Source organism: Hypomesus nipponensis, chromosome 9 (assembly GCF_054491055.1).
Source record: "Hypomesus nipponensis isolate SF chromosome 9, ASM5449105v1, whole genome shotgun sequence".
NCBI classification, from domain to species: Eukaryota; Metazoa; Chordata; class Actinopteri; order Osmeriformes; family Osmeridae; genus Hypomesus; species Hypomesus nipponensis.
The window spans coordinates 23,415,489-23,522,278 of NC_140369.1; the positions used below are offsets into that span (position 1 = coordinate 23,415,489).

The window sequence follows — 106,790 nt, forward strand, 5'->3', positions numbered from 1 at the left end:
CATTGAATAAATGTTTAGGTAGGTTAGAATCGGGGTTTATTCTACGTTGGTCGATAAGATGGCTCTCTAGGTTAGCTCTTGCTATTTAGCTAACTTGTTAACCGTAATCATGACGCTTTGCTAGGACAATGGAGGCGTATGAAGTGATTTAAAGACGTTAGCCCTACTCCGGCTCTAGAGTGTGGTAAATGTAGACTACCTGGTTCTTAGATAATTGGCGAATATCGCTATCTAATCATTACCAAACTGGCATAAGCACCAGCCTAGAACCAGCACCTTGGAATTTTTGGTTTAAAAGGGGTGTGTGTTTGTGTATGTTGGCATATGTTACGTACCTTATCTAAATATTTAAATTAACATTGGAGTTGACAGTTTAAACCTACAGTTTTGTTTAAAAAAAAAGTAATATATTTGTAATATATAAGTGTGTTTTTTTGAGGAAAATTAATCGTTTTGATTAATCGACTAATCGATAAAATAGTCTACAGATTAATCGAAAGAAAAATAGTCGTTAGTGGTAGCCCTAATATATATATATATATATATATATATATATATATATATATATATATGTATGGAAAATTGAACAATTGAAAATAGAACCAATAATAACAAAAACAAACTTATATATATATATATATATTAGTGCTGTCAAACGATTAAAATATTTAATCGCGATTAATCGCATTAATGTCATAGTTAACTCGCGATTAATCACAATTAATTGCAATTTTTAATCTATTCTAAATGTCCCTTGATTTCTTTTGGTCCCATTCTTTTTTCAAATGCTCTTTAATGCTCTTATCAACATGGAAAAGTGGTTCGGATTGCTTGGTGCAAATATTTTTTTTATTGAAAACAACATTGCAATCGCCTGGCTTTGACGAGGGGGCGGAGAATTAACATCGGCTGTGTGCTTGGCCATCAAGTTGTATTTCAGACTGGACGTGCTGCGATGATAGCTCAGTTACAACGACAAAACACACAGATCACTTTGGTCTTGTCAATGGAACCATTTGGCAACTTTTTAAAAGTAAACCATTCAGAATCTTATTGGCATCCATTTTGGCGTCTCGCGCTCGCCATCCACTCAAAATGTAACGTTAACCTACTACCAGAGAATGTCTGTTTCCGGTCTAGCTAGATCCGGTGTGGTGTTGTAGTTTTTCTACCGTCGGTAGTTGTTGCAACAGCATGTGAAAAAAACTACAAAGTTTGCTTGGCCAAAAAAGAGCGTTAATCCTGCGATAAAAAAATTGACGCCGTTAATTTTGGTTTGAGTTAACGCCGTTAATAACGCGTTAAACTGACAGCACTTATATATATATAAAAGTTTGTTTTAGTTATTATTGGTTCTATTTTCATTTGTTTTTTAATCAGTTTGTTGGTTGGTTTTGCTGGTTCATGTTCTATTTTCAATTGTTTCTTAATCAGTTTTTTTTCTCAATCTCTGTTTTGCTGTACAAAGTTGAATAAATTATTTTTTATTGTGATTTGTCCATAGTGATTTAAAATGGTTGTAACATGGGTTGGTGGGTGTGAGAGATAATGTAAGATATATATAATTTTTTTAAATATATATATATATATATACATTTTCCTGATAGTGAACTATATTTATATTATATAGCTTAAATTTTATTTAGATTATATATTTTAAAACTTTTGAATATGTTTTCCTTCTAAAATGAATACATGTAGCCATTTTTGGGCCACATTTGCCCCAGGGAAAAAGCCAACAGTCATCTGACTTACAGTGTCTGGGCCAGACCTGGGCCACATGACGCAATGCTTTACAGTGTTTGGGCCAGAACTGGGCCGGGGACCAAGCCGACACTCAGCCATATCTGTCTTACAGTGTCTGTGCCAGACCTGGGCCACATAACACAATATTACAATTTTACAGTATGGGGGCCGCATCTGGGCCAGAACACATCATATTTGTATTTTTTCAGTATGTGGACCAGTTTTGGGCTGGGGACCCAGCCAGAACTGGAGCAAGGATGTGGCCCAGACAAATGTTAGCTAGATTCTAGCTTATCTGCTTTTAATTAACACTGATTAGCAAGGAATGCAAGAACAGCTAGATAGCGAAAACACCTAGACTGTGGGCATGTTTAGCTTGCTAACGCAAGAGCATAGGTACAGTAGCTAGAATGTGTAATGATTTAGCCTAGTTATTATTAGCAATGGGCTAACGTTATTTCATGTTCCTAACTGTTTCATTCAAATAAATAACCTGTGTTGTCATGTAAAATATGCATGTTTGTCCAGATCTATTTTTCAGCAAGATAGCTAGAGCAGCTGAAGCTGAGTTGAATCACGATAGTTTGTTTGCTAAGCTGTACTGATGTATGCTAGTGCTGTTAGCCACCTAAGGCGATCCTGTTTGTGTCGACAACAGAAGTGTAAACAACAAACGTAATAATTTCAAATGATATCTAGTCAATCTGTTGAAAACCGTGTTGTGTAGACACAATAGATTTATTTGTACGTTTTTATTTCAAGTCTCCACCTTCGTTGTTTCAGTGAGTGCTGTTGGCCGTGTTGCGTCTCTTCACTTGTTGTAAACCAACCAATCAGCGCGCATCTCTGATCTATTATTCATGAGCACACCATAAAAGGAGAAAACCTAGTGTTTTTTTCGTGGGAAAATATCAGAAGATTTTTCAGGGGGCATAGAACAGCACCCGGGCCATTTTCAGCCAAACCAATTTTACATACCCTATTCGTAGACCTTAAGAAACAGTGTGAAATACCCCAAAAACCCAGTCAATCGCCCCTTTAACAAGCAGTGACACCAAACGACTCACAACTGAAGTTTAAATATGTGTAGCTTCTGGTGCAACAAGCACCAAACTAGTCAAGCTTGAGGAGACCTCAAGCTGAGACCTCACCAATGTGACTGCTGTCAGTAATAAAATATGATACAACACTGATCAAATAGTGGACTGACAGCTGAATGTAACCCATAGGGCAAGTTAAACTATAACAGTTAACTCGCTACTCTTGGTTAGGTTTATCTGCTGGTCCAGTGTTTTGTCTATACTGTACCAAATTGTCCTGTTCTTTGTCCTGTTCTTCTATATACAGCACTTAGGCCCTGTCCCAATTCTACTACTTCACCCTAGCACTTCACCCTAGCACTTCAATTCTGGGGAGTGCCCCTTCACAACGGAGTGTGAAGTGTTAAGGGATTGAAATCTTTACCTGCGAAATGGGACACCACTCGATGCGTCATTGCGTCATTAGTAGCCAACAAGTTCACCTACGTCACACGCATCAACGAAAGTAGTAGTAGTAATTCCATTCATGAAAATGCCGGCTCCAGCTGTTCTGTTAGCTTTTATCATCCTTCTCCGTTTAAACAACCAACAGACAAGAAATGAGACAAACAGAAGACGGCTTCGACACCAACTAGCGATGGTGGATGTCTTTCAGGTATGTACATTTGTTTTAGAAATGTAACGTTGTACTGAACTTAGCTGGTATGCAGTCTTTAATGAAGCTGTGGGTGCCATTGATGGCTGTCACATTCGCATTAAGCCCCCATCACTACACCGGTTGGACTATCTAAATTACAAGGGCTTTTTCTCAATAAACATGCAGGCCATTTGTGAAGCATCTGGGACATTTCTAGATGTGTTTGTTGGATACCCAGGATCAGTACATGACACCCGGGTTTAAAAAAATTACCCCTTTTACCTGTCTAAAAGGTACCCTCCCGCTGGATACTTCCTGCTTGGCGATGGTGGATATCCTTGTTTGGAGACTCCAATCTGCCTAATCACATCATACAAGGAACCAGTGAATAGACTTGAGAGGCAGCGATTTAACTACCATCAATCAAGGGGGCGTACAATAGTCGAGAGAGCGTTTGGTGTGACGAAGACCCGATGGAGGTCTACTCTTTTCAAGGCCTTGGAGGTGAAGCCCACATTTGCGCCTCGGGTTATCGCATTGTGTGCCTTCCTCCACAATGTGTGCATACACAATGGGAATGTCCTTGAACCTCATGATGTGGCACAGGACATCATGGCTCCAGGACCTCTGCAGGAAGCCCCTGCACCACATGAACGGCCAGGGAATGCCACGAGGGACAGGCTTGCTGCCCTGATCACTGGCAATATAGAAGTGCCTCAGTAGGAATGCTTCTACAAACTTGTAAATAGTTCATATGCACATGTTCTCATTCAATAATTTTGTGCTGTATTTTCTTATTTATTGTTTATATATTTGTTCCAGATAAAACATTTGCAAAACAAAATTACTGCTCTGGCATTTTATTAACTAGCTTCTCAAATAGGCTGAGGAAACGTTCCGTTTTGGCTTCAGTCTCCTCGTGCCTCTTCTGCTCCTTTGCGGATTCCTGTTTGAGAAATTCCAGTATAGGATTGGTCTTCATGCGTTTCTTCCTGGGAGACAGTGTTGTGGGATCAGGAGCAGTGGGAGTAGTTGGAGGACCAGGACTGGAGGCAGAATCTTCTCTTGGTTCAACGATGTTCTGTACATAGAAAATTAATAACCAGATTGGTTCAGTACCATACAGAGTAACATCATGTGCACACTGCAAGCACACACGGCAGGAAACCAGGGACTGAAGGTCCATTCACACTGAATGTTTTGGAGATCTACAGACATGATATGTACTTCAGGCCTTAGATATGTTGGTGCCATTGAAGTTTTGCACCGGTTAAATGAAAGAGATCAATTTGAGTGTATTTTCCTTACTTACCATCAGTAATGTTGTGGCATCACTGCCTTCATTAAAAGATGCCACTAACACAGGGGGCTCTATGCATGGTCTGGCAACGAGAACTTTGTGCATATCCCCATAGAATGGCCAGTTGGCAGCTGTTTTCTCCCTGCTTTTGGTCCCTGAACCAGTCTTTGGCGTTTTCAGATCCTGCAATAGCAAACATATATGTGCGTGCACACACACGAAAAGCTGATATATAGATTACGCATTCATTTGAAAAGGCAGATTGCGATAACATGCAGCATATATCCCACCAAATAATTACCTTATATTTCTTTTTTAAATTCTCCCATTTTTTCCCCAACCTGCTGTACATTGACCTTTCCCTCGAGGCCCAGCTGTTTGATCAGTGTCCTGTCTCAGACAACAAACAATGATGTAGATTAGGCTCTGGTTACAGGAATTATCAGAGATATTCATGGTTCATTGGAAAACAACAACCGGGTCACTCACTCATATAGATGCTTTGATGCATATTTCTTTTTACTAAATTGCTCCTCATTGTCTGTCCTGAATCTAATGAGTGCCCTGGTCTGGTCGGGAGTCCCTAACATTTTAACATTAGACACTGTCTGTTAGCTTGCAACCAACTATCTTTCAACCGTTACATTTGAACGATTTTAGTTACACTCCATTGTAATGATAACATTTCGTCCAGCTCATATCCAGCTCCACTGTAGGCTACGTTTGCCAAAAACTCAAGGCCAACAATGTTCCTATGTTTGCGAATTTGAACACATGGTTTTCAGGTTTTAGCAAACATATTTAGCCACCTGTCATAATAAAATTGCGTTTTTCACATCCTAACGTTACTCGGTTACTCTCAGCAGCATAGACGTTCAATTGTGAAATAGCGATTTTCTTTTAACAATCGTATTCTACTCAACTGTAAGGAATATTATTTTGCATAATGATCAGCTAGATATCCCGATGTGTTTCACTTTTTTTTTTTATAGTTATTTGCGAAGATATACTAACATTTGTAAACTTTTTCTGCCCTGGCAGCCATCTTTCTTCAAAAATGTTGGTGTCAGTTGGTTACCAAGGTGTTCGCAAGGCATCCTGGGAAATGTAATCTTTCCCTTCAGCCGTAGTCTGCTTCTGATCGCACTCCGTTTGAAGGGATTGTTTGAAGGGTTGAACAACACTTCCCCTTCGGTCTAAAAGAATTGGGACACCCTACCCCTTCAGGCGAATGCGCAAACGAAGGGGAAGGGTGAAGTGCTAGGGTGAAGTGGTAGTATTGGGACAGGGCCTTAGTGACCTCAAACAGGTCTATGGGTTGAACATTCTGTTTTGATGAGCAGTGGTCCCTTCCCTTACTTCATGAGATGTTCATCTTTCCATAAATTTTATGTGAAAATAAAATATCTGGTTAGGAAACAAAAATGCTTACAAGAGGGCATAGCGGGATTGTGTGATACTCGAGAAAAAGCCCTCACGTGTCCATTATTGGACAAGTAAGACTTCTCATTTCCTTCCACTGCACTCTCTGGTGTCAAAACTTGTTGACTCAGCACTGGAATCCTACAAACACAAACAGTGAAAGTATGCATATCCTCTTTTTACACTTCTAACCGTTACACTGACAGTATCTCTGAGAATTTGTTGGTGCAAGATCAGACCAGATCATGCCATTTCCTCATCAAACATTCTAAAGCCTAGTTTATACTTATGTCGCCGACACCTTTGAAATGGTCGCCGACGAAGAAAAAAAAGTGCCGCTGAAGCTGCTGCATTTATACTTCGGCAAACACATAGCTATGGTTGTAAACATTGTTTACGCTTTGTAGTCTAGGTGATCGATCGGAGAAAAATGGCTGTAGCAAATTGACAGGCATTATAAAGGTGTGGATATGTTCTAACTTGCTCTGCCAATCTCTCCTCTATTCCTTCCATCTTAAACAGCTGTTGCGCGTTCACTGAAAATTCAAAACAATGCAGTCAACGATGCGTGCGGTCTATCAAGCCAATAACACTTGCGCAACACTATGTGACGACATCAGCGACGGACGCAATTTCTGTCGGCGACCTTTTCAAAAGTGTCTGCGACCTAAGTATAAATTGGGCTAAATCTTCATCTACAAAACACAACAGCAGAAACAACAGAAAATTCAGTTGAAATTCAGTTCAGTTGATAAGAGATGCATATAGACACTAACATATTTCCACTACGGCAATTAGTTTTGGCTGACATGAACATACCTGGTGCCAGTTTGATCATGCACGCAGACAACTTCTGCAAAAATAAGACATTTACTAATAGAGCTATTAAACTTGTGATATTAATTGTATCATTACCCAACATTACCCAATTATTTTCGTCCAACATGAAGTATCCTTTTCCAAGGCTTGGTCATATCGGAAATAGTCCTGAAATCATTAAAGAATTCCACCTTGGTCCACCTAGTACCTGCTGTCTGGATGTCAAAGGGTGAATTCACTTTGATCACTCTTGTCAGGCCAGAACATTTCTTTTCAGATTTTTAGCAGATCGTCATTCAGATCGTCGTATGTCTCATCTCCCTGAAGGACAACACGGGGAGGGATCTATTCCAAAATTATTTTGTGATATTTCCTCTTTGCAGTCCTGGGCCTCCACTCCATGGGAGCCAATTTCACCTAAGTTTAAGAGAAAGAAAGAACAAATTATATCTGACTAATACATTTCACTGAGACACTTTGTTTTTTTTACCTAATATTTTGTATATTTAGGGTCAGAAAATGCTTTTCTAACCTTAATATGTGAAGACTTTGAATGTTTAGCTGCCAGTGGATACTGCTTCTTCTTACAAGCCTGCAGCTGTACACGTTTTTGGGTTGAGCAAAAACCTCAGATGCAGCTGAAATGAACACAGACATTTAACCCTTTCATGCCTGAGCCAAAATTCCGAACATTCCCTTCTGTCCAAAAATATAATATTCATTTTACACCACACACCGGAACTGTATATACCATATTGAAAAGAAGAACTAGGGCTTCCAAATTATTTAAATATCTGTATGATTATGTAAGGCTAATCATCCCTTATAAATAAGATTTAGTACATCAATTTTTACAGAAATCTTCTCCGTCTTCCACATTTCATCAAACAACTGCATTTTCTACCATTTTCATTACAAGTTAGAGGAAAACTTAGAGTGTATGGCACTTACATGATGTTGTGGGCAATATAGAATAGCAGACAAAATAGAAATATAATGGAGTGTTTAAAAGTTATGACCATTCTAGTGATTAATGAGAAAACAGGCTAAAACAAACATTTAGAATGTTAAGATTCATTTCACATGACCACTTCTGAAATACCTTTGCATACAAAAAATGGCATCTGAAATTAAACTAGAGAGGGTACAATCTCTGGGGAAATTGTAGGGTGTGCTTGACTCGGTAGCAGCCTACCATCTGCTAACTGAAAAAATATGCCCCCATAAACGTAAATAAGCTTGACATTTATTTAGGGGAAAATCCCTCATCTGTAAAAAGCTCAGTGGTAGCGATCATTGTCAATAACAACGCAAAATAGCCCTGTGTGGAGAAGCTGCCCTGGTAAATTGTACTACTACAGTACTGGACTGTGTTAGTCTTGGTAGCGATTGCGTTGGTTGAATTCAATTTAACGTTCCGTTGTACGGTTTAGGCTGAAATGCATTATTTTCATGAACAGATTGACAAGTTTAGACTGTGACAATGGAGTTTAGGTTAGAAGTCAGATAGTTTCACCTATTGAAAGACTTTACTAAGGGTAGTGTCGATTATGTGCCGCGTCTGACTTCATGTAAACAGCTGTTCCTGTACTGTAGAGATGTTTTTGTTAGCTACTAGACTAGGCTACAGCGTTGCAGTGAGCTACACTGGTTTGAAACCACAGGTAATGATAATTTCACCCACAAATCGTTTACTTGTAATCTAATGTCATAATGTGGCGTTTTCTGCAGCTGCCTTGCATTAAAGCAGTTAGACTAGCCATCTCCAGAAGTTAAGGAGCTGAGATAGTCAGGCAAATTTTCGTGACGTTAGTGGCGTCAGTGACTGTTGCTAGCAAGTTAGCCACCGTTAGCTTCACTTTTGTCACAAAAAACTTTATTAAAACCTAAACCATGCAACGGAACATAAATCCCAATTGTGACCAAGACAAACCTTTTGACATCGACGTTGTCTATGTAGTACAAATATTTACTGAGCCTTAGGGGCGTGAAAATAAACAATAATAATAAATAATAAAACTAGAGGGTACAATTTCTGGAGAAATTGTAGGGTGTGCTTGTTTGCTTCAGTTGCAGGTGGGTCCGTTTTCCCTTCTAGTGATATTTTTTTATTTCAATCAAGCATTTAGCCTACTCATATTTAGTACTCATATTGCATAATTCATTAAGAACAGCCTTTGAAACAAGCTACTGTAACAACGTTATCACTGGCAGTATTTCAGATGGAATTGCGAATAGTACCGTCTGCTAACTGAAAATAAGCCCCCCAAAACGTAAATAAGTTTGATATTAATTTATGGGGACATGGCTAATTCAAAAGCAGTTTGCCAGAGGCAAGCTAGCTGCTGTTGCTATCCACACCACTGATTGTTTGAAATCGCAGGAAATTAGAACGTTTCTTTAGTAAGGGATATAGACCCGACAGGGCGAACAGCACGAAGCGGAGGGGTTTTGTTTCGCCCTGAAAGAGCTTATTTCCCCGATAATGATCGGCATTCTATAAATTATCCCGCTTATTACACGGCTACTTGCCAACAAAAATAACTCAACACAGTATGTCTTTTTACAATGTATTTGTTACCATTTGTATTGTTGATCAGCAGAGAAATAGTTCGCCAAAGACGTTGAACTTCATAGACTTTGAACATTATTTAGGCTTCAAATCAGCTGACGTCGGTAAGCAACAGAGTACGCTGGGGTTGAAAAGTTACCTGACTATTTGCGGAGTACTACGAAAGACGTGAATCCGTGGCAAAAAGGCCACTTCCCTTGACAGCGGTCAAATGTGCATAGCAACGGTCAAATATGACAAATTGTTTACCGCAGAACTTTGGGAAGCCCCATTCAAGTGAATGGAGCATTCTACAGCATTGAGAACAGCCGTGTAATAAGACATAATAAAGTTTAGCCATAGCTGTAGCATTGAAGACAGTACTGTAGCCTACTACACTGAAGGTGTAGCGAGCCGACTCTGTGACTCTGTGGCTAACGTCAAAACAAGACGCAGTCTCACTCAAATTCCAAGTTTTACACAAATAACAAACTATGCTGACCCGCTGGCTGTCTTCGCAATCGCCATATCTTTAAAACACTGCTGTACATTTAGATGTAGAATTGACCCTGGTACGAAATTAAGAAAATACTCACCAGACGCAGATCGACAGTTGACTGAGTGTCAACACTCGTTGACAACACTGTTGTTGCTGCCGCAATCGTTAATGGAGGCTGACGGGCTCTCACGTAGAAAACAAATCAACGTTTTTACAGCAACCTATATTAAAATCTCACCATCTGGCTGTTTTCAGAATAGTCATATCGTCATAACATTTCCCTCTTTCAGTTTTTTAGTGTAAAGTTGAACTATAAAATTAGCTACAAAAATACTACTATGACGCTTTCTAGCATGGCTGCCACCAAAAAGACTGGGGGGTCTCACGGGCGACCCGCACACGCTCAAATTTCAAGGACTGTCACGACCTAAATCAAAAATCAGAGATCGCAGTTCCACTCAAAATCGCTTTCTCTACAAACCCTAATGGTTGCGATTTTTTTGGGGTGGTATTTTCACTCGTAATCCAAGCTCCAATTTGCGAGCTAGAAAGTCTCTATCACGTATCCATGCGTCGTTGCTAACGTGTGTTGACGTGGTGACATACCTAGCACAGGTTACCCTTCGTCGACAAAAGGCACTTTGTCGCCACAAAAACGTTGTAACCTCCTAAACTGTGCAACGGAATGTAAATCCCAATACAAGCAACGCAATCGCTAGCAAACTTTTGACACCTACGTTGTCTATGTAGTACAAATATTGCCGGAACCTTAGGGGGGCAAAAATAAATAAAAATTATAATAAATGTATGTGAGATAACAATGGTTTGTGCTCGCCGAAGGCAAGCACACCCCAATGACACATATACATTTTAAGTGTTCAATAAAACACACTTGAACATTAAACTGTGAGGGAAATGATATCTCAGCAAAACATACAACAAACTTCAAACTATCTACCGTAAATATTTTTTTTATAAATAACTTCAGAACCAAAGACATATAAATGCATTAACACAACAACTGCAATACCTGTTGAGAGAAGAGAGGGAGAAAAGAGGCAGGGGGAAGACAAAACCAATAAACACACCCTTCTCCATCTACTCGTCGTCGCACTCAGCCGAGTGCCAAGACTGAAAACAGTTCCTATAGCAAAGCAAGCAAAGTCGTTTGCCATTACATTCCGGCGCGCCACAAATGACTTTTGTTCTAATTTCAGTCCTACTTTTACAACTCTTCCATTATAGGGACATGGGCTGTGTGGAATGACGACAAAGGAGGGTCTACAAGTTTTGTTGTATGTGACGGGTAACGCAATGTTGATACCTCCCAGCTGACGAGCCAGGTTCTCTCTGAAATGTATCTGGGTCACTGGTCTACGTTCTGCTAGTGCCGCATGAACCTGTTGCCATTTATTAAACAGTACGAAGCTATTGACTATGGCGATGTCTACAATGTGGGAAAAAAGTGTCTTCCACCACTTCTGTATTTTGAAGGACGTTGTATGATTTTATTATTTGATCTGACCTATCAACACCGCCCATGTTCTTATTATATTCACTGATGACAGCGGGCTGGAGGGGTAGTGCCTTTGTCCAGTTGCCTTCAGTCTTTACGAACCTAGTAACTTTTGTTGAGTCACTTGAATTGTGGAAATTGGAGAGGCATATAACTGCACGCGTGTCCTTCCACTGGATTACTAGTATGTTCCCATCAATCCTACACAACCTCATTTCCCCACAAGCTGAGTTGCATTTTTTTAATGTCTTTAAATTCTGCAGGGAACGGTTTACCCTGCATCTCCCACAAGCATTGGTTCTCATTTCTAACAACTTAACCATAAGGGCTGGGGACGTGTAAAAGTTGCCAAACCAAAGACTGTGGCCCTGGTCTTTGAACGGCTGCATTAACGACTCAATTACTTTGATGGTTAAGTCAGTGATACGCCTATCACGACTACCTTTGTAGACATTAAAGTCGAATGTATACCATGAGTCGGATGTTGCAATTACCCATAACTTAAAACCCCACCTAGTAGGCTTGCCTTTCATGTACTGTTTAAAACCTGATCAACCTTTCGACTTGACCATTCATTCTGGAATTTTAGTTTGAGGTGGTCCATAAGGTAACGCAACTTCCTAGGCCATCCGGGTTATCCTCTGTGAGAGGGTCTACAACATATAGAGCTGCTAATGTTGCTTGTAGCGATCATGTGACATACGTCCCCTTGCCCACAAACCCTGAAGTGATTTAGTTCCCCAATAACGATGGGAATCGGGAAGAACTGAAAAACTTTGTAAAATTCATCTGGGGTCACCTCCATCCAATTTCTGTTGTCGCCTGATTATGATGGACAGTTTATGACGAGGTCCCACCCCAGACAGTCAGTAAAAAACAGCAAGAAAAAGTCAATTTCTCGCAGCGTGCTATTGGAGGCCTGACGCACGTTAAATCAATACCGCATGGACAGCTAGGCATAAACAGGAAAGGTTTTGGTGCCTATGAATCAAAGTCGGAGTAGGAGGAATAGGAAAGCGAAGTCAGGGAAGCTTTTACGCTTTCTAGCTGACCGGAGACCTGTGAGAGAATGGCTAGCCATACCCAAAGAATAAGAGTAACAGTGTTTGTGTTTTTATGAGTATTAGTCACATGAGAAACCGAAACAAACAATACACATTCATACATACCCAGCTGATGTTCCTGGCTGAGGATCAGGTTCCATCGCGTCCTCCATTTCTTCCTTGTCCTCCTCCAGCAGTTCCTGATCCAGTAGATCCTCCTCCTGTGTGCTCATGCCCTCATGAGTCACCTCCTCCTCTGCTATGAACCTTGGTTTATCAGCAGTCAGCTGCCTCCTCCTCTTGAGGGTGCTGAGCAGGGTGACAGTCTCCCTCCATCTCTACAACAGAAAAAGAAAGTCAATTTAGCAGCCAGCAGTTCTTCCCAAATCCATACCAAAATAATTATACATATTTAGCTTAAAGTGTACATAGTGTTCCTAGCTAATGTTCAATATCCAAGTTTCCCCAAAATGTGCTAAATAGTCGAGGCTATTGCCCTCACCAAAGTCGACGCCGGCCTTGTAATTTTGTCATGTTTTTTCTCGTGTCACTCCTACAAATAAATGCTTAGCAACTAAAAACCTTTGACTTGTAATTGACAATATTGATAACACATGTTAAGAAACTTTTCTTACCTCGAATGATACTCAGCAAACATATCAGCAGTATATGCAATCAACATATGCTGGCTATAGAACATGACATACTACTCCTCAAAATGTTCGGAAATGTTAATTCGGTCGATTATTCCTCCCCTTCAATAATACCAATTTGTATTGTATTTTATATTGTTGGAAAGCCTGATTAGTCACCTTTACAACGAGGTACAACTGGTAAGGATTGTGAATTCATGGAATTAGCAACACAGTTAACTGTGTGGGTAGCGGCCCAAAAAATTCTGCCAAAATCCTTACAATATTCACTGGTATTCACTCTCGTTTTGAGCTTGAAGTGGGATCAGCTTGGGCGTGCTGTACGTGCCAGAGTGACCAACGCAAACATGTTGGCTGACTGCGACAAATCCTGGTTGAGGAATGGGATGCCATCCCACAGCGGTGTGTGACCAGGCTGGTGACCAGCATGAGGAGGAGGTGCCAAGCTGTTGTGGCTGCGTATGGATCTTCCACACTCTACTGAGGTCCCTGTCAGGGTGTGTGGAGGGGTAGGACCCAAACGCAGGATAGAAGCATGGCATTGCGAGAACTGAGGTTTAATCATCAAAAACGGGACACAGAAGGGTACTCACATGCAGACAGTTGCATTTATTCAGTTATACAGTTAGCAGTAATGACAAGACAAAGACTGGACACAAAACAGAAACCTAAATACACAGAACCAAGCAACACAGGTGGACACTATGACGCTAACGAGAACGAGACACAGGTGAAGACAATGACAGGGAAACACTAGGACAGGGCAAAACCAACAGGGGGGGGGGCACGTCTGTGGCCATGACAATACCCCCTCCCCCTCAAGGGGCGTCACCCAAGGCCGGGCAGGGGGGCGGGGCAGGCCCGGGGGGCGGCCCGGAGGCAGGGCAGAGGGTCGGGGCAGGTCCGGGGGTAGGCCTGGGGGCCGCAGCTCGGGCACCTGGGAGTGCAGACGAGGGGGCGCCTGGGAGTGGTGACACCGTGGCAGGCGGCAGCCAGAATGCCTCGGGCGGAGGAGGAGGCGGCCAGTAGTCCTCGGTTGGCCTGGCACAACCTCAGGGCGAGGCAGGGGCTCAGGGCAGGACCGAGGCTGGGTACTGGTGGCAGGCGGCTTCGGGGTCCACCGAGGGCAAGGCAGGTCCCTATGAAAGGGTTTCGGAAACTGTCCGCTGGGTTGTTGAGGTCTTGTCATTCTGTCAGGGTGTGTGGAGGGGTAGGACCCAAACGCAGGAGAGAACCGTGGCATTGCGAGAACAGTGGTTTAATAATAAAAAATGGGACACAGAAGGGTACTCACATGCAGACAGTTGCATTTATTCAGTTATACAGTTAGCAGTAACGACAAGACAAACACTGGACACGAAACAAAAACCTAAATACACAGAACCAAACGACACACAGGTGGACACAATGACGCTAACGAGAACGAGACACAGGTGAAGACAATGACATGGAAACACTTGGACAGGGCAAAACCAAAAACAACAGGGGGGGGGGCACGGCCACTGGACAGTGTACTGTGGGAGAGTGCAATCATCCAATCTACCAAGCAACTTAAAATGAGAGTGAATACCAACAGAAGAATATTGCAGGGGATTTTGACACATCTTTTGGGGCCGCCACCCACACAGTTAGCTGTTGCCCATTCCATGAATGCACGATCCTTACAAGTTGTACCTTGTTGTAAAGGTGACTAATCAGGCTTTCCACCTATATAAAATACAATACCAATTGGTATTATTGAAGGAGAGGAATAATCAACCGAAATAACGTTTCCGAACTTTATTTGGGGAGTTTAGTTAGATTTAATAACACCAAAAAGGTAGAGGAGGACAGCCTTTAAGAGAAAAAGCGATTCCCCATTGATCTGTCACATCAGAATTTTTTCACCTCGATGACCCTGATGCGAGCGAGGAAGATTGCGGCCAACTCCTCCCACCCTGGTCAATACTCCGTTTCAGTCACTCCCCTCCGGCGGAAGTTCATTATGTATACTATCCCCAAAGAGCAAGTATAGCTATATAATCTAAAAAATTCACTCTCCAAAAAAAGAGACTTATGATGAGACTGTGATGCTGAACAACAAAATGTTTTATTATCATAAACCTCACCTGAAACCCTGATGCTGTTTCCTCAGCCTGCTCTATACCTGGAGTGTTTCATGCTGTCTTTCCTGCATACAAAATTGTTCATTCTTTTTGTAGCCTAACGTATGGCCAACAAATTTAACCCTCCTACCATATTGTATACAGTGTTATTTGGACATTAATAATCAAATAATGATTCATTATATTTGAATAACCAACAGTGTTAACTTATTCACATTGCCAACTTTTTTCCAGCACCTGTCAAGCAATGCAGTGAAAGTCCATCAACTGTGAATTTGTCCTAGGCTAGACTCCTAACCTTAGTTGAAAGATTAGCTACAGAAGCTAGGTTTAGCTGTAACAATATCCTGGATAACATGTAATATCACGGTTAATACTTTTTCCACAGTAGAATTTGTATTTGAAAGCCTGGTCACTACCACTGCTAGTGGGGCTAGTTATTTAGCCTGACTTATACTGCTTTTTCAAAAAGCTTCGTATGTCCCCTTTCTTCTTCTTGGGTGGAGGCATATCTAATCTACAAAGCACAAAAAGGGGCAAACATGTACATGCTGAAGGGCAAAGTGAATATTAAAATGTGTTACTCTGGCCTTTTATGTATGTATTGTTGGCAGACAGCCCTGGTAAGTGAGCTGTACCGTTGTCGCCGACACACCCGCTAGCTAGTCTGCGATTGCCAGTGCAAGCAAGCAAAGTAGCGTGTGCTTCTTCCCATGTGTGACGCGTGTCAGATAACCCTCCCCCTTCGGGTTTTCAGCCAATCAAATTATGGCGTTTCTTGTTCTGTCGCGTCCTGGCCGTCGGAATCGATCCAAATAGCAGCAAAATTTGCTAAAATATTGGTGGGGACAAGTACCTAGCGTCCCCCCCTAAATCTACGCCCATGGGGCCTCATTCTCGAACATTTTCAGAAGTTTCTTCTAAAATGTTTGTTACAGGCTTCGGAAAAACAACGTAAGAAAAAGACATCCGCCAAATTCATGAACGCTTGAAAATGTGTTCCTACGCAGCAGAAGGTTTCTGAGCTGTGCTCCCCCGGAAGAGTTTTCTTAAGTTGAAAGCGCGTCCTCATGCTCCTGAATTTGCATACATACACGCCCCGACAGCTCCTTATAAGGGCACACAACAGCAGTGATGTGTGCAGTCAAAATCGACACAATTAGGAAAGCTCCGTAATTGTGCCATATTGTATGCCTTGGGTGCACACTCCTTACATAGGTTGAGTGATCAGTGATAATTGGATGGCCTGGTTGAATTTATATTAGGGCTGTCCCCACTCAGTCGACTAGTCGATTTTCTGGTCGATATGCTCTTAGTCGACTAGAAATGTTCTACATAAATTGTAGATTACAATTATTTAACATAATAAAGCAACTAAAAATATCTAAAAGAAAAGGTGTTATTGTTTTCCCTTTCGTTAATCTGTGCTTTGTTTTGTTTGTTTTTTTCACACAGCACAAGCACAATTGGCTGCCAAACTACAAACTGCCATAGCCTTTGTCGGTGTTATTAGGCAAAATGGCAAATACATCTGTGGTATGGCAGCATTTTATTATAGTACATTTACAAAGTACTGGGTGACTCAAAACGTTGAATGCAAACTCTATTGCAAACTATTTTTCATAGTTAGACGTTGAATATAATGTAGCCTACCTCCTGAAAACCATACACTACAAAAATTAACTATCTAAATGCAAGTTAAAAAAATACCTAATTTGAGAAGATAAACACTAAAAACAATTTAATTTATCTGCCAGTGCAGTAAGATAATTACACTTGGTAAGATTTCTTGAAATAGGAATATTATCTAGGCATTGGAAAGGTGATAACGCTCTTATAATGAGTGGTAAAACACTTAATTCCAAGCACTGTATAAAGGGAAATAAACTCAAAATAAGATGTCAATTCTTCTTTCAGTGTTTTTTCCTTTCTTAATTTTTGTGAAAAGTTCTTAAAAGCAGAACCACTAAACAAGATGATTTCTATTAATTCAAGACTTCATTATTAGCTTGTCCAGCTTAAAATGAGACAAAGCATAAATAAAATAAAGCACACAGTTCATTGTCAACAACATTTTATTTCGATTTGGGTTTGAAACAGTGCCTTTCAACATAATTGTTGCTTTTCAAAATAAGTAACATTCAAAAACACTTTTTAGTGCAAAATTTGCGGCACAAAACAGGCTTTGAGGAACAAAGAAAAAGGGAATCAGTGAATACTTGAAAAAAAAGAATATTCTCTTGACAAAGTCTCCAATACTCCCTCCCACACTCATACATTAGATTTCCAGGTCAGTGAAACTGTTGGTGCCAGTTGTAGTTTAACACCTTGAACACCTCTACTTCCCAATAAAATCTTTCCATTCTGCCATGGCTTTTTTGTATGAGGTTGTCATGTCTTCGTCATGTCTTGCTCATGAATAGAGTCCTGTAATATTTCTGTCTGAATGACAGAGAGGAGGGTTGCCACACACTTTGGATAGGTAAGATGCAGAGTGTATTAGTAAGCCATTAGATATAGCAAACCATTACAAAGGTCTTCTTTGGCAAATGTGGTGATGGGAGTGGTTCGCTCCTAGTGGTGGCTCAAAAAGCCTTTAGGTCCCCTAATACTGTATCTGAAGTCTCTTTCCCAAAATTCAACCTTGGTGCAGAATTATAGCCACTATGAGTAGTCCCACAATGAGCTTTCCTCAGAACGTGTTGTTTCTGTGTCTGTAGCTTTAAATGCTAAATGAGGAGGAGAGGCGGCACCATGCGCTAATGTTTACAGTGGATGTACAGCAATGGCTCGTAGACCCGTTGCTGTAAGATGCCTCGAATTTGCCCATTCTGATCTGATAACCCTGGTTTGCAGAGCTGCATCCTCAGTCATTTCAATGTGGGGAAAGGCGGATATCGCGCGCCAAAACACCAACAGCAGAACGTTATCCACATAACAACGAAGCGTACAATTACAGAATGCTTGATGCTATCTACCTTTAATTAGTGACAGTACCTCAGCTGATAGCTGCAGAGCTAATGTTACAGCCAGATTCTAAGGGTAGCAAGCTAGGTAACCATATAGTAAGCAACAAAATGATATAGCGTTAGTTGACTTACTTGTCCGAGGTTTGTAGCTGGACCAAGGAGTACTGATCCAGAATTTGATTTCAGACGGTCAGCAAGACCAACTTTGTATTGGCTCAAGTTAAGGAAACAGCGGTGGCTGAAATGTTTGGCGCAGACATGCAAAACTTTGAGAGGTTGTGTCGGCGCATTTCCAGCAAAAATAAAATTAAGATAGGCTACTGGTTGTGCAGAGGCTCCTTGTGACATCACAAGGAGCATATTTTCAAACAGAGTGTTTGAGCCTTCATTTTCTCGAAGGCGCAGAAGAACACCCAGGGCTTGGTTTACACCTATCAAAAATTCTAGCCACTGGGGGATTAAAGGCAGCCTAGGGGAACTCATATTAATGTTTACACATATGCATATTAATGCATTTAATAACCTAAAGTTTTCATGTCATGTGACCTTTAATATATTGATTTGACGATTAACACTCACTCACCTTTGACCATGCACCCACCTGCAGCTGGTGTTCTAGCAATTCAATTTCTAAATCCGTCTTTTTTTTTTCTTCCGCCCCAAATACACAATCTCTTGGTCAGTTTTCTCTATTTGTTTTAACAAATGGAGTTTGGACAAGTCTTTAACTGGTAACTGGGAATACATTAGGATGACATTAAATCCCAGTTCTACACACAGAATTCATTTACTGAATTCCCATTTACTGAACATCTCGCTGTGCTTTGGAGGTTGATGGATTCCTTTCCAAGCAAGGCTTATCCATGCTTTGTTCAACAGGATCAGACTGTGCATTCAGTTTTTACATTCATTACTCTCATCACTTCAGTTTACATTTTAAACTGACAATTACACCCAAGACTGTAAATAAAGGACATGGAGAGAGAACTATCATATATGTAGCTACCATATATGTAGGCCTCTCTGCAACCCTGTCTGTGGCAGCAGTCAATGTGTCCTCATCCTCCTCCTCATCATCCTGTGATGAAAAGGTATTGTTTCAGGATAGTCACCACTACTATGCATAATGGAGTGTTGAGTGGCCTACTTACAAGTGGCACCGTTGTGCAAAGGCTTGCAGGAGGCTCAACAACTCGTATTACACCATCAGTGACTAGAAGTGGACCAGAGTGGAAAATGAAAACACATTCACACACATACGCGCAAATACTTACATCTTATTTAGGCATTTGTGTCCTGCGGGGTGATTGGCTCTAATGAGCTTCCTCCAGGGATGCTTTCAGCCACTGGACGACCAATGTTGTGGCTCAGAGCCAGCTTTTCTGCAGAGGTCAGAGGTGCTGGTGGTGGCCCTCCACCCGTTTTGCGTGCCTCTGCCTTCTTTCTATTTGCTTAATTGAACTCAATGTTAATTGAAGCAAGATATCAGGCGACAGGACATTGTGTGTTTCCGTCACTACAGGATAAAATAGGCAATGAGGAAGTTCACTTACTATGTCAAATATGATACCAAAGTGATGGAAGCTACAATCAAGAACCTATAGGCCAAAAGGCTAAATATTCCTTACATATATTATTAACATATATATATCACCTGTAATATTAACAGACATTAAATGTTCGACTTATGGAATACATTCAAACTTACGCATTAACTCGATCAGCAATTCTTTCCCACGCCAATTGTCTGTCTTTCGCCGTTACAGCCGTGTTACTTTTGTTCCGAAATATGTGTTGGACTCACCATATGCACGGATTAAAATGTCCAATTCTCTCGTCTCGTCTCGTCATCTTCCGCTTGTCCGGGGATCGGGTCGCGGGGGCAACGACCTAAGCAATGTCCAATTCCATTGCGGTGAAATAGGAAGCCCTTTTTTGTCGCCTTTTCCTTGGTGAATGCTAGTATCGGAGCTCCATAGATGTTGGCTTTTAGTAGAACTCATGCACGCGCTGAACTCAGACTTGACATACTCCGATTTGAGTTAACTAATTCATATCAGGGATTCTGGAACCTAATTTTCGAAGTTTCCCATGTTAGAGTAATTCAACTCAAAGTTCAGGGTTAATCTCAGAGTTTGTTGAACCCGCTACTTGGAATACCCCCCAGATTATCCTCTGTGCGTATTGTTTATGTGCTGTCCATAGCCACCCTTATGACTTGACAGAGTTGATGCCCATCAAGGCTTCGCTAATCTTCTTTTTACAAATGTACAGTAAGCCTCACAGTTGTTTTCAGCGACAGACTTCAGCCATTGTATAAACTCATCCTTCTCCAACCAGGAGTCCTCAAATTTACATTTCCCTATTTCGGAGTCTGTTTCGCGTCATGTCGAGGGCAACATCACCTAACCGTGTATTTAGCAAAATACGTGACTTGCTAACAGAGTACGTTGTTGTTTATAATACTTATGGGGAGAAAAATCAATATTTATGCATACTTTGAGTTAAAGTTTTTGGACAAAGCTTGAACGAAATTTGATTACCTCATAAAATTGGGATTAAGGCCGAATCCCAATACTCTGTTTTAACCCTACCCCCTTAGTTTTGCGCGTTCCCGTGAGAGTAACAGTGCGTTCACACTGCAGCGACGCGAATCGCTTGCCATTGCTCGCCTTCCCACAGTTCACCATACTGGGGGGCGTTTCAAACAGATTATGTAGACTGTAGTTCTCTAAAGTCAGTGTTGTAGTTGTCATGGCCAAGTGTGTAGACTTGGGTTTACGTACTCGCAACATCGATCAAAATACAACTTATATACAAAACTGTTTAATAAACATATACGTTCACATGTCTAAAAAACATTTTATTATATTACTCAAAGTCTCTGCTCATCTGTTGATACAACCAGGGAGTTCCAGCCGGGCTACTACAGTAGAAAGTACAAAAAATCCCATCAGGAGCACCGCCAATGTTGGCAAACCTGCGCCAGACCTCATTCTTTTTATGAATCTCTTTGTACAAATACAGGGACATATTGTACAGGACAGGATAAGTAGCCACACAGGCGATTAGCTTCTCCTCCATCTTAAAAAGTGAAAGCTAGAAATGTTTACCATGGTTGCTACATTACGAGAAACAAGAAGACACTGTGATTGGCCATCCCTAGCAAAAATCGCTCCTCATTTGCATAACGTTGAGAAAATCTTGACTGTCACGTTGCTACCCACAATGCACCATACAAGCGATTCGCCTGGCTCCATAGAAAATGAATGAAAAACATGTTGTCGCTCGCATCGCGTCGCTGCAGTGTGAAAGCACAGTAAGTGCTTTCAGCCCTTAAAGCCAAGTAAGCTCGGCAGCTTACTACCTGCAACAATGGCGGACAAATCAACATTGATCAAGGGGAATTGGGTGGAGGAAGAGAGGGGAAGACAGTAGTGGCGACTGTATAGAGGAAGGTGAGTTGGCGGGTGGAGATGTGTATCGGAGAGGACCTGTTATTTAGGCCAAAGGCCAGAAAGACCCGTGTTACATGGGGGAGGGGCGTCTGAATGCCACTCAGGGTATTGTGGGTGTGGCAAAGTTTGGCCCCTGGATAGTAGTCTACCTGGACATCCTCCCGTTGTAAAGGAGGGAGGCAATGGAGGTTGGAGCTGCCAACAACCAGCATGCTCCTGGTGGTGGTCAAGGTCCACAGATCCTTGCGGCCAGAATGATCATGTCAGGTGGCAAAGGGGGCAGACGTGGTCCTTGGGACCGAGCCGTCATTGTTGACATGGGGGGTGGGGGGAAAGGGAGATAGGGGTGGGAAGGGCAGGAGAGGTGCCCCAGATGGGAGAGGGAAATAGAGGTATGGGCAGGGCCATCTGAGTGTGGAGGCGAGGAGTGGGGAACTGAGAGAATGGGGGTCGTCCCCATTGTGGCGGGTGGGGCGAGACATGCTGTTGGAGGAGAGAGGAGAGGGAGGGAGACAAGACAAGGGGGTTGAATCAAACAAAATGGAGTGAGAGAGAAAGAGACAGGTGGAGATAGACAGGTAGAGAGGCAGAGCAGGATGAACAGAAGGAGAGAGAGACAGAGTATGAGGGCACTCCTCAGAACAAATCAAACCGCGACCGGTTTCTTCCCGCATTAGAGGCCAGGACTCGTCAGGCGGTTGCCAAATAAAAGGAGAGCAGGTGAAATGAGGGCGGCCTACGACTAGGGCAGAGGCCTCAACAGAGGCAGCCTGGGTAACACAGATGATGCCAAAAGTTCAAAGGCGCATCACTTGCCTCCAGTGATCCACCAAAAGCGGTAACCAGATTAAACCATATCTAGAGAAAAGATGGGGGAGAGGGGAGAACACAAGCATATACCCCAGGAAGATGAGCTGTATGGATCTGAAACTAAAAAGAGGGGCATTAAGGTTAGAGAAGAGTGTAACTGGGTTCCAGGTTCCTGGGTTGGAACCTGATGAAAAGGGGAGAGAAAGAGGGAGAGTGTATGAGTGTGTATATGTAGATTTGGGTGTATGTGTGTATATACACGTGTGGGAGTTGGGGGGGGCTTAAGACCCCAGTCAACAGGACAAACCTGTGTGTATTGAGAGTACAGGCAATACAAATACCCGCAGGAATCCCAGGGGAGTAACAAGTAATCAAAACAGTGCAAAGGAGAGGAGTGGGGGGGAAGAGAACAAAATCCAAACCGAGCAGGAATAGATGAGGGTAGTGATAGTGTAGATAGATAATTCAGGACAGGTTGCAAATGGAATAGCAGTATGGAGGCTCAAGCCTAATATAAAGAAAAGGAAGAAGGACTCAAGGTCCTAAACTTAAGACAAACAAGGGATTTGTCATAAGGACAAAAATTAGGGGAGAGGGGTGGGATCAGAAAGGAAATTAGAAGAGGAATGTAAGAAAACCTTCCAAGAAAGGGGAATGCAGAAACGAGTGGAAAAATCTATTATGTGATACTGGGTTGTCAATGTCTATGCACCAGCAGTATACGTCACTCAAATCGGTCTCTGTGGTAACGGTGCCCACAAAGGCTAGCATACAAGCGCCACTAAAAGAGAACTTTTCGGACTGGCAAAAATGACTTGGGTAACAAAGGAAAGCGTGTTCCTGAGGTCTAGTAAAGTAGTGTAGTTACCAATATTTTGAATGTAATGTGTTACTTTGTTACCTATAATAGTAATATTGTTACTGTAATCCATTCATTTTCCACTATCTCGTTACCCCCAACACTGTAAAGGACCCCACCAAATAGCGGGCACTGATCTCTCAGAGCATAAGAGACGTGAGGACATTGGAAAGGCAGCAGATGGAAAAGAAGGCAGAGAAGAGGAGCAAGGAGGAAAATGCTGCAGCAGCAGAGAAGGCAACTAGTGAACATGTTGAGATGTGTGGCAAATGGTGATCAATATATGGGATTGAAGATGACTAATGCTGAAGACAAGAACAAGGTCAAAAGAGCACAGGATAAGTTGATGCGAGAGCTGGGTGAAGAGTTTGAGGAAAAATGCAGGGAGGGATCTCCTGCCTCCTCTTGGATGGGAGGATTGACCTAATGATATGGCGATTTTCTATACATATGAAGCATGAGGTCAAGAGGTCGATCCGTGGGCCCCTAAAAGTGCACATATACATTTAGGAATGTGCTTTGTTCAACTTTTGGAGAAGAGGAGAAACAGCTGATGGTCTCCAAACTCGATAATCTTATAATCGAATTATCTAGGTGCCGGTTGCCTTGGGCATTAAGTCGTGGAATGTGTACTGTTTAAAGGGCAATGTTTTGGTGTTTACCATTCATATAATGGCCATCTGAGAGACATGTTTTTCACTCATGCCAACCACTCTGCCTGACGTGGTGACGTGATCAGGGGGGTATTCCAAGTAGCGGGTTTAATGAAAACTTTGAGTTGTTTAACCCTGAAAAGAGGCATACTCAGAGTTCCGCGTTCCAAAAAGAGAGGTAAGGAAACCTTTTGGTAAGTTTCCATGGTAACTTACTCCTTGAAACTAACCTGCTCGATAGCAAGTTTTCTATAAACAACTCGCGTTTTCCTAGCAATCCCCACCGACTTTTGGATTTTGAAAGTTTGCAGAGATGGGGTGTCCTTTCCTGGGTCGGCCGATCGATTACGAACTAAATATAATTCGCATAGCCTTACGCCAGGAGAGGATTTTAAGACCGCGATTGGATATACTTTCATTCCCTGATGAATACCTACGCGAACGTTACCGTTTTTCATCGCATTCCATAATTTATCTCACCAACATTCTCCATCCATACATTGCTAATGCAACACACCGTGGACGTGCTCTCAGAACAGACCAAATGATATGCGTTGCTCTCCGTTTCTTTGCCAACGGGAGTTTCCTCTACAATATTGGCGATGCAGAACATCTCGGCAAAGCAACAGTCTGCCGAGCCCTAAGGAAAGTGGCCCTGGCACTGAAAGGCCTACTGCAGACCTACGTTGTCTTTCCTGGGCACAAACCTCTAAGGATCATTAAAGAGGAATTTCACATTATTTCATGTGACTGATGTAGCACACATTCAGTTTAAGTCAATGAAGAAATTTGAAATCATGTGAATGACAATGTTGCAATCTCAGACTGAGATGAGGAAATCCTTTCAATTGTGCAGGATTTCCCAATGTGATAGGCTGCATTGATGGCACCCACATCCCCATCATAGCTCCATCCATCAATGAAGGAGACTATGTGAATAGGAAGTCATTCCACAGCATTAATGTGCAGGTAGATTTACTGTGTTACAATAATAAAGACTACAGCACAACATTAAAATATTGCAGCTAATATCTCTTCTCTGCACTGGCAAGATCATATGTGATGCAGCACATTTGATTTCAAATGTGGAGGCCAAATGGCCTGGCTCAGTACATGACTCAAGGATATATCGCGAGTCTACCCTGAGCAAAAGAGTTGCAAATGGTAAGTTAAGCTTTGAACAAATAACATTCCCTTGTCTCCCTCTTCTACCGCACTCACAATGTACCCACTATATACTTACAGGAGAGTTTCATGGCCACCTGCTTGGTGACAGAGGGTACCCATGCCAGCCCACTCTGATGACCCCTTACCATGACCCTGAGCCGGGCCCTCAGCAGTGGTACAATGTGGCCCACTGCAGGACTAGAGCCTGGGTGGAGATGACCATAGGCATTCTCAAAGCCCGGTTCCAGTGCCTACGTAGACTGAGGGTAAAACCAGAGAGGGCATGTGATATTATTGTGGCATGTGTTGTTCTTCATAATATTGCTACTATTAGAGGAGAGCAACACCCTGCCGTACAAAACGACCCTGAGGACGACCATCCCCTCCACCCTGCAGATGTCCAAGATGGAAGAGCAGTCAGAGACATACTGTGCCGCACACACTTCCACCAACCCTGGAACTGAAATAAACACACATCATTACCATTTCACTTTGTCTTCTTTATTGCCTACAAATGGAAATGCAACAATTAATATTAATATATTGTTCTGACAATTAACACTCACTCACCTGTGACCATGCACCCACCTGCAGCTGGTGTTCCAGCAATTCAATCTCTAGATCCGTCTTCTTGATCTTCCGCCCCAAATACATCATCTCTTGGTCGGTTTTCTATAAAACCTGTTTTGTATAAATCCTTAACTGGTAACTGGGAATACATTAGGATGACATTAAATCCCAGTTCTACACACAGAATTCACCTGCCATTTATTGAACATCTCACTGTCTGTAGCTGTGCTGTGGAGGTTGATGGACCCCTCTCCTGGCAAGGCTCATCCATGCTCTGTTCAACAGGATCAGACTGTGCATTTAGTTTTTACATTCATTACTCTCATCACTTCAGTGTACATTTTAAACTGACAATTACACCCAAGACTGTAAATAAAGTACATGGAGAGAGAACTATCATATATGTAGCTACCATATATGTAGGCCTCTCTGCAACCCCATCTGTGGCAGCGGTCAATGTGTCCTCATCCTCCTCCTCATCATCCTGTGATGAAAGGTATTGTTTCAGTATAGTCACCACTACTATGCATAATGGAGTGTTGAGTGGCCTACTTACAAGTGGCACCGTTGTGCAAAGGCTTGCAGGAGGCTCAACCACTCGGATTACACCATCAGTGCCTAGAAGTGGACCAGAGTGTAAAATGAACAAACATACACACACATACATTATATGGCACATACTTACATCTTATATAGGCACTTGTGTCGTGTGGAGTAATTGGCTCTGATGAGCTTCCTCCAGGGATTCCCTCAGCCACTGGACGACCAATGTTGTGGCTCAGAGCCAGCTCTTCTGTTGAGGTCAGAGGTGCTGGTGGTGGCCCTCCACCCGTTTTGCGTGCCTCTGCCTTCTTTCTATTTGCTGAATTGAACTCAGTGTTAATTTAAGCAATATATCAGGCGACAGGACAGTGTGTTTCCGCCACTACAGGATAAAATAGGCAATGAGGATATTCACTTTGTATGTCAAATATGATACCAAAGTGATAGAGGCTACAATCATGAACCTATAGGCCAAAAGGCTAAATATGTCTTACCTGTTTGTATTACGTTTTTGTATTTCATTTTTAATTGTTGCCATGTGCGCTTCACGCCGGAGGGATTGCACCTTTATGAACATTGTATTTGATTAAATTACAATTCCAACACTTTTTCACCTTTAATATTAACGGACATTAAATGTTCGATTTTTGGACTAAACTCAAACTTACGCATTGACTCGATCGGCAATTCTTTCCCCCGCCAATTGCCTGTCCTTGGCAGCTACAGCAGTATTACTTTTCTTTCAAAATATGTGTTCGTACTCCCCATACGCACTGATTAAAATGTCAAATTCCAAGGCGGTGAAATAGGAAGCCCTTTTTTTGTCTATTTTTTCCATGGTGAATCCTAGTATCGGAGCTCCATAGATGTTGGCTTTTAGTAGAACTCGTGCACGCGCTAAACTCAGAGTTGACGTACTCCGAGTCGAATTAACTAATTCATATCAGGTGTTCTGGAACCGAATTTTCGGAGTTTCCCATGTTAGAGTAACTCAACTCTGAGTTCAGGGTTAATCTCAGAGTTTGTTAAACCCGCTACCTGGAATACCCCCCAGAGCAGCTCAACCTAATAAACAAAGCCCACTCCTTTCATTGTGGTGCTTTCCTTGGCCCATCTTCTGACAGAAAATCATTAACACGTAACTCATGTAATGATGGAAGCTGAGGGCAGTGACCATTCCTTTCCTGCAAAAATCAAGATTAAGTATTACCAACATTATAGTGTTGCTAGTGGGCCTGGCAGTGCCTACCTGTTCCAATTCACCCCAGAAAAAGCAACTAAACAGGAGTCACATGCTGAGCAGATTGCTACGGTCCTGTTTGGGTGGCTAGAAGAAAGGGGGTTTGACGAGACATTGTTGGTCATTGGAGGAGACTCAACAAATGTCAACACTGGTGTACATGTAAGGGATTATGTATAGAACGCCGGTCATTATCGGGAAAATAAGCCCCGACAGGGCGAACAGCACGCCGATGCGGAGGGGTGTAGCTTCGCTCTGAAGGGCCTTATTTTCCCGATAATGACCGGCGTTCTATACATTATCCCGCTTATTACACGGCTACTTGCCATCAAAATTACTTAACACAGTGTGTCTTTTTACAATTTATTTGTTACCATTCGTAGTGTTGATCAGCAGAGAAATAGTTTGCCAAAGACGTTGAACTTCATAGACGTTGAACATTCTTTAGGCTTCAAATCAGCTGACGTCGCTAAGCAACGGAGTACGCTGGGGTTGAAAAGTTACCGGACTACTTGCGGAGTGCTACGAAAGACGTGAATCAGAAGCAAACAGGCCACTTTCCTTGACAGCGGTATGTTATTCATAGCAACGGTCTGTTATCAGAAGATATCAGACCGCAGAACGTTGGGAAGCCCCATTCAAGTGAATGGAGCTTTCTACAGCGTTAAGAACAGCCGTGTAATAAGCTGGAGTAATTAGGAAGCTGGAGCTGCACCTAGGGAAGAAAACTGGTCTGGGCTGCGTTTCCCAATAACGACGGATCGTAGCAACAACCAAGCTAAAAACGAAACCATCGATATTTCTTACGTGTTTCCCAAACATGCTCGTAAGGAGTAGGCTAATCTATGCGCTTTCAAGAGCTACACATTTTCAAGAGACACTTTAGCTACAATGTCTTTGGGAACGGCCCGTAAAACAAACATCGTCGTACGATGGATTCTACGATCAATTTAGGCTTACGATGCTTTCGGGAAATGCAGCCCTGGTTAGTGTGCAACCGCCACACTAGAGAACTACCCCTGCGCCCTCTCATTATTGACCTTGATGACCCTACTATGTCAGACAATGCATTTTCCAGGCCCATAGGAAAGCTCCTTGATTCTGCTACAGATTTGGAAATTAATCCAAACCTAGATCTCTGTTGGCCCTCCAGTGATCAAGTTGCCAGACAATGTCATTCAAGATCTCTCAACTGATCAACACTATGGCTATCTGTATCTATTTGTATCTTTGAATTATAGCCAATACACCAGAACAGGTGGTGACCCGATACCAAAAGGTTCTGATGTTTTTAAACGTGTGGGCTTAAATCGAAACACTGTTGTGATGAATGCTCCAATTGTGGAGCTGTTTATTGCTTCACGTGACAAATACTGAAAGAGTCTTCAATGGTACTTAACTTAATCTTCACCGTAGGAATAAAAAAAGAGAAAAGTATGCCGATAACCTACAGCTATATACATACACCATAAAATATACAGTTGCAATCAAAATTATTCAACTCCCTTTGATAACCAGGTTTATTGTCAAAATGTACAGACTGTCATCTTTTTGCAATGAACAAATCAAACAAAGGCAATTGAAATAGCTAAACAACAAATGCTTCAAGTGATTTCCCCAAATTCAACTGAAAATGCAACTTATAAGGACTGTATGTTTAGTACTTAGTAGTGCACCCTTTTGCTGTTATGACTTGCATCGCTGAGGCATCTTAGCCCATTCCTCTTGAGCAATGGCTTCCAGTTCAGTAATGTTCTTTGGTCTGTGTGCTGCAACTGCCTTCTTCAAATCCCACCAGAGATCCTCTATATGGTTCCAGTCAGGTGACTGTGATGGCCACTGTAGAATCTTCCAGGACTTCTTCTTCTGCAAGCAAGCCTTGGTTGAATTTGAGGTATGCTTGGGATCATTGTCCTGTTGGAAGGTCCAATGACGCCCCATCTTCAGCTTTGTTACAGACGGCATGACTTTTTCTCCTATGATTTCCTGATATTTCAATGAATCCATCTTGCCTTCCACATGCTGCAGGTTTCCAGTGCCAGTTAATGCAAAGCAGCCCAGAGCATCACCGTGCCACCACCATGCTTAATTGTAGGCAGTGTTCTTTTCAGCGAATGCTTCATTCTTCCACCAGACATACTGCTGATCCATTGGGCCAAAAAGTTCTGTTTCATCGTTCCACAGAACAGAATCCCTAAACCGTATTTATTTACTGTAAACAAGCCACAGGGGTTTGGGGATTCTGTTCTGTGGCCCAATGGATCAGCGGTATGCTTGGAGGAAACAAATCACGCACCTATAAAAACTCGCTTGTATCATGACTAAATTAGAATGTTAATTTTGCCTTTGGTGCAAATTGTATTGCGTCCGGATCTGGACCAGAGTCCGCCTCTTGAGTACTCTCACTCTACAGGCACCATTTTCACCTACACAATCCTGTGGACTTTCATGGTAGCCTAGTACAACATCCACAACTCGTGGTCGTTGGAAATAAACTTGAGCAACATCATCATCACTAACAATCTGGTCTGACTGATATGCCACATCTTCTCTCAAAGCCATGGCGCAAAACAGCATCATCTAAAGAAAATGTGACTTTTTCCCTTTGTGTCCGATATGGTCTTTATTTAACCTTTATTTAACCAGGCAGAATCATTTAAAAACAAATTCTTATTTCTAAAGATGGCCTGGCAAAAAGCAGAAGCTTTTTGAGGGAGAGGGGAAGGGGGCTATGGAATACAAATCTGGTTAAAAGCATAATGGCACACAACTACAGCAGTACAACATACAGGGAATTTGTACATAGGGAATCAGAGAGGATAAAAATGTAAAAGCACAAGAACACAAAGCAAGACACAGACCATTGACATCAGACAACCACAATCAAGACAGACTGACTGGCAGGAATGAACAGAGGATACAGGCAGGTGAGAAACAGACGGGGCAACAGTAGGACTAAACTAGACAATTGACAACAGATCATACAGACAGACCATGGGGATGAATAGGACAACAATACTAAGGGGAGGGGTTAACAGGTGAGAGAGCATTTACAGAAATCGGTGAGTATGAGGGAAATTGTATTTTTGAAGGCAGGGATGGAGATAAAAATGTGTCCAGTTTGAGATGTTTTTGCAGAGCATTCCAGTCGGAGGCGGCAGCGGACTGAAATGATGCTAGACCTAGGATGAACTTGTGTTCGGGAATTTTTAACTGGATATAGAGAGAGTGTGTCGTATGTGACAGGAAGAGGATGCAGCAGGTGAGCCAGGTAGGGGGGTGTAAGGGTCTTATAGATGAGGATAAGCCAGTGAATATTACAACGGGTGTGAGTGAGGGCCAGTTTACCAGGGAGTAAAGAGTACAGTGGTGCGTGTGCAAAGGGTGGTTAGTGGCAAAGCGGATAGCAGAGTGATTGAGAGGGTGCCCTCACATGCAGATCTTTATATTGTGTCACCAAAATCAAGTGTGGGGACAATGGTCATTTTGATGAGGGCGAGTTTAGCGGAAGAGGTGAAGGAGAGACGATTTCTGTAGAGGAACCCCAACTTGATAGATGCGTTTTGTTAGATTTTTAGTTTTACAAAACATTTGACATTTCTCACATTTTGGAGGACAGCTGTGTTAATTTCTATCAAATTGTGGCGGTTAGGGTTAACACATTTCCACTGATTATCTCGCCATTTACGCTTTCCACCAGTGGCGATATCTTTAACCCTGTAAAGCCTGACACATCAAACAATGTCCAGAAAATTCAGATTTTTTGATATTTTAGTGTTTATTGGACCTTTAGTCAAAACACACTTAAAAATAAAAAATAAAGTTTTTACATATATGATATTTGTTTTGTATCATATTTGATACATCAGGCATATTTGTCAATTTATGGATCACAACGATATTTTATTTATTTAACAAAAACATGATTTTCACTCCTTTTGGAACATTTGGAACATTTCAGTCTGTTTGGTTCTTCTTTCTTCAGTAACTGGAACCTTCTTACAGTCTTTTCATTTTGACTTGTGGTATGTAAAAAAAACAGTTTCTGTCCTTGTATAGGTAAAGATTGTCTTTACATTTCCCACAGTACACAATGGAGAAGTGATTGCCTGTGCAGTGCTTGCATCTCTGCGTGGTTTCCCATGTTGGGAGGTGATCTATGCCATCCTTGCTGACATCAGGGGGCACACCAGCGTTTGGCCTTTTGCAGGGGGGTGCTGTGTCTGGTTCTGGAGAGGAAAGTGGTCTGCGGCACTTGATTCTGCCCTTTCCTGCGCTTGTCAGTGAAGTGGCAACAGAAGCCTGAAACCTTCGAAAGGGCATGGGTTTCTTCTGGGGCTCCAGTTTCTTTTGGTCTCTTCTGTAGAGGTTCCAGGCATTGATGACTGCCACTTTGACAGTGTGCCACCAAATGTACATATACCATCTGCGGGATCTGAAGCTGAACTTGTAAAGTGCAGACAGCATATCGAGCAGGTCAACACCTCCCATGAACTTGTTGTACGCCTCAACAATGGCTGGTCTGGGAACCATTACGTAACATTTGGATTTTCGATCCCAGCGTTTCACACTTCCCAGGGGTTCAATGCCAACAAACGAAGAAAGTAGGTTCACAGCTTTGTTGTCACACCATCTTACAATGATGTTGTCTTCCTGGTTTACTCTTGAATCCCATGAGCCTCTGCCCTTTTTCTTCATTTATTTTTCTTCCATCATGTTGCAGTCTTTTACTCTGTTCATTCGGACTGTGCCGATGTAGTGGATTCCTCTTTTTGTAAGGTGCTCAACCAGTGGAACTGATGTGAAGTAGTTGTCTGCAAAAACCTTGTGGTTTTTTCCCGCTGGAAGAGTTTGTCATTTTCAGGACAACATCTCCAGTAATACCTACGTCTGACTTTTCTTTTAGTGGATTTTCTGCACCTTGACAAATGTCAAAATCGTAAAGAAAGCCACTTTGTCCAGCACGTCCCCACATCTTGAAACCCCATTTGTGAGGTTTTGCGGGCATGTAGACACGTAGATGAGATTTTCCTTTGAATGGCACCATTATTTCATCCACTGCATGACATTCTTCAGGAGGTGTGCAAAGGAACTGTTCTCTGAGTTGTTGTAGCCATGGCCTGAGTTTCCACAATTTGTCTCTCTTTGCATCATCAGACACATTGAGGTTATCCTGAAAGTGAATCATTGTCAGCGATTTCAAATATCGATGTTGAGACATGACATCACAAACTATGGGGTGCTTTGTTTCCTTCTCCCAATACGCTCGTACATTGGGCATCTGTAATAACCCCATGTGCAGGTACATACCAAGAACTTGCTCAATTTCTTTAGTATTTGTTTTGACTGACTTTCCTTCTTTTTGTACACTATACAAGTTTGTTTGTTCTGCAATTTGCCAAGCCATTGCCAACCTTCAGCTTTACAATGGTGGAAGTGTCAGCCCATGTCTTAAAAAAAATTGACAGGCATCCAAAAACTGTAAGAAACGGTCAAATTTGAATAAGTTATACTTTATTGTTATATGGCAGTGGTGTTTCTGGTCTAGAGTTTTAAGGTCCGCTTGTAGAGCATCTCTATTGTTGTCAGAGTTGTTGTACTTGTTTGTGACCAGCGTGTGTAACAGTACGAGATGTGAGAAAATCAAGGCATGCATAAAAAGTTTGGCTGCCTCTGTAGTACGGCCTTACATATCTAAAATTAGCCAAGGTAAATGTCATGGTATTGGCCTCCTTTTTGACATACAGACTTACAGACACTTGTGTTCAAGTGTAGGGATGATGTTTTTAGCCAGAGACATGGACCAATGCTGCAGTTAGTTTCGTGGCAGCCTGTTCTTAGTTTTTTGCATGTGTATAAAGAACAGTGTCATCTGCATACATTTGAACACTAGTAGATGGACACACTCACCATGGTTACATGGCTTCGAATTACTGGCTTATTTGAACTGAAATAGAATTATCCCTTTCTTGTAAACACCGTTGTTCGAATAATTGCGGTCCGACTACGATCCGATTGACACCTTGAGATAACTCGGCCCGAGTCGGTTGATATTTCAGACGTTGCATGCTTGTGAACAGAGAACAGGGCTATGAACTGAGGCCTGTTCCATAATTTTACGGAATAAGCTAGACTTATGTCCGTTAGTCTGACTCATTTTTAGTTTATTTGGTTCCATAAAGCTTGCTCAACGTAGTTCGAACTTGGTTACTATGGCAACTTAGGCTGCGAAACTAGCCCGGTCAGGGTCAGACTAACTGTCAGACTTAGCGTGACTTTAACAATGACTGTTCGGAGGCAGTGTGTAAGCGCGATTGACAACATGAGGTCGTATTTATTTTTAAACGTGCAAACATTTCGGATACAAATTTCGGACTATGTGCAATGGCCTTAATGCATTAAACAATGATGAACAATGCTTTGATAGGCAACACACCATAGCAGTTAAATGTATGGATGTTAGTTTGTGAATTCCAATTTTTAGGCATCAGGCATAGGCCTATATCTCAATCTAAATTATCTGAGTATAATTATCAATTATCATAGCAATATAATTGCTAGCAGTAGCCTACAATTGCAAAACAAACCTAAATCCGCCCTCCATTTCCCTGACACAAAAACCATGTTAAAAAGTTAGGCTACTGGATAATGTATTGATTAATAGTAGGCTATTTATTTTAAACGATGTCAAAAAGTCAATTTAGATGAGTTTAGAGAGTGTTTGTTTTTTAATCAACAACATAAAGGTCTAAAAAGGTCCTCGACCTACATAGCCTATCGTTAACGTCGTCAATCATGGCGTGTCATTTTATTAACGTTCTTTCTGGAAGAAGTCACGTGGCCGTGTGCATCGCTTTAGCCGTGGTGGATTGTATGATCCATGTTTTACCTCTCGGGGTGCTTAAGAATAGGGCGCATGCGCAATTAGCTAGACTTCTTAAATCTGACTTGAATTAGTAGGACTGCATGAGCTGAAATTGGCCTTTATGGAACTGCTTTAGCCCCACTTGACTAATTAAACTTATTCAAGTCTGGTTTAGGACTTTAAGTCTATCTTTTTTGAGCGGCCTTTATGGAATAGGCCCCTGGACCCGCCAAACAACGCGAGCAAATAGCGCTGTTTGCATTCGCAGAACTCCTATCGTCATCATGCACGTAATGTAGAGGGACGTAGCTTCACCTTGCTCTTCGTTCGTCGTCTTTCTCGAAATGTTGATGTTGTTGTTGTTGTTGGTAGTGGTGAAGAGGTCAAGCACAAAGGGCTGTATCACCACTAGTTGTAATCAACACAGCGCCACATATCGTACTGGTATATGACATGCGTTCGGCCAATGATTAGGTTTATTCACTGCCATATATATTAGGATAATAGCAGTTGCCCAAAACATAGCATTGTCCAAATAAAGCTAGATTTGAATTGATACCATCATGGAAACGTAGTGACGGAGGGGAAATCATTAACGTACATGCTAAACAGGATCTGCCCCAATACTGACCCCTGGGGTACACCAATATTATTACTGAGGTATGGAAAAGGGCTACTTCCAAAGTGTAGACTTTGAGTCCAATTAGCCAAATATGACTTAATCCATTTGGTGGCTCCAAAATTATCATATTAAAATATGATGATTTTGCTAACAGTTTCTGGAGATTCACAATGTCAAAAGCCTTCTTAAGGTCCAAGAAAACTGTGCCAATTACCCCACCACTATCCAATTTGGAATTAACATTTTCTAGGAAGTAGCAGTTAGCTGTCTCCGTAGAGTGATTAGCGCGGAATCCAATCTGCATTGGGTGCAGAAGCGTGTTCCCTAAGTGTGTTGTCAACTGTTCTGCTACCCATTTTTCACACACTTTGGAAATCACTGATAATACTGTAGTTAGAGACAATTGCTTTATCACCAGACTAACAACTAGGGGATACCACTGCTTTTTTCCAGGAGCTTGAAAAAATATTTTGTCTAGAATTGTGGACCAATCAGTTCCTTTAATTGCATTTTCTAGATTATTCATATAATTCTTAGGGATTGTCTCATAATATGTATTTGATTTAGTATTTGCAAAGCGTTGTCTGGTTAATTTTCTTAACATAAGTGTGATATTGTGATCAAACAGCCCAGTAAGCATGTTATATGATGTGGTTATTCTCTCCTGTTAACCTAATTTGTGTCTAGGTCAAATTGTTTACTCTCGTTGGTTCTTGTATCAGTTGGGTAAGATTGAATTCATTAATGGGGGGTTTAGGGGAATCGATCCAGACATTTAGGGTGCTTTCACACCTGACATGTTTGGTCCGTTTCAATCGGACCATGGTCCGTTTTCTCTGAAAGTACGGTTCGTTTGGAGAGGTGAGAACACGCATTCGAACTCTAGTGCGGATCAAACAACCGAACCATGGTCCCCCTAAAAAGATGGGACTCGGTCCGGTTCCAAGTGAACCATGGTTCGGTTCGCTTTAGGTGTGAACGTAATTGGACTTAATATTGACCTATTCCAGGAAGCAAACCAAAATGTAGTGCATTGTGGGTTGAAAAAGGAATTTACACTTGGCGGAGACAGCCGTTCATTAGCAGCGAAATTAGTTGAGGGAAAGTGGGGCAATGATGAAGTGAAGCAACGGCAAATATGGTCTGATGATCATATTGCAGAGATACTTGTGGAGACAGAGTAGCGAGGTATTTAAATGATTTATTGATATAGGCCTAGGTACTGAAATAAAGCGTCAATATTGCACAGTGGACCAATGTTGGTTGAAAGTTACAAATTTAGACAGCTAAAAGTGTGTGATGTTCTATGGAAAAGTGGTAGCTCGTCAGACGAAAACATATCATTCCCATGGTTTGATAACCTGGATATAATCCTGAGTAAAAGACCAACGAGCAACCCAAAAAACGTGGTCGTGCAACACCAAATAACAATTAAAGATAGTATTGCGATCGCAATACGCTGCTGTTGCTCCATTGTTGTTCGTGACAAGGAAGTGATTTTCCCTCACACATTTTCTGTCCAATAGATTAACAACCTGTATGACCGCGTGTCATAGCTTTTTTTAAATGTCAGGTTTTTTTTCAAACATTGGTTCGCTTAAAACAGGACCGTGTGAACACTAACCGGACCTAATGAAAAATGCAACAAAGTAGCAACTCATCCACTGATTCGGACCAAGCAAACGGACTAATAGGTGTGAAAGCACCCTAAGGAGCCCCCGAAAACACAAGATTCCGATATCTTACATACTTCGTATGAGACATGGTAAAGGCCTCTCTAAGCAATAACTCTGTCCTATTGGTGGTTCAGCATCATTGGCTTCAGTGATGGAACTTTGTGGTGTTGTGGTTAAGACAGTTTTGCCCAAAAACTGCCGAACAGATGCTTCTTTTACAGTGTACCACTTTCCTACTTTCAATGTGTGTCGCCCCACATTGTGAGTGAAATAGACAGAGTTTGATCAGACACAGCATAAACCGTTTTCTGCAAGGTTTTGTTGTTGCATGTCATTGCCTCTCCTCCCTCTCAGCCATAACTTTCACACAGACGGTTACCTTGAAATACAAATAGGATACAAATTAGCTCACAGAATTATTATTAGGCAATTTAAATGTGCACGTTTAACTTCATATGATTTATTTGAATTCACTAGGCTATACTGTGCTGAGCTCATCTTTATATATAAAGCCAACATTGACTCTAGTTATGAAACCCTACCTTCACAAAAAAACTGTGTTTGTGTTTCAAGTTCTAAATTGTGTGCAACCCTATAAATACCTTACTTTTTGATACTCCCGCAACTCATTGATGACTTCAATTGTTTTTGTTGTAATCCAACATGTCATAATCGAAGTTCAGATTGCGTACTCGTTGGCCAAGACATCCGTTGGACCTTTGTGCTGTCTTGACGGAGTACGTCCTCCAACTTGATGGTAGATCTAAAACCACACAACCCAAATATGAATTCATTTACAGTACCTGTCAAAAGTTTGGACACATTTTCCCATTTCAATTGAATGGGAAAATGTATACCAAACTTGAAATGGGAAAATGTGTCCAAACCTTTGACTGGTACTGTAAATACATTGATCTTCCATTAATATACCCTGTCAAAATTCAGTTCTTAACTCACCAGTCTCTTCCTGCCAGGTACCATTGGTGTTTTTGAGGAGAATTTTTTTTGTTGACTCTTACAGCATGCCTGTAAAATATGACTTATTTGATTGGCCTGTGTTGCATATTGGTGATACTTGATGCAAATATCCCACCAACTCCAGCTTACATTTTTTGGCACACTGAATTCTTAATGCCTGAAAACACAACATAGTTAGGATACGTCGAAATTATAGAGTTGCTACTATTCTCAAAACCATAATTTCAACGTTGTCCAAAATATCAAAAAGTTGACTTTTCATTTCTCTCGACGTAGGCTAGGCCAGTGGTTCTCACACTCGCAAATCCCTTCTAGTGGTATGCGGAGAAATTTCAGAAATACCTTCATCATGATATAATTGAAATATGATTTAAATTGTATGGATTCTAAGACAAAGGATTCTAAGAAAGAACTTTTCTGGATTTACAAACATATTCTCAAGGACAACATGGCTCATGGATGCTATTTCAATGACAGTAGTCAATGTGTTATAATGTGTGCTTTTCTCATTTACTTACAATGTTGTTTAATTGATGTTTGAAAATAATTTCCCTTCAGGAAGAGTTAGTCAATTTTAGATGCAAAATAATTGTGTCATACTAACAAAACCATTTATGAAGGTTTATTGTTATACTCTGGAGTTTTACAGGGTTCGTACGGTCATGGAAAACCTGGAAAAGTCATGGAATTTTAAAATGGTTATTTCCAGGCCTGGAAAAGTGTTTGAAAAAAATTAATCCAAAGTTTTGGAAAAGTCATGGAAAGTTGTTTTAATCATATTTTCATGTTGTTCATTTACGCTGAGTTTTAAATAATTCACATCCTTTTAAAAGAAATACGTTCAAAATATAAGCAGGCATACGCTCTCATACTAACTGAAAAGTTCGATGGCCATAGCAACAGTAACTCAGAGAAGCGCGAGGGATCCTTCAAAATGCCAGGAAAGTGTAGATTTAACGATGCTTGGCTACAAATGGAAAGATACATTACAACAGACAAAGACCCGGGACGAGCAAAATGTCGGTTGTGTGGTGGAAAATCATTCGACATTTCAATCATGGGAGAGGCGGCATTAACTAGCCATTCCTAAGGTAGCAAACATCAGAGCGCTGCTGCTAGCAAAGCTACAGCAGCCGGTGATGGGTGCTGCTATCAAAGCTACAGCAGCACCCGGCTTTCTCACCACAGCGAGCTCCACTGCTACGCCTAGCAGCAGGGGTCGATAACCGATGCTGTGACAAAAAATGAAGTCCTAACTGCGAAGGTAATGTGGGCTGAAGGGGCTTATTTTCCCGACTATGACCGGCGTTCTATACATTATGCCGCTTACAGTGGCGGCTCCTGAAAAAATTCTCAGGGGGGGCAATTTTTCTGATGATTAGGTGACCTACACACATTTAAAAAAAGATATGTCCAGCAATAACATGAAGACAGGGGAAGCATATAAGTCAATACCAGAAGCATTTATTGACTGATCTCCATAGTGTTGGCTTACAAAAGCAAAATAAGTTATCACAGTAAAAATAATCAAGGTTGTTCTTTCCCATTCCTCAACACTGCATAAACAATATGCATTTCCATAAACAAATGAAATATCAGCTGAAAATACTGCATCTTGGTATTTGTTCAGATTGCAGGATCAACAAGAGCTTTTGTTTAAGAGTAAAAGAGAAATCCACACTTACACAATAAATAGTAACAGCATGGCAATAACAAGTAACAGCATGGCAATAACAAGTAGACATATTGTTGAGAAGTGGATCTTTAGAACTACATTTTGTGGAATGTAGGATATGACCAAAGTGCTACTTAATAAAAGCAAAGTAACGTTGTCCCAAATAGGGGAGTGAACAAGTGAGGCTTGACCTACTGTGGTCTGGGCATCTTGGCTTTACACATTGAAGACCAAACCAGAATGATGAGGTGCTGCTAAGTTTAACTAAATAATTCTGATATACACATTACTTGCTTCAAAAAGGCCTCATTGTTGAATTGGAAATATGTGCACTTGAGCATAATTCACAACAAGCAAGCAGGAGCTTTTGATAGAGGCTACTGAAAACATTGATGCAAGTTATTGGTAATAAGAAATTTGTATAGACTCCCATATTCTGCTCTCTTGTATAGATTTGTGAAAATGAGCAGTCATAGACATTTTGCCTGAAAACAGAATTTGAAAATAATTTCTAGAAAAGGTAAACACAGCTATCTGTATGGCTTTGTAAAAATGAACAACCACATTTTGGCCATTTGTATAGATTTGTAAATATGAACAACCATATTCTGGCCAATTGTATAGATTTGTAAAAATGAACATGAACTTTTTTTGTTAACTTTTTTTTGAATGAAAAATAACTATTTTAAACAACATCAACTGTGAACTGATTTGGGCGTGTGTGTGTTAAAGAGACAGACAGACAGGGACAAAGAGAGGGAGGCTACATTACTTGTACTGAAACTGTGCTCTTCTCTCTTTCAATGCAGCAAAGCGGTCAATGACTTTCTCATTGAAATCAGGCATGCTGAGGACTAGTTCCCTCTCCATGGAAAGCATGGCCAGTGCATTCAGACGTTCCTGGCCCATTGAATTTCGCAGGAATGTCTTAACTCGTGTCAAAGTTGAGAACCATCTCTCAGCTTCAGCTGTTGTCATGGGAGTAGTTATGAGGATGTTCAACAGAGTCACAGTCTCAGAGAACGTCTCCTGGAGGTTGTAGCTCATGAGAACCTGGTACAGTGCCAGTGCACCACAGCAGCCCTAGAATTCAGGATTCTCATAGATCAGAGAGAGTTCGGTCTTGAGCTTTGCCTTGCTCAGCATGGGGTATGCATTCACAGTGGCATTCAGAGCCTCATCAGGAAATGAATGGCAGTACCTTTCAAACATGTCTGCTTGCAGTAAGGTAGCACTCACAAGGTGGCCAGAGAAAGAGAACCTTTCTTTGGTGTGATCCAGGATAGTGTTGCAGACCTCTTCAGACAGCCTCTGCTTCTCCTCTTCTCTCAAAGCTGTTTTGGGTCTTTTGGCTCCTGTTGCTTCTTGCATCTGCTGTTGAGAGGAGTCCCTGAAGGCAAACAGACCAATGTGTTTGTTGGCTTTGTACAGTATTGTTGTCTATGTGATGCACAGGTATATGCAATGTATCCATGTATAGTACAAATACTTCAGTTCCACTTAAAATGGGCAGGGATGCATAAAGTCTTTAGTGTTTAAGTTAGCCTTTGTGTCTCACATAGCCTGGATGTTCAGCACAGTATACAGTGGTGCTCATAAGTTTATGAGCCCATGCTAAAGTTGACTAAAAAGAGGATTAAAAAAAGAAAAGAAAATTGGTGTCCTTCAAGGTTGGATTTTCCAACTTTCCAACTCATTAAGATCAATTTCCAAAAGATGATTTAAAAAAAAAAAAAATCCTCTTTTTAGTCAACATTAGCATACACTTATGAGCACCACTGTACAGTACACATAGTATATAAAATAAACTAGATTACACCACTGGCCATATATAATGAGTATAATGTAATTTCAAATACAGTCTCCTTTCATGCATACATTTTCAAATAAAGCTCTGCTTTGATAAAGATCGAATGATATTGTTTAATCTTACCTTATGGCCTGCACACTGCTTGTGAAGCTGTCGAGGGCACGTTTGATGAAGACAACATCGATGTCCTTCTTCTGTAGCTTCTGGTACAGAATGTCGACGTGAGGCATGATTTTGTGAAAAAGCCCCAGGAAAATAATAAAATCTTCATCAAGTAGCATCCTCACGTAGCCAGATGCCTCTCTCACGGTGGGCTGGTCAAATGAACCCAATGAACCCGTCCGGATGGCTTCAAAACATTCTATGAGGTCGTCTCGATTCTCGTAGACAGTGTTCACGACTCTGCTGTTGAAGTTCCACCGTGTGGATGAAGCTCTGGGCATTCTTCGTGCAACAGTCTGTTCAAGAATGCTGGTGCGTTTGGGTGACCGGGAAAAAAAAAGTTGCAATCCCGCTCAGATCAGAAAAGAAAATGTTCACTTTTTTGATGCGAGAAGTAGCTTGCTGCATTATCAAATTCAGCTGATGCGCATAGCAATGCACGTAATGGGCATTCTTGAAATGCTCACACACCTTTTGCTGCACACCAGCCTTCTCTCCCCTCATCACACTGGCTCCATCGTAAGCTTGCGCAATGAGTTTGACTTTCTCGTCGTCGGCAAAAAGACCGTTCAAGTCTCTCCAAAAGCACACTGGCGATTGAGACTGAGGTTGATTGAGATGGGAAGGAACTCAAAAAAGCACTCCTGCACTTTGTGGTTGCTATCTATGTACCTCAGCACAAGCACCTGTGCAGCTGTGTCTGTGTAGAAACGTCAGTGGTCTCGTCAGCTTGGATAGCTACGAAGTTCGCCGACTTCACCACCTCCACAATATGTTCCCTCATGACCGCTAGCATACACTCCAGTAGCTCGTTTTGAATGGTCTTTGATGTGCCCTTGAAAACTTTAGCATTTTTAAGATGGTCATCAAACACCTCATCTAACTGTGCCACAAAGTTGACATGTCCAAGAAAAATACCAGGGTTGGTGGAGCCCTCAGTTTCATCTTTGCCTCGCAAAGCTAACTCAAACACTCCGCAAAACTTCACACACTGGATTAGCCGGCTGAGGATGTGGCGGTTCTTGCTAACCTCATCGTTGTGGCGGCGGACAGCTAGCCTGTATCCCTCATCCAGTTGAGTGGCAATGTTCACTCTCCCCAAAGCAGACAATCTCAAACAGCTATCCATGTGGGTCTTTGACAGCTCATGTTTCTTAATCTTTTCTGAAAGATGGTGCATTTCCGTTACACCAGTCGCTGTCCAAGCGGTGCTGTCTGCCGTGCTGCCTTCAGGGTGAAAGAGTAAGCAGGGGTAGCAGAAGACTGCATTAGCTACATCGCAGCCTGCTAGCCAGGTTTTTCGTTCATACCAATTTTTGGAAAATCCTCGGGTGTAGGACTTTCCCCCTTTAGTAGAATTATTAAATTTGGTCTGGGAGGTCCTAATTGTTTCGTTGCCAATTTATCTTGATTTGTTCACCGACAAAAAGGAACTTCTTTCAAAGAGACAATCGAGTTGCACTGAACGCTAGCCATCTTGACAGTTAGTAAGTGATTGACGCTGCTACCCGCTCTTTTCTTAGTTACGTTCATGGTTCATGGTTATGTTACGTATGACAAAAGCGCGTAAGTGCAAGCCCTCCCGGAACCCATAGAGATTGTATTGAAAGCTCTGATATTTGAAAAAAAAGATTTTACATGAGAGTCTATGTGAGACTTCTAGGGCGATTTTCAACCTGACTGAAATCGCCCCAAAAGGGGCGGGGCCATTTGAAGCACGACTTTAGCCTGATTGGACATTTAGTGGCAGATCAGACGTCTAGATTAGAACACTGATAACGACTGTTGCCGTGATATAATTCTCTAGGTGCAAGACTCTACTTCCGTTCTACTTCCGCTCCCTTGAGTGTGTGTGGCCATACTTCCGGCAATATGGCGATGTTTTACACAAGATGTCTTCAAGACCTGCCCAAGCTGACAATATCCGACGTCCACAGACTCGTCCGGAAAGGATGCTCTGCCCCCCGGAGTAAGCGGGAAAAGGGGTACAAAATGTACCTTTCTAGTTTTATTGACAACTATGAAGGTAAATTTGAAATTGACAGCAAAACACATTCACATTGTGGGATCGCTAATTAGCTAGCAGTAGATATGTAGCTAACATTTAAGTCAGTTGTCCTTTATAGATTTTAGATTTGTAGAATTATCGATTGTTTTTAAACGTTCAATGTTTTTTAGTTGAGGTGCATACGACCAAAACAAAAACGCAGCACCCTGAAAAAGCGCTAACTTTTCATAACCAGATAAAACGATTCAATCAGGCGCAGCTTTCAAACGTTTTGACAGCTGTCTAAACGTAGTGTGCCATACTAGCGTTGGGCTATACAGATGTCAATTTAGGATTAGTATGATGTCAAAGGTCGGCCTACCGAATAGTGGTGTTTTGTCTAACGTTACATGAATGATGTTGAATTCCCACAGTGTCAAACAAAGATTCTGCAGGGAGGGTGAACGTCAGGGCTGTCTGTTATAGGTCCATGAGGAAGCATGAGAAGCCTCACGACCTCAGAGTAGGGGAGAAAACATGTGTTTAACCAGTTCAAATCTGATTCTAGGGTATTTGTGTGGCTATAGTTGGTGATGTGGATGTAGAATAACAATAATAAAACTGAAGTATAAGTTTATTTGACTTAAACCTGAACTATACTTTCATGGACACCCCAGAAACTGTTTTTTACTGCTCACGTTCTTTGGAGCAGAAGTTAAAGTAGGCCTGTTCATGATGGGTACATTAGTCAGTGTGAGGTAAGACCTGATTTTGTACCCTCAATCTAGGCTATACTAACTTGTTAAACGCTTTACTAACACTGTTCTTCTAACTGTATTATAATACCAAGAAAATCTAATGACTTAGTATAATTGTAATACTAAAATCATGTTTTATTCATAGATTACTTTTGAGGACAGCTCACCGATTCAGATTGCTGTGGCTGAGTGCTCCTGTGTGGCTGGAACTGCTCTTTGCAACCACAGTGTTGCACTACTGTATCAGACTACGAAATACTCTACGTTGCAACTGAAAGCAGTACCGCCTGTTCTCAGCTGCACAGAAACTGAGCAGCGATGGCATAAACCACAAAGACTGGTAAGTACTTAAGAACTTAAGCTAATCACAAATAGTTGATGTTTCATTTATTTTTTAAATTGGATATAAACTCTACCCAACTTGTTTACAAAGCACAATGAAGACAAAACAGTCGCATCATTACCACATCTATTACAGTTAGTTATTGTAGCTCTGCCAATCGCATTAAGAGGGGATTGGAGAAACTTGTGAAGCCTTTTTGGTGTATTAGTGTGGTTACTTTGTGATGGTATGTTATGGTGGCTAACCAACTTCTGTCCTTAAGGTTTGTTTGTTTACTTGATAGGGTGTGAAACCAGGCAGAGTGTGTAACATGGTCTTCATCTCAACTAAACCCAAGTCAAGACAGTACACAGCTGCTGATGGTGTAAGGTAATATTCACTGTCAAGTAATAATGTATTGTGCAGTCATTGTCAGATTATTTTAGTTTTGAGTTAGTTTATTTTTTTCTAATTATGACATAACTGTTTTAAAAGGAGCAAGCGCTACAAAGCAGTGCGGGGGGACTTGCCAGACCCAGATGTCCTGAAGGTCGACGAGGCATACCAGGACTTCATGGCAGACCTTGCTCCTCTAATTACCACACTCTCCATAAGTGATGATGTCCCCCTTGTCGATTCAGCCTTTGGGACCGTTCAAGAAGGCAGCCCTATTTCATACCAGCACCCAGTGCTCGTGAGTAGGGTAATCACCCACCACCCAGACGCACCCCCTCCACCACCCTTGCCGTTAGATGGTCACAGGCTGGACCCAACCACATGTTCCTTTGTGTGCACTCAACAACAACACCTAAATGTCATGTCGCTTAACATCACTTTCGACATGGCAAGATCCATCGAGATGGCCACAAGGGAACAGAGTGGCAGTGCAGAGTGGCACAGCCTGAGGAAGATGAGGCTCACCTCATCCAGGTTCCGGGAAGTGTGCCATGTCCGAGGTCACAGCTCTGCAGAGAACCTTGCAGAACGCATCCGCAAAGGTGGGGTTCAGACAGCCTTGATGAAGAGGGGGCTGGCACTGGAGCCAGTAGCCATTCAAGAATATGCCCACATGAAAAACGTAAACTATTGGCCATCAGGATTTGTCATCCAGATGCTCCCTGGCTCGGATCTTCTCCAGATGGTGTTGTTTTTGATCCAACGGAGGCACCACCATTCGGGCTGGTGGAGGTGAAGTGCCCCAATGTGAAGAGCTATGTCGACTGCGGGTACCTGCACATGCAGAGTGGCGCCTTGCACCTGAAGCCAGGCCACAGCTACTATTGGCAGGTGCAGGGCCAGCTGCTTATCACTGGAATGCAGTGGTGCGATTTTGTGGTTTTTGCAGAGGAGGACGTTCTTGTACAAAGAATTTATAAGGATGCGGAGGTCTCTAGGGTTATAAGGGAGAGGGGGGATTATTTCTTTTTCTACCATTACTTGATCTGATATTTTAAAAATCAATCCTTCATTCAATCAGTTTTTTTCCAATCAGTTGATAAATGATCTTGTTCTGGTTTTATAATATTTTTTACAAATCTATACAAAACACAAAAAAAGGTGTGTACATTTAGTCATTTAGCAGATGCTCTTATCCAGTGGCAAGTGCCTTGCCCAAGGACACAACGTCATTTTGTGAGGCCGGGAATTGAACGAGCACCCTTCTGATTAATAGCCCGATTCCCTAACCGCTCAGCCATCTTCTCCCAGCATGCACAACCCGCCCTCTCCAGAGGATTCAGAACGCGGCGGCCCGTCTGGTCTTCAATCTACCCAGACGCTCCCATGTTACCCTGCTCCTCATCTCCCTCCACTGGCTTCCCATCACGGCCCGTATCAGATTCAAGACTCTGGTACTGACCTTCTGAGCGGTGAAAGGGACTGCACCCGACTACATCAAGTCTCTCCTGCAGCCTTACACCCCCACCCACCACCTACGGTCTTCTTCTGACAACCGTCTGGTGGTCCCACCGCTCAAGAGCTCGTTGATTGTTCTTCTACAGGACTTGCACTTTGAGTTTCATGTTGTTTAATTGTAACTTGTATAACTGCATGCTCTTATGGTTCTTCCCTTAGGCACTTATTTGGTTTTTCACAATGTATGCTTCATGTTTTGGCTGCTTGCAATGTTTGGGGCTACCTCGTTGTTATGATCAGTAACCTATGCTCTTTTGTAAAGCTCTCTCTTGGAAGTCGCTTTGGATAAAAGCGTCTGCTAAATGCATAAATGTAAATGACTATCTGTTCAGATTAACAAATCTCTACAAAACCTACAGCTAAGGTCACTAATGCAGGCCTACAATTGACTTCAGACCATACCTTTTGTACAGATTGAAATGAGAGCCTGAGTGTAAATAGTGTGGATTTTTGATATTGGATCATTGAGTAGGTGTTCAATATTTCCTTATTAAATTCTACATGTTCAAATGTAATCTCTGGTGCATTTTAATTTCAACCCAAAGCTAATGTAATGATGATAATGACACAAATATTTGTTTTGAACAAGCAAGATAGATGTTTAATTCATTGCTGAGTTGCCCATGCCTTCACTAACGGCCCATTCTGATAATTGACCAGGAAGCAGGCCACACTGAACAGTTCATCAATGTTTCCGCAAGTAGACAGTGGTATGTCCTTGTCGAACAGTTTGTTCTCTTTCACTCTCCTTATGCACCTCGCAGACATGCAATTGACTGTGTCTGTATGACATCCTCTCGACTCATTTGTCGTTTGTTGCTGAGAAAGGCAGGCCGGTACACCTTACAAGGGGCAAGGTTGTCCACAACAAACCCTTTGTCCACCATGATCGCCATACCTGGCTTCAGCAGCTTGACAATCCCAGACAGCTTGAAGATCTCACGATCACACATAGAACCCGCATACAGTCACACAAAGGTGACAGCACCGTGGGGTGCCATGCCAATCATGGCCTTGAATGTAGTGTGCGATTTGTAGGTAGAGAAAACCTCACTCTGAAGGAGCAGAGAGGATGGCGTTTGACAGAAAATCTCTGTACAATCAAGGATCACCTGTGTATCAGAAAAAGCTGCAAACTCAGCTGGCAGGTGAGCTCTCACTATCTCTGGAGGAATCCAAAGGCGCTGGCTTCCCAGCAGGCAGTACAAGAAATGAGTCCATGTGGAGATGATCCGACTTGCAGTAGTGCGGTGAATGCTGAACCTCTCTGCAAGGTCCCTGAGAGGAAAACCCACTCACAGGTACATCAGGAACAACAGAAACTCGTCAATGGGTCTCAGTTTCTGTTGACAAAACAAAAGCCTCTGTTTAGTTACCTTGACATTGTTATAAAGTATACATTTAGAACATAATACCAAAATCAGCTGGTTGGCTTTTACTTTTAAGTTAGATGTAGTTTACTCCACAAACCAACAGGGGCAATTACGAAATAAAAAAAATTCTGTCTAATTTCAGAGTTACATTAGGCCTACAACTCTATGCACGTCATATTACCTACCGTTGTTGGGTGATGGACTGTGCTGATGCTGGCAGAGGCCGTCTTGGTGCTGGTTATGCGCACCATCTTGTGGATCACAGCAGGTTCGATTAATCTCCAAAATGCCATGAAAGTCTTGTAGGACGCAAACCTAGTATAAAAGCGCACGTCCTCGTCTGATGCAGAAAGGCGCTCTATCCCAAAGCGCTGGCGAAGTTTGAGGACTTCCAACTGCTGCTGTAGCTCCCTAATCTGGCAACGTAGAGCTTCGTTCTCGTCGGCCAAATTACTATCCCTCGCTGCTGTTTTAGGGACTACACAATAGTCGTGATCCGGAGCCATTTCGGTCTCCGAGTCCGAGTCTGACTCTGGTGCGGGACTCTCAGCCCGCGGACGCCTTTCCCAGACGCTCGGTCTGGGCGTAGGTAGTTTGTACCCATTCCATGAAAAGAAAACTGGTACGGCTCCCTTCTTCATCCTCCTCAACCCCGCCGATGTCACGTTTAAATCAGTCTGCTTAAAATGCCGACTACAGACCCGGGTGTTTTTGGTCGGGTTGAAGTCATCCCTCCGGATATTCTGCATCCACTTAGCCCGTACCGCAGCGTCAACGGGGAATGAATGAAAGCTGACTACTTTGTTGAAACGAGACGAAACGGTACATAATGGCACACAACAATGAAGTGCTGACGATGTCACTCTCTGAAAGGCAAGTCGTTTTTCTTTAATCCTAAAAACGCTCATTGTGAAATAATGATCTCTCTGGTAATTTAACTTGTTCGCTGTTTTCTCCCGCTCTCGCTGTCAGATCGCCGGAAGTTGTTACCGGTAGTACTGCCACACACATTCAAGTTCGAACGTCAACCCGCCGCCATATTGTGCACGGAGCCTATTGATTAGAAAAAAATCCCTTCCTTTTCCCGTTTGGCAGTGCGTCGCCCATATCGCCCTAATGAACACACCCCCCTGGCCGCTTATAACACAGCTACCTGCCAAAAAAATAACTTAACACAGTGTGTCTTTTTACAATTTATTTGTTACCATTTGTAGTGTTGATCAGCAGAAAAATAGTTCACCAAAGACGTTGAACTTCATAGACGTTGAACATTCTTTAGGCTTCAAATCAGCTGACGTCGCTAAGCAACGGAATACGCTGGGGTTGAAAAGTTACCGGACTGCTTGCGGAGTGCTACGAAAGATGCGAATCCGAGGCAAAAAGGCCACTTCCCTTGACGGCGGTCAAAGCATTCTACAGTATTACGAACAGCCATGTAATACAACTTTTTAACGTATACACCGAGATTTCACAAAAGGTTTGGTCATGGAAATTTGGTTTAAAGTCATTGAAAAGGCATGGAAAAGTCGAAATCCATTGGTCAAAATGTGTATGAACCCTGGTTTCAACATTCTATGGACATTTGAAATTTAACTTGAAGCTTGTACTTCACACCTCTACGCAAATCTCAAGATGACGCCCAGGTGGGGAGTAACTGACCAATGAAAGAGTTTACCTTCACCTAGATACCACCCTTGTTCTTGGGAGTATAAAACCCCTCAAAGTACAAGTGTAACGGGGGCAAATATCATACATGAACATGTGTTTGGGGGTGGGACAGCCTGTCTCTTTCTGTGGATTTGTTGTGTGTGTGCTTTTGAGACGTCCCTCTGCAGGTGTTCCCAATTGTGTTGGCTGATTGGCAACCTACCGGATTGGTTTAGGCGGCGCATAAAAACAAAGACACGCTACGGACAACAAAGATTTGCATAGACTACGACAAGAGTCTGAACCAGCGACTCACCTTTCGGAGCCCTGAGCGATCGGCCAAGACAACTACGCCGAGTTCTAGCAACGCACGCATCTTCCTCGGCCTAAGGAAAGTAACCACGCCAAAACGTGATCACGGAACAACTGGGCCGGGGTCAGAATTGTTGTTTGGTGACCATTATTGCTTCCTTGCCCCCCAGCCTGGACGGAGTGGCAAGAGTACGGGAGAACTACACCAGGGCCATACAGGCATCGCCGGCCAGAGCGCCTCGTTCACCCAACCTCCTGCTGGATTCCTATTGGCTAAGCCGTGGGTTGGATCGTGAGAACCCAGGACTGTGGTTGGCCTGTGAGCCGCCCCCCCCCGTTTGAGCCTTAGATAGAGTTGTAAGTTACGATTAGACGTTTCACTGGCTGCCCGCAGTGCCTTCATTTGTATGTTGTAAATCCCTGTCTAGAGCTCTAGATGTCTGCGTGGTAACATTGTGTGGTGTTTACTCGTTGACTGAATTGATTGCACCATTTGCACAGACGATTGTAGTGCCGAGTTGATCGCACCTTCTTGCACATACGATTTCAGAGTTACTTACTAGTATTGGTTTTGCACATGTGACGCTTACTACGGTGAAGAAGGGGCTGAGTCAAAAGGCGTGACCGAAAGAACGAGATCGCAAATACAAGCGGTCGAAATGAGCTTTCTCCGCAGGGTGTCCGAGCTCCCCCTTAGAGATAGGTTGAGAAGCTCGGTCATCCGGGAGGGGCTCAGAGTAGAACCGCTGCTCCTCCGCGTCGAGAGGAGCCAGCTGAGGTGGCTCGGGCATCTGATTAGGATGCCTCCTGGACGCCTCCCTGGTGAGGTGTTCTGGGCACGTCCCACTGGGAAGAGGCCCTGGGGAAGACCCAGGACACACTGGAGGGACTATGTCTATCGGCTGGCCTGGTAACGCCTCAGGGTCCACCAGGAAAAGCCGATGGAAGTGGCCGTGGAGAGGGAAGTCTGGGCCTCCCTGCTTAGGTTTTTGACCCCGCGACCCGACCCCCCGGACAAGCGGTAGATAACGACGACGATGCTTACTACGGAAGTTGCACATGGTCATTTAGATTGCTCTAGCCCCTTCTGCAGCTTTGATACATACTATCCATTGCCACTGCTGGCGCCCAGTCTAGCCGTCTTATGATTGAACTACTTCTTCTGCTGGTATTTTATAGTGCAATAGTTTTACTGTTTTAAATCTTGTAAAAAAAAAAAAACCTTTACGAATACGTTTCTGTATTGTTGTGTATCTGAGGGTCAAACATTAAGAACCTGCTACGGTTACATAATCACCCCCGCTTGTTCGTAGGAATTAAATTGAAGTCGCGTCATTTCTACCTATTCCTCTCAATCTGCACTTTCACTGAAAGCCCGGAACTTTGACGAGAGATTCCGCTTTTGATTAGTTGGACATAACAAACCATTGACTCGACTTTTCTTACATTTACATTACATTTAGTCATTTAGCAGACGCTCTTATCCAGAGAGAATTCCAGTAAGTACAGGGACATTCCCCTGAGGCAAGTAGGGTGAAGTGCCTTGCCCAAGGACACAATGTAATTTCGCAAGCCGAGTTGAATCACGATATGGTTTGGTTGCTAAGCCTAACGTTCTACCCACCCAAGTCAATCCAGTTTGCTTCAACAACAGAAGTGGAAACAAGTAATATTATCATTTCAAATGATATGTAGTCAATCTGTTGAAAACAGTGTTGCGTAGACATAATAGATTTATTTGCGCGTTTTTATTTCAAGTCTCCACCTTCGGTGTTTCAGTGAGTGCTGCTGTTGGCCGTGTTGCGTTCTTGCTCCCCAGCTTCACTCGTTGAAAACCAACCAATCAGCGCGCAGCTTATCTAAATATTAATGAGCATATCATAAAAGGAGAAAAGCTAGTGTTTTTTCCCGGGAACATTTCAGAGGATCTATCAGGGGGCATAGAAGGGCACCCGGGCCATTTTTAACCCAACCAATGTACATACCCTATTCGGAGACCTTAAGGAACAGTGTGAAATACCCCAAAAAAACAGTCAATCGCCCCTTTAAAGGGAATGTGAGATGATGCTCTGATTGGTTTATTGCACGTTACGCCCAAACCACACCCATTAGTAATGTAGCTACTTCAGACCAACCCTTTTTAGATTTGCGCCAGTCACAAAGTCATTTATCCCTCCGGCAAAATAGCAACCAAGCTGGAGTCACGTCCACAAAGTTACTTGCGTTTTGATACTTGCGTTTCAGATCGTCAAAATAGGGCCCTGAGTGTGTCCCCACCTTCAAGAAAAGGCTCAAGACGCACTTGTTCCGGGAGTACAACCGTACTTAGGAATGGTTTTCTGGATCCAATGTTGCTTTCATCAAAGATCACAATTACTCTTGCTTAGAGACTTGTTGCTCTTGGTGGTTTGTGGTAAATTATTTAAATTGTTGTACTCGCTGTGAAATATTTTTTACTGTTGCTTGCTTTTCTACAGGTACATTTGCACTTATATAGGGTGACCAGACGTCCTCTTTTACCCGGACATGTCCTCTTTTTGAGTAAAAAATGCGTCCGGCAGGGATTCCAAAATCGTCCGGGATTTTACCTTGTCGGATATTTGTGTTTCTCCGGGTCTTTCACAAACTAGTTATTACGCCCTTACAAGTTTTGGAAAGGGTATCTCCGTTACGTTCCACCTTCTTGCTTGAGCTCTGACTGTAATGAGAACTGTCATTGGTCAATCGCCTTCTCAGTGTTGCCAGATGCAATGCTTTAATATATGGACAAGACACATTAAAGAAATTAATTTAATGTCCCCCCCCCCAAAGCGACGAAGTGTCCTCTTTTTCACAAACTCAAATCTGGTCACCCTAACTTATAGCGATTCATGTTGTTTAATTTTAACTTGTTTAACTACATGCTCTTATTTTTCTTCCCTTTGGCACTTATTTTGGTTGTTCACAATATGCGCTTCATGTTTTGGCTACCCGCAATGTTTTTGGGGCTATCTTGTTGGTTTTATCAGTGACCTATGCACTTTGTAAAGCTCTTTCTTGGAAGTCGCTTTGGATAAAAGCATCTGCTAAATGAATACATGTAAATGTTATGTTTTTCTACAACGATAACTACAGATATTATGATATACAGAAAATATTAATATCTTGAACCTTTTTATAAAGCCAACTTACCAGTAAAATTGCATCATTGTATAAGGCTGCAACGTTGTGGTTCATTTTCACACTTCTTTTCTGGCATCAAATTTTGACAGCCTTTTTTGCTGTATTTTTTTTGCAGGTTGCAGCTTCCTACAGTTGCCACATTGTTTGTGCACAAAACGTAGCATTTTTGCAGAAATGTCAACTATTTTTCACAGAGTGCTTATTCTGTGAACGTGTCACCAAATATTAGATTTTTCATCATTTCACAAAATGATGTGATACTGGGTTGGTCTTCCTGGCCCTTCTACAAGTACAAACATTCCATTGTCCGATCAAAAATGTATTGTTCTCTGTCCAGGCCAGCTGCATCAGGTCCGTCACACCAACCATCGAACCAGACTTCTCAGAGTATCTGAAAAATGATGCTTTCTTTTAGCATAGAGTTCTGCTTCAGACCTTTAAGTTGCAAGTTAATCTTTACTAAAGAACTGCTCAGCAGATATGAAAATAAACTGAATCTTCATCTCAGTATCGATGTGACTGCTGATCAGGATGACAGAGAGTGAAAACTAATTGCATTTTACAAAACACCCAGAGTGCAGTGGGCCGCTCCTTTCAAATGCAGACTACAAGGTGATGATTGGATTTAGGAGTCAGTGCATATTTTGCCATAACGTGTGTTGCATATAAATTCTTTTTTATTCTTCATGGACTTTTGTAGATGACGCTGACGTAGGAGACGGTGTGATGTGACATCAGCTGTCTTCAATAATACACAAGCTGAAACATGGATTCCAATTGAACCTAGGTGGGTTGGGTTGAAAATAAAAGCAATATAAATCAATACTTACAACCATTATTTATTAAATTGATATGCCTCTATTCATTGAATACGGCATTGAAGCTTTTAGATGGGAAAAAGACCACCTTGATGCATCTCAAATTCTTATTGAAAGTGACATGGTACAGTAAAGTACAGTGCATAATGTACATGATGGCTGGTAGAATGATGGCCATTCTTTTCTCAATGGAGGTCCCAGCACAGCAGTGGTCAATGTTCTAGCAGGGGAGACACTTGAGAAATCCTGCAGAGACTCAAATTTGTAAGACTGTCCAGACCTTGACCATCTGGACACAATTTAACGGAAGAGGGCTCCTGGGTTTCTGGTGCTGATGTTCTGGACTCCTCCCTCCTCACTGACTTCCATCGTGAGCATCCCAACGACCCCGCCCTCGTGGAGGCCCTGCCGTAGGGGCCGGACGTTGGCGTCGGGAGCCGCCCGTGGGGACGGGGGTGATGTGACAATCAGGTCCCCTTGTCTCAGATCACCATCACCTGAGTACTAAGAGGGAACTCCCTCTTCACACCTGCAAACAATGACACCAATCAGTCCACTCCCTTCTGCTCTGTGTATATAATGCTGGGGATACACTAAACTATTTTTTTAACCTCATAAGATTTTCAAACTGTGAGAGACCACAAACATGACAAAAAATCCTAGATTTAGCAATTTTGTGCCATGATTTGACAAAGACAGCACACCACACACAAACAGATTTCCAACCAGTGTCCCGACTGTTAATACAAGAAATCTGTGCAAAATCTGTTGAGACTTAAGAATAAGCATGGCGGACGATATGCAGGTGATAGTATTTGGAATAATTTTCACAGAAAATTCACGGAAAGAAAGAAAAGGTTTGGTTGTTGCAACAAATCAATTCCACTTTGTGCTGCGCTGTGACTCTGTTTGTTATGCTTCCGTCTTCTCTCAGCTTGATTTCTGATTGGATATTTTTTCGTTTCACGCGATAAACTTGGGGTTTGTCCTCGGGGTTCCCCCCACACATCAGGATTTCTGATCGTAAATATTCAAAATGTTGAATATTTACGATTTGTGAGCCTCCGACATCCTTCCGAGCAGATCTGGTCACTCTTAACACACCTCACACCTAGGGAACATCTGATAAGATAATCTGAGGAACCATCAAGCCAATCGGGACATTACCTAAGATTGTCAAAAGGGTCGAAATCAGCCCGATTATCCTGTGGTGTGTCCCCAGCATAAGCCAGTCACTCCCTTCACTCTGTGCTGAGTCTTATTAACGATATAGTGACATTTCTATGCAAGATACAGATAGACCCTGTGATATACTGACCTTGTTTTTGCCCCCGCTCCCGTATATGCTCCACCTGTACTATTCCTAGACGCCGTGATCCAGACCCTTGCCTGTCCTGTGGAACCTGACCAAGCCTAGCCTTCATTGCCCAGTCCGCCCCTGTTTGACCTACGCCTGTGACCTGACTACCCTTTTGGATTTCCTCTCTGGCTCTGATAACTGGGTATGATCCCCGCCTGTCCGACCACGCCTCAATAAACTTGCACTTGGATCCAGTACCCCTTGTCTTGGGAGTCGGTCCGTAACACTCACATTGCTGCACATTTTACTCTGTCTTCATTTGCTCATACTCTATCCCAGTTGCAAATTGGGGGTGGGACAATATAAATATAGCTTTGCCAGTGTGGTTCCTTATCACAACTATCATCAACATGCTGTTGATTTTGGAAGAGAGAGAAGCTTTTGACAAACACAAAACTGCCCCTTAGCCAAGCTAAATCCTAAAGCTAAAGACGGTTAGTGACCGAAAGCTGCAGACTACAGCCTAAACATAGTCATAGATCAAGAGTTATGAATAACATGTACAAATAGATGTTGAAACAGATATTCAGAATTCCAACTCAGTGCTCTGTAGTAGCTGTCATCCACAGTGTCACTTCCAGGTGCCGTAAAACACCTGAATTCATGACCCCTAGGGACCGCACTGCACTTTATGGACTATGTCTTCTTTCAGCTACTTACCAATTTCTATAATTAATTGACTTATTTATTTATGACTGTGTTCATATTGACTAGATCTCTTTTTGATGTCTTAATTCATGTTTTACTACATTGTCCTGTCATACTATGTGGGTGGGTTTGACCAGGAGAAGTGCAATTGAATGTTGTTGTTATATGACAATAAAGGCATTCAGTCATTTATTCAGTAGCTGTCATCTCAAATCAGTGCTGTGAGTTGGCTCAATACAAATCAATTGTATCATCCAGAATGGTGACAAATATGTGTTTGTGTGGCCAATGAAATCCGATGGCATTTACTTTTCACGACAGATGATAATGAGACGATCAATAAGTGAATAAGTGCAATAGGAGTGTTATTGTGCTTTTAGGTGCTTAGGTTCAATTTGACTTCATTTTTAGGATTCTTGAATTGACTACACGTCAATTACATGTTCTCATATTTACAACAAGTATGTTTTGCCATATATAGCCAGGGTTTGAGTGGGAGGGTCAACTTTTCTTTCGGGTCCCTATGTGAAATGGTAAAAAACATGGGGGTCCACAAATGCCTCTATTGTCACGTGAACCTGTGATATTGTATGGAGTCCCTATATCCAGCTCTCCAGCGTCCTGCTGCGATGTACACCCTGGACTCCACAAAGCCATAACAAGTTGGACACCATCATCATTTTATAACTCTACTTTGTGTTTCTGTAAAATTCTGTTTGACATAATTACAAATCTGTTTCCTCTTCGTATCCTACATGATGAGGTTGCTTCGGTCTTTTATTGCCTAGACCTTCTCCATGAATAAATGTTGTTTTACTTTGAAGACCAACCATTATGCGAAGACACATTTTTCATCTTTGAATTGTGAAAATACAGATTCAGTGGAAGATTCACAACCTGTTTTCCAGGTCAAGGGGAGGAATTTACTACATGTCTGACCTCTGCGGGGAGCAACTCTGTTAAGCTATAATAATAGACCTCCCACCTTAGCCCTATTGTACTAGCAAACTATAGGTCAGCGTTCTGTATTATACTAGAGCACAGCGTAGCCTCACTATACTAGCACCCTATAGGTCAGTGTATATTATTTCACTGGTATGGGTGAATTGTAGATAAATATGTACCACCATTTACACATGAAGAAACCCAATATGTCACGTTACACTAATACATTCAAATATTTCATTGAATCAAATAGAATATGAAAAGAGAGATTGAAAAACAATTGTGCATTGAAGATTCTATCATATCTACAACAGTTGTACACAGTTTCCTCCAACAGGAGACAATCTCCTTCATTGGGAAAGGGATTTTCAGATGTAAAGGACGTAAAGGAAGTAGAAGATTCACATAATATTATATTCACTACAACAACTGCATATGTTGTGCCATAGTAAAGGCATCTTTAGTGTATGTCAATGGTGTTTAGAATGATCCACGACAAGCGTAGATACTCTTCTCCGATATAGGAGATCATGTCCTTTACTTCCGCCTGAACAAGCAGCATAGCCAGGCTGTGCAGCAAAGCCAGGCCGTGCAGCTCTTCCTCTTCCTTCGGGGGTCTTTGGGAGAGTAGCCGAACGTCTTCCCCAGCTCCTGGAGCTCCGTGGGCAGGGCCCCGTTCTCGGTGTAGAGGTCGTGGAGGCGCTTCCCCCAGTACTCACGGTCCTGTCCAGAGACACAACGAGCCCAAGGTGTGTATGGATGCATGTCTATGTGTCTGAGAGTGTGAGAGTGTGTGTGTTTCTGTGTGTGTGTGTGTGTGTTGCTCAGTCAGCTTACCTTTACCACAGGGGTGCGGAGTTCCTCCAGGGTGTCTCTCCTGTGCTTCTCCACATGCATCTCCAGCCTGGTTTGGGGCCTGTCTGAGTCGGCCTCTCTCTTGACAGGGAGGTTGATGCAGTAGGGAGTGTCGTCTCCCTTCTTGGTGCCGCTAGCGAAGTGGACAGAGGGCTTCAAGTTGGCCATCAGCTTGCCAGCGACCATGCTGCAGAAGATGACAGCTAGCTGTGGAATCTTTAGCAGGTTGGCTCTGTTCAGCTTCATGGTGGGTAAGAAGCTGGAGGCTTCCTCTCTCATGGACCAGGCTATTGCCCGGCAAAATGTGGTCTCCTCTTCTGGGTGGGTGAAACGCCGCAGGGTGTTTAAGAAGACACGGTTGCGTCTGTACCTCTCTGCCTCCCTCTGCACCAGGAGGTGAGTGTGCTCCACCAGTGCTTCATGAAAGTCCTGCTGCTCCTTGCGTTGGGCTGTGGGCCAGGGCCAACAGTGGTGCTCAAACACACCAGTCAGTACCTGCAAGGGGAAGGAATCTTTAAGTTATGTTTACCTTATTTTGCCTCCTTGTACACTTGCAGTTTGTTAAAAGACATCTAGTACAGAGTTCAAAAGACCAGTTCAAACCTTTTTGATTATTGACACCTGGACCAGAGGCTCGGCCTTCTGGCCAAGGGCTATGATAGGCTTCTCTTTGTGGTCCAGGGGTGTGGTCTTCAGCCATTGGTTCTCTGGTGTGGTTGGCAGAACCTCAGGACAATCCCCTGCCCATGGTTGGCCTGGAGGTACGAGGGGCCCAAAGCGACGGGCCGCTCTGATGGCCAACTTCTGGTCTCGAACCTGCTGAGGTATCGGTACAACGTCTAAGACAATCGGATGTATACACTGAAACAATAGAATAAGAGGTTTATCTACATGAATAGACCATATTCTCAATAGCAAAAGCTAAAAAAGTTGATCTTATCTTACCTTCGCTGAAGGCTTCTCCACACCTAGGTCAACCTTGGAGACGTCACCCTGGTCGGGTGTGACATCTTCAAAGAAGTCAGCCCGGGGGAACTGCCTATGAAAGGCAGCAAGGCTGCAGTCCAGGGCTAGGTGGTTCTCCATCAGAGTGCTGGCTGGACGCACCTTCCTCTCCTCCTCCTCCTCCTCCTCCTCCTCCTCCTCCTCCTCCTCCTTCTCAGCACAAACAAGGTACCTGTGCTCCACCCACACCACATCTCTGTTGGAGAGGCGTGGCTTCAGTACCTTGCACCGGTAGTCCAGGACATCCTGGTCGGTCATCTTGGGAAAGGCCTGCTGGAACGTCGCCGTGTGACGAATCCATGTTCCGTACTGCTGGAACAGGGTCTTCTTCAGTGCCTCGGGAAGATGCTGAGAGAAGAGCTTGTCCTTCATGGCTTCCTCCACAGCCTTGGCTGTCTCTCCACAGGGGACGGGGACACCAGCAGGGCCGGCCTCATCAAGGGACTGGTACAGCCTCAGCACTCCCTCCATGACACACTGAGGGACGGCGGTCAGAACGGCAGGGTCTTTCAAACCTACCAGTTTCTTGACCTTGATGACGGTGCCAAACTTCTCCACCATGTCGCTCTGCAGTTGAAGCACGGTGCGCCTCATGTTGCAGAGGGGGGCAGGAAGCTTCTGGTCCACGGAGACACCGGGGACTCTCTCCAGGGTTGCCAGGGTGACAGCAGTCATCCTGATGGTCGTGGCGAGCAGTTCCTGCTGGCTCAGCTGCTTCACACCACGGCCATTCAGAGGGTGGAGCTTCAGGAGGAAGCTGACCAGGAAGTCCTCCACCAGCTTTCTGCTGATGAGGAACTTGGGAGGGAGAGGATGGGAGGCAGCCGCTCTCTGGCTGATCAGTCTCTCCTCCTGGTTGGCCGACAGCTGATCGGGGACCAGCTGGGCGATGCTCAGAGCCACCAGATGAACCAGGTAGCGAGACAAGATGTTGGAGCCGCTAGCCAGAGCTCTTGCCAGCACAGGCCTGGGGGCTAACACCTGCTCCAGCCTCTCCACAACCGCCTTGGCCACCTGGTGGGCAGCGGAGGACTGCAGGAGAGTGTTGGCCATCTGCTTCTCCTCGGTCACCTGGACCCAGGGGAAGCACCAGAGGCGTTCCTGGGTGTCGAGGACGAGAGAACTCGTCTGCGGACAGAGCCCTTGCTGGAAGGCCTGGTGGTTGACCTGGAGAAGCACCTGGGAGATGATGTGCTTGATGGTCTGGCTGTGCACCACAACCTGCCTGGGCATCCTCCTGGTCTGGGTCTCAGCTCTCCTCACCCTGGAGCCCATGTCAGAGAGGGCCCTCTGGAGGGTGGTGTGGGTGAGGTGCCCTGCGTCACCACTCATCAGAGTGGTGCAGGCTGGCAGCTGGAGAAACGTGAAGCATCAGCTTACATACCGAGACCTAAACAAGCCCACAGACCACTGTGATGGCAGTAGAGTGTATCAGAGATTAAAGCATGTGACTCTACCTGGCTGGAGAATGGAGAGGACTCGCTTGCCTGCATATGAAGCTCTCGTAGAACTCCCTGCTCAAGCTCTCTGAGCCTGTGGTAGGCCTTCACCTTCCACATCTGTGTGGACAAGAGCAGGCTGACTTGAGCATGAGAGATACAGCTTAGACTGCTCATGAATTGCTCATTTTCAAAGCAAAAAGGAATATTTTGAATGTCTCCTCATATCTGTAGTTAGTTAGTTAGTTAGTTAGTTGGTTAGCTAGTGAAAGGTAATATGTGCCTCACCAACTCCATGAAGTGGAGAGGGTTCCCTTCCACCATTTCCTGAAATCTGAACAACACAATGAATTTATTATCAGCACGTTAAGATGTATGAAAGAGAGAGAGAGAGTATGAGGGACTGTGTTTCAGTGTGTGTGTGTGAGAGAGAGAGTTTGTTTGTGAGTGTCATTGTCAATAATTCTTCAAAGTGGTGAAGGTGATCAGTGTGACTACCCACCTGTTCAGGAAGGCTGTCCTGGCATTGGACAGGATCCATCCCCTCATGAGGTGGATACTGATGTCAGAGGGGATCCCCCCCTGCTCCTGAAGACTCAGGAACTCCCTGATGAGCTGTCGCTGGAGACGGAGCAATTATTAGCAGTGAAACCTCTGAGCTAGGACACACACCTCATTTGATTGGCTACTGTAGGTGCAGGCCAGTTGTATGGTGTGGTGAGTGTTGGGCCTACCTGCTCATCAAGGTAGGACTGCACCCAGAGGAGAGTGTGGTTGGACATGGAGTCCATGATCACTCTGAGGGAACATGGATACCACAGGAAATGAATTAGAACCAGGAGGATATGGAGGGTACTTGGATACTGCTGACCTTTATCAAGCAAAACAGCTCAACAGAGATGTGTTCACCACTTTCCAATCACATTTATAAAATCATCAACTTCTTCAAAGAGTAGAATCGACCCTTTACAAATATTTAAATACAATTAAAGTGCATACCTTGGAAGGATCTTTGAAGTAGAATATTGATATGAAATCAATAAGAGTGTGCAAGAATGCAACAAGATGTCGAGAGCTATACAAACAGTAGTAAATATGCAGGAGTATATCGCTGGTGTGTATCGCAGGTGACTGACACGATTGACTCATTTGACCAGATTTTCCTAACTGTGTTCTAATTCTGCAGTATGACATCACAATAGGTTGCTAAGAAATAAGTTGTGGTTACAAAATGCTCCTTTTCGGGCAACACTTTACAGTAACATTACATACCTTAAAACTTGCATTTATGCTCACATACATAAACTAATGATGCATGCTAATCACAAACTAATGAAGAGCATACCTTAACTATGACTTCATGTGAGAATGATGACCATCTTCATCCAAATCAAATCCTTTTATTGTAACTCCACCATATACCGCAGTTCCAGGCAACATAGCAGTATAACGATTACCCGAGATCATCATTTACACTTAACACAAGTTACACATCTGTGACACAACACAATGTACAATATACAGGAGATAAACAAAAGTGGCGTGGTGACATGTAGCTGTCTGTATAGTCATTTGCCACTATGTTATGAGAGCAGTATAGAATGTGAACTCAGCCTGAGGCTGATAAATACGGCGCAGATATACGGTATATAGGTATGTATCATGAGCGTTCAACAGTTCAGAAGTTTGATTGCTTGGAGGAAGAACGTGTCATGTAATCGGCAGGTGCGGGTCCTGATGCTGCGATACCGCCAACCTGATGGTATACTATTTCTGCAGTGACAGAAGCCCATGGCTCGGGTGGCTGGAGTCTCTTATGATCCTCCAAACTTTTTCCACACACCGCCTGGCCGACATTTACACTTTGTCATTTAGCAGACGCTCTTATCCAGAGCAGTAAGTACAGGGACATTCCCCCGAGGCGAGTAGGTGCCTTGCCCAAGGACACAACGTCTATTCGCAAGGCCGGGAATCGAACCGGCAACCTTCTGATTAAAAGCCCGATTCCCTAACCGCTCAGCCATCTGATCCCCCATGTTCCTCATGGACGTGGACAGCAAGGAACTTGAAGATGTTGACGCTCTCCACCGATGCCCTATCGATGGTGATGTGTCCGTGTTCTCTGTCTTTTCTCCTGAAGTCCACGGCAAGCTCTTTGGTCTTACTGGTGTTGAGGGAGAGGATGTGCTCCTGACCAGTGTTGGGGGTAATGCGTTACAAAGTAACTCTTTACTGTAATCAGATTACATTTGTCTGTAACGCAGTAATGTAACGGTTGTAACAGTTACTAATACAAAAATGTCTTGCGTTACTTATATATATATATATACAGTATATATCCATATCGGGGGGAGAAAAAAACAACAGATCAAACCTCCCTTTACAGTCGGCCTACGTATGTTTGCGTAACAGTCGTCACTTGACTTGGCCCCAGAGTTCAAGAGGCGAAACAAGAATGGCAGAGGACGTCTTTTGAAACATGGAGGTAGGCATATTATTTTGTATTAGTTGCGCGAAAGGAAAAAAACTTAACAGTACCATGTACATTGTACGAATTTCGTTGTTATGTGCAATGACAATGAAAGGCATTCATTCATTCATTCATTTTTTCATTCAGGAGTTGTCATCTCAAATCAGTGCTGTGAGTTGGCTCAATACAAATCTATTGTATCATCCAGAATGGTGACAAATATGTATGTGTGTGGCCAGAGAAATCCGATGGCATTTACTTTTCACGACAGATGATAATGAGACGATCAATAAGTGAATAAGTGCAATAGGAGTGTTATTGTGCTTTTAGGTGCTTAGGTTCAATTTGACTTCATTTTTAGGATTCTTGAATTGACTACACGTCAATTACATGTTCTCATATTTACAACAAGTATGTTTTGCCACATATAGCCGGGGTTTGAGTGGGAGGGTCAACTTTTCTTTCGGGTCCCTATGTGAAATGGTAAAAAACATGGGGGTCCACAAATGCCTCTATTGTCACGTGAACCTGTGATATTGTATGGAGTCTCTATATCCAGTGTATATTATTTCACTGGTATGGGTGAATTGTAGATAAATATGTACCACCATTTACACATGAAGAAACCCAATATGTCACGCTACACTAATACATTCAAATATTTCATTGAATCAAATAGAATATGAAAAGAGAGATTGAAAAACAATTGTGCATTGAAGATTCTATCATATCTACAACAATTGTACACAGTTTCCTCCAACAGGAGACAATCTCCTTCATTGGGAAAGGGATTTTCAGATGTAAAGGACGTAAAGGAAGTAGAAGATTCACATAATATTATATTCACTACAACAACTGCATATGTTGTGCCATAGTAAAGGCATCTTTAGTGTATGTCAATGGTGTTTAGAATGATCCATGACAAGCGTAGATACTCTTCTCCGATATAGGAGATCATGTCCTTTACTTCCGCCTGAACAAGCAGCATAGCCAGGCTGTGCAGCAAAGCCAGGCCGTGCAGCTCTTCCTCTTCCTTCGGGGGTCTTTGGGAGAGTAGCCGAACGTCTTCCCCAGCTCCTGGAGCTCCGTGGGCAGGGCCCCGTTCTCGGTGTAGAGGTCGTGGAGGCGCTTCCCCCAGTACTCACGGTCCTGTCCAGAGACACAACGAGCCCAAGGTGTGTATGGGTGCATGTCTATGTGTCTGAGAGTGTGAGAGTGTGTGTGTTTCTGTGTGTGTGTGTGTTGCTCAGTCAGCTTACCTTTACCACAGGGGTGCGGAGTTCCTCCAGGGTGTCTCTCCTGTGCTTCTCCACATGCATCTCCAGCCTGGTTTGGGGCCTGTCTGAGTCGGCCTCTCTCTTGACAGGGAGGTTGATGCAGTAGGGAGTGTCGTCTCCCTTCTTGGTGCCGCTAGCGAAGTGGACAGAGGGCTTCAAGTTGGCCATCAGCTTGCCAGCGACCATGCTGCAGAAGATGACAGCTAGCTGTGGAATCTTTAGCAGGTTGGCTCTGTTCAGCTTCATGGTGGGTAAGAAGCTGGAGGCTTCCTCTCTCATGGACCAGGCTATTGCCCGGCAAAATGTGGTCTCCTCTTCTGGGTGGGTGAAACGCCGCAGGGTGTTTAAGAAGACACGGTTGCGTCTGTACCTCTCTGCCTCCCTCTGCACCAGGAGGTGAGTGTGCTCCACCAGTGCTTCATGAAAGTCCTGCTGCTCCTTGCGTTGGGCTGTGGGCGAGGGCCAACAGTGGTGCTCAAACACACCAGTCAGTACCTGCAAGGGGAAGGAATCTTTAAGTTATGTTTACCTTATTTTGCCTCCTTGTACACTTGCAGTTTGTTAAAAGACATCTAGTACAGAGTTCAAAAGACCAGTTCAAACCTTTTTGATTATTGACACCTGGACCAGAGGCTCGGCCTTCTGGCCAAGGGCTATGATAGGCTTCTCTTTGTGGTCCAGGGGTGTGGTCTTCAGCCATTGGTTCTCTGGTGTGGTTGGCAGAACCTCAGGACAATCCCCTGCCCATGGTTGGCCTGGAGGTACGAGGGGCCCAAAGCGACGGGCCGCTCTGATGGCCAACTTCTGGTCTCGAACCTGCTGAGGTATCGGTACAACGTCTAAGACAATCGGATGTATACACTGAAACAATAGAATAAGAGGTTTATCTACATGAATAGACCATATTCTCAATAGCAAAAGCTAAAAAAGTTGATCTTATCTTACCTTCGCTGAAGGCTTCTCCACACCTAGGTCAACCTTGGAGACGTCACCCTGGTCGGGTGTGACATCTTCAAAGAAGTCAGCCCGGGGGAACTGCCTATGAAAGGCAGCAAGGCTGCAGTCCAGGGCTAGGTGGTTCTCCATCAGAGTGCTGGCTGGACGCACCTTCCTCTCCTCCTCCTCCTCCTCCTCCTCCTCCTCCTCCTTCTCAGCACAAACAAGGTACCTGTGCTCCACCCACACCACATCTCTGTTGGAGAGGCGTGGCTTCAGTACCTTGCACCGGTAGTCCAGGACATCCTGGTCGGTCATCTTGGGAAAGGCCTGCTGGAACGTCGCCGTGTGACGAATCCATGTTCCGTACTGCTGGAACAGGGTCTTCTTCAGTGCCTCGGGAAGATGCTGAGAGAAGAGCTTGTCCTTCATGGCTTCCTCCACAGCCTTGGCTGTCTCTCCACAGGGGACGGGGACACCAGCAGGGCCGGCCTCATCAAGGGACTGGTACAGCCTCAGCACTCCCTCCATGACACACTGAGGGACGGCGGTCAGAACGGCAGGGTCTTTCAAACCTACCAGTTTCTTGACCTTGATGACGGTGCCAAACTTCTCCACCATGTCGCTCTGCAGTTGAAGCACGGTGCGCCTCATGTTGCAGAGGGGGGCAGGAAGCTTCTGGTCCACGGAGACACCGGGGACTCTCTCCAGGGTTGCCAGGGTGACAGCAGTCATCCTGATGGTCGTGGCGAGCAGTTCCTGCTGGCTCAGCTGCTTCACACCACGGCCATTCAGAGGGTGGAGCTTCAGGAGGAAGCTGACCAGGAAGTCCTCCACCAGCTTTCTGCTGATGAGGAACTTGGGAGGGAGAGGATGGGAGGCAGCCGCTCTCTGGCTGATCAGTCTCTCCTCCTGGTTGGCCGACAGCTGATCGGGGACCAGCTGGGCGATGCTCAGAGCCACCAGATGAACCAGGTAGCGAGACAAGATGTTGGAGCCGCTAGCCAGAGCTCTTGCCAGCACAGGCCTGGGGGCTAACACCTGCTCCAGCCTCTCCACAACCGCCTTGGCCACCTGGTGGGCAGCGGAGGACTGCAGGAGAGTGTTGGCCATCTGCTTCTCCTCGGTCACCTGGACCCAGGGGAAGCACCAGAGGCGTTCCTGGGTGTCGAGGACGAGAGAACTCGTCTGCGGACAGAGCCCTTGCTGGAAGGCCTGGTGGTTGACCTGGAGAAGCACCTGGGAGATGATGTGCTTGATGGTCTGGCTGTGCACCACAACCTGCCTGGGCATCCTCCTGGTCTGGGTCTCAGCTCTCCTCACCCTGGAGCCCATGTCAGAGAGGGCCCTCTGGAGGGTGGTGTGGGTGAGGTGCCCTGCGTCACCACTCATCAGAGTGGTGCAGGCTGGCAGCTGGAGAAACGTGAAGCATCAGCTTACATACCGAGACCTAAACAAGCCCACAGACCACTGTGATGGCAGTAGAGTGTATCAGAGATTAAAGCATGTGACTCTACCTGGCTGGAGAATGGAGAGGACTCGCTTGCCTGCATATGAAGCTCTCGTAGAACTCCCTGCTCAAGCTCTCTGAGCCTGTGGTAGGCCTTCACCTTCCACATCTGTGTGGACAAGAGCAGGCTGACTTGAGCATGAGAGATACAGCTTAGACTGCTCATGAATTGCTCATTTTCAAAGCAAAAAGGAATATTTTGAATGTCTCCTCATATCTGTAGTTAGTTAGTTAGTTAGTTAGTTGGTTAGCTAGTGAAAGGTAATATGTGCCTCACCAACTCCATGAAGTGGAGAGGGTTCCCTTCCACCATTTCCTGAAATCTGAACAACACAATGAATTTATTATCAGCACGTTAAGATGTATGAAAGAGAGAGAGAGAGTATGAGGGACTGTGTTTCAGTGTGTGTGTGTGAGAGAGAGAGTTTGTTTGTGAGTGTCATTGTCAATAATTCTTCAAAGTGGTGAAGGTGATCAGTGTGACTACCCACCTGTTCAGGAAGGCTGTCCTGGCATTGGACAGGATCCATCCCCTCATGAGGTGGATACTGATGTCAGAGGGGATCCCCCCCTGCTCCTGAAGACTCAGGAACTCCCTGATGAGCTGTCGCTGGAGACGGAGCAATTATTAGCAGTGAAACCTCTGAGCTAGGACACACACCTCATTTGATTGGCTACTGTAGGTGCAGGCCAGTTGTATGGTGTGGTGAGTGTTGGGCCTACCTGCTCATCAAGGTAGGACTGCACCCAGAGGAGAGTGTGGTTGGACATGGAGTCCATGATCACTCTGAGGGAACATGGATACCACAGGAAATGAATTAGAACCAGGAGGATATGGAGGGTACTTGGATACTGCTGACCTTTATCAAGCAAAACAGCTCAACAGAGATGTGTTCACCACTTTCCAATCACATTTATAAAATCATCAACTTCTTCAAAGAGTAGAATCGACCCTTTACAAATATTTTAATACAATTAAAGTGCATACCTTGGAAGGATCTTTGAAGTAGAATATTGATATGAAATCAATAAGAGTGTGCAAGAATGCAACAAGATGTCGAGAGCTATACAAACAGTAGTAAATATGCAGGAGTATATCGCTGGTGTGTATCGCAGGTGACTGACACGATTGACTCATTTGACCAGATTTTCCTAACTGTGTTCTAATTCTGCAGTATGACATCACAATAGGTTGCTAAGAAATAAGTTGTGGTTACAAAATGCTCCTTTTCGGGCAACACTTTACAGTAACATTACATACCTTAAAACTTGCATTTATGCTCACATACATAAACTAATGATGCATGCTAATCACAAACTAATGAAGAGCATACCTTAACTATGACTTCATGTGAGAATGATGACCATCTTCATCCAAATCAAATCCTTTTATTGTAACTCCACCATATACCGCAGTTCCAGGCAACATAGCAGTATAACGATTACCCGAGATCATCATTTACACTTAACACAAGTTACACATCTGTGACACAACACAATATACAATATACAGGAGATAAACAAAAGTGGCGTGGTGACATGTAGCTGTCTGTATAGTCATTTGCCACTATGTTATGAGAGCAGTATAGAATGTGAACTCAGCCTGAGGCTGATAAATACGGCGCAGATATACGGTATATAGGTATGTATCATGAGCGTTCAACAGTTCAGAAGTTTGATTGCTTGGAGGAAGAACGTGTCATGTAATCGGCAGGTGCGGGTCCTGATGCTGCGATACCGCCAACCTGATGGTATACTATTTCTGCAGTGACAGAAGCCCATGGCTCGGGTGGCTGGAGTCTCTTATGATCCTCCAAACTTTTTCCACACACCGCCTGGCCGACATTTACACTTTGTCATTTAGCAGACGCTCTTATCCAGAGCAGTAAGTACAGGGACATTCCCCCGAGGCGAGTAGGTGCCTTGCCCAAGGACACAACGTCTATTCGCAAGGCCGGGAATCGAACCGGCAACCTTCCGATTAAAAGCCCGATTCCCTAACCGCTCAGCCATCTGACCCCCCATGTTCCTCATGGACGTGGACAGCAAGGAACTTGAAGATGTTGACGCTCTCCACCGATGCCCCATCGATGGTGATGTGTCCGTGTTCTCTGTCTTTTCTCCTGAAGTCCACGGCAAGCTCTTTGGTCTTACTGGTGTTGAGGGAGAGGATGTGCTCCTGACCAGTGTTGGGGGTAATGCGTTACAAAGTAACTCTTTAGTGTAATCAGATTACATTTGTCTGTAACGCAGTAATGTAACGGTTGTAACAGTTACTAATACAAAAATGTCTTGCGTTACTTATATATATATATATATACAGTATATATCCATATCGGGGGGAGAAAAAAACAACAGATCAAACCTCCCTTTACAGTCGGCCTACGTATGTTTGCGTAACAGTCGTCACTTGACTTGGCCCCAGAGTTCAAGAGGCGAAACAAGAATGGCAGAGGACGTCTTTTGAAACATGGAGGTAGGCATATTATTTTGTATTAGTTGCGCGAAAGGAAAAAAACTTAACAGTACCATGTACATTGTACGAATTTCGTTGTTATGTGCAATGACAATGAAAGGCATTCATTCATTCATTCATTTTTTCATTCAGGAGTTGTCATCTCAAATCAGTGCTGTGAGTTGGCTCAATAAAAATCAATTGTATCATCCAGAATGGTGACAAATATGTATGTGTGTGGCCAGAGAAATCCGATGGCATTTACTTTTCACGACAGATGATAATGAGACGATCAATAAGTGAATAAGTGCAATAGGAGTGTTATTGTGCTTTTAGGTGCTTAGGTTCAATTTGACTTCATTTTTAGGATTCTTGAATTGACTACACGTCAATTACATGTTCTCATATTTACAACAAGTATGTTTTGCCATATATAGCCGGGGTTTGAGTGGGAGGGTCAACTTTTCTTTCGGGTCCCTATGTGAAATGGTAAAAAACATGGGGGTCCACAAATGCCTCTATTGTCACGTGAACCTGTGATATTGTATGGAGTCTCTATATCCAGTGTACATTATTTCACTGGTATGGGTGAATTGTAGATAAATATGTACCACCATTTACACATGAAGAAACCCAATATGTCACGCTACACTAATACATTCAAATATTTCATTGAATCAAATAGAATATGAAAAGAGAGATTGAAAAACAATTGTGCATTGAAGATTCTATCATATCTACAACAATTGTACACAGTTTCCTCCAACAGGAGACAATCTCCTTCATTGGGAAAGGGATTTTCAGATGTAAAGGACGTAAAGGAAGTAGAAGATTCACATAATATTATATTCACTACAACAACTGCATATGTTGTGCCATAGTAAAGGCATCTTTAGTGTATGTCAATGGTGTTTAGAATGATCCATGACAAGCGTAGATACTCTTCTCCGATATAGGAGATCATGTCCTTTACTTCCGCCTGAACAAGCAGCATAGCCAGGCTGTGCAGCAAAGCCAGGCCGTGCAGCTCTTCCTCTTCCTTCGGGGGTCTTTGGGAGAGTAGCCGAACGTCTTCCCCAGCTCCTGGAGCTCCGTGGGCAGGGCCCCGTTCTCGGTGTAGAGGTCGTGGAGGCGCTTCCCCCAGTACTCACGGTCCTGTCCAGAGACACAACGAGCCCAAGGTGTGTATGGGTGCATGTCTATGTGTCTGAGAGTGTGAGAGTGTGTGTGTTTCTGTGTGTGTGTGTGTTGCTCAGTCAGCTTACCTTTACCACAGGGGTGCGGAGTTCCTCCAGGGTGTCTCTCCTGTGCTTCTCCACATGCATCTCCAGCCTGGTTTGGGGCCTGTCTGAGTCGGCCTCTCTCTTGACAGGGAGGTTGATGCAGTAGGGAGTGTCGTCTCCCTTCTTGGTGCCGCTAGCGAAGTGGACAGAGGGCTTCAAGTTGGCCATCAGCTTGCCAGCGACCATGCTGCAGAAGATGACAGCTAGCTGTGGAATCTTTAGCAGGTTGGCTCTGTTCAGCTTCATGGTGGGTAAGAAGCTGGAGGCTTCCTCACTCATGGACCAGGCTATTGCCCGGCAAAATGTGGTCTCCTCTTCTGGGTGGGTGAAACGCCGCAGGGTGTTTAAGAAGACACGGTTGCGTCTGTACCTCTCTGCCTCCCTCTGCACCAGGAGGTGAGTGTGCTCCACCAGTGCTTCATGAAAGTCCTGCTGCTCCTTGCGTTGGGCTGTGGGCCAGGGCCAACAGTGGTGCTCAAACACACCAGTCAGTACCTGCAAGGGGAAGGAATCTTTAAGTTATGTTTACCTTATTTTGCCTCCTTGTACACTTGCAGTTTGTTAAAAGACATCTAGTACAGAGTTCAAAAGACCAGTTCAAACCTTTTTGATTATTGACACCTGGACCAGAGGCTCGGCCTTCTGGCCAAGGGCTATGATAGGCTTCTCTTTGTGGTCCAGGGGTGTGGTCTTCAGCCATTGGTTCTCTGGTGTGGTTGGCAGAACCTCAGGACAATCCCCTGCCCATGGTTGGCCTGGAGGTACGAGGGGCCCAAAGCGACGGGCCGCTCTGATGGCCAACTTCTGGTCTCGAACCTGCTGAGGTATCGGTACAACGTCTAAGACAATCGGATGTATACACTGAAACAATAGAATAAGAGGTTTATCTACATGAATAGACCATATTCTCAATAGCAAAAGCTAAAAAAGTTGATCTTATCTTACCTTCGCTGAAGGCTTCTCCACACCTAGGTCAACCTTGGAGACGTCACCCTGGTCGGGTGTGACATCTTCAAAGAAGTCAGCCCGGGGGAACTGCCTATGAAAGGCAGCAAGGCTGCAGTCCAGGGCTAGGTGGTTCTCCATCAGAGTGCTGGCTGGACGCACCTTCCTCTCCTCCTCCTCCTCCTCCTCCTCCTCCTCCTTCTCAGCACAAACAAGGTACCTGTGCTCCACCCACACCACATCTCTGTTGGAGAGGCGTGGCTTCAGTACCTTGCACCGGTAGTCCAGGACATCCTGGTCGGTCATCTTGGGAAAGGCCTGCTGGAACGTCGCCGTGTGACGAATCCATGTTCCGTACTGCTGGAACAGGGTCTTCTTCAGTGCCTCGGGAAGATGCTGAGAGAAGAGCTTGTCCTTCATGGCTTCCTCCACAGCCTTGGCTGTCTCTCCACAGGGGACGGGGACACCAGCAGGGCCGGCCTCATCAAGGGACTGGTACAGCCTCAGCACTCCCTCCATGACACACTGAGGGACGGCGGTCAGAACGGCAGGGTCTTTCAAACCTACCAGTTTCTTGACCTTGATGACGGTGCCAAACTTCTCCACCATGTCGCTCTGCAGTTGAAGCACGGTGCGCCTCATGTTGCAGAGGGGGGCAGGAAGCTTCTGGTCCACGGAGACACCGGGGACTCTCTCCAGGGTTGCCAGGGTGACAGCAGTCATCCTGATGGTCGTGGCGAGCAGTTCCTGCTGGCTCAGCTGCTTCACACCACGGCCATTCAGAGGGTGGAGCTTCAGGAGGAAGCTGACCAGGAAGTCCTCCACCAGCTTTCTGCTGATGAGGAACTTGGGAGGGAGAGGATGGGAGGCAGCCGCTCTCTGGCTGATCAGTCTCTCCTCCTGGTTGGCCGACAGCTGATCGGGGACCAGCTGGGCGATGCTCAGAGCCACCAGATGAACCAGGTAGCGAGACAAGATGTTGGAGCCGCTAGCCAGAGCTCTTGCCAGCACAGGCCTGGGGGCTAACACCTGCTCCAGCCTCTCCACAACCGCCTTGGCCACCTGGTGGGCAGCGGAGGACTGCAGGAGAGTGTTGGCCATCTGCTTCTCCTCGGTCACCTGGACCCAGGGGAAGCACCAGAGGCGTTCCTGGGTGTCGAGGACGAGAGAACTCGTCTGCGGACAGAGCCCTTGCTGGAAGGCCTGGTGGTTGACCTGGAGAAGCACCTGGGAGATGATGTGCTTGATGGTCTGGCTGTGCACCACAACCTGCCTGGGCATCCTCCTGGTCTGGGTCTCAGCTCTCCTCACCCTGGAGCCCATGTCAGAGAGGGCCCTCTGGAGGGTGGTGTGGGTGAGGTGCCCTGCGTCACCACTCATCAGAGTGGTGCAGGCTGGCAGCTGGAGAAACGTGAAGCATCAGCTTACATACCGAGACCTAAACAAGCCCACAGACCACTGTGATGGCAGTAGAGTGTATCAGAGATTAAAGCATGTGACTCTACCTGGCTGGAGAATGGAGAGGACTCGCTTGCCTGCATATGAAGCTCTCGTAGAACTCCCTGCTCAAGCTCTCTGAGCCTGTGGTAGGCCTTCACCTTCCACATCTGTGTGGACAAGAGCAGGCTGACTTGAGCATGAGAGATACAGCTTAGACTGCTCATGAATTGCTCATTTTCAAAGCAAAAAGGAATATTTTGAATGTCTCCTCATATCTGTAGTTAGTTAGTTAGTTAGTTAGTTGGTTAGCTAGTGAAAGGTAATATGTGCCTCACCAACTCCATGAAGTGGAGAGGGTTCCCTTCCACCATTTCCTGAAATCTGAACAACACAATGAATTTATTATCAGCACGTTAAGATGTTTGAAAGAGAGAGAGAGAGTATGAGGGACTGTGTTTCAGTGTGTGTGTGTGAGAGAGAGAGTTTGTTTGTGAGTGTCATTGTCAATAATTCTTCAAAGTGGTGAAGGTGATCAGTGTGACTACCCACCTGTTCAGGAAGGCTGTCCTGGCATTGGACAGGATCCATCCCCTCATGAGGTGGATACTGATGTCAGAGGGGATCCCCCCCTGCTCCTGAAGACTCAGGAACTCCCTGATGAGCTGTCGCTGGAGACAGAGCAATTATTAGCAGTGAAACCTCTGAGCTAGGACACACACCTCATTTGATTGGCTACTGTAGGTGCAGGCCAGTTGTATGGTGTGGTGAGTGTTGGGCCTACCTGCTCATCAAGGTAGGACTGCACCCAGAGGAGAGTGTGGTTGGACATGGAGTCCATGATCACTCTGAGGGAACATGGATACCACAGGAAATGAATTAGAACCAGGAGGATATGGAGGGTACTTGGATACTGCTGACCTTTATCAAGCAAAACAGCTCAACAGAGATGTGTTCACCACTTTCCAATCACATTTATAAAATCATCAACTTCTTCAAAGAGTAGAATCGACCCTTTACAAATATTTAAATACAATTAAAGTGCATACCTTGGAAGGATCTTTGAAGTAGAATATTGATATGAAATCAATAAGAGTGTGCAAGAATGCAACAAGATGTCGAGAGCTATACAAACAGTAGTAAATATGCAGGAGTATATCGCTGGTGTGTATCGCAGGTGACTGACACGATTGACTCATTTGACCAGATTTTCCTGACTGTGTTCTAATTCTGCAGTATGACATCACAATAGGTTGCTAAGAAATAAGTTGTGGTTACAAAATGCTCCTTTTCGGGCAACACTTTACAGTAACATTACATACCTTAAAACTTGCATTTATGCTCACATACATAAACTAATGATGCATGCTAATCACAAACTAATGAAGAGCATACCTTAACTATGACTTCATGTGAGAATGATGACCATCTTCATCCAAATCAAATCCTTTTATTGTAACTCCACCATATACCGCAGTTCCAGGCAACATAGCAGTATAACGATTACCCGAGATCATCATTTACACTTAACACAAGTTACACATCTGTGACACAACACAATGTACAATATACAGGAGATAAACAAAAGTGGCGTGGTGACATGTAGCTGTCTGTATAGTCATTTGCCACTATGTTATGAGAGCAGTATAGAATGTGAACTCAGCCTGAGGCTGATAAATACGGCGCAGATATACGGTATATAGGTATGTATCATGAGCGTTCAACAGTTCAGAAGTTTGATTGCTTGGAGGAAGAACGTGTCATGTAATCGGCAGGTGCGGGTCCTGATGCTGCGATACCGCCAACCTGATGGTATACTATTTCTGCAGTGACAGAAGCCCATGGCTCGGGTGGCTGGAGTCTCTTATGATCCTCCAAACTTTTTCCACACACCGCCTGGCCGACATTTACACTTTGTCATTTAGCAGACGCTCTTATCCAGAGCAGTAAGTACAGGGACATTCCCCCGAGGCGAGTAGGTGCCTTGCCCAAGGACACAACGTCTATTCGCAAGGCCGGGAATCGAACCGGCAACCTTCTGATTAAAAGCCCGATTCCCTAACCGCTCAGCCATCTGATCCCCCATGTTCCTCATGGACGTGGACAGCAAGGAACTTGAAGATGTTGACGCTCTCCACCGATGCCCTATCGATGGTGATGTGTCCGTGTTCTCTGTCTTTTCTCCTGAAGTCCACGGCAAGCTCTTTGGTCTTACTGGTGTTGAGGGAGAGGATGTGCTCCTGACCAGTGTTGGGGGTAATGCGTTACAAAGTAACTCTTTACTGTAATCAGATTACATTTGTCTGTAACGCAGTAATGTAACGGTTGTAACAGTTACTAATACAAAAATGTCTTGCGTTACTTATATATATATATATACAGTATATATCCATATCGGGGGGAGAAAAAAACAACAGATCAAACCTCCCTTTACAGTCGGCCTACGTATGTTTGCGTAACAGTCGTCACTTGACTTGGCCCCAGAGTTCAAGAGGCGAAACAAGAATGGCAGAGGACGTCTTTTGAAACATGGAGGTAGGCATATTATTTTGTATTAGTTGCGCGAAAGGAAAAAAACTTAACAGTACCATGTACATTGTACGAATTTCGTTGTTATGTGCAATGACAATGAAAGGCATTCATTCATTCATTCATTTTTTCATTCAGGAGTTGTCATCTCAAATCAGTGCTGTGAGTTGGCTCAATAAAAATCAATTGTATCATCCAGAATGGTGACAAATATGTATGTGTGTGGCCAGAGAAATCCGATGGCATTTACTTTTCACGACAGATGATAATGAGACGATCAATAAGTGAATAAGTGCAATAGGAGTGTTATTGTGCTTTTAGGTGCTTAGGTTCAATTTGACTTCATTTTTAGGATTCTTGAATTGACTACACGTCAATTACATGTTCTCATATTTACAACAAGTATGTTTTGCCATATATAGCCGGGGTTTGAGTGGGAGGGTCAACTTTTCTTTCGGGTCCCTATGTGAAATGGTAAAAAACATGGGGGTCCACAAATGCCTCTATTGTCACGTGAACCTGTGATATTGTATGGAGTCTCTATATCCAGTGTATATTATTTCACTGGTATGGGTGAATTGTAGATAAATATGTACCACCATTTACACATGAAGAAACCCAATATGTCACGCTACACTAATACATTCAAATATTTCATTGAATCAAATAGAATATGAAAAGAGAGATTGAAAAACAATTGTGCATTGAAGATTCTATCATATCTACAACAATTGTACACAGTTTCCTCCAACAGGAGACAATCTCCTTCATTGGGAAAGGGATTTTCAGATGTAAAGGACGTAAAGGAAGTAGAAGATTCACATAATATTATATTCACTACAACAACTGCATATGTTGTGCCATAGTAAAGGCATCTTTAGTGTATGTCAATGGTGTTTAGAATGATCCACGACAAGCGTAGATACTCTTCTCCGATATAGGAGATCATGTCCTTTACTTCCGCCTGAACAAGCAGCATAGCCAGGCTGTGCAGCAAAGCCAGGCCGTGCAGCTCTTCCTCTTCCTTCGGGGGTCTTTGGGAGAGTAGCCGAACGTCTTCCCCAGCTCCTGGAGCTCCGTGGGCAGGGCCCCGTTCTCGGTGTAGAGGTCGTGGAGGCGCTTCCCCCAGTACTCACGGTCCTGTCCAGAGACACGAGGGAGTCTGATAGCTGAGCGGTGAGGTTATCGGGCTAGTAATCAAAAGGTTGCTGGATCATTTCCCCACTGTGCCAAATGACGTTGTATCCATGGGCAAGGCACTTCACCCTACTTGCCTCGGGGGGAATGTCTCTGTACTTACTGTAAGTCGTGTGTGTGTGTGTGTGTGTTGCTCAGTCAGCTTACCTTTACCACAGGGGTGCGGAGTTCCTCCAGGGTGTCTCTCCTGTGCTTCTCCACATGCATCTCCAGCCTGGTTTGGGGCCTGTCTGAGTCGGCCTCTCTCTTGACAGGGAGGTTGATGCAGTAGGGAGTGTCGTCTCCCTTCTTGGTGCCGCTAGCGAAGTGGACAGAGGGCTTCAAGTTGGCCATCAGCTTGCCAGCGACCATGCTGCAGAAGATGACAGCTAGCTGTGGAATCTTTAGCAGGTTGGCTCTGTTCAGCTTCATGGTGGGTAAGAAGCTGGAGGCTTCCTCTCTCATGGACCAGGCTATTGCCCGGCAAAATGTGGTCTCCTCTTCTGGGTGGGTGAAACGCCGCAGGGTGTTTAAGAAGACACGGTTGCGTCTGTACCTCTCTGCCTCCCTCTGCACCAGGAGGTGAGTGTGCTCCACCAGTGCTTCATGAAAGTCCTGCTGCTCCTTGCGTTGGGCTGTGGGCCAGGGCCAACAGTGGTGCTCAAACACACCAGTCAGTACCTGCAAGGGGAAGGAATCTTTAAGTTATGTTTACCTTATTTTGCCTCCTTGTACACTTGCAGTTTGTTAAAAGACATCTAGTACAGAGTTCAAAAGACCAGTTCAAACCTTTTTGATTATTGACACCTGGACCAGAGGCTCGGCCTTCTGGCCAAGGGCTATGATAGGCTTCTCTTTGTGGTCCAGGGGTGTGGTCTTCAGCCATTGGTTCTCTGGTGTGGTTGGCAGAACCTCAGGACAATCCCCTGCCCATGGTTGGCCTGGAGGTACGAGGGGCCCAAAGCGACGGGCCGCTCTGATGGCCAACTTCTGGTCTCGAACCTGCTGAGGTATCGGTACAACGTCTAAGACAATCGGATGTATACACTGAAACAATAGAATAAGAGGTTTATCTACATGAATAGACCATATTCTCAATAGCAAAAGCTAAAAAAGTTGATCTTATCTTACCTTCGCTGAAGGCTTCTCCACACCTAGGTCAACCTTGGAGACGTCACCCTGGTCGGGTGTGACATCTTCAAAGAAGTCAGCCCGGGGGAACTGCCTATGAAAGGCAGCAAGGCTGCAGTCCAGGGCTAGGTGGTTCTCCATCAGAGTGCTGGCTGGACGCACCTTCCTCTCCTCCTCCTCCTCCTCCTCCTCCTCCTCCTCCTCCTCCTTCTCAGCACAAACAAGGTACCTGTGCTCCACCCACACCACATCTCTGTTGGAGAGGCGTGGCTTCAGTACCTTGCACCGGTAGTCCAGGACATCCTGGTCGGTCATCTTGGGAAAGGCCTGCTGGAACGTCGCCGTGTGACGAATCCATGTTCCGTACTGCTGGAACAGGGTCTTCTTCAGTGCCTCGGGAAGATGCTGAGAGAAGAGCTTGTCCTTCATGGCTTCCTCCACAGCCTTGGCTGTCTCTCCACAGGGGACGGGGACACCAGCAGGGCCGGCCTCATCAAGGGACTGGTACAGCCTCAGCACTCCCTCCATGACACACTGAGGGACGGCGGTCAGAACGGCAGGGTCTTTCAAACCTACCAGTTTCTTGACCTTGATGACGGTGCCAAACTTCTCCACCATGTCGCTCTGCAGTTGAAGCACGGTGCGCCTCATGTTGCAGAGGGGGGCAGGAAGCTTCTGGTCCACGGAGACACCGGGGACTCTCTCCAGGGTTGCCAGGGTGACAGCAGTCATCCTGATGGTCGTGGCGAGCAGTTCCTGCTGGCTCAGCTGCTTCACACCACGGCCATTCAGAGGGTGGAGCTTCAGGAGGAAGCTGACCAGGAAGTCCTCCACCAGCTTTCTGCTGATGAGGAACTTGGGAGGGAGAGGATGGGAGGCAGCCGCTCTCTGGCTGATCAGTCTCTCCTCCTGGTTGGCCGACAGCTGATCGGGGACCAGCTGGGCGATGCTCAGAGCCACCAGATGAACCAGGTAGCGAGACAAGATGTTGGAGCCGCTAGCCAGAGCTCTTGCCAGCACAGGCCTGGGGGCTAACACCTGCTCCAGCCTCTCCACAACCGCCTTGGCCACCTGGTGGGCAGCGGAGGACTGCAGGAGAGTGTTGGCCATCTGCTTCTCCTCGGTCACCTGGACCCAGGGGAAGCACCAGAGGCGTTCCTGGGTGTCGAGGACGAGAGAACTCGTCTGCGGACAGAGCCCTTGCTGGAAGGCCTGGTGGTTGACCTGGAGAAGCACCTGGGAGATGATGTGCTTGATGGTCTGGCTGTGCACCACAACCTGCCTGGGCATCCTCCTGGTCTGGGTCTCAGCTCTCCTCACCCTGGAGCCCATGTCAGAGAGGGCCCTCTGGAGGGTGGTGTGGGTGAGGTGCCCTGCGTCACCACTCATCAGAGTGGTGCAGGCTGGCAGCTGGAGAAACGTGAAGCATCAGCTTACATACCGAGACCTAAACAAGCCCACAGACCACTGTGATGGCAGTAGAGTGTATCAGAGATTAAAGCATGTGACTCTACCTGGCTGGAGAATGGAGAGGACTCGCTTGCCTGCATATGAAGCTCTCGTAGAACTCCCTGCTCAAGCTCTCTGAGCCTGTGGTAGGCCTTCACCTTCCACATCTGTGTGGACAAGAGCAGGCTGACTTGAGCATGAGAGATACAGCTTAGACTGCTCATGAATTGCTCATTTTCAAAGCAAAAAGGAATATTTTGAATGTCTCCTCATATCTGTAGTTAGTTAGTTAGTTAGTTAGTTGGTTAGCTAGTGAAAGGTAATATGTGCCTCACCAACTCCATGAAGTGGAGAGGGTTCCCTTCCACCATTTCCTGAAATCTGAACAACACAATGAATTTATTATCAGCACGTTAAGATGTATGAAAGAGAGAGAGAGAGTATGAGGGACTGTGTTTCAGTGTGTGTGTGTGAGAGAGAGAGTTTGTTTGTGAGTGTCATTGTCAATAATTCTTCAAAGTGGTGAAGGTGATCAGTGTGACTACCCACCTGTTCAGGAAGGCTGTCCTGGCATTGGACAGGATCCATCCCCTCATGAGGTGGATACTGATGTCAGAGGGGATCCCCCCCTGCTCCTGAAGACTCAGGAACTCCCTGATGAGCTGTCGCTGGAGACGGAGCAATTATTAGCAGTGAAACCTCTGAGCTAGGACACACACCTCATTTGATTGGCTACTGTAGGTGCAGGCCAGTTGTATGGTGTGGTGAGTGTTGGGCCTACCTGCTCATCAAGGTAGGACTGCACCCAGAGGAGAGTGTGGTTGGACATGGAGTCCATGATCACTCTGAGGGAACATGGATACCACAGGAAATGAATTAGAACCAGGAGGATATGGAGGGTACTTGGATACTGCTGACCTTTATCAAGCAAAACAGCTCAACAGAGATGTGTTCACCACTTTCCAATCACATTTATAAAATCATCAACTTCTTCAAAGAGTAGAATCGACCCTTTACAAATATTTAAATACAATTAAAGTGCATACCTTGGAAGGATCTTTGAAGTAGAATATTGATATGAAATCAATAAGAGTGTGCAAGAATGCAACAAGATGTTGAGAGCTATACAAACAGTAGTAAATATGCAGGAGTATATCGCTGGTGTGTATCGCAGGTGACTGACACGATTGACTCATTTGACCAGATTTTCCTGACTGTGTTCTAATTCTGCAGTATGACATCACAATAGGTTGCTAAGAAATAAGTTGTGGTTACAAAATGCTCCTTTTCGGGCAACACTTTACAGTAACATTACATACCTTAAAACTTGCATTTATGCTCACATACATAAACTAATGATGCATGCTAATCACAAACTAATGAAGAGCATACCTTAACTATGACTTCATGTGAGAATGATGACCATCTTCATCCAAATCAAATCCTTTTATTGTAACTCCACCATATACCGCAGTTCCAGGCAACATAGCAGTATAACGATTACCCGAGATCATCATTTACACTTAACACAAGTTACACATCTGTGACACAACACAATGTACAATATACAGGAGATAAACAAAAGTGGCATGGTGACATGTAGCTGTCTGTATAGTCATTTGCCACTATGTTATGAGAGCAGTATAGAATGTGAACTCAGCCTGAGGCTGATAAATACGGCGCAGATATACGGTATATAGGTATGTATCATGAGCGTTCAACAGTTCAGAAGTTTGATTGCTTGGAGGAAGAACGTGTCATGTAATCGGCAGGTGCGGGTCCTGATGCTGCGATACCGCCAACCTGATGGTATACTATTTCTGCAGTGACAGAAGCCCATGGCTCGGGTGGCTGGAGTCTCTTATGATCCTCCAAACTTTTTCCACACACCGCCTGGCCGACATTTACACTTTGTCATTTAGCGGACGCTCTTATCCAGAGCAGTAAGTACAGGGACATTCCCCCGAGGCAAGTAGGTGCCTTGCCCAAGGACACAACGTCAATTTGCAAGGCCGGGAATCGAACCGGCAACCTTCCGATTAAAAGCCCGATTCCCTAACCGCTCAGCCATCTGACCCCCCATGTTCCTCATGGACGTGGACAGCAAGGAACTTGAAGATGTTGACGCTCTCCACCGATGCCCTATCGATGGTGATGTGTCCGTGTTCTCTGTCTTTTCTCCTGAAGTCCACGGCAAGCTCTTTGGTCTTACTGGTGTTGAGGGAGAGGATGTGCTCCTGACCAGTGTTGGGGGTAATGCGTTACAAAGTAACTCTTTAGTGTAATCAGATTACATTTGTCTGTAACGCAGTAATGTAACGGTTGTAACAGTTACTAATACAAAAATGTCTTGCGTTACTTATATATATATATATACAGTATATATCCATATCGGGGGGAGAAAAAAACAACAGATCAAACCTCCCTTTACAGTCGGCCTACGTATGTTTGCGTAACAGTCGTCACTTGACTTGGCCCCAGAGTTCAAGAGGCGAAACAAGAATGGCAGAGGACGTCTTTTGAAACATGGAGGTAGGCATATTATTTTGTATTAGTTGCGCGAAAGGAAAAAAACTTAACAGTACCATGTACATTGTACGAATTTCGTTGTTATGTGCAATGACAATGAAAGGCATTCATTCATTCATTCATTTTTTCATTCAGGAGTTGTCATCTCAAATCAGTGCTGTGAGTTGGCTCAATACAAATCTATTGTATCATCCAGAATGGTGACAAATATGTATGTGTGTGGCCAGAGAAATCCGATGGCATTTACTTTTCACGACAGATGATAATGAGACGATCAATAAGTGAATAAGTGCAATAGGAGTGTTATTGTGCTTTTAGGTGCTTAGGTTCAATTTGACTTCATTTTTAGGATTCTTGAATTGACTACACGTCAATTACATGTTCTCATATTTACAACAAGTATGTTTTGCCACATATAGCCGGGGTTTGAGTGGGAGGGTCAACTTTTCTTTCGGGTCCCTATGTGAAATGGTAAAAAACATGGGGGTCCACAAATGCCTCTATTGTCACGTGAACCTGTGATATTGTATGGAGTCCCTATATCCAGCTCTCCAGCGTCCTGCTGCGATGTACACCCTGGACTCCACAAAGCCATAACAAGTTGGACACCATCATCATTTTATAACTCTACTTTGTGTTTCTGTAAAATTCAGTTTGACATATTTACAAATCACAATCTGTTTCCTCTTCGTATCCTACATGATGAGGTTGCTTCGGTCTTTTGTTGCCTAGACCTTCTCCATGAATAAATGTTGTTTTACTTTGAAGACCAACCGTTATGCGAAGACACATTTTTCATCTTTGAATTGTGAAAATACAGATTCAGTGGAAGATTCACAACCTGTTTTCCAGGTCAAGGGGAGGAATTTACTACATGTCTGACCTCTGCGGGGAGCAACTCTGTTAAGCTATAATAATAGACCTCCCACCTTAGCCCTATTGTACTAGCAAACTATAGGTCAGCGTTCTGTATTATACTAGAGCACAGCGTAGCCTCACTATACTAGCACCCTATAGGTCAGTGTATATTATTTCACTGGTATGGGTGAATTGTAGATAAATATGTACCACCATTTACACATGAAGAAACCCAATATGTCACGCTACACTAATACATTCAAATATTTCATTGAATCAAATAGAATATGAAAAGAGAGATTGAAAAACAATTGTGCATTGAAGATTCTATCATATCTACAACAGTTGTACACAGTTTCCTCCAACAGGAGACAATCTCCTTCATTGGGAAAGGGATTTTCAGATGTAAAGGACGTAAAGGAAGTAGAAGATTCACATAATATTATATTCACTACAACAACTGCATATGTTGTGCCATAGTAAAGGCATCTTTAGTGTATGTCAATGGTGTTTAGAATGATCCACGACAAGCGTAGATACTCTTCTCCGATATAGGAGATCATGTCCTTTACTTCCGCCTGAACAAGCAGCATAGCCAGGCTGTGCAGCAAAGCCAGGCCGTGCAGCTCTTCCTCTTCCTTCGGGGGTCTTTGGGAGAGTAGCCGAACGTCTTCCCCAGCTCCTGGAGCTCCGTGGGCAGGGCCCCGTTCTCGGTGTAGAGGTCGTGGAGGCGCTTCCCCCAGTACTCACGGTCCTGTCCAGAGACACAACGAGCCCAAGGTGTGTATGGATGCATGTCTATGTGTCTGAGAGTGTGAGAGTGTGTGTGTTTCTGTGTGTGTGTGTGTGTGTTGCTCAGTCAGCTTACCTTTACCACAGGGGTGCGGAGTTCCTCCAGGGTGTCTCTCCTGTGCTTCTCCACATGCATCTCCAGCCTGGTTTGGGGCCTGTCTGAGTCGGCCTCTCTCTTGACAGGGAGGTTGATGCAGTAGGGAGTGTCGTCTCCCTTCTTGGTGCCGCTAGCGAAGTGGACAGAGGGCTTCAAGTTGGCCATCAGCTTGCCAGCGACCATGCTGCAGAAGATGACAGCTAGCTGTGGAATCTTTAGCAGGTTGGCTCTGTTCAGCTTCATGGTGGGTAAGAAGCTGGAGGCTTCCTCTCTCATGGACCAGGCTATTGCCCGGCAAAATGTGGTCTCCTCTTCTGGGTGGGTGAAACGCCGCAGGGTGTTTAAGAAGACACGGTTGCGTCTGTACCTCTCTGCCTCCCTCTGCACCAGGAGGTGAGTGTGCTCCACCAGTGCTTCATGAAAGTCCTGCTGCTCCTTGCGTTGGGCTGTGGGCCAGGGCCAACAGTGGTGCTCAAACACACCAGTCAGTACCTGCAAGGGGAAGGAATCTTTAAGTTATGTTTACCTTATTTTGCCTCCTTGTACACTTGCAGTTTATTAAAAGACATCTAGTACAGAGTTCAAAAGACCAGTTCAAACCTTTTTGATTATTGACACCTGGACCAGAGGCTCGGCCTTCTGGCCAAGGGCTATGATAGGCTTCTCTTTGTGGTCCAGGGGTGTGGTCTTCAGCCATTGGTTCTCTGGTGTGGTTGGCAGAACCTCAGGACAATCCCCTGCCCATGGTTGGCCTGGAGGTACGAGGGGCCCAAAGCGACGGGCCGCTCTGATGGCCAACTTCTGGTCTCGAACCTGCTGAGGTATCGGTACAACGTCTAAGACAATCGGATGTATACACTGAAACAATAGAATAAGAGGTTTATCTACATGAATAGACCATAATCTCAATAGCAAAAGCTAAAAAAGTTGATCTTATCTTACCTTCGCTGAAGGCTTCTCCACACCTAGGTCAACCTTGGAGACGTCACCCTGGTTGGGTGTGACATCTTCAAAGAAGTCAGCCCGGGGGAACTGCCTATGAAAGGCAGCGAGGCTGCAGTCCAGGGCTAGGTGGTTCTCCATCAGAGTGCTGGCTGGACGCACCTTCCTCTCCTCCTCCTCCTCCTCCTCCTCCTTCTCAGCACAAACAAGGTACCTGTGCTCCACCCACACCACATCTCTGTTGGAGAGGCGTGGCTTCAGTACCTTGCACCGGTAGTCCAGGACATCCTGGTCGGTCATCTTGGGAAAGGCCTGCTGGAACGTCGCCGTGTGACGAATCCATGTTCCGTACTGCTGGAACAGGGTCTTCTTCAGTGCCTCGGGAAGATGCTGAGAGAAGAGCTTGTCCTTCATGGCTTCCTCCACAGCCTTGGCTGTCTCTCCACAGGGGACGGGGACACCAGCAGGGCCGGCCTCATCAAGGGACTGGTACAGCCTCAGCACTCCCTCCATGACACACTGAGGGACGGCGGTCAGAACGGCAGGGTCTTTCAAACCTACCAGTTTCTTGACCTTGATGACGGTGCCAAACTTCTCCACCATGTCGCTCTGCAGTTGAAGCACGGTGCGCCTCATGTTGCAGAGGGGGGCAGGAAGCTTCTGGTCCACGGAGACACCGGGGACTCTCTCCAGGGTTGCCAGGGTGACAGCAGTCATCCTGATGGTCGTGGCGAGCAGTTCCTGCTGGCTCAGCTGCTTCACACCACGGCCATTCAGAGGGTGGAGCTTCAGGAGGAAGCTGACCAGGAAGTCCTCCACCAGCTTTCTGCTGATGAGGAACTTGGGAGGGAGAGGATGGGCGGCAGCCGCTCTCTGGCTGATCAGTCTCTCCTCCTGGTTGGCCGACAGCTGATCGGGGACCAGCTGGGCGATGCTCAGAGCCACCAGATGAACCAGGTAGCGAGACAAGATGTTGGAGCCGCTAGCCAGAGCTCTTGCCAGCACAGGCCTGGGGGCTAACACCTGCTCCAGCCTCTCCACAACCGCCTTGGCCACCTGGTGGGCAGCGGAGGACTGCAGGAGAGTGTTGGCCATCTGCTTCTCCTCGGTCACCTGGACCCAGGGGAAGCACCAGAGGCGTTCCTGGGTGTCGAGGACGAGAGAACTCGTCTGCGGACAGAGCCCTTGCTGGAAGGCCTGGTGGTTGACCTGGAGAAGCACCTGGGAGATGATGTGCTTGATGGTCTGGCTGTGCACCACAACCTGCCTGGGCATCCTCCTGGTCTGGGTCTCAGCTCTCCTCACCCTGGAGCCCATGTCAGAGAGGGCCCTCTGGAGGGTGGTGTGGGTGAGGTGCCCTGCGTCACCACTCATCAGAGTGGTGCAGGCTGGCAGCTGGAGAAACGTGAAGCATCAGCTTACATACCGAGACCTAAACAAGCCCACAGACCACTGTGATGGCAGTAGAGTGTATCAGAGATTAAAGCATGTGACTCTACCTGGCTGGAGAATGGAGAGGACTCGCTTGCCTGCATATGAAGCTCTCGTAGAACTCCCTGCTCAAGCTCTCTGAGCCTGTGGTAGGCCTTCACCTTCCACATCTGTGTGGACAAGAGCAGGCTGACTTGAGCATGAGAGATACAGCTTAGACTGCTCATGAATTGCTCATTTTCAAAGCAAAAAGGAATATTTTGAATGTCTCCTCATATCTGTAGTTAGTTAGTTAGTTAGTTAGTTGGTTAGCTAGTGAAAGGTAATATGTGCCTCACCAACTCCATGAAGTGGAGAGGGTTCCCTTCCACCATTTCCTGAAATCTGAACAACACAATGAATTTATTATCAGCACGTTAAGATGTATGAAAGAGAGAGAGAGAGTATGAGGGACTGTGTTTCAGTGTGTGTGTGTGAGAGAGAGAGTTTGTTTGTGAGTGTCATTGTCAATAATTCTTCAAAGTGGTGAAGGTGATCAGTGTGACTACCCACCTGTTCAGGAAGGCTGTCCTGGCATTGGACAGGATCCATCCCCTCATGAGGTGGATACTGATGTCAGAGGGGATCCCCCCCTGCTCCTGAAGACTCAGGAACTCCCTGATGAGCTGTCGCTGGAGACGGAGCAATTATTAGCAGTGAAACCTCTGAGCTAGGACACACACCTCATTTGATTGGCTACTGTAGGTGCAGGCCAGTTGTATGGTGTGGTGAGTGTTGGGCCTACCTGCTCATCAAGGTAGGACTGCACCCAGAGGAGAGTGTGGTTGGACATGGAGTCCATGATCACTCTGAGGGAACATGGATACCACAGGAAATGAATTAGAACCAGGAGGATATGGAGGGTACTTGGATACTGCTGACCTTTATCAAGCAAAACAGCTCAACAGAGATGTGTTCACCACTTTCCAATCACATTTATAAAATCATCAACTTCTTCAAAGAGTAGAATCGACCCTTTACAAATATTTTAATACAATTAAAGTGCATACCTTGGAAGGATCTTTGAAGTAGAATATTGATATGAAATCAATAAGAGTGTGCAAGAATGCAACAAGATGTCGAGAGCTATACAAACAGTAGTAAATATGCAGGAGTATATCGCTGGTGTGTATCGCAGGTGACTGACACGATTGACTCATTTGACCAGATTTTCCTGACTGTGTTCTAATTCTGCAGTATGACATCACAATAGGTTGCTAAGAAATAAGTTGTGGTTACAAAATGCTCCTTTTCGGGCAACACTTTACAGTAACATTACATACCTTAAAACTTGCATTTATGCTCACATACATAAACTAATGATGCATGCTAATCACAAACTAATGAAGAGCATACCTTAACTATGACTTCATGTGAGAATGATGACCATCTTCATCCAAATCAAATCCTTTTATTGTAACTCCACCATATACCGCAGTTCCAGGCAACATAGCAGTATAACGATTACCCGAGATCATCATTTACACTTAACACAAGTTACACATCTGTGACACAACACAATGTACAATATACAGGAGATAAACAAAAGTGGCGTGGTGACATGTAGCTGTCTGTATAGTCATTTGCCACTATGTTATGAGAGCAGTATAGAATGTGAACTCAGCCTGAGGCTGATAAATACGGCGCAGATATACGGTATATAGGTATGTATCATGAGCGTTCAACAGTTCAGAAGTTTGATTGCTTGGAGGAAGAACGTGTCATGTAATCGGCAGGTGCGGGTCCTGATGCTGCGATACCGCCAACCTGATGGTATACTATTTCTGCAGTGACAGAAGCCCATGGCTCGGGTGGCTGGAGTCTCTTATGATCCTCCAAACTTTTTCCACACACCGCCTGGCCGACATTTACACTTTGTCATTTAGCAGACGCTCTTATCCAGAGCAGTAAGTACAGGGACATTCCCCCGAGGCGAGTAGGTGCCTTGCCCAAGGACACAACGTCTATTCGCAAGGCCGGGAATCGAACCGGCAACCTTCTGATTAAAAGCCCGATTCCCTAACCGCTCAGCCATCTGATCCCCCATGTTCCTCATGGACGTGGACAGCAAGGAACTTGAAGATGTTGACGCTCTCCACCGATGCCCCATCGATGGTGATGTGTCCGTGTTCTCTGTCTTTTCTCCTGAAGTCCACGGCAAGCTCTTTGGTCTTACTGGTGTTGAGGGAGAGGATGTGCTCCTGACCAGTGTTGGGGGTAATGCGTTACAAAGTAACTCTTTACTGTAATCAGATTACATTTGTCTGTAACGCAGTAATGTAACGGTTGTAACAGTTACTAATACAAAAATGTCTTGCGTTACTTATATATATATATATACAGTATATATCCATATCGGGGGGAGAAAAAAACAACAGATCAAACCTCCCTTTACAGTCGGCCTACGTATGTTTGCGTAACAGTCGTCACTTGACTTGGCCCCAGAGTTCAAGAGGCGAAACAAGAATGGCAGAGGACGTCTTTTGAAACATGGAGGTAGGCATATTATTTTGTATTAGTTGCGCGAAAGGAAAAAAACTTAACAGTACCATGTACATTGTACGAATTTCGTTGTTATGTGCAATGACAATGAAAGGCATTCATTCATTCATTCATTTTTTCATTCAGGAGTTGTCATCTCAAATCAGTGCTGTGAGTTGGCTCAATAAAAATCAATTGTATCATCCAGAATGGTGACAAATATGTATGTGTGTGGCCAGAGAAATCCGATGGCATTTACTTTTCACGACAGATGATAATGAGACGATCAATAAGTGAATAAGTGCAATAGGAGTGTTATTGTGCTTTTAGGTGCTTAGGTTCAATTTGACTTCATTTTTAGGATTCTTGAATTGACTACACGTCAATTACATGTTCTCATATTTACAACAAGTATGTTTTGCCATATATAGCCGGGGTTTGAGTGGGAGGGTCAACTTTTCTTTCGGGTCCCTATGTGAAATGGTAAAAAACATGGGGGTCCACAAATGCCTCTATTGTCACGTGAACCTGTGATATTGTATGGAGTCTCTATATCCAGTGTATATTATTTCACTGGTATGGGTGAATTGTAGATAAATATGTACCACCATTTACACATGAAGAAACCCAATATGTCACGCTACACTAATACATTCAAATATTTCATTGAATCAAATAGAATATGAAAAGAGAGATTGAAAAACAATTGTGCATTGAAGATTCTATCATATCTACAACAATTGTACACAGTTTCCTCCAACAGGAGACAATCTCCTTCATTGGGAAAGGGATTTTCAGATGTAAAGGACGTAAAGGAAGTAGAAGATTCACATAATATTATATTCACTACAACAACTGCATATGTTGTGCCATAGTAAAGGCATCTTTAGTGTATGTCAATGGTGTTTAGAATGATCCATGACAAGCGTAGATACTCTTCTCCGATATAGGAGATCATGTCCTTTACTTCCGCCTGAACAAGCAGCATAGCCAGGCTGTGCAGCAAAGCCAGGCCGTGCAGCTCTTCCTCTTCCTTCGGGGGTCTTTGGGAGAGTAGCCGAACGTCTTCCCCAGCTCCTGGAGCTCCGTGGGCAGGGCCCCGTTCTCGGTGTAGAGGTCGTGGAGGCGCTTCCCCCAGTACTCACGGTCCTGTCCAGAGACACAACGAGCCCAAGGTGTGTATGGGTGCATGTCTATGTGTCTGAGAGTGTGAGAGTGTGTGTGTTTCTGTGTGTGTGTGTGTTGCTCAGTCAGCTTACCTTTACCACAGGGGTGCGGAGTTCCTCCAGGGTGTCTCTCCTGTGCTTCTCCACATGCATCTCCAGCCTGGTTTGGGGCCTGTCTGAGTCGGCCTCTCTCTTGACAGGGAGGTTGATGCAGTAGGGAGTGTCGTCTCCCTTCTTGGTGCCGCTAGCGAAGTGGACAGAGGGCTTCAAGTTGGCCATCAGCTTGCCAGCGACCATGCTGCAGAAGATGACAGCTAGCTGTGGAATCTTTAGCAGGTTGGCTCTGTTCAGCTTCATGGTGGGTAAGAAGCTGGAGGCTTCCTCTCTCATGGACCAGGCTATTGCCCGGCAAAATGTGGTCTCCTCTTCTGGGTGGGTGAAACGCCGCAGGGTGTTTAAGAAGACACGGTTGCGTCTGTACCTCTCTGCCTCCCTCTGCACCAGGAGGTGAGTGTGCTCCACCAGTGCTTCATGAAAGTCCTGCTGCTCCTTGCGTTGGGCTGTGGGCCAGGGCCAACAGTGGTGCTCAAACACACCAGTCAGTACCTGCAAGGGGAAGGAATCTTTAAGTTATGTTTACCTTATTTTGCCTCCTTGTACACTTGCAGTTTGTTAAAAGACATCTAGTACAGAGTTCAAAAGACCAGTTCAAACCTTTTTGATTATTGACACCTGGACCAGAGGCTCGGCCTTCTGGCCAAGGGCTATGATAGGCTTCTCTTTGTGGTCCAGGGGTGTGGTCTTCAGCCATTGGTTCTCTGGTGTGGTTGGCAGAACCTCAGGACAATCCCCTGCCCATGGTTGGCCTGGAGGTACGAGGGGCCCAAAGCGACGGGCCGCTCTGATGGCCAACTTCTGGTCTCGAACCTGCTGAGGTATCGGTACAACGTCTAAGACAATCGGATGTATACACTGAAACAATAGAATAAGAGGTTTATCTACATGAATAGACCATATTCTCAATAGCAAAAGCTAAAAAAGTTGATCTTATCTTACCTTCGCTGAAGGCTTCTCCACACCTAGGTCAACCTTGGAGACGTCACCCTGGTCGGGTGTGACATCTTCAAAGAAGTCAGCCCGGGGGAACTGCCTATGAAAGGCAGCAAGGCTGCAGTCCAGGGCTAGGTGGTTCTCCATCAGAGTGCTGGCTGGACGCACCTTCCTCTCCTCCTCCTCCTCCTCCTCCTCCTCCTCCTCCTCCTTCTCAGCACAAACAAGGTACCTGTGCTCCACCCACACCACATCTCTGTTGGAGAGGCGTGGCTTCAGTACCTTGCACCGGTAGTCCAGGACATCCTGGTCGGTCATCTTGGGAAAGGCCTGCTGGAACGTCGCCGTGTGACGAATCCATGTTCCGTACTGCTGGAACAGGGTCTTCTTCAGTGCCTCGGGAAGATGCTGAGAGAAGAGCTTGTCCTTCATGGCTTCCTCCACAGCCTTGGCTGTCTCTCCACAGGGGACGGGGACACCAGCAGGGCCGGCCTCATCAAGGGACTGGTACAGCCTCAGCACTCCCTCCATGACACACTGAGGGACGGCGGTCAGAACGGCAGGGTCTTTCAAACCTACCAGTTTCTTGACCTTGATGACGGTGCCAAACTTCTCCACCATGTCGCTCTGCAGTTGAAGCACGGTGCGCCTCATGTTGCAGAGGGGGGCAGGAAGCTTCTGGTCCACGGAGACACCGGGGACTCTCTCCAGGGTTGCCAGGGTGACAGCAGTCATCCTGATGGTCGTGGCGAGCAGTTCCTGCTGGCTCAGCTGCTTCACACCACGGCCATTCAGAGGGTGGAGCTTCAGGAGGAAGCTGACCAGGAAGTCCTCCACCAGCTTTCTGCTGATGAGGAACTTGGGAGGGAGAGGATGGGAGGCAGCCGCTCTCTGGCTGATCAGTCTCTCCTCCTGGTTGGCCGACAGCTGATCGGGGACCAGCTGGGCGATGCTCAGAGCCACCAGATGAACCAGGTAGCGAGACAAGATGTTGGAGCCGCTAGCCAGAGCTCTTGCCAGCACAGGCCTGGGGGCTAACACCTGCTCCAGCCTCTCCACAACCGCCTTGGCCACCTGGTGGGCAGCGGAGGACTGCAGGAGAGTGTTGGCCATCTGCTTCTCCTCGGTCACCTGGACCCAGGGGAAGCACCAGAGGCGTTCCTGGGTGTCGAGGACGAGAGAACTCGTCTGCGGACAGAGCCCTTGCTGGAAGGCCTGGTGGTTGACCTGGAGAAGCACCTGGGAGATGATGTGCTTGATGGTCTGGCTGTGCACCACAACCTGCCTGGGCATCCTCCTGGTCTGGGTCTCAGCTCTCCTCACCCTGGAGCCCATGTCAGAGAGGGCCCTCTGGAGGGTGGTGTGGGTGAGGTGCCCTGCGTCACCACTCATCAGAGTGGTGCAGGCTGGCAGCTGGAGAAACGTGAAGCATCAGCTTACATACCGAGACCTAAACAAGCCCACAGACCACTGTGATGGCAGTAGAGTGTATCAGAGATTAAAGCATGTGACTCTACCTGGCTGGAGAATGGAGAGGACTCGCTTGCCTGCATATGAAGCTCTCGTAGAACTCCCTGCTCAAGCTCTCTGAGCCTGTGGTAGGCCTTCACCTTCCACATCTGTGTGGACAAGAGCAGGCTGACTTGAGCATGAGAGATACAGCTTAGACTGCTCATGAATTGCTCATTTTCAAAGCAAAAAGGAATATTTTGAATGTCTCCTCATATCTGTAGTTAGTTAGTTAGTTAGTTAGTTGGTTAGCTAGTGAAAGGTAATATGTGCCTCACCAACTCCATGAAGTGGAGAGGGTTCCCTTCCACCATTTCCTGAAATCTGAACAACACAATGAATTTATTATCAGCACGTTAAGATGTATGAAAGAGAGAGAGAGAGTATGAGGGACTGTGTTTCAGTGTGTGTGTGTGAGAGAGAGAGTTTGTTTGTGAGTGTCATTGTCAATAATTCTTCAAAGTGGTGAAGGTGATCAGTGTGACTACCCACCTGTTCAGGAAGGCTGTCCTGGCATTGGACAGGATCCATCCCCTCATGAGGTGGATACTGATGTCAGAGGGGATCCCCCCCTGCTCCTGAAGACTCAGGAACTCCCTGATGAGCTGTCGCTGGAGACGGAGCAATTATTAGCAGTGAAACCTCTGAGCTAGGACACACACCTCATTTGATTGGCTACTGTAGGTGCAGGCCAGTTGTATGGTGTGGTGAGTGTTGGGCCTACCTGCTCATCAAGGTAGGACTGCACCCAGAGGAGAGTGTGGTTGGACATGGAGTCCATGATCACTCTGAGGGAACATGGATACCACAGGAAATGAATTAGAACCAGGAGGATATGGAGGGTACTTGGATACTGCTGACCTTTATCAAGCAAAACAGCTCAACAGAGATGTGTTCACCACTTTCCAATCACATTTATAAAATCATCAACTTCTTCAAAGAGTAGAATCGACCCTTTACAAATATTTTAATACAATTAAAGTGCATACCTTGGAAGGATCTTTGAAGTAGAATATTGATATGAAATCAATAAGAGTGTGCAAGAATGCAACAAGATGTCGAGAGCTATACAAACAGTAGTAAATATGCAGGAGTATATCGCTGGTGTGTATCGCAGGTGACTGACACGATTGACTCATTTGACCAGATTTTCCTAACTGTGTTCTAATTCTGCAGTATGACATCACAATAGGTTGCTAAGAAATAAGTTGTGGTTACAAAATGCTCCTTTTCGGGCAACACTTTACAGTAACATTACATACCTTAAAACTTGCATTTATGCTCACATACATAAACTAATGATGCATGCTAATCACAAACTAATGAAGAGCATACCTTAACTATGACTTCATGTGAGAATGATGACCATCTTCATCCAAATCAAATCCTTTTATTGTAACTCCACCATATACCGCAGTTCCAGGCAACATAGCAGTATAACGATTACCCGAGATCATCATTTACACTTAACACAAGTTACACATCTGTGACACAACACAATATACAATATACAGGAGATAAACAAAAGTGGCGTGGTGACATGTAGCTGTCTGTATAGTCATTTGCCACTATGTTATGAGAGCAGTATAGAATGTGAACTCAGCCTGAGGCTGATAAATACGGCGCAGATATACGGTATATAGGTATGTATCATGAGCGTTCAACAGTTCAGAAGTTTGATTGCTTGGAGGAAGAACGTGTCATGTAATCGGCAGGTGCGGGTCCTGATGCTGCGATACCGCCAACCTGATGGTATACTATTTCTGCAGTGACAGAAGCCCATGGCTCGGGTGGCTGGAGTCTCTTATGATCCTCCAAACTTTTTCCACACACCGCCTGGCCGACATTTACACTTTGTCATTTAGCGGACGCTCTTATCCAGAGCAGTAAGTACAGGGACATTCCCCCGAGGCAAGTAGGTGCCTTGCCCAAGGACACAACGTCAATTTGCAAGGCCGGGAATCGAACCGGCAACCTTCCGATTAAAAGCCCGATTCCCTAACCGCTCAGCCATCTGACCCCCCATGTTCCTCATGGACGTGGACAGCAAGGAACTTGAAGATGTTGACGCTCTCCACCGATGCCCTATCGATGGTGATGTGTCCGTGTTCTCTGTCTTTTCTCCTGAAGTCCACGGCAAGCTCTTTGGTCTTACTGGTGTTGAGGGAGAGGATGTGCTCCTGACCAGTGTTGGGGGTAATGCGTTACAAAGTAACTCTTTAGTGTAATCAGATTACATTTGTCTGTAACGCAGTAATGTAACGGTTGTAACAGTTACTAATACAAAAATGTCTTGCGTTACTTATATATATATATATACAGTATATATCCATATCGGGGGGAGAAAAAAACAACAGATCAAACCTCCCTTTACAGTCGGCCTACGTATGTTTGCGTAACAGTCGTCACTTGACTTGGCCCCAGAGTTCAAGAGGCGAAACAAGAATGGCAGAGGACGTCTTTTGAAACATGGAGGTAGGCATATTATTTTGTATTAGTTGCGCGAAAGGAAAAAAACTTAACAGTACCATGTACATTGTACGAATTTCGTTGTTATGTGCAATGACAATGAAAGGCATTCATTCATTCATTCATTTTTTCATTCAGGAGTTGTCATCTCAAATCAGTGCTGTGAGTTGGCTCAATACAAATCTATTGTATCATCCAGAATGGTGACAAATATGTATGTGTGTGGCCAGAGAAATCCGATGGCATTTACTTTTCACGACAGATGATAATGAGACGATCAATAAGTGAATAAGTGCAATAGGAGTGTTATTGTGCTTTTAGGTGCTTAGGTTCAATTTGACTTCATTTTTAGGATTCTTGAATTGACTACACGTCAATTACATGTTCTCATATTTACAACAAGTATGTTTTGCCACATATAGCCGGGGTTTGAGTGGGAGGGTCAACTTTTCTTTCGGGTCCCTATGTGAAATGGTAAAAAACATGGGGGTCCACAAATGCCTCTATTGTCACGTGAACCTGTGATATTGTATGGAGTCTCTATATCCAGTGTATATTATTTCACTGGTATGGGTGAATTGTAGATAAATATGTACCACCATTTACACATGAAGAAACCCAATATGTCACGCTACACTAATACATTCAAATATTTCATTGAATCAAATAGAATATGAAAAGAGAGATTGAAAAACAATTGTGCATTGAAGATTCTATCATATCTACAACAATTGTACACAGTTTCCTCCAACAGGAGACAATCTCCTTCATTGGGAAAGGGATTTTCAGATGTAAAGGACGTAAAGGAAGTAGAAGATTCACATAATATTATATTCACTACAACAACTGCATATGTTGTGCCATAGTAAAGGCATCTTTAGTGTATGTCAATGGTGTTTAGAATGATCCATGACAAGCGTAGATACTCTTCTCCGATATAGGAGATCATGTCCTTTACTTCCGCCTGAACAAGCAGCATAGCCAGGCTGTGCAGCAAAGCCAGGCCGTGCAGCTCTTCCTCTTCCTTCGGGGGTCTTTGGGAGAGTAGCCGAACGTCTTCCCCAGCTCCTGGAGCTCCGTGGGCAGGGCCCCGTTCTCGGTGTAGAGGTCGTGGAGGCGCTTCCCCCAGTACTCACGGTCCTGTCCAGAGACACAACGAGCCCAAGGTGTGTATGGGTGCATGTCTATGTGTCTGAGAGTGTGAGAGTGTGTGTGTTTCTGTGTGTGTGTGTGTTGCTCAGTCAGCTTACCTTTACCACAGGGGTGCGGAGTTCCTCCAGGGTGTCTCTCCTGTGCTTCTCCACATGCATCTCCAGCCTGGTTTGGGGCCTGTCTGAGTCGGCCTCTCTCTTGACAGGGAGGTTGATGCAGTAGGGAGTGTCGTCTCCCTTCTTGGTGCCGCTAGCGAAGTGGACAGAGGGCTTCAAGTTGGCCATCAGCTTGCCAGCGACCATGCTGCAGAAGATGACAGCTAGCTGTGGAATCTTTAGCAGGTTGGCTCTGTTCAGCTTCATGGTGGGTAAGAAGCTGGAGGCTTCCTCTCTCATGGACCAGGCTATTGCCCGGCAAAATGTGGTCTCCTCTTCTGGGTGGGTGAAACGCCGCAGGGTGTTTAAGAAGACACGGTTGCGTCTGTACCTCTCTGCCTCCCTCTGCACCAGGAGGTGAGTGTGCTCCACCAGTGCTTCATGAAAGTCCTGCTGCTCCTTGCGTTGGGCTGTGGGCCAGGGCCAACAGTGGTGCTCAAACACACCAGTCAGTACCTGCAAGGGGAAGGAATCTTTAAGTTATGTTTACCTTATTTTGCCTCCTTGTACACTTGCAGTTTGTTAAAAGACATCTAGTACAGAGTTCAAAAGACCAGTTCAAACCTTTTTGATTATTGACACCTGGACCAGAGGCTCGGCCTTCTGGCCAAGGGCTATGATAGGCTTCTCTTTGTGGTCCAGGGGTGTGGTCTTCAGCCATTGGTTCTCTGGTGTGGTTGGCAGAACCTCAGGACAATCCCCTGCCCATGGTTGGCCTGGAGGTACGAGGGGCCCAAAGCGACGGGCCGCTCTGATGGCCAACTTCTGGTCTCGAACCTGCTGAGGTATCGGTACAACGTCTAAGACAATCGGATGTATACACTGAAACAATAGAATAAGAGGTTTATCTACATGAATAGACCATATTCTCAATAGCAAAAGCTAAAAAAGTTGATCTTATCTTACCTTCGCTGAAGGCTTCTCCACACCTAGGTCAACCTTGGAGACGTCACCCTGGTCGGGTGTGACATCTTCAAAGAAGTCAGCCCGGGGGAACTGCCTATGAAAGGCAGCAAGGCTGCAGTCCAGGGCTAGGTGGTTCTCCATCAGAGTGCTGGCTGGACGCACCTTCCTCTCCTCCTCCTCCTCCTCCTCCTCCTCCTCCTCCTCCTCCTCCTCCTCCTCCTCCTCCTCCTCCTCCTCCTTCTCAGCACAAACAAGGTACCTGTGCTCCACCCACACCACATCTCTGTTGGAGAGGCGTGGCTTCAGTACCTTGCACCGGTAGTCCAGGACATCCTGGTCGGTCATCTTGGGAAAGGCCTGCTGGAACGTCGCCGTGTGACGAATCCATGTTCCGTACTGCTGGAACAGGGTCTTCTTCAGTGCCTCGGGAAGATGCTGAGAGAAGAGCTTGTCCTTCATGGCTTCCTCCACAGCCTTGGCTGTCTCTCCACAGGGGACGGGGACACCAGCAGGGCCGGCCTCATCAAGGGACTGGTACAGCCTCAGCACTCCCTCCATGACACACTGAGGGACGGCGGTCAGAACGGCAGGGTCTTTCAAACCTACCAGTTTCTTGACCTTGATGACGGTGCCAAACTTCTCCACCATGTCGCTCTGCAGTTGAAGCACGGTGCGCCTCATGTTGCAGAGGGGGGCAGGAAGCTTCTGGTCCACGGAGACACCGGGGACTCTCTCCAGGGTTGCCAGGGTGACAGCAGTCATCCTGATGGTCGTGGCGAGCAGTTCCTGCTGGCTCAGCTGCTTCACACCACGGCCATTCAGAGGGTGGAGCTTCAGGAGGAAGCTGACCAGGAAGTCCTCCACCAGCTTTCTGCTGATGAGGAACTTGGGAGGGAGAGGATGGGAGGCAGCCGCTCTCTGGCTGATCAGTCTCTCCTCCTGGTTGGCCGACAGCTGATCGGGGACCAGCTGGGCGATGCTCAGAGCCACCAGATGAACCAGGTAGCGAGACAAGATGTTGGAGCCGCTAGCCAGAGCTCTTGCCAGCACAGGCCTGGGGGCTAACACCTGCTCCAGCCTCTCCACAACCGCCTTGGCCACCTGGTGGGCAGCGGAGGACTGCAGGAGAGTGTTGGCCATCTGCTTCTCCTCGGTCACCTGGACCCAGGGGAAGCACCAGAGGCGTTCCTGGGTGTCGAGGACGAGAGAACTCGTCTGCGGACAGAGCCCTTGCTGGAAGGCCTGGTGGTTGACCTGGAGAAGCACCTGGGAGATGATGTGCTTGATGGTCTGGCTGTGCACCACAACCTGCCTGGGCATCCTCCTGGTCTGGGTCTCAGCTCTCCTCACCCTGGAGCCCATGTCAGAGAGGGCCCTCTGGAGGGTGGTGTGGGTGAGGTGCCCTGCGTCACCACTCATCAGAGTGGTGCAGGCTGGCAGCTGGAGAAACGTGAAGCATCAGCTTACATACCGAGACCTAAACAAGCCCACAGACCACTGTGATGGCAGTAGAGTGTATCAGAGATTAAAGCATGTGACTCTACCTGGCTGGAGAATGGAGAGGACTCGCTTGCCTGCATATGAAGCTCTCGTAGAACTCCCTGCTCAAGCTCTCTGAGCCTGTGGTAGGCCTTCACCTTCCACATCTGTGTGGACAAGAGCAGGCTGACTTGAGCATGAGAGATACAGCTTAGACTGCTCATGAATTGCTCATTTTCAAAGCAAAAAGGAATATTTTGAATGTCTCCTCATATCTGTAGTTAGTTAGTTAGTTAGTTAGTTGGTTAGCTAGTGAAAGGTAATATGTGCCTCACCAACTCCATGAAGTGGAGAGGGTTCCCTTCCACCATTTCCTGAAATCTGAACAACACAATGAATTTATTATCAGCACGTTAAGATGTATGAAAGAGAGAGAGAGAGTATGAGGGACTGTGTTTCAGTGTGTGTGTGTGAGAGAGAGAGTTTGTTTGTGAGTGTCATTGTCAATAATTCTTCAAAGTGGTGAAGGTGATCAGTGTGACTACCCACCTGTTCAGGAAGGCTGTCCTGGCATTGGACAGGATCCATCCCCTCATGAGGTGGATACTGATGTCAGAGGGGATCCCCCCCTGCTCCTGAAGACTCAGGAACTCCCTGATGAGCTGTCGCTGGAGACGGAGCAATTATTAGCAGTGAAACCTCTGAGCTAGGACACACACCTCATTTGATTGGCTACTGTAGGTGCAGGCCAGTTGTATGGTGTGGTGAGTGTTGGGCCTACCTGCTCATCAAGGTAGGACTGCACCCAGAGGAGAGTGTGGTTGGACATGGAGTCCATGATCACTCTGAGGGAACATGGATACCACAGGAAATGAATTAGAACCAGGAGGATATGGAGGGTACTTGGATACTGCTGACCTTTATCAAGCAAAACAGCTCAACAGAGATGTGTTCACCACTTTCCAATCACATTTATAAAATCATCAACTTCTTCAAAGAGTAGAATCGACCCTTTACAAATATTTTAATACAATTAAAGTGCATACCTTGGAAGGATCTTTGAAGTAGAATATTGATATGAAATCAATAAGAGTGTGCAAGAATGCAACAAGATGTCGAGAGCTATACAAACAGTAGTAAATATGCAGGAGTATATCGCTGGTGTGTATCGCAGGTGACTGACACGATTGACTCATTTGACCAGATTTTCCTAACTGTGTTCTAATTCTGCAGTATGACATCACAATAGGTTGCTAAGAAATAAGTTGTGGTTACAAAATGCTCCTTTTCGGGCAACACTTTACAGTAACATTACATACCTTAAAACTTGCATTTATGCTCACATACATAAACTAATGATGCATGCTAATCACAAACTAATGAAGAGCATACCTTAACTATGACTTCATGTGAGAATGATGACCATCTTCATCCAAATCAAATCCTTTTATTGTAACTCCACCATATACCGCAGTTCCAGGCAACATAGCAGTATAACGATTACCCGAGATCATCATTTACACTTAACACAAGTTACACATCTGTGACACAACACAATATACAATATACAGGAGATAAACAAAAGTGGCGTGGTGACATGTAGCTGTCTGTATAGTCATTTGCCACTATGTTATGAGAGCAGTATAGAATGTGAACTCAGCCTGAGGCTGATAAATACGGCGCAGATATACGGTATATAGGTATGTATCATGAGCGTTCAACAGTTCAGAAGTTTGATTGCTTGGAGGAAGAACGTGTCATGTAATCGGCAGGTGCGGGTCCTGATGCTGCGATACCGCCAACCTGATGGTATACTATTTCTGCAGTGACAGAAGCCCATGGCTCGGGTGGCTGGAGTCTCTTATGATCCTCCAAACTTTTTCCACACACCGCCTGGCCGACATTTACACTTTGTCATTTAGCAGACGCTCTTATCCAGAGCAGTAAGTACAGGGACATTCCCCCGAGGCGAGTAGGTGCCTTGCCCAAGGACACAACGTCTATTCGCAAGGCCGGGAATCGAACCGGCAACCTTCTGATTAAAAGCCCGATTCCCTAACCGCTCAGCCATCTGATCCCCCATGTTCCTCATGGACGTGGACAGCAAGGAACTTGAAGATGTTGACGCTCTCCACCGATGCCCTATCGATGGTGATGTGTCCGTGTTCTCTGTCTTTTCTCCTGAAGTCCACGGCAAGCTCTTTGGTCTTACTGGTGTTGAGGGAGAGGATGTGCTCCTGACCAGTGTTGGGGGTAATGCGTTACAAAGTAACTCTTTACTGTAATCAGATTACATTTGTCTGTAACGCAGTAATGTAACGGTTGTAACAGTTACTAATACAAAAATGTCTTGCGTTACTTATATATATATATATACAGTATATATCCATATCGGGGGGAGAAAAAAACAACAGATCAAACCTCCCTTTACAGTCGGCCTACGTATGTTTGCGTAACAGTCGTCACTTGACTTGGCCCCAGAGTTCAAGAGGCGAAACAAGAATGGCAGAGGACGTCTTTTGAAACATGGAGGTAGGCATATTATTTTGTATTAGTTGCGCGAAAGGAAAAAAACTTAACAGTACCATGTACATTGTACGAATTTCGTTGTTATGTGCAATGACAATGAAAGGCATTCATTCATTCATTCATTTTTTCATTCAGGAGTTGTCATCTCAAATCAGTGCTGTGAGTTGGCTCAATAAAAATCAATTGTATCATCCAGAATGGTGACAAATATGTATGTGTGTGGCCAGAGAAATCCGATGGCATTTACTTTTCACGACAGATGATAATGAGACGATCAATAAGTGAATAAGTGCAATAGGAGTGTTATTGTGCTTTTAGGTGCTTAGGTTCAATTTGACTTCATTTTTAGGATTCTTGAATTGACTACACGTCAATTACATGTTCTCATATTTACAACAAGTATGTTTTGCCATATATAGCCGGGGTTTGAGTGGGAGGGTCAACTTTTCTTTCGGGTCCCTATGTGAAATGGTAAAAAACATGGGGGTCCACAAATGCCTCTATTGTCACGTGAACCTGTGATATTGTATGGAGTCTCTATATCCAGTGTATATTATTTCACTGGTATGGGTGAATTGTAGATAAATATGTACCACCATTTACACATGAAGAAACCCAATATGTCACGCTACACTAATACATTCAAATATTTCATTGAATCAAATAGAATATGAAAAGAGAGATTGAAAAACAATTGTGCATTGAAGATTCTATCATATCTACAACAATTGTACACAGTTTCCTCCAACAGGAGACAATCTCCTTCATTGGGAAAGGGATTTTCAGATGTAAAGGACGTAAAGGAAGTAGAAGATTCACATAATATTATATTCACTACAACAACTGCATATGTTGTGCCATAGTAAAGGCATCTTTAGTGTATGTCAATGGTGTTTAGAATGATCCATGACAAGCGTAGATACTCTTCTCCGATATAGGAGATCATGTCCTTTACTTCCGCCTGAACAAGCAGCATAGCCAGGCTGTGCAGCAAAGCCAGGCCGTGCAGCTCTTCCTCTTCCTTCGGGGGTCTTTGGGAGAGTAGCCGAACGTCTTCCCCAGCTCCTGGAGCTCCGTGGGCAGGGCCCCGTTCTCGGTGTAGAGGTCGTGGAGGCGCTTCCCCCAGTACTCACGGTCCTGTCCAGAGACACAACGAGCCCAAGGTGTGTATGGGTGCATGTCTATGTGTCTGAGAGTGTGAGAGTGTGTGTGTTTCTGTGTGTGTGTGTGTTGCTCAGTCAGCTTACCTTTACCACAGGGGTGCGGAGTTCCTCCAGGGTGTCTCTCCTGTGCTTCTCCACATGCATCTCCAGCCTGGTTTGGGGCCTGTCTGAGTCGGCCTCTCTCTTGACAGGGAGGTTGATGCAGTAGGGAGTGTCGTCTCCCTTCTTGGTGCCGCTAGCGAAGTGGACAGAGGGCTTCAAGTTGGCCATCAGCTTGCCAGCGACCATGCTGCAGAAGATGACAGCTAGCTGTGGAATCTTTAGCAGGTTGGCTCTGTTCAGCTTCATGGTGGGTAAGAAGCTGGAGGCTTCCTCTCTCATGGACCAGGCTATTGCCCGGCAAAATGTGGTCTCCTCTTCTGGGTGGGTGAAACGCCGCAGGGTGTTTAAGAAGACACGGTTGCGTCTGTACCTCTCTGCCTCCCTCTGCACCAGGAGGTGAGTGTGCTCCACCAGTGCTTCATGAAAGTCCTGCTGCTCCTTGCGTTGGGCTGTGGGCCAGGGCCAACAGTGGTGCTCAAACACACCAGTCAGTACCTGCAAGGGGAAGGAATCTTTAAGTTATGTTTACCTTATTTTGCCTCCTTGTACACTTGCAGTTTGTTAAAAGACATCTAGTACAGAGTTCAAAAGACCAGTTCAAACCTTTTTGATTATTGACACCTGGACCAGAGGCTCGGCCTTCTGGCCAAGGGCTATGATAGGCTTCTCTTTGTGGTCCAGGGGTGTGGTCTTCAGCCATTGGTTCTCTGGTGTGGTTGGCAGAACCTCAGGACAATCCCCTGCCCATGGTTGGCCTGGAGGTACGAGGGGCCCAAAGCGACGGGCCGCTCTGATGGCCAACTTCTGGTCTCGAACCTGCTGAGGTATCGGTACAACGTCTAAGACAATCGGATGTATACACTGAAACAATAGAATAAGAGGTTTATCTACATGAATAGACCATATTCTCAATAGCAAAAGCTAAAAAAGTTGATCTTATCTTACCTTCGCTGAAGGCTTCTCCACACCTAGGTCAACCTTGGAGACGTCACCCTGGTCGGGTGTGACATCTTCAAAGAAGTCAGCCCGGGGGAACTGCCTATGAAAGGCAGCAAGGCTGCAGTCCAGGGCTAGGTGGTTCTCCATCAGAGTGCTGGCTGGACGCACCTTCCTCTCCTCCTCCTCCTCCTCCTCCTCCTCCTCCTCCTCCTCCTCCTCCTCCTCCTCCTTCTCAGCACAAACAAGGTACCTGTGCTCCACCCACACCACATCTCTGTTGGAGAGGCGTGGCTTCAGTACCTTGCACCGGTAGTCCAGGACATCCTGGTCGGTCATCTTGGGAAAGGCCTGCTGGAACGTCGCCGTGTGACGAATCCATGTTCCGTACTGCTGGAACAGGGTCTTCTTCAGTGCCTCGGGAAGATGCTGAGAGAAGAGCTTGTCCTTCATGGCTTCCTCCACAGCCTTGGCTGTCTCTCCACAGGGGACGGGGACACCAGCAGGGCCGGCCTCATCAAGGGACTGGTACAGCCTCAGCACTCCCTCCATGACACACTGAGGGACGGCGGTCAGAACGGCAGGGTCTTTCAAACCTACCAGTTTCTTGACCTTGATGACGGTGCCAAACTTCTCCACCATGTCGCTCTGCAGTTGAAGCACGGTGCGCCTCATGTTGCAGAGGGGGGCAGGAAGCTTCTGGTCCACGGAGACACCGGGGACTCTCTCCAGGGTTGCCAGGGTGACAGCAGTCATCCTGATGGTCGTGGCGAGCAGTTCCTGCTGGCTCAGCTGCTTCACACCACGGCCATTCAGAGGGTGGAGCTTCAGGAGGAAGCTGACCAGGAAGTCCTCCACCAGCTTTCTGCTGATGAGGAACTTGGGAGGGAGAGGATGGGAGGCAGCCGCTCTCTGGCTGATCAGTCTCTCCTCCTGGTTGGCCGACAGCTGATCGGGGACCAGCTGGGCGATGCTCAGAGCCACCAGATGAACCAGGTAGCGAGACAAGATGTTGGAGCCGCTAGCCAGAGCTCTTGCCAGCACAGGCCTGGGGGCTAACACCTGCTCCAGCCTCTCCACAACCGCCTTGGCCACCTGGTGGGCAGCGGAGGACTGCAGGAGAGTGTTGGCCATCTGCTTCTCCTCGGTCACCTGGACCCAGGGGAAGCACCAGAGGCGTTCCTGGGTGTCGAGGACGAGAGAACTCGTCTGCGGACAGAGCCCTTGCTGGAAGGCCTGGTGGTTGACCTGGAGAAGCACCTGGGAGATGATGTGCTTGATGGTCTGGCTGTGCACCACAACCTGCCTGGGCATCCTCCTGGTCTGGGTCTCAGCTCTCCTCACCCTGGAGCCCATGTCAGAGAGGGCCCTCTGGAGGGTGGTGTGGGTGAGGTGCCCTGCGTCACCACTCATCAGAGTGGTGCAGGCTGGCAGCTGGAGAAACGTGAAGCATCAGCTTACATACCGAGACCTAAACAAGCCCACAGACCACTGTGATGGCAGTAGAGTGTATCAGAGATTAAAGCATGTGACTCTACCTGGCTGGAGAATGGAGAGGACTCGCTTGCCTGCATATGAAGCTCTCGTAGAACTCCCTGCTCAAGCTCTCTGAGCCTGTGGTAGGCCTTCACCTTCCACATCTGTGTGGACAAGAGCAGGCTGACTTGAGCATGAGAGATACAGCTTAGACTGCTCATGAATTGCTCATTTTTAAAGCAAAAAGGAATATTTTGAATGTCTCCTCATATCTGTAGTTAGTTAGTTAGTTAGTTAGTTGGTTAGCTAGTGAAAGGTAATATGTGCCTCACCAACTCCATGAAGTGGAGAGGGTTCCCTTCCACCATTTCCTGAAATCTGAACAACACAATGAATTTATTATCAGCACGTTAAGATGTATGAAAGAGAGAGAGAGAGTATGAGGGACTGTGTTTCAGTGTGTGTGTGTGAGAGAGAGAGTTTGTTTGTGAGTGTCATTGTCAATAATTCTTCAAAGTGGTGAAGGTGATCAGTGTGACTACCCACCTGTTCAGGAAGGCTGTCCTGGCATTGGACAGGATCCATCCCCTCATGAGGTGGATACTGATGTCAGAGGGGATCCCCCCTGCTCCTGAAGACTCAGGAACTCCCTGATGAGCTGTCGCTGGAGACAGAGCAATTATTAGCAGTGAAACCTCTGAGCTAGGACACACACCTCATTTGATTGGCTACTGTAGGTGCAGGCCAGTTGTATGGTGTGGTGAGTGTTGGGCCTACCTGCTCATCAAGGTAGGACTGCACCCAGAGGAGAGTGTGGTTGGACATGGAGTCCATGATCACTCTGAGGGAACATGGATACCACAGGAAATGAATTAGAACCAGGAGGATATGGAGGGTACTTGGATACTGCTGACCTTTATCAAGCAAAACAGCTCAACAGAGATGTGTTCACCACTTTCCAATCACATTTATAAAATCATCAACTTCTTCAAAGAGTAGAATCGACCCTTTACAAATATTTAAATACAATTAAAGTGCATACCTTGGAAGGATCTTTGAAGTAGAATATTGATATGAAATCAATAAGAGTGTGCAAGAATGCAACAAGATGTCGAGAGCTATACAAACAGTAGTAAATATGCAGGAGTATATCGCTGGTGTGTATCGCAGGTGACTGACACGATTGACTCATTTGACCAGATTTTCCTGACTGTGTTCTAATTCTGCAGTATGACATCACAATAGGTTGCTAAGAAATAAGTTGTGGTTACAAAATGCTCCTTTTCGGGCAACACTTTACAGTAACATTACATACCTTAAAACTTGCATTTATGCTCACATACATAAACTAATGATGCATGCTAATCACAAACTAATGAAGAGCATACCTTAACTATGACTTCATGTGAGAATGATGACCATCTTCATCCAAATCAAATCCTTTTATTGTAACTCCACCATATACCGCAGTTCCAGGCAACATAGCAGTATAACGATTACCCGAGATCATCATTTACACTTAACACAAGTTACACATCTGTGACACAACACAATGTACAATATACAGGAGATAAACAAAAGTGGCATGGTGACATGTAGCTGTCTGTATAGTCATTTGCCACTATGTTATGAGAGCAGTATAGAATGTGAACTCAGCCTGAGGCTGATAAATACGGCGCAGATATACGGTATATAGGTATGTATCATGAGCGTTCAACAGTTCAGAAGTTTGATTGCTTGGAGGAAGAACGTGTCATGTAATCGGCAGGTGCGGGTCCTGATGCTGCGATACCGCCAACCTGATGGTATACTATTTCTGCAGTGACAGAAGCCCATGGCTCGGGTGGCTGGAGTCTCTTATGATCCTCCAAACTTTTTCCACACACCGCCTGGCCGACATTTACACTTTGTCATTTAGCAGACGCTCTTATCCAGAGCAGTAAGTACAGGGACATTCCCCCGAGGCAAGTAGGTGCCTTGCCCAAGGACACAACGTCAATTTGCAAGGCCGGGAATCGAACCGGCAACCTTCCGATTAAAAGCCCGATTCCCTAACCGCTCAGCCATCTTACCCCCCATGTTCCTCATGGACGTGGACAGCAAGGAACTTGAAGATGTTGACGCTCTCCACCGATGCCCCATCGATGGTGATGTGTCCGTGTTCTCTGTCTTTTCTCCTGAAGTCCACGGCAAGCTCTTTGGTCTTACTGGTGTTGAGGGAGAGGATGTGCTCCTGACCAGTGTTGGGGGTAATGCGTTACAAAGTAACTCTTTAGTGTAATCAGATTACATTTGTCTGTAACGCAGTAATGTAACGGTTGTAACAGTTACTAATACAAAAATGTCTTGCGTTACTTATATATATATATATATACAGTATATATCCATATCGGGGGGAGAAAAAAACAACAGATCAAACCTCCCTTTACAGTCGGCCTACGTATGTTTGCGTAACAGTCGTCACTTGACTTGGCCCCAGAGTTCAAGAGGCGAAACAAGAATGGCAGAGGACGTCTTTTGAAACATGGAGGTAGGCATATTATTTTGTATTAGTTGCGCGAAAGGAAAAAAACTTAACAGTACCATGTACATTGTACGAATTTCGTTGTTATGTGCAATGACAATGAAAGGCATTCATTCATTCATTCATTTTTTCATTCAGGAGTTGTCATCTCAAATCAGTGCTGTGAGTTGGCTCAATACAAATCTATTGTATCATCCAGAATGGTGACAAATATGTATGTGTGTGGCCAGAGAAATCCGATGGCATTTACTTTTCACGACAGATGATAATGAGACGATCAATAAGTGAATAAGTGCAATAGGAGTGTTATTGTGCTTTTAGGTGCTTAGGTTCAATTTGACTTCATTTTTAGGATTCTTGAATTGACTACACGTCAATTACATGTTCTCATATTTACAACAAGTATGTTTTGCCACATATAGCCGGGGTTTGAGTGGGAGGGTCAACTTTTCTTTCGGGTCCCTATGTGAAATG

General features: G+C 45.0%; 9 protein-coding genes and 3 long non-coding RNA genes across 17 annotated transcripts; 2 read left to right on the forward strand and 10 right to left on the reverse strand.

Moving 5' to 3' along the window:
* Positions 1 to 4,085: 4,085 nt before the first annotated feature.
* LOC146273550 (uncharacterized) lies at positions 4,086 to 13,242 on the reverse strand. 6 transcript variants are annotated; one of them, XR_014766622.1, is made up of 7 exons: positions 10,112 to 10,275; positions 7,497 to 7,602; positions 7,173 to 7,381; positions 6,156 to 6,998; positions 5,025 to 5,113; positions 4,736 to 4,906; positions 4,086 to 4,504 (listed from the first exon to the last, which is right to left on the reverse strand). It is a non-coding gene; the product is annotated as an uncharacterized LOC146273550 (long non-coding RNA). The 6 variants fall into 6 exon arrangements; XR_014766618.1 differs by having other exon boundaries at positions 6,156 to 6,286; positions 6,965 to 7,381; XR_014766620.1 differs by adding an exon at positions 5,213 to 5,306 and having other exon boundaries at positions 6,156 to 7,381.
* A 25,976-nt stretch (positions 13,243 to 39,218) lies between these two features.
* LOC146273551 (uncharacterized) lies at positions 39,219 to 41,669 on the reverse strand. Its single transcript, XM_084704005.1, has 2 exons — positions 41,350 to 41,669; positions 39,219 to 40,806 (listed from the first exon to the last, which is right to left on the reverse strand). Exons 1-2 carry the CDS (start codon positions 41,667 to 41,669, stop codon positions 40,500 to 40,502), a joined length of 627 nt encoding a protein of 208 aa, XP_084560131.1. The 3' UTR covers positions 39,219 to 40,499.
* A 2,669-nt stretch (positions 41,670 to 44,338) lies between these two features.
* LOC146273552 (uncharacterized) lies at positions 44,339 to 46,838 on the forward strand. The gene is made up of 3 exons (XR_014766427.1): positions 44,339 to 44,473; positions 44,760 to 44,845; positions 44,951 to 46,838. It is a non-coding gene; the product is annotated as an uncharacterized LOC146273552 (long non-coding RNA).
* Positions 46,839 to 47,938: 1,100 nt separating this feature from the next.
* Positions 47,939 to 55,823, forward strand: LOC146273553 (uncharacterized). Its single transcript, XR_014766608.1, has 3 exons — positions 47,939 to 50,058; positions 53,564 to 53,650; positions 55,063 to 55,823. It is a non-coding gene; the product is annotated as an uncharacterized LOC146273553 (long non-coding RNA).
* Positions 55,824 to 56,959: 1,136 nt separating this feature from the next.
* LOC146273554 (uncharacterized) lies at positions 56,960 to 60,724 on the reverse strand. Its single transcript, XM_084706217.1, has 8 exons — positions 60,668 to 60,724; positions 60,436 to 60,554; positions 60,222 to 60,267; positions 59,952 to 60,053; positions 58,435 to 59,847; positions 58,093 to 58,305; positions 57,472 to 57,984; positions 56,960 to 57,357 (listed from the first exon to the last, which is right to left on the reverse strand). The coding sequence occupies exons 1-8, from the start codon at positions 60,722 to 60,724 to the stop codon at positions 57,172 to 57,174; spliced, it is 2,649 nt and encodes an 882-aa protein (XP_084562343.1). The 3' UTR covers positions 56,960 to 57,171.
* Positions 60,725 to 63,114: 2,390 nt separating this feature from the next.
* Positions 63,115 to 66,906, reverse strand: LOC146273555 (uncharacterized). The gene is made up of 8 exons (XM_084706221.1): positions 66,850 to 66,906; positions 66,618 to 66,736; positions 66,404 to 66,449; positions 66,134 to 66,235; positions 64,626 to 66,029; positions 64,284 to 64,496; positions 63,663 to 64,175; positions 63,115 to 63,552 (listed from the first exon to the last, which is right to left on the reverse strand). Exons 1-8 carry the CDS (start codon positions 66,904 to 66,906, stop codon positions 63,367 to 63,369), a joined length of 2,640 nt encoding a protein of 879 aa, XP_084562347.1. The 3' UTR covers positions 63,115 to 63,366.
* A 3,194-nt stretch (positions 66,907 to 70,100) lies between these two features.
* Positions 70,101 to 73,087, reverse strand: LOC146273556 (uncharacterized). Its single transcript, XM_084706222.1, has 8 exons — positions 73,031 to 73,087; positions 72,799 to 72,917; positions 72,585 to 72,630; positions 72,315 to 72,416; positions 70,810 to 72,210; positions 70,468 to 70,680; positions 70,148 to 70,359; positions 70,101 to 70,104 (listed from the first exon to the last, which is right to left on the reverse strand). The coding sequence occupies exons 1-8, from the start codon at positions 73,085 to 73,087 to the stop codon at positions 70,101 to 70,103; spliced, it is 2,154 nt and encodes a 717-aa protein (XP_084562348.1).
* A 1,273-nt stretch (positions 73,088 to 74,360) lies between these two features.
* LOC146273557 (uncharacterized) lies at positions 74,361 to 79,369 on the reverse strand. Its single transcript, XM_084706236.1, has 8 exons — positions 79,313 to 79,369; positions 79,081 to 79,199; positions 78,867 to 78,912; positions 78,597 to 78,698; positions 77,083 to 78,492; positions 76,741 to 76,953; positions 76,120 to 76,632; positions 74,361 to 75,915 (listed from the first exon to the last, which is right to left on the reverse strand). Exons 1-8 carry the CDS (start codon positions 79,367 to 79,369, stop codon positions 75,730 to 75,732), a joined length of 2,646 nt encoding a protein of 881 aa, XP_084562362.1. The 3' UTR covers positions 74,361 to 75,729.
* A 2,905-nt stretch (positions 79,370 to 82,274) lies between these two features.
* LOC146273558 (uncharacterized) lies at positions 82,275 to 86,021 on the reverse strand. Its single transcript, XM_084706239.1, has 8 exons — positions 85,965 to 86,021; positions 85,733 to 85,851; positions 85,519 to 85,564; positions 85,249 to 85,350; positions 83,750 to 85,144; positions 83,408 to 83,665; positions 82,787 to 83,299; positions 82,275 to 82,672 (listed from the first exon to the last, which is right to left on the reverse strand). The coding sequence occupies exons 1-8, from the start codon at positions 86,019 to 86,021 to the stop codon at positions 82,487 to 82,489; spliced, it is 2,676 nt and encodes an 891-aa protein (XP_084562365.1). The 3' UTR covers positions 82,275 to 82,486.
* Positions 86,022 to 88,411: 2,390 nt separating this feature from the next.
* On the reverse strand, positions 88,412 to 92,206 carry LOC146273559 (uncharacterized). The gene is made up of 8 exons (XM_084706240.1): positions 92,150 to 92,206; positions 91,918 to 92,036; positions 91,704 to 91,749; positions 91,434 to 91,535; positions 89,923 to 91,329; positions 89,581 to 89,793; positions 88,960 to 89,472; positions 88,412 to 88,849 (listed from the first exon to the last, which is right to left on the reverse strand). Exons 1-8 carry the CDS (start codon positions 92,204 to 92,206, stop codon positions 88,664 to 88,666), a joined length of 2,643 nt encoding a protein of 880 aa, XP_084562366.1. The 3' UTR covers positions 88,412 to 88,663.
* A 2,390-nt stretch (positions 92,207 to 94,596) lies between these two features.
* Positions 94,597 to 98,424, reverse strand: LOC146273560 (uncharacterized). The gene is made up of 8 exons (XM_084706241.1): positions 98,368 to 98,424; positions 98,136 to 98,254; positions 97,922 to 97,967; positions 97,652 to 97,753; positions 96,108 to 97,547; positions 95,766 to 95,978; positions 95,145 to 95,657; positions 94,597 to 95,034 (listed from the first exon to the last, which is right to left on the reverse strand). The coding sequence occupies exons 1-8, from the start codon at positions 98,422 to 98,424 to the stop codon at positions 94,849 to 94,851; spliced, it is 2,676 nt and encodes an 891-aa protein (XP_084562367.1). The 3' UTR covers positions 94,597 to 94,848.
* Positions 98,425 to 100,814: 2,390 nt separating this feature from the next.
* LOC146273561 (uncharacterized) lies at positions 100,815 to 104,626 on the reverse strand. Its single transcript, XM_084706243.1, has 8 exons — positions 104,570 to 104,626; positions 104,339 to 104,442; positions 104,125 to 104,170; positions 103,855 to 103,956; positions 102,326 to 103,750; positions 101,984 to 102,196; positions 101,363 to 101,875; positions 100,815 to 101,252 (listed from the first exon to the last, which is right to left on the reverse strand). Exons 1-8 carry the CDS (start codon positions 104,624 to 104,626, stop codon positions 101,067 to 101,069), a joined length of 2,646 nt encoding a protein of 881 aa, XP_084562369.1. The 3' UTR covers positions 100,815 to 101,066.
* Between the last annotated feature and the right edge of the window lie 2,164 nt (positions 104,627 to 106,790).

Coding starts and splice junctions, on each gene's coding strand:
- LOC146273551 (XM_084704005.1), bottom strand. CDS start 41,669: ATGCCCAGAGCTTCATCCACACGGTGGAACTTCAACAGCAGAGTCGTG. Junction 40,807..41,349: donor AGCAGTGTGCAGGCCATAAG/GTAAGATTAAAC, acceptor GTTTGCCTTCAG/GGACTCCTCTCAACAGCAGA.
- LOC146273554 (XM_084706217.1), bottom strand. CDS start 60,724: ATGGACTCCATGTCCAACCACACTCTCCTCTGGGTGCAGTCCTACCTT. Junction 60,268..60,435: donor AGGACAGCCTTCCTGAACAG/GTGGGTAGTCAC, acceptor TGTGTTGTTCAG/ATTTCAGGAAATGGTGGAAG. Junction 60,054..60,221: donor CTCTCCACTTCATGGAGTTG/GTGAGGCACATA, acceptor TTGTCCACACAG/ATGTGGAAGGTGAAGGCCTA.
- LOC146273555 (XM_084706221.1), bottom strand. CDS start 66,906: ATGGACTCCATGTCCAACCACACTCTCCTCTGGGTGCAGTCCTACCTT. Junction 66,236..66,403: donor CTCTCCACTTCATGGAGTTG/GTGAGGCACATA, acceptor TTGTCCACACAG/ATGTGGAAGGTGAAGGCCTA. Junction 63,553..63,662: donor TCCGCACCCCTGTGGTAAAG/GTAAGCTGACTG, acceptor GTCTCTGGACAG/GACCGTGAGTACTGGGGGAA.
- LOC146273556 (XM_084706222.1), bottom strand. CDS start 73,087: ATGGACTCCATGTCCAACCACACTCTCCTCTGGGTGCAGTCCTACCTT. Junction 72,417..72,584: donor CTCTCCACTTCATGGAGTTG/GTGAGGCACATA, acceptor TTGTCCACACAG/ATGTGGAAGGTGAAGGCCTA. Junction 70,360..70,467: donor AGGTGTCAATAATCAAAAAG/GTTTGAACTGGT, acceptor TTCCCCTTGCAG/GTACTGACTGGTGTGTTTGA.
- LOC146273557 (XM_084706236.1), bottom strand. CDS start 79,369: ATGGACTCCATGTCCAACCACACTCTCCTCTGGGTGCAGTCCTACCTT. Junction 78,493..78,596: donor CCTCTCCATTCTCCAGCCAG/GTAGAGTCACAT, acceptor ACGTTTCTCCAG/CTGCCAGCCTGCACCACTCT. Junction 76,633..76,740: donor AGGTGTCAATAATCAAAAAG/GTTTGAACTGGT, acceptor TTCCCCTTGCAG/GTACTGACTGGTGTGTTTGA.
- LOC146273558 (XM_084706239.1), bottom strand. CDS start 86,021: ATGGACTCCATGTCCAACCACACTCTCCTCTGGGTGCAGTCCTACCTT. Junction 85,852..85,964: donor AGTCCTACCTTGATGAGCAG/GTAGGCCCAACA, acceptor CTCCGTCTCCAG/CGACAGCTCATCAGGGAGTT. Junction 82,673..82,786: donor TCCGCACCCCTGTGGTAAAG/GTAAGCTGACTG, acceptor GTCTCTGGACAG/GACCGTGAGTACTGGGGGAA.
- LOC146273559 (XM_084706240.1), bottom strand. CDS start 92,206: ATGGACTCCATGTCCAACCACACTCTCCTCTGGGTGCAGTCCTACCTT. Junction 89,794..89,922: donor TGGAGAAGCCTTCAGCGAAG/GTAAGATAAGAT, acceptor ATACCTCAGCAG/GTTCGAGACCAGAAGTTGGC. Junction 88,850..88,959: donor TCCGCACCCCTGTGGTAAAG/GTAAGCTGACTG, acceptor GTCTCTGGACAG/GACCGTGAGTACTGGGGGAA.
- LOC146273560 (XM_084706241.1), bottom strand. CDS start 98,424: ATGGACTCCATGTCCAACCACACTCTCCTCTGGGTGCAGTCCTACCTT. Junction 97,548..97,651: donor CCTCTCCATTCTCCAGCCAG/GTAGAGTCACAT, acceptor ACGTTTCTCCAG/CTGCCAGCCTGCACCACTCT. Junction 95,035..95,144: donor TCCGCACCCCTGTGGTAAAG/GTAAGCTGACTG, acceptor GTCTCTGGACAG/GACCGTGAGTACTGGGGGAA.
- LOC146273561 (XM_084706243.1), bottom strand. CDS start 104,626: ATGGACTCCATGTCCAACCACACTCTCCTCTGGGTGCAGTCCTACCTT. Junction 104,443..104,569: donor AGTCCTACCTTGATGAGCAG/GTAGGCCCAACA, acceptor ACAGCTCATCAG/GGAGTTCCTGAGTCTTCAGG. Junction 104,171..104,338: donor AGGACAGCCTTCCTGAACAG/GTGGGTAGTCAC, acceptor TGTGTTGTTCAG/ATTTCAGGAAATGGTGGAAG.